The sequence below is a fragment of the Diabrotica virgifera genome, chromosome 7 (assembly GCF_917563875.1).
Source record: "Diabrotica virgifera virgifera chromosome 7, PGI_DIABVI_V3a".
Classification (NCBI taxonomy): Eukaryota; Metazoa; Arthropoda; class Insecta; order Coleoptera; family Chrysomelidae; genus Diabrotica; species Diabrotica virgifera.
In genome coordinates, this window is record NC_065449.1 from 110206245 (window position 1) to 110350423 (window position 144179).

At 33.1% G+C, this 144179-nt stretch overlaps 1 protein-coding gene across 1 annotated transcript; it reads right to left on the reverse strand.

Moving 5' to 3' along the window:
• Window positions 1-32976: 32976 nt before the first annotated feature.
• Window positions 32977-112687, reverse strand: LOC114331006 (dnaJ protein homolog 1-like). Its single transcript, XM_028280460.2, has 4 exons — window positions 112485-112687; window positions 75860-76183; window positions 64324-64549; window positions 32977-33302 (listed from the first exon to the last, which is right to left on the reverse strand). Exons 1-4 carry the CDS (start codon window positions 112651-112653, stop codon window positions 33041-33043), a joined length of 981 nt encoding a protein of 326 aa, XP_028136261.1. The 5' UTR covers window positions 112654-112687; the 3' UTR covers window positions 32977-33040.
• Window positions 112688-144179: the final 31492 nt, after the last annotated feature.

Here is a 144179-nt window from a genome sequence, read left to right on the forward strand (position 1 = left end):
CTATACAAATAGAAATTGGAATAAATTAGAAGTGGGAAAATTATTAATTTATAGATATTACAAAGAAAAGGTATTTAAATGGTTTTCGAGCAAGTCATGCTTTATGAAAGAACTTTATAAATAATAAAATTTTGTTATATTAATTAACCACTTTAAAAATTCACATTGTAAGGCATGAATAAATTAAATTATGAAGTAGGGGAGTGCAAATAGATTTTCACTTCGGAAAAAATCAAACAAGATAGAACTTTTTATAGTTTCATTAAGAAATGTTTAATAAACAACATATCAAAAAGTTCTACTCGAGAAGTGGGTGCTTCATTTTTTATTAAACAAATTAACTACGAACTTAGATGTTTTTTAAATAACTCCAAAAATATAAATTTTAGAAAAAAACTGACTTGACCATTCAAAAATTCAGAAAATTTTACAAAAAAAAAACCTTATATAAAGAATTTTCTAAAATTAAAACTGTATCTTCTATAATTTTTTATTTATAACGCTAAAGTCACCCTTCTCACAAACATTGGCGCACTGTAAACTAACGTACGGTGAAGTGCACGGTTGAGTTATTTTAAAGTAATTCTGTAACTAATTGATCAAATGAAATTTTACAAATTGAACATGAAAGAAGAATAATTAAGCTATCTTATGGTTATAATAGAAAGAAATAAAATGTATGGGCATAAGTACAGTGTGGGCGGAAAGAGAGCCTTACATGAATTTTGTTTAAAAATGATTTAAAAATGTGTAACTAATACAATTATCTTATAAAACTCTCAGTTTTGCACAACTTACCTTTCAAGGATCTTTCTAAATGATGTTTCATTCAAAAAAAATCTTAAAAATTTAATTCAAATGATATGACGTCTCAAAAAATGTAATTTTTGAAATGTTCGTAGTCTTATAGAATTACCACCAGTTTAAGACGGTATTACTCAAGTTTGAACAGATCTATTACAGTTTTGTAAGTGCTTTTTTAAAGCTTAGGATGTAAACTTACAAATGCACTAAATTATTTTACTTTAGAATTAAAATATACTATTTCTTTTTAAGAAAACTAAGAAAGATAACAGAAATGTAATACAAAAACCGAAAATTACCAGCTAAATAATGTTTATACAAAGTGATCGAAACTGTTTTCTGTAAAGCTTACCTAAAATACATTTAATAATAAGCTTCAACAATAATAAATGTTTAGCAAAAAAAATTTTTTTAGCTCTTATACAGTATGTCTGCGTAACTTGGAACCTATTGATAACTTTTTTTATTATCAGTTTTACGAAAAAAAAGTTCTTTATACAATACTCTGCATCGTACATAATCTAAGTTGCAATTATCAAATATCAAATTTAATTAATGTTATACGAGGTATGTCAAAAAATATGAATTTCACTCAAGAGTAAAGTACCTTTACATTTCACAATATCGAAAATTGTTATTAAGAAAAGTTGTTTGCAATTAAAAAAATTGTTTTAGTGTTCAATTACATCCTTCTAATTAAAATATTGTTAATAATAAAGGCACTTAACTCTTACGAAAAATTCATATTTTTTACATACCTCGTATATAATTAAAAAAAGTTTGATATATGATGGTTGTATCTTAGATTTTAGACCAGGGAGAGCATTTTATGAAGAATAACTTTGTTTCGTAAAAGTGATAATAAAATAGTTATCATAATTGTAATAAAATAATAATGAGTATCCGTAATTTGAGAAAAAAAATTTTTTTGATTAGAATGATCTGATTGTATATTTAGACATGGTTTCTAATTTCAAACAACTTTTCATAATAGCATTTTTTTATATTCTGGAATATAAAGTACTTTACTCTTTAACGAAATTCATATTTTTGACATAACTCGTATAAAACTGATAAAATTTGATATCTGATGCTTGAGTTTTAGATTTTTGACTATCCATAGTATTTTATTAAGAATAACTTTTTTTCGTAAAATTGATAATAAAAAAGTTTTCCATGTGGTTCCTAGCTACTCAGACACACTGTATAAGAGCTTCTTTATAAGAATTTTCAAATTGTAATGCCATATTCGGATTCAGCATAATCAAAAACAAAATAGAAACATATTTGATCAAAGTAAAACGATAATTTTAACGATATTTTTAAAATTATTTATACAAAACAATTGTTATTGTTTAAACATTTAATAAACAATTAGCGGCCAAATCTGCGAGTAGAACTTTTTACTTTAACATGTATATAAATTAACAAAAAAAGTTTTAGAAAAATATAAGCTTGTTTGAATTTTTCCGAAACAATGCATTTTTTCGTTCTAATTGCACTCCCCTATAGGTAGTATCTTTTTAGATGTATGTACTTACTGAAAAGTTATTACTATAAAGATTGATCTGTGGCTATGCTTGACTTAAATAAAACAACGATTAGATAATATAAAAAATTACAAATTTTATTAAATTTGGGAAAGTATCTAATCTTTGCAACGCGTTGTTGCAAACAAACCGTTGTTTTATTTAAGTCAAGCATATCCACAGTTATAGGTACAGATCACTCTTTATAGGTAGTAATAACTTTTCAGTTTCATTTTTAAGTACATCTACAAAAAAAAGTACCTACTACATATTTGTGTCCTTCATGCCTTACAATGTGAATTTTTGAATTTTTAAAGTGGTTAGGTACATATAGGTAAAGCAAAATTTTATTATTTATAAAATTCTTTCATGCAGTATAATTTGCTCAAAAACGTTTTTAGGTACCTTTTCTTTGTAATATCTATAAATCAATCATTTTCCCATTTCTCAGAAGTTTTCGAAATAAATGTAGGTACCTAGTACCTACATTGCACACCGCAGCCATATGAACATTATTTATTAAATGAAGAATTAGATGAACTTTAAAATACTTATTTAGTTCAGCGAACCGGAAAAAAACACAAATTGTATTAAAGTGATGTATATTTTTTAAATGTTATTATAATTATTAGGTAGTAGCTACATTGACTTGTATATACATATATTTGTAATATTTTTTGAATAATAAACAGGCCGATTTCGCGATTCAAGTTTATATAGGCAACACAAATTACACGCCGCTACGCAGTGGGTCAGGATCTAGAATCGAGTTCAATCTCGTACGTACGTTTCACCCTCATTCATTACGACGTACCATCGCAGGAGTAACATAGTATGCTCTGAGACCAGACCAGAGCAGACTAGAGCAGACTAGTGCAGACCATATTATATGATCCGATGACACTCCGTTGATCCCTAACGAGGATGAAACGTACGTAAGGGGTAGGTGGTCCTCTCTGAACAAATTGAAATATAAGATTTCTTCCATTTTCATTATTTCATATTGTAATTATGGTTCGAGATCTGTTAGACATTTTTGAGCAGGTATTTTAGGCAATTTGAAAAATTTTCAGGGGACTCTTCCATGATATTGTAGCGTGATTAGTGTAATTACTTCTAATTACAATAAAACTAGCGGTTCGTAATTTATATACGACTTTATTTATCTAAGTTACAGACGAATTTATCTTATACACTAAACTTATTCACAAAATATGCCCGTATTTATACCCAGTTGTTATTCTGGAACAATCGACTCCCATCTCGAGCTATCGGCTTGTTCCGCCTACGTGACGTACCTTCCAGAATTCTCCGGCGAGGCCTAGCACATCCGATTACGTCATTCTCGAGGTGTTTACTGTTATACGGGGATCGGCCAAGATTTCTTTTCCGCTACACTGCTCCCCTCTTAAGATCTGAGCGTCTCGATCAGCAACTCTAAATGAAGGCCCAGGATGGCGGAATCTACACGACTCTCCAGTTCTGCATACACCCTTCAAGAAGAAATAACAGTCTACTGTCTTTGAAGGGTACGACATCTTCGGGTTCATGCAACACACAGTGATTTGTACACCAGTTCCTCTGAAGACCACTTCAAGCATGCTTCTCACAATCTTCCAATCCAGATTTTCTACTGCATGGCCTATTTTTGGTAAAGCCAAATTTGTGATGTCATAATTACACACGATTTTCTTCAAATTAGTTAGAGCACGCCATATGTTCTCGTAGCTTGGCGTGTCCGTATAAGACTTTCTGGTCACCATATACAGCAAAGATCGAGGACCATCTTCCAATCGCAGTACTCTTCCAATTTTAGGCTGCTGATTTCTTAACTCGTCCAGGCGGCCGAACTTTCTATTGAATACGGACGATATTCCTTTAGTCATCTCGAGGTCTTGGGCAACACAGTGGGCCAGAGAGACGTTTTCTGGAACACCAAACAGATCTTGCTGAACTTCTGTGGTCACGCCGAATCTAGCACTCTTTCTCGCTGCGTAATTTGACATAAATTGATTAAAACTTGGCTGTGCGACATCTTTCATCTCCTGTTGGAGGACTCGTGCTTCTTCTGTTTCATTTGAGCCAGCATATGGTGCAAGACGATTTATGTGAATAACTTTTGGTTTACCGTTTGGCAACTTCTTAATTCTATATATTACGTCATTTATTTTCTTCTTAACTTCATACGGACCTTCCCATTGTCTTTGCAGTTTAGGACACAAGCCTCGACGACGTTGCGGATTATAAAGCCAGACAAGATCACCTACTTCGAAGCTTTCATTCTTGCATCGAGAATCATATTGATCTTTCATTCTGTCACTGGCTATCTGGATGTGTTGTCGGGCAAGTTCATGAATGTTGTTCATTCGTAATTTCAGGCGGTCAACGTAGTCTTCGCCTGCAACATGTTCCTCGGAAGGTCCGCAGCCAAACTCTAGGTCGCAGGGCAACCGAACTTCACGACCCAACATCAGGCAGGTTGGTGTTTGACCTGTAGTTTCATTTACGGCCGAGCGGTAGGCCATCAGGAATAAATGAATGTGTTGGTCCCAATCTCGCTGATGTTCAGATACAACTTTGGACAAGTGTTTACCCATCGTTCGGTTCATCCTCTCGACCATCCCATCTGATTGAGGATGCAGGGGTGTTGTTCTGGTCTTATTGGCACCAATCAATTTACAAACGTTTTGGAAAAGAGCTGACTCAAAGTTTCGCCCTTGGTCGGAGTGGATCTCCAAGGGAACACCAAATCGGCTAAAGAATTCTTTAACAAGTACCTCTGCAACGGTAGCAGCTTCTTGATTTGGTAATGCATAGGCCTCAGTCCATTTTGTAAAATAATCCATGGCTACCAGGATGTATTTATTTCCAGCATCGGTTTCTGGAAATGGACCTGCAATGTCGATAGCTACTCTTTCCATAGGACTTCCAACATTGTACTGTCTCATGGGTGCTCTCTTTTTACCAACCGGACCATTACCGGATGCACACGGTTCACATTTTCGGCACCATCTTCTTACATCATCTTTACAGTTCACCCAATAGAACCGTTCTCGAACCTTTTGCAGAGTCTTCGTAATACCAAAGTGTCCACCTGATGTACCGTCATGCAACTGACGCAATACTTCTGACACTTTACTTTTAAGTACAATCAACTGAAGCTTAGATTCTGTACCATCATCGTTCTCAAAGGTTCTGTACAGAAGATCATCTTTTAGTATCAGGCAATTCCATTGGCTCCAGTAGGCCTTGACTTCCGGACTACATGCACTAATGTTTTGCCAACTAGGTCTCTCACCTCGACGCATCCAATCCAATACTCTTTTTATACATGGATCGTCTTCTTGGGCTTCTTGTAACTGTTGTGGCTGCCATTGCTCATTAACGACAGTAGTTCGTCTCACAGGGCAAAGCTGTTCATCTACTTTAAGCCGGTGATTACAACTTTCACTGCATGGCCGTATCGAGGAAGCATCTGTATTTGAACCAACTCTTCCAGCCCTCTTCATGCGTCTCTTCGGCATCGTGTCACGAATCACCCTCCGTACCATTTCCACCAAACGTTCATCTTTTCTCTTATCGCCTTTTTCCACGGTTATTACTCGATTGTTTCGTGAAGCTTGGCTAGCTGCTTCGTGTTCCAAGGCAATAGCAAGTGCTTCATCTAAAACTTTCGGCCTTGCTAGTCGTAAAGCTTTCTGTAGTTCATTATCTTTCAGCCCATTGACGAAGGTATCTACTGCAATTTCTTCTAAAACGCTGTCTGGCACCTCTGGATAAGCCAACCGCACCACACGAGCCACATCTGCTTCAAATTCTTGCAGATTCTCACTTGCTCGTTGACTTCTACTTCGCAGTTGTGCTTTGTATACTTGTTGTAGATGGGCATCTCCATAGCGTTTTTCTAGACGAGTGAACAAGGTCTGGTAACAATTTTCTTGACCCTTGGGAATTGACCTTAATATATCTGCAGCATCACCTCGTAAAGCAGCAGTCAAGGAAACAGCCTTTTCTTGTTCGGTCCAATGATTGGCGGTCGCAATAGCTTCAAACTGTCTAGGATATATGGACCAAGAGGACTTTCCATCAAATGGTGGTAATTTGAATCTCATATTATGCGACGTTTCGTCTCTCGGTAGTTCATCTTTCACTAAAGGATCTAACGTTGCTGCATTAACTGATGGTTGTACTTTTGTATCGGTTATCCTGCTCTCTAGCTGTTTGATCTTTTCTTCTACGGTCTCTACACTTTTCTGCATCTTATCGAATGTTCTAGAAACTTCTTCAAATTTCTCATTGTTCTGTTTACAAACTTCTTCTAGTTCTTCGTTGTTTTGCCTACAGACCTCTTTAATTATTTGAGAAGTCTCATCGAATCTTTTAGCAACATTTTCGAATTTCTCGTCGCTTTTTCTACTAACTTCTTCAAGTTTCTCGTTGTTCTTTATAGAAGTTTCATCGATCTTTTGAGAAATGGTTTCGAATTTCTCATTATTTATCTTAGAAGTATCATCGATCGTTTCAGAAACAGTTTTTAATTTCGATAAGATTGCTTGTTCTGCTGACTGGAAGTGGAACGTCTTTGGGTCTTCTCCGTTCTTCGTGAGGACATCCTTGAGTCGTGCTTGTAGGACTATCTTGAGCCCACTGCTGTCCAGATCCCGTTCCTCGAGCTGTTCACGGAGCTGTTTTACTGTAAGTTCTTGTAGCAACATCTTTGGTCGGCACACACGTACTTTCCAAAATGTCTTTTAACAGTCTTTCCGAATACCGAACAATCAACGCACTTTAACTATTCCCGACGAATAAAGTCCAAAAGTATTTTAAAGTCTCTCTGTAATTCACTTATTTATATCGCACTAAGTTAACCCCACACCGACACCAACTGTAGCGTGATTAGTGTAATTACTTCTAATTACAATAAAACTAGCGGTTCGTAATTTATATACGACTTTATTTATCTAAGTTACAGACGAATTTATCTTATACACTAAACTTATTCACAAAATATGCCCGTATTTATACCCAGTTGCTATTCTGGAACAATCGACTCCCATCTCGAGCTATCGGCTTGTTCCGCCTACGTGACGTACCTTCCAGAATTCTCCGGCGAGGCCTAGCACATCCGATTACGTCATTCTCGAGGTGTTTACTGTTATACGGGGATCGGCCAAGATTTCTCTTCCGCTACAATATCCTAATACAAAAATGGCGGTCTGGCTGGACGGTAGCGGTTATTTTCCCCAAAAATCCCCCCAAAGTTAAAAAAAGGGTAAAAATTGTTATTACAAAAAATATAATTGACGTGACTTTAAAGTAAATTTATATATTCAAATATAAAGAAAATAAATAGGCCAGGCGATTTGCGAGAGATTTTAACTCTGCAAGATGCTTGCATGGGCGCCCCAGGCTTATTTTCAGGGGGTACATCAGAACTTCAGGAAAGGGCATCTGAATCTGTACATACTATTAGCCACTATAAAATATACAACTATACATGCATAGCTATGTACTTTTTTTCGGACAGGGGGTGCAATTGGTATTTGGACAGGGTATTTTTTAATAGTAAAAATAAATATTCAAAAACGACAGGTTTTTTTTGGTGAAATTTTATAACTGCCAGGTTCAAACAAATTATGTGTGCATGTAAATGAAAAGCGATATAGATAAGCAGCAGTGTGATAAAGAGAGTTTACCGATAGCTATTTGCGTCCTCTATGGCAGTGAGTCCGTTCGCTCGAGCAAAATCACGTGACCTGGCGATACCCATGTTGTGCCTCAAAATGTTGGAATAATTATTATATATTTTAGATTTCTCAGATATCTTTCTGTTAATATGAATTTAATAATTTAATTTATAATAATCAAATTTTGCAACTATTAATAAAAAAGATATATTTATTAATATAAATATAGTAGAAAAGTATAAAAATTAGTGTTGCCCAAATGCAAGACCAAGACGAGACTTATAGAGTCTTGGTCTTGGTCTTGCACCAATACACCTGGTCTTGGTCTTGGTCTTGGTACTGCACTCCCGGTCTTGGTCTTGGTCTTGGTCTTGCAGCAAGAGTCTTGCAAGTCTCGCAGTTGCACACTAGCATATTACTATTTATTAAACGTTACTTCGTATGATTTCTCCACTTACCTCGACACCGTAAGGTACAAGAGGACGGCTTAAGTAAGTAAGTACATAAGTAAGTAAACGTTACTTTAGATCTTAGAACAACGTAACAGTATAGGTACATTTTCAGCTTGACTTAACATACAGGGTGAGGCAGATAAACTTTCCTATTAAAAATATCTCCAGAACTAAAGACAACAAAATCATGAAAATTGGAATGGAGTGTTTTGAAGAGTGATCTATTTAATGAAAATATTTATTTTATCTATTTCCTACTTCCAGTTATACCGGAAGTTGCTTATAACTTCGTTTTTTTAAATGGGACACCCTATATATTTTTACATTTCTGAATTCTCTTCCATGTCTTCTTTTTGAAATATGAGGTTTTGTAATATTATATAGGGTAGTTTAAAAGATAATTACGTTTTCTTATTAATTTCGTAGCAGTTTTCACGCCCTGTAGAATTGGTTATTTGACATCAAAAACTTTATTTATGTTCAAATAATTTTTAATATAGTCTACTATTGTTAAAAATGATTCTATCTATCTAATCAGCCGTAAACATCCATCCTTGTATATAGGCCTCCTCTTCCTTCTTCCATGCCTCTCTATCTTGGGCAATTTGCATCCATTTTGACCCAGTGTGTTTCTTCAGGTCATCTGACCATCGCATCTGTGGCCTTCCCCTTTTTCGTTTGTGGTTCCATGGTCTCTAATGTATTACCATCTTAGTCCATCTTTCATCCTTCTGCCGTAGGGTGTGTCCGGCGAACTTCCATTTAAGCTTTGCTACTTGGGTAGAGACGTCTTTCACTTTTGTTTTGTTACGGATCCATTCGTTTCTTTTCCTGTCTGATAATTTAATGTTCAGCATTTGTCTTTCCATGGCTCTTTCTGTCTTTGCTATTTTTTCCATATTCTCTTTTGTAAACGTCCATGTCTGAGAGCCATATATTAAAACAGGGAGTATACATTGATTGAAGACTTTTGTTTTTAGGTATTGCGGGTATTTTCTGTTCTTTAGAATATAAGACAGTTTTCCGAATGATGCCCAGGCCAACCTTATTCTTCTCTTTATTTCTTCGGTCTGATTTTCTTTATTTAATCTAGTGATTTGTCCTAGATATATATATATATATATATATATATATATATATATATATATATATATATATATATATATATATATATATATATATATGTCTTCATATCAAGGCGAGATCAGTTTGTATCATAAGCTATACAAGATGAGATCCGTTTTGCAAGGCGAGATCCGATTTTGGATCTCACCTTGTATTCACGTGTATATAGTGACATCTCGATGTAACAATGGTTAGGGTACAAGGAAATCGATTTTTGTCTGGACCTCATTTTGCACCCCTTTTGGTGAATTTTATATTGCAGTGGTTCCACTAAATCCGCTGTAGAGGGCAGCGCGCGCGATCCGTTGTGTATATGGTAAATATATATTTTGCAGACAACTCGAGATCCGGTAAATTTGAAAACATCGCAAATGAATTTCACGGTCAGCTCTCTCACTCGGCTTATGTCTAGCTTGAATAAGAATGTTTACATTATTTAAGGGCTCTGTCCAGAAAGGCGATTGTCAAATATCTCGAGAATTAGACGGCATATCGAAAAAACTTTGGAATGCTTTTTGAATGGTTTTTCAAAATATATATACTTACGCAATAGCAGGGTTCTTATTCTGCCTGCGAAAGCGGTGGGTGTAGCAACTTTGAATTTTCAACTGAAACACTTTATTTTTAATTAAATAGTTGAAATTTAGAATTAAAAATACACAACTTTTGTTTGAATCGATAATAGCTTCTTTAATCCAGTCGGAAGAGCTTCAAAATCGTCGTTTTGATGACATTTTTAGGGTTTAGGGGTACCTCAGGTAGTTAGCTTAAAACGTAAGAAATAAATTTGAATAGTTAATGTTTATTGATAAACAAAGCTCCAATTCTATTTTACTTCAACTCATTTTAAGGCTATTTCAATAAACTAATCGGTTCTTTTTTCAGTTTTTTGGTAAAACATTGTAACTTATAGACGAAAATTCTTAAAATCGGCTATTTTTCATTTAAATTGTCAATAAATAATTAAATTGAGAAAAAATTGGTCAGATTTACATAAATTTTGTTATTCCGTCCATATAGAAACTAAAACAATTGTTACGTAGTTACACTGAGTGTCATAAAAACCGTGTATTTTTACTCATTTCTTTGAGCTATTTCACGTAATATCGAGATATAAGTTGTATTTTTTACATAAGTTATATTAACGTTAAACTGACTTAATTTATAGTTTTATAAGCAACAATTAAGTATAGCGAAATTTATAAAACCTTGTTTAAATGCGGTTATCTTAAATTTTGTTTTGAATGTTTTTCTTCTTACTGGTAGACAAAAAATACAAAATGTGCATTTTTGACATCAAATTGTTGATAACCAACATAGTTACTACTCAAAATATTAAAAAAACTAACCGTCGGTATAACAGGTTGCCTGGAAACCAGATGCAGAACAGTACCATAAATGTTTTAGACTTTTTAGCACTTTCTTTAAGTGAAATTTAAAATCATTTACCACCCATGTACACTCATTACGGAATCTGTTACAAGAATTTCAGCGATTTCAGCCATTTTTTTAAAATTTATTTGGATTTTCTCTAGTTATCCTTCCAAAAGACAATACATAAATGGTGAATACCTTTTACACCAACTTCAAGGAGGGTAATTTATACGGGTACATACCTGGAATTATTATATGGACCGTTCACTCTTGTTAGAGTATAGTTCCCTCAAATATGAGCTCTTTTAATCCATTTCACGCGGTAAATTAGTCCGCTTTTCCTTTAGGTCTTAGTTCATAGGTTGTGATGTTTTTTTGCCCTCTCTACTATCTTCTTCCACTCTCTCCGGTCCTGAATCTTTTCTCTCCAGTTTGCAATTTCCATCTTTGATATATCGTCTAGCAGTTGATCTTCCCATCTAATTTTTGGTCTTCCTCTTGGTCTATTTTTTACTGGTTTCAGTTCATTATCTTCCTGATCAGTTCTTCTACCCCTCTTCTTTGTGTGTGCCCAAACCATCTGAGGCTTTGTGCTTTAATGAATTTTACTATATCTTCTCCTTTATTTATATTTATTATTTCATGGTTCATCAGCTTTCAATATTCCCCTGTTTCTGTCTTTACTGGGCCATGTATCCTTATAATTTTTCTCTCAATTATTTTTAACTTTTCTTCGTCTTTTTTCGTAAGGCACATTACTTCTGCTCCATAGGCTATCACTGATCTGATTGCTGCTGTGTATATTTTTGATTTTGTTTTTTTTTGCTCAGGTTTTTGTCCTTGAGTAGTTGGTGATATTTCCAATATACTCTATTACCTGCTTTAATTCTGTCGTTTATCTCTATAGTCCTTCCGTTCTTGCCGTCCACCATCACCCCCAGGTATTTGAAGCAATCTACTCTCTGGAATGTATTTTCACCTATCTTTATTTCTGCTATTCTGTTTACATTGTCTCGTGTGCTTATAAGATATTTTGTTTTATTCTGATTGATTATTAGTCCTCTCGTCTTTGCTTCTCTTACCAGGCTTAAAAGTGCCTCTTCTAGTCTTTTTTTATCTCGTGCTACCAGTCCCAGTTCATCTGCATATCCTATGATCTGTGTTGAGCTTTGAATAATTGTCTTTTTCAGCCTTGTGTCCCTAATTACTCCTTCTAGAGCGATATTAAATAGTGTCGTTTGTTGTTGACAGACTGTCTCCTTGTCTTACTTCAAGTTCTATTTTGATGTCATTTGTATCGCCCTCATTTGTTTTAACTTTTGCTGTTGAGTCTTTTATTGTCATTCTAGTTAGTCTTATTAATTTTGCCGGTATCTCCATTTTTTTCATTTCTTTTAATAATTGTTGTCTGTATATGCTGTTGAAGGCCTGTTGGAAGTCGATGAATAGTATGTGTAACTTTTTTCAATTGTTTGTGTCAGTACGTGTATTGCATCTATTGTTGATCTTCCTTTGATCTATTGTTCTAAAACCCTGTTGATATGGTGCTATAATTTTTTCTGTGTATTGATTTAGTCGGTTTCTTATAATTGTGGTCAATATCTTATACGTTGTATTTAGTAGCATAATTGGTCTGTAGTTGCAGTACTTAGTTGGATCCCTTTTCTTAAAGATTGGTGCGATGTGTCCGTTTTTCCATTCTATGGGCATGCTTTCGTCCTTCCAAATTGTAACCATTAACTTATGCATTCGCTTCGTGAGCTCCTCTCCGCCGTTGATGATCAGTTCGTTGTTGATTTCATCTGGCCCTGGCGTTTTGTTTACTTTTAGTTGTTTTAATACCTCCATGAATTCCTAATAAGTAGGTGCTACTTCCTCTTCATCTCTGTTATCTCTTATATCCTCATCCTCTGAATATGCCTTATTGTCGTTTTTGTATAGGTCCGTGAAATGTTTTTCCCAATCTTTTTTGTTTATTTTTGTGACAGATTTTTTGGTACTGTGTTGTTGTTTTATCTATTCGAACAATTTCTTGTTGTCTTTTTTGTTCGTTTCTAATTCTTGCATTTGTTCAGAGATCCATGTGTTCTTCTTTCTTCTATAGAGTTTCAATGCTTCTTGTTTTTCTTTTCTATATTGGTCCAGTTGTTCCTGTTCGGCACTTTGTAGCCATTTGTTTCTTGCGAGGTGCTTCAGTTGACTTTTTTGGTGACATTCCTCATCAAACCATTCTTTCGATTCTTTGTTTTTTGGAATCCTATTATTTGTTGTGCTGTCTCTATTATGCTGTTCTTTATGTTTTTCCATTCTCCTTCTATTTCTATGTGCTCGTACTGACCCAATTTCTGTTCCAGTTGTTCTGTATATTGTTGCTTTGTTTCTTGCGTTTTCAGATTGGCTATATTCCATTTCCTCCTTTTTCCTTCCTTATGATTATTTGCTTTGATTATTTTCATCTTAAGTTTTGCTATCAACAATATGTGGTCAGTGCCTCCATTTGCCCCTCTATATGACCTTACGTCTTGTACTATTTGTGTACACTTTTTCGAAATTAGAGTATGATTTATTTGGTTTCCATCCATTCTTCCTGGTATCATCCATGGTATTTTGTTTTCTTTTTTATGTTTATGCCCAGTACTAACTATATATGTATTTGTTGCTGCTGCTAGGTTGCAGATTTCTCCTCCATTATCATTCGTAGTTTCATGAATGGTTTCTTTGCCAGCTACATTACGATTATAGTCCTCCTTTCCGATCTTTGCATTGAAATCACCCAATATTATTAATATGTCATTCCTCGGAATATTTTCACAGGTTTCTTCCAGGATGTCTTAGAATTCTGTTTTATCTTCTTGGTTTGCTTCTTCGGTGGGTGCATAGCAATTGACTATCGAGAGGTGGGCTTGTTTATTTTCTTATGTAAGATATTCTTTCATTAACTGCTTTGAATTGTATCAGTTTTTCCCTCATTTTTTTGTTCACCATAAATGCCGTACCATTCGTTCCCTGTTTGTTTTCTCCCGAATAATACATGCTAAAGTTTTTCTTCTCAATTTTTCCTTCTTTCTTCCATCGTATTTCCTATACGGCTAGGATTTCTAGTTGGTATTTTTTCATTTCAAGAGCTATTTCTTGCATCTTACCTGCTGCCAGCATGGTTCTAATATTCCAATAGCCCATTCTAATGGGTTTTGTTCTTTTCTTCTTATTAAGATTATTTCTTTATTTTGTGTGCGTTATTTTGTTTTCGTTAACCGTTTGCATTTCCGAGTCTTTTTTTGCCATGTCAATATCATATTTCAGCCGCTGTTCTTCGTTTATTAGTTTTTTGAATTTTCTATCAGCTGTTCTCTCTCTTCGTCCCATATCTAGATTTTGCCATTCACTATTAATTTCTTGTAGCCGATTTTCGTTTGCTTACCTTTGCTTCTTTCGTCCTTTGCTATTTTAGTTATTTCCTTTTGTATTTCTTTTTCTTTCGATGTCCAATCGTTGTTTATATAGATACGATCTTTATGCTGTTTTAGTTTACGTTTCTTGTTTAGGATTTCCATTTTATCCGTGAGGGCTTCTGTTTCTATTGCGCATACTGTTTCTCCTATTTTTTTGCACTTCTTAGTTTTATTTGTATTTGCAACTCTTGGGCTCTGAAATTTTCCATTTCTTCTTTTAATTTCTTATAATCATTTGTTTCTACTTTCAACCCAATTACGATCAAGCTTTTCTTTTTGCTAAATTTCTCCAGTTGCTCCATTCATTCATTTAGCTGTTTTACTTCTTTTTTTAGTTTTTGTTTCTCTGCTTTTACACCCATTAACTCTTTATTGGTTTGTTGTTATTCTTTCCTTATTTGTTTTATTTCCTGAAGCATTTCATCGTTTTTATTCATTAGCTCTTTCATTATTGTAATTATAACATTTTCCATGTCTTCCTTGTTTTCGTTGCCTGCTTTGCTTGGTGACCGTTTTTTAATTTTACTTCTATTAAAACAATCATCCAAGTTTTCTCTTTTGCGTTTCGTTTCATCATCGGTTTAATTTTTTGTTACATTTTTTCCATTTTCTAGGAGTGCAGCGCTAAATACCTGGAATACCGATATTAGATTATCAACAATACTTAAAAAATGAAAGTTACCAATTCACCGGTAGTTAATGCGTTATTTAAAAATTATCTGCGCACCAGAGTTGCCAGTTGGTCTGTAATTAGGATGGGGATTAAAATAGATACGAATTCACCGGGACCCGGAAATATGCACACCCTGATATTCTAGTTACGTAAGCTCGTCCGATTGGCGCATGACGTTAACAACAGAGTAAAGCATAGTCCCGTCTATGCGTTCGTAATACGAACGCGAATGAAATTTGAGAATAGTACAAATGAATGAATTATGACTAAAAGAAACTAAGTGATTTTTATAGTTTAGAGGAAAATTATTAAACTATTTACTTTTATTTAAATTTATTTTCAGTTATTTGTAAAGTTCCCAGTTTCTTGATTATATCGGTATCCGGAAAATAAAAATATTCATATAATCGATATCTACTAAAATTATTATATTTCGTTAGTTGGCAAAAATTGATTAGTGGCCTACACATTAGTAAATATAATTTTTACCAAGGGGAAGAAAAGCCTCAAAATAAAACCATAAATTTAATGGATTGATAAAAAAACAAAATTTTTTACTTTTTAAATAATGTATTTCATCAGATTTAAGTAAGAGGCTTGGAAAAGACAAAAATAAGTTTTACAGTTTTCATGCCATGCACTTTATTTAAATTTTGTGCATGTGAAATAGACGTACATACAGCAACTATGTAGCAGTTTTCATAATTTTTCTTTTACGCAATGACAGGTTGTTAAGAGACTTGTTTAATTCTTTAATTCGGAAGTACATCCGAGACCTAAAAAATAACTTGTTCGCTTTGTTAGAACAGTCTACAGTTGCACTTTTGGACATAAGGTTTTCTAAATAATTTTTAGTTACCAAAATGGAATCACCATTCATCTGGAAGGAAAAATTGTCTCCAGTTACTTAATATATGACAAGAGAGTGTCTGATGGTTTACATAAACCACACTTACTCAAATGATCAACCCACGTGTACGTTGAAACATCTTCGGATTGAATACTGGAGTCCTTCAATTTATGGCAGATATAACCAGACAAATTCTCCAAACCATCATACTCGAGGTCACTAATGTTTTTTCATTCTAACTCTCATTGAAAACTTGAAAATCCACAACTGTTTCGTTGTTAGAATCCAGCCTTTGGATCAATTGTCCAGAAATTGGTAAATCTGGGATGTCGTCTGTTTAAACGTTCGAAAATTCGTTCCGTTGTCTCTCCTACCCGTATATAACTTTTATAAAATAAAATAAAGCTTTTTGTTAACACTTTAAAAAAATTTTAATGGGTTTTCCCCGAAAAGAGCTTCATTTTATGGTACTATGTATCACGTTAAAATATTTGATTTGGAATTTGAAGGATAAGATCGTCTTTTTATGAGCTACAAATTTACTTTTACTGGTTCTATAGACTAAGAATATACCATTATTTCGTTTTTTTTATATGCTACATTTTTTCTGTGTGAAAATTATGTGTGTTTCTTTTTATCTTTTAAATCATTTTACTTAAAATCATTTTTAACTATCAAATAATAATTACATATTGAGTTATTTTATTTTTTAAACTTTAATAATATTTATAAAAAATTTTACTTTCTTGTAATGTATTTTTAAAACAAGCAATCATTTAAATAATTATTTTGTAACAATTTGTATTATTTAAGAATATAATAATTACATTTTGGTTTCGTAGTAAGTGTTTTTTAAGAATATTAATGTATAGTTTTAAAATATTTTATTGCAAATAATTATCATTATTAAATGGTTATTATTTGTCAAGTATTCTTTTTCTTTTTTCACACCCTTATGTATGTAATAAATCTAAGGGACTTTCTGAAAGGTCAATCGTAGACTTTAAAGACACAAAAGAAGCGATACTTAAAAGTTACGCCCATTATATATCTTTATATCGTGGGAAATATACAATACAACACGAGCTCCAACCGCTCGACTAATACTCTTTAGAGCTGGCATCAGTGTGTGATCTCGCGTTGAACGGTAAATATCTAAAATTTCGTATATAAGTCCTCCCCTTTACTTTTCAGCGACGGATCTCGTTTCGCTGTAAATTTATCAGAAAAATTTAAGTACAAAAATCTTTTCCCCTCTAAGTGTGCCATGATTAATATGTTAATTATAAAGAAACTTATGAACAAAATACTCCAATAATTAATTTCCTATTGGTGGATCTCGGGTTGTCCTCGATTTAGTCGGATCTCGCCTTGATATGAAGACGTATATATATATATATATATATATATATATATATATATATATATATATATATATATATATATATATATATATATATTCTTTTACTTGTTCTATTCTTGTTTGTGCCACTGTAATTACTAGTTCTTCTTGTTGATTGGTCATGGTTTTTGTTTTACTGTAATTTATCTTCAGTCCTATCTTTGTCGATTCTCTATCTAGTTCTTCCATCATTCTTTGTAATTCTTCACTTCTTTCTGCTATTAATACAATATCATCAGCATATCGTAAGTGATTCAGATATTGCCCGTTTATGTTTATACCCAAACCATCCCAGCGCAGTTGTTTGAACACATCTTCTAGCGTTTGGTTGAATAGCTTGGGCGAGATGGTATCTCCTTGTCTTACTCCTCGGTTTATTTTAATAGGCTCCGTTTGTTTCATTAGCTTGATAGTTGTTGTTGCCTTATCATATATATTTGTAATTAAGTCGGTATATCTGAAGTCTATTCTGCTGTTTTGTAGGGAATTCTTTACTGCCCAGTGTTCCACACTATCAAATGCTTTTTCGAAGTCAATAAATGCCATGTATAGCGGGATATGATATTCGTTAGCTTTTTCGATTAATATCTTCATCGTTAAAAGGTGGTCACTTGTACTGAAGCTTTTTCTAAATCCGGCTTGTTCTCTTGCCTGGTATCCATCTAATTTAGTTGTTAATCTGTTTGTTAATATCTTGGTTAATAGTTTGTACATCACATTTAGTAAAGTTATGGGTCTGTAATTCTTTAGATCCTTTTTATCTCCTTTCTTAAATAGTAACAATGTTACTGCTTCGTTCCAAGTGTTGGGTATTTGTTTTGTCATTAATATTTTATTCATAAGTGTGTACAAAACTTCTCTAGTTGTTTTCCCACCATTTTTTTAGCATTTCTACAGTTAACCCGTCTTTTCCTGGCGATTTATTATTCTTCATTTCCTTGAGGGCTCTTTTTATCTCATTCTTACTGATTTCTGGTTGTAAGTCGGAATTGACATTTTTTATTTTTATTTGTAATTGCTTAAGGATTTCTTGTGTTGGTTTCTGTTTTGTATTGTAGAGGTTTTTATAATATTCTTGTGTTATTTGTATAATTTCTTCTATATTATTGGTCTCTATGCCTTCTTTGTTCTTTATACTATTAATCTGTATGCTTCCAAGCTGTGGTTTTAAGCACTTCATATTTTTATTTTGTTCAATGGTTTTTTCTATTTTTTCTTCCTGTTCTATCCTTTGACTTTCCTTGATGTTCCTTCTGATAGCTTTGTTTACCTCTTTGTAATCTACTGTGTTTCTCTTATCTTGTTCTATTAATGTTTTTCTTTTGCTCATGAGGTTTTTTGTTTCCTGCGATGTATAGTTTTCCTTTTTTTATTCTTGTTTGTGCTACCTCTTTTCCCGCCTTTGCTAATGTATCGGTTAATAGCTGATTTATTTCATCGATATTTTTGTTTTCCAAATCTCTAGTGGTCGGTATACTTTCCCTTATTTTTTGTTTATATTCCTCTTTGGCTTTCTCAAGTTTTCCCATATCTAGTTTCGATCTATTTCCATTTTCTTTTTTGTTTCGAATTGGCTATCAATGCTGAGTTTGGCTCTGACAAGTATATGATCACTACCGGTTGAGAAACGATTCAGCACTGTAACATCTTTGATGATGGCTTTTTCTGTTGTAAGGATGTAATCTATTTCGTTTTTAGTATTGCCGTTGGGACTTATCCATGTCCATTTTCTTTGCGGTTTTTTGTTAAAAAACGAGTTCATAGCAAAAAGTTGTCTTTCCTCCAAGTAGTTCATTAATGTATGTCCTCTATTATTTCTTTCGCCGTATCCATATTGTCCTATTCTGTGTTCGTCTTCGTCTATTCTTACCCCTAATTTGGCATTGAAGTCTCCAATTATTAGCGTCAATTTAGTTTTCTTTTCTTCCACAGCGAGTGTTATTTCTTCGTAGAAGTTTTCAATATCTTCATCTTTATATGTGCTTGTTGGTGCGTATACCTGTATAATTTTCAACGACGTTCTTTTTAATTTAAGCATAATGTAGGCTACTCTGTCTGATTGGTGGATACCCTTGGTGGATTGTATGTATCTAACGATTCTCTTGTTTATTATAAAACCAACTCCGTTGCTGGTGTTATCTTCATTACTTTTGTAGTACAGCATGTTTCCCGAGTTTAATAGTATTTTTTGTTCTCCTTTTCTTCTTATCTCTGACAGACCGATGACATCCCATTATAATATATGAGTTAGTTCTTCTTCTAATTCGTGGAGTTTAGTGTCTTCATTCATGGATCTGATGTTATATGTACCTACGTTTAGTTTAGTCGAATGTTTGCCTCCCCCAGAATCCTTGAGGCGGACCGGTTTGTCGGTGTGGGACTGTGAGTTGTTATCTCTACCCACCTGGGGTAATATTCCGTTTGTTTTGTGATTCGACATGTTTTTCTTTGAAGAGGGTTTTTTGACATTAAAACGCCACGCTTGTCAGGCGGGTTGGCGAGTTTTCATTCAGCCGCCCATTCTGGGTCAGACGCTGTTGTCAGCAGCCGCTCATTCTGAGTCAGACGCTAATTAAGGGTTGTCACTCCCGAAGGTACTTTTTAAAAAGGCCCTTTTAAAAGTTACAACGAACAAACTAACAGCTCTTTATTTAATATAAATTATAACTGAATTGAAAATGAATTTTACAAGTATTTATACATAATTAATTGATGAGGTATATATTGTGGAAATGTTGAAACTGCTGATCGGCTGGACTATTGGACTGCAATACCGCTGACATCCGGGGTTATCGTACTGTAATTTCTCCATCCCCTGGGGAAGTTTTGTGAGGGATGAACAAAACTGAATGCACAGCATCTGGGATTTCTGGCCTCTGGTCGGTAGGGTCTTCTATTGTGGTTGGATGCTGGTCCTCTTTTTCTCTTTTCCATTTCCTTAACTTCAGGTAACCAAAAATTAGGATAATTGTAACCAGGATATATATGGGTGGTGTCCAAAAATGGATTTGGTCCGTATTTGTAGGAAGGATGGACTGGAATCTTTCTTCTTCTTGTGTTAACTTATGAAGTTCGTCTAAGGGGATTCTGTCTAATTTTAAGGGTTTGACTATTGGATGCCCTTCTGGAAGTGTAGTTATCTTGATTTTTGGTAATGTTAGTGGTTCCTCTTTGACTGTTGTTTTGGAGTTGAGGTATACTTCATTATTGGTCCTTACTTCGCATCCTGGAGGTAGTTCTATCAGATAAGTTCCTTCGAGTACATCTATTTCGGTTGTGCCGCAATGGGTGGATACCTTGGTAGCTTTTGGGAAAACAGCGACGTAGTGTGCATCTGATATCTTCTGTATGATTGTTCTGGTCACAGTAACGGGAACACTTTGGCATTGGGCGGCATTATTGACTAACTGAAGGATTTGGATGATGCAGTCATCAGTCTGTTTACTTTCTTGTGGGAATTTCTCTTGATAGATGAATATTTTGGATTCGCTTCGTTTACATGGTAGATCCATATATAGGAAAGTGTCTGAGTTATAGGCTAGGTATGGACCAGGAGGAATGATTATTGTACGATTGGTAGTTGGGAGTGAGTACAAATGGAAATAGGTAAACGAACTGGAATGAAGAATAGGAAAATGTAAAATGAAAACAAGGGTGTGGTTCGTGAAGTAGCCATCAATCTCTACAATGTCATAATATTTGGATAGGTCTTCCTCTTGAATATAGGGAATCTGTGATGCAGGATGATGTTCAAGCATTTTCTGTACTGTCCATTCTATTTCTTCTGGTTTGATGAGACCATTATGTAAAGTTTTGATCCTTGCGAATGTCACTGCTGTTTGTAGATCGTCAAGTATCTGTATAATTGTTTGCAAGTTCAGGTTTATCTGATCTAAGATGTTTCGGACTTGCATATAATGACTAAAATTGAAAACAAATTGGTTCAATTCTGTTTTTATTTTGTTGGTCTCTTCGGCTATAATTTCTTGGTTGTGAGTTAATAGTGAAATAGTATTGTTGTAATTAGTCATTATTCTCTTGTTTAGGCTCAGTTGGCTGTTGATATTTGTAATGATGTTCTGTTGGCTATTTTCGAGTGATTTAATGGCAGCATTGTATCTCTCGGCATCGTCTTGATCTAAGTTACCAGAGATAGATTTTATTATGCTTCCTAATCCATTTATAAGTCCTCTTCTGCTTCTTGATGCTGGATATATTGTCTGGAGTTTATCTCTTGCAGTTTGGAGTAGGTACTGTATTGCTTTATCAAAATTTTGTAGGCTGTCAAAATATGGTTGACTAAGTCCATCTTCTATTGCTCTGCTGATTGTAATGTATTGAGATTCTATGGAGCTGATTTCTTCTGCGATGGGTTCTAGATGAAAATAGTGGATGAAATCGTGAGTGCTGGTTTGAATTCTGGCTTCTCCAATTTTAACGGGGAGGATCCCTGGATTGTCCTTCAGGTTTTGGATTTGAACTTGTTGGGCTGCTACTAAGGTACATCTGTAAAGTATTTTTACCATTAGTCTTTGGCTGATGTTTGATATTCTTTTTGTGTATTGTTGTATCTTGGGTGTCAACAGTAACTGTATTGTTATTTTTCACAATTCTGGAAGAAAATCTTGGAAGTAGTTTGTTTCTCTTCAGTGTTTTTCTGGTGTATACTTTGGTGCTCGGCTTGTAGGTTATCGGTGTTTCTCTTTTTTCATTTAATTTATCAATATTTTTCTGCTTTGCTTCTTGTAATTTTTTGTTTATTTCTTTGTAGATTTCTTTTGTTTTTAATCTGTGATTCTGTGTATAGTTATTTATTAAGGTTCTGCTAATATCAATATCAAATGGATCTTGAGGATCTATATGACCGTTGAGAATTTCTATTGGTTTTTGTTTGGTTGATGAATGGATAGAGTTGTTGTATCCCAGAATAGCATATAACATCTGTTCTTTTATATTGAGATTTTTTCTTTTTTCTCTAAGTATTCGTAGATGTTCTAATATAGTGGAGTGGAAGCGTTCTATCATTCCATTTGACTGTGGGTTATCTGGCGTTGTGTAGTGGATGGAAATTTTGTGTGTATCAACAAATTCCTGGATAAGGCCGTTCTTGAATTCTGTTCCACTATCTGCGATTATCATATGTGGAAGTCCATGATGGGTGACAAAAAGCATGAAGGCGTTGAGCACATTGATTGCGTTTGATCCTTCTATTGGGTATGCTTGTCCATATTTCGAAAATGCATCAATTATTGTCAGAAACTTCTGTCCGGCAGCTTGAAATGTGTCTATGTGGATGATTTCGAGTGGTTTCGTTGGAGTTGGAGTTACCATAAATTTCGGCTTAACTGGATTTCTGTCGTATTTATTGGTTTGGCAGGTATCACAAATATTGATGAATTCTTCTATGCCTTTCTTCAGTGTTGGCCAGTAGTAGCGTTTTCTTATTTGAGCTTCGGTTTCGTTGATTCCTCTGTGGTTGGTCTTTCCTTGGTGCTAGTTTTCTATAATTTCCTTTTGCCTCTCTTCGCTGTTTACGTCTTCTAAGAATATGTTGCATTTGACAAGATCGAATGCGGAGTTTTTGAAAGTTTCACGTAGAATATTGCACATGGATTCATAAAGTTTATCGTCTTCGAACAAAATAGCGTATTTCTTCTTTGGGTCTACGTAGTTCTTGAAAAATTGAAAAATGTCGTTATGAAGACCGTTTCTTCCAAGTTGAACGTGCATTCTCTTCTTTGTTATAAAACATTGCTCTGTAATTGGTTTGGCTGGATTGTAGTTTACTAACTTCAAAATTATCTGGTTGTTGTAGCAGTTAAGTGGTTTCTCGCTGATTGGAATTCCCATTATCGGATTCTCTGCTGTAGATTGTTTGCTGACATCTGAATCGTTGTCTTCTTGTTGATAAAGGGAGCTTGATGGCTGATCTTTTGAATTTTTCTCGTCCTGTGTGCTGTCTTCTTGTAGAAGTTCGTCTATTATTTTCATTTCTTCGGGAGTTAACGATGTTGTTTGATGTTTTTCTATTACTTTGTCCAAGTCTCCTATAGGGGTTGCTGGATTATGATTTTGTTGAAAGTCTTGAGGTCGGTCGGCTAGAAATTCTTCTAAGTCGGATAAAGAGCTGGGATGGTTGATCATGGATATATCGTCATCGTCTTTCTTCGAGAGAAGTTCCATTATTTCTTCCATGTTTTTGTCAAGGCTGTTTACTTCTTTTGTATGGATTTCGACGCGGGATAAGGCATCTGCATTCGTATTTGATTTGCCTTTCTTATATATGACTTCGTAGTCGAATTCTTCTAACTTCAGTCTCCATCTGACAAGTTTTGAGTTTGGATCCTTAAGGGAGAATAGCCATTGTAGTGGTCGATGGTCGGATAAAATTTTGAATTTTCGTCCAAAAAGATAGGGGCGGAAGTATTTAGTGGCCCAGACGATTGCTAGCATTTCTTTTTCAATAGTTGAATATTTCAGTTCTGTTTCGTTTAAGGTTCTGGATGCATAGGCGATGGGTTTGTCCTTTCCTATTGGACCTTGGGACAGGATGGCTCCTATGGCGAAGTTACTAGCATCTGTGGTCAGGTTGAATGGCTTGGTGAAATCGGAATATTGTAGAAGTGGTTCGTTAACCAATAATCCTTTGCATGTTTTGATACAATTCAGGAACTCTTCTGTGTGTTCAATTTTTGCATCCTTTTTGAGACATGTTGTAAGTGGTTTCGTAATTTTTGCAAAATCCTTGATAAATTTTCTGTAGTAACCAAGTAGTCCTAAAAATCCTCGGATTTGCTTAGCTGTTTTTGGTATCGGATAATCTATGATTGCTTTGATCTTATTCGGATTTGGTTTTATTCCTTCGCAGGTTACGACATGGCCTAGAAAATCGACTTCCTTTTTGAGGAACTCGCATTTGTCTACTTGTATTTTGAATTTTTTGTTTCTCGTAGTCTTTCGAAAATCTTCTTCAGGTTTACCATATGTTCCTGGAGGGAGGTAGAAAAAACAATAATGTCATCCATGTAAACCAGACATATTTCTCCTGTGAGTCCTTTTAATACGTTGTCCATCACTCTTTGAAATGTTGAGGGTGCGTTTTTGAGTTCGAATGGCATTCTTAGGTATTCGTAATGGCCATTTTCTACATTGAACGCCGTTTTCTGAATATCTTCTTCGGCCATTTCAATTTGGTGGAATCCGCTGGCAAGATCTAGGGTGGAAAAGTATTGGCAGCGTCCAAGTTCGTCCAAAATATCTGTTATGTTCGGGATCGGATATCTGTCATCGATGGTCTTCTCATTTACTTTTCTGTAGTCAACAACTATTCGCCATTTGATCATTCCTGAAGCATCTGGCTGTTTGGCCACGACCCAGATAGAACTGGACCAGGGTGATTGACTCGGTCTGATGATTTTCTGATCTAGCATTGAAGTGATTTGCTTACGTACTTCTTCCTTGTGGATGTGAGGATACCGATATGACTTGGTATAGACTGGAACTTCGTCTGTAGTTCTTATGTGGTGCTTTATCTGATTAGTGAATGTTAATGGATCGTCGGGATTGTGAAATATATCGGCAAATTTCCTGCATAGTCGTCTTATGTGTAGTTCTTCCTCGGGATTCATATGATCAGTTCTCAGGAGAGGATCAACATCTATAGAACTGTTATTTTCCATGGGCAGAACATCTGTTGTGTATATATGGTGTTCTTGAAGATCTATTGGCTGGCTTTTGATTGGCTCGGTTAGTGCTACTTGGATGTATTCATCAGAATTATTGATTAATTCGGTCCAGGCAAGTTTATTGCATGCGACGCTTAGAGTTTCTCGTAGGATAGCACTTTCGACTTCTTGTCTTGGTATGATGATTGTACCTGAAGTTTCTTTCACCGGCAATCTGACTTGGGTAATTGTTTGGGGCTCTAACTGGACGGAGTAGAATTGTGATTTATTCGTCACATAGTAATTTATAGGGAGGATGGAATGCTCTGTAGTGAGTGTGGCTTCGGGAAAATTAAGATTTGCTTTTAGAAGTTTAAGATTATCAAGGCCAATGAGGCCATCAAAGGTTTTATGGAATTTAAAAAGATAAAATTTTAGGCTTTTATTAGAGTTAAACTCGGGAAAAATTGGAATTTCTACGCAATAATCTTGCGAATGATTTTGAAAAATGGAAGTTACTACAAATGGTTCATATTTAATATCATTTTTGTAAAATTTATGGGCTATGTCGGGATTAAGAAAATATTTAGTGGCTCCTGTGTCAATTAGAAGTTCTAGGGGAGGATTTTGAATTTTGATATATGGGAGCTCTCTTTTCTCGGCATAGGAATGTAATTCTATTACGTTTCTTGATTTTCCTCTAGAAGTTGAGGAAAATTTTGACTATCGTCTGTAAATTCTTCATAATCGTACCCTTCTTGTTCACAGTAAGGGTAGTCTTGGTAATTATCGCCGTAAGCGGCTTCATCATAATTGTTTTCTTCCTGTTCTACATTATACAGCTCCTCTACTGTAAATCTTGGGCTAGCTGTTTGTTGAAAACGGAAATTCCTTTGGGTAGGGGGTCGAGTAATAGATCGATCGACACTCATTGGTGTTGGTCTATATGACTGAGATGGGGCTGGTTTATGAGAATTAGGTAAATTTGGTCCAGAATGTTGTTGAAATGGAGTGATCTGTTGATTTTGTGGAAATCTGTGAGTTTGTGTTGGCCATCTTGGAGTATTATTTATAAATGGTTGTTGTTGAAAAGGCCCTTGATTTTGCCTAGGGAATGGCTGTTGCTGTTGCCATTGGGGCTTTGGCAACTGAGGTTGCCACCGTGGAGGTTGAGTAGAATTTTGTCTCTGCGTATGTGGAGTGGCAGAAAATTTACTGGAGTTTGGTAAAGAATAGTTTTGCGACTTTTGCAAATATCGGTTTGTTGGTCTCATGGATCGAATTGTCGATCCTAAAGGCTCTCTTAGTCCGGCTAAGAATGTAGTTAACGCTTGTTGCTGGAAAAATTCCTTTTTACTTTTCTTTACTTCTTCATTGTCATTATGAAGTTCAATATGATTAGAAATGGTATTTAGAAGAGACATAACTTTTTCATGAAATTGATGAGGGTTCTCATTTGGTCCCTGACGAAGATTAACTAGATCTCTAGTTAAAGAATTTTCATTTCGCTGGTCTGCGAAATTTTGAATAAGGGCTGTTCGTATTGACGGCCAGTCTTTACAGCCGTAAACGGAAATAATTTCTCTGGCTCTTCCTTTAATTTTATTCATGATTCCTCTAGAGAGCACAATATTTTGGAAATTTTCTGGGTTAGCATGGTCCCAAAAATGGGCTAAGAGCATTGTAATGACATCGATAAAATTATGGAGTTCGTTCGGATTGCCATCGTATTCTGGTACGATGGAAAGGTCTTTATTGACATCAAAAGTGGGGGCCATAATGGAATTAGTAGTTTCAGATGCTGGAGTTATAATTATGGAAGGTATTTCAAAAGAATTGGTGGGTATTTTATTATCAGCTAATGGAGAACGAGATTCTGTGTTTAATTCAAAAATTGTTGAAAGAGAATCACTTATTCTAGGAGATGATACTTGTGAAATTATATTAGAATTAGAAATAAGGTGAAATTTGCTGACAGGTATAAGATGATGCTTCGGTGCATTCCTTCTCGGTACACTTTTCTTTTCTTCTTTTAGCTTCTTTTCAGCTTTCTTCATAAATGTTGAACTCCTGGATGGAACTGCCTTAGTTCTTCCTGGAATCTGGTTCGGTAGCGGGTAAACGTTTGAGAACGACGAGGATCTTCCTGGAGACTCTCCCACTATCGTACTGCCTGCGCCAATTAAGGGTTGTCACTCCCGAAGGTACTTTTTAAAAAGGCCCTTTTAAAAGTTACAACGAACAAACTAACAGCACTTTATTTAATATAAGTTATAACTGAATTGAAAATGAATTTTACAAGTATTTATACATAATTAATTGATGAGGTATATATTGTGGAAATGTTGAAACTGCTGATCGGCTGGACTATTGGACTGCAATACCGCTGACATCCGGGGTTATCGTACTGTAATTCGCTGCTCTGTTTTGATTCCATACAAACCCTAAAATCAAGGGGTTGCCACGTCCGCCATCCATACCGTACCGAAGGTGTTCTTCTCCGCCATGGCTGCCGTTGTGGACTTCATCCGTAACCCTGGACAAGGGACCCTAAACAGGTACTAGTTTCCCGGGTCAGGAAACCCCTGGAATCTGCGGAGGGCAGGGATTGATTCATTTTCCCTGGTAGGACTATCCAAAGGAGTTCCTATCCGCTACCCATTAAATGATTATCCTTAAAAATGATTAGTGTAGCTAAATGTTGAATTTGGTATTCAGGGTTGGTCGAAACTCGGAATGAATATTTTCTGAGTTTTCTTAAATGGAACACCCTGTATTTTAGTATTGTAATGAAAAGATATTTTATGGTATTTTTTATTTTCTTAAGCATTCTCTCTACCTAACTGCCTTAATTTGTGCTTAATTGTTAATCGCACTAACAATCTTAACTACGTAGGTATTTTGATAGCTCAACAATTATTGGTAATTTTTAGGATCAGTCTAGACTTCTAGACTCTAGACTCTAAATTAATATGTATCTATTTCCGAAAAATTATTTGTTACTGCATTATTTGCGAACATTTTATCTTCACGGCCAACCTAATAAAATTTCACATATTTTTTGTTACAAATAATATTTGACTTGAATCACCAATAACTCACAAACTAAAGCAGTTAGGTATAGGAAATGCTTAAGAAATAAAAAAGTACCATATTATATCATTACAATACTAAAATACAGGGTGCTCCATTTAAGCAAACTCAGAAAATACTTATTCCGAGTTTCGACCAACCCTGTATTCTAAAATTAAAAATTTAGCTATATGGTGTATTCCACGAATATACGACTGTTTTGGATTATCGCGACGACGAATATTTTAGTATGCAACATAAGAAGTACGAAAGTATTTTGCTCTAATAATTACTCCAATAAACAACAATATAATTTGCAATTTTCTTTCGTCCTTCATATTTTGCACAGTAAAATATTCGTTGTCGCGATAATCCAAGAGAGTCGTATATTCGTGGTATGTGGTATACTAACAATTCTTAACAATAGTAGATTATATTAAAAATCATCTGAACATAAATATAGTTTTGGATGTCAAACTACTACAATTCTACAGGGTGTGAATATTGCTGCGAAATTAAGAAAAAAAAATTAATTCTCTTTTAAACTACCCTATATAACATTACAAAACATTTTAACAACGAAGACATCGAGGAGAATTTTAAAAGTGTAGGTAAAATATACAGGGTGTCCCATTCAAAAAAATAAGTTATAAGCAACTTCCGGTATAACCGGAAGTAGTAAATAGATAAAAATATTTTCATTAAATAGATCACTCTTTAAAACCCCTTCGTTCAAATTTTCATGATTCTGTTGCCTTTAGTTACAAAACCAACCAAATTAATAAATGTATAAACAACTCACATCGGGTGGGGTTTGAACCCACGAACGTGAGTCAGTTTGTTTCTTAATAAACATTTCCATTTAATAACCTTACATGTGCTAAAACATGGTTAAAACACAAAGAATCCAATAAATAGCATAAACTTGACTGTATTAAAGAACATTTGTCTAGAATGGTATTTTGTTTGACCCATTGATATAATTGCACACTCTGCAAAAAGTTTATATACCTACGATAGTCTTTAAACTGGTAAGGAAAAACAATTAAGTGGGTGTCGTATTATATCAGCTTTGGTGACATCATAACAAGTTTCAAAAGGATATTTATTACTGTCTGCGTCAAAGCACAAGATTATTTTATGAAAGGACCTATTCTCAAAATCTAGACAGTTACAGTGAATTTCAGAGCGAAGGCGTCGTCTGCTATAGGTATAAGAAAGAATGTATGTATTATAAAATATTTTATTTTTACATTGTACAAATTTATTATGACCTCTGAGTACATGTCAAATAAATATGTCAAGTGTTCTTTTAACACTCGTAAAGCGGTGCTTAGATTCTTACGTAAACAACGGTGCGGGGTGCATTTTCACCCCATCAGTATATCCATTTTTTATATGTGAACGTCGGGAAAATTGATTTGAAAGATAATTAGGACTTGTTTATTATAGAATGAAACATAATTTTACAAACAAAGTACCCATTTCTTCTTAAAAAAAATATCGTTGCAAGATAAACACATGAAATTTTTTACAGAGTGACCAACACAAAGTTTTTACACAAAATACAGTAATGTCCGGACTTTCGGTCTTTTTTTGCTGACATAAGTAATACCGACCTTGTCCCGTAGCTCTGTTAGCTCCAAGTGGAACACCAGAAATGTCCAATTCAGGATATGAAATTTTCATCATTTGCACAATACAGTCATTTTTCTAAAAAATCACGTAAACGTAAAACGTTTTAGATGCTGCAATGGGTGTAATGTGTTTAGAATTGAATTTAATGCGAATAAAAAATGGACAAAAATCAAAAAAAATTATTAAAAAAGATAGGTGAGGAAAGCGAGGTCTGGGGTACAGCTGCACCCCGCACCGCCTTACGAGGGTTAATGTATATTTTGATTCGCTATGTATGTTTATTGTATTGTTCATAATGCGCATAAGTCAAATTTTCCAAATTTTTTTTACCTTTTTTTGCGTCTTATAGTCTCTAAGCATATACCCGAACTACTATATTCCCTAAAACGACACTCAATCCTAACTGCAAGACGCAAGAGTCTTGCAGGCTTAGTCTTGTTCTTGCTCAAGTCTTGCACGGTCAGTCTTGGTCTTGGTCTTGCTAAAATAAAGCGGTCTTGGTCTTGGTCTTGGTCTTGCGAAAATGCAAGAACAAGACCAAGACTGGAAGACCAAGACCGATTTTGGGCAACACTAATAAAAATATAAATTAAATAAATTCTGTGTCCGAATCTTGTACTTTTTCTTCAAACTCTTCATCTATCTAATATTAATTTCCTGAATTTCAGAAATATTGCTGAAGGTAAGCTTACATGTTCCTTTTATAACTGAATTTTTTTTAGTTAATTCAATCTTCTGATTCCACGTATGCCTCATCCTTTTAGGACAATGGCGATCATCATGGCCCATTTTATTCTGTCTGTATTGAGTCTGAAGTATGGTTAAATTCCCCATATTATAAATTTTAATCAATCACTATTTTAGTGCAAGAAGTCGCTAAGTGTCAAAAATTGTAACTAACTCAGAAACACAAAAATGTAACTTAGCCACTTTTTGCACTGACCCCTTCAATTGTTTCTATGGCGAAACAATCATCTAAAAACATTAAAAGAACCGTTTTTATTGGAATACATGAACGATTTATAGTATTAATGTTTACTTTGTCCCAAATACAACCACTTCTTCTTCTTTAAGTTTCATCTTCTACCGAAGGTTGGAAATCATCATGACTATGCGGATCCTGTTGACTGTCGCTCTAAATAGCTCTGCACTACTGCATTCAAACCATTCCCCTAAGGTAATAAAGCCAGGATATTATTCGTCTTCCCACATTTCGCTTTGGATCTTGCCTTGCATAATAAGTTGTAATAATAAGTATTTTTGCCCACTATTTTTTAATAATTATTTTTTTAAAACCAATATACGGTACCCCGTCAAAATAGCCCCGTCAAAAAAGCTCCGACAAAATAGTCCCGACATAATATCCCGCACACAAAATAGCTCCGACAAAATAGCCTGCAGACAAAATAGCCGCGAAATAATAGCCCGCCGACAAAATAGCCCCGACAAAATAGCCCCAACAAAATAGCCCCGACAAAATAGCCCCGAAAAAAAGCTCCCTTCAGAATCATGAAATAATTCCTTATACATTTTTTCGGAAATGGTAATTATCCTCTATTCAGATGTTTATCTTAACCTCATTAAATAAAAATTGTCTTTTCAGAGAACTCGAGTCCTGTATTTCCTGCCCCTTGGAAGTTTAAACATTTAAGTTAAGCGGAAATCAATGTTAATTTATGATATAAACATTTTTTTCTGTTTTCGGGCAACAGTAAAATGCATTTTAAATTAAATAAATTAAATACATTCTTTCTTTTTGTCAAATAATTTAAATAAAAAAAAAGTTTTTGGACACCTTGTATAAATAATTATGTAATTGTTTATAAGAGGCTGTTCTAGCCGGGACTATTTTAGCCGGGACTATTTTAGCCGGGGCTGTTTTGACCGGGGCTATTTTGTGTGCGATCTATTTTGTCGGGGCTATTTTGTGTGCGGGCTATTTTGTCGAGGCTATTTTGTGTTCGGGCTATTTTGACGGGGCTTTTTTGACGGGGCTGTTTTGACCGGGCTATTTTGACGGGTCACGCAATATACACTGACAAAATTTAAAAAAACTTACATGTAAGTGTCCGGATATTTTTGAAAGGAGTGTATTTCGTATAATTTTATTTATTCAATTTTGTATGTTCATATCATTATTATTTTATAAAAGTTGTAATGATTTTATTACTCTAATTTTCTATGGATCTTTATGAATCTGGATATCTCGAATAAAATTCGAACGGTCCTTTAGCTTAGCATGGCTCTTCAAGTTAAAAGCTAGAGCCTTTCCTTCTTAAACCCAGCTGTGAATTTTGCTTTATCGCTTACCAAAATTATGCTAAGTCAAAGCACGATATTAGTAGGGGAGCAAAGTCTGCTAAATGCGCAGTCACTCGAGCGTTATGGGGACCTATTGGGTTGTAAAAAGTACGTCCTAAACCCAAAAAAAGTTAAGTAAAGTTTTTCATTTAGATGAGGACTTTGCATTTTTAATTTAATTTTCCATTTCCAACATCCTTTTTTAGATTATAGCGCTATCAATCCATAAGTAGGAAAAATTTCTCGAATAAATGTTACTTATTTTTACGTACGGAATCCAAATGTACAATAAAAAATGGGGGTTCCCATTTAAGATTTTAAAGTAACCCCCCACCCCACCTCCATGGGGAGTCGTGTTTGATGCCATTTGATAGATTTTTCAAAAATATTGAATAAGTGTATTTTTCATTCTGATGTTCATTTCACGAAATATCGCGGAATTCGTATTCAAAATTTACCCCCCACCCCTCTCCGTTGGAAGTCGTGTTTGGTATCATTCGATAGATTTTGAAAAATATTGAACAGGTATTTTTTAGTTTTTCGATTTGCCATTCATTTCGCGAAATATTCCCTGTTTTCTTGTGAAACTTTGGGACTCATTTTCTTCTCCCATTTCCTTACCAAATCGTCAGATTTTTGAAATATACACTGTTTTGCATGTACTTAACTTACCTTATCTTAATCTGACGATTTCGAGTTTTTTTAAGGATAGATTTTTTTCGGCCCTCCTTAACGAACTCCCCTGCATTAAGAGCCAATATATGGTAGAGGTACATTTTCAAGGTACAAGGTTTCTCCCCATGGAATAATCTGACGCGCTCGAGTAACTGCAAAAATCCTCGCTTGGACTCCCGTACCATTAATGTACCTTACATAAAACTATTTAATGTCATTAGAAGTTTTGATAGGTATTAGTTTGTTATTATAATTGTCGAGTCAAAACTCACAAAATGTAACACATAATCATATTTATTAACTATACAATATATAATTTCATACACTTAAACCTATTTAACTTTATGAAGGCAAAATCTCGTTTAATGTTTTTTTCGATTTCTCTGAAAGCTTGTTTGGAAAACTAATATCAAAACTAACGATTAGATCACCACGTCTAGAGGGTTCTTTGGGATATGGCAATCCTTTCCCAATTAATCTTTTAACAGTCTTTGGGGAAATAACTTGCGATGAATATTGAAGGTTAATCTGTTCTCCCGAAAGTGTTGGAACCTTAATCGAACAACCAGTCAAAGCTTCTTTCAGGCTAATGCTTGCGGTGTATCTAAAAATATGATAATATTGAATAATATATTATTTTAGTGATGAGAAACTGTACACAGTAAAGTTAGTATTTAAAAAACAGTCTTGGTGTTGTTAATAATAGTCCCAGATCCCATGCCCATTTTCGCCATTTATTACTAACAATTGAATTTTTCGTGAGTATCTTCATTTTGATGAGACGCCCAACTTTTTTTCTACAACAATTTTCATTTGTAGTAGCTAACAAGGGTACCAGGAATGAAATATGTTGATTGGACGATTCTTAAAAATTTATTACTGCCTGGTTGTTTTTTTGTTAATTTTCAAGATAATTATCTAAGTTAGCCAAAAAAATATTTGTCCTACAAATTGCAAGGTTTTATCAAAGAGTCCCCCTTTCCAACATGTATCATTAATGGGGTCATGACAAATGATTACTAACCACCTGATTTTTTTTTGTTGGTTAGTTAATATTTATATAATTTTTTAACGCCCACATTGTCCTACAAATTGTGTGGTACTTTATCCTGGTCCTACGTTCAAAAGTTGTTAACCTTCCGATAACCTACCTTTTTTTGGTACACGGATGACCAACGGGGGTCAAAAATGACCACAGTCAAAAATGACAATTGACAAAAAAATTAAGTTGTTTTAAGAAATAATATAATGTATTCGTAATTTTAATGTTACTATTGTATCAATAAATGATAAATAAACATTATAGTAGGGGAGGGAAGTATGCTAAATGTGCAGTCACAATAGCGCTTTTGGGACCTATTGGGTTGTGAAGAGTCGGTCCTAAAACCAAAAAAAAAAGTTAAATAAAGATTTCCATTTAAGTGGGGACTTTCCATTTTTAATTGATTTTTCCATTTTCAAAAATTGTTTCTTCCGATTATAGCGCCATCTATCCATGATTTGAAAAAATATTTCGAATAAAAGTTGCTTATTTTTACGTAAAGAATCCAAATCTGGAATAAAAATTTGGTGCTCCTATTTAAGATTTTAAAGTAGCCCCCACCCAGGGCCATGTCGTGCTGTGATGCGATGAGGCAGTCGCATCAGGCGGCATCACAAGGGAGGCCGCATAATCAGTAAAATCAAAATACAAATTGAACCACTCAATAATTAAAAATATATAGTAAAAATATTATCCCAGGACGTTTTACGTGCCCTGCGCTTGCCACTCTTTAAACTTAGTCATAAATGGCGCAGCGTCTTCTACAGAAACAACAACTTTTTTCTGTATTATACAAGAGCTGTACAGTTTTTTTCTGGTTCTAAAAAGCGTCGGCAACTTCTGAAAAAACATGTTTCTCAACTAACTCTACACCCGTTGAGTGCTACTAGGTGGTCAAATCGAATAGATGCATCAAAACCTTTAGGTCAATTTTGTTAAATATATGATGTCGAAAAAATAAAAGACCACAACAAAGATTCAGAAACTAAAGTCAAAGCACGAGAATTAGCAAAAAATATTAAAAATTATAAATTTATATGCGGTGTAGTTCTTTGGTATTTGTATTTAATATAAATTCAGTCTCGAAGATGTTGCAAGATGTGACTATAAATGTGAAAAGATTGTGTAAAAGCGTTTTCAGAAAATATAAAAAAAAAACAGAAGTTACAGGCAATCTGGCTATGTCCAAATGAAAATTACTGCTAATCAAATTGCACAAATCTTGATATAACTTCCGAATTTTCAGCTGAAAATGAAATTCGATCCAGGAAAAAAAAAGCGTCCATTTGATTACGAAAAAACTGTGAATGAGTTCAGAGGAAGATAAATATAAAATAAATTGTTTCATCTATATTTTAGACATTGTCATTAATTCTTTGATTAATCGATTTTCGCTTCTAGAAATTCATAATAAAAATTCTGAATTCTAATTCAATACTCTCAATAGAAAAAGATAAAAATCGGATATAGAGGCAAATGATCTTACTCAGCTACTGTCAGTAGCCACGTCGCGACCCACCTGAAATCCGCCCGCGATCCACTAGTGGGTCGCGACCACCGGTTGGGAAACGCTGCTAGAAGAATTGCATGATATATCGCATATGATACCCTTTAGAGGTTTTGAACTATTTGTGCCAAAATAACCTAATTCCTTTGTATCCAAATGTAGGTAGTTGGTAAGAATTTTATAAAAATTCCCTGTCTCGGTAGCCAGTGGAGAAAAAAAGATTTTCAAAATTAAAAATTATTAAAAACTATTTACGAAGCTCCATAAAACAATACTAAAAAATTTAGCACTTATTTCAATAGGGTCCTCACTAGCTGCTACTTTAGACTACACCAATCTGATTGACGAGTTTGCCAAAATTAAAGTCAGAAGGGTAACTTGTAATTTTTGTAAATGTTAATGCATATTTCATTTGTGTGTGTGTGTGTGTGTGTGTGTAGGCCACGAATTTTTATTGGTTTTTACCTTATGCTATTTCTTTTGTCATATTTATAGCTGTTTAATTGAAATGACTTTATTTGTTTCTTTAAAATAGTTAATCAGTAATTTAATTACATATCTCCATTTCATGACAACCTAGTAGATACTCTATACTAATTGTCAAACACATTTGTCTTTATCGTAGATCGTAATATAATTGGTCTATATAAATCTCGTTAATTATAATTTAATTTAAAGTAATTTAATTAATTTAATTAAATTTCAGTTAATTTAAAATATGTTCTCGTTTTTAAAATAAAAGTTTTCGTTCATGTTGAGTAGTTTCATTTAATAAAAATAAAAGTTAATTTTCAATAATATTTAAAGGGCGGTATTTCGAATACTTGGATCATACTGAAAATATGTACCGCACGGCTCTGCCCCACCTCACCTCCGTGGGGGGTCGTGTTTGGTACCATTCGATAGATTTTTCAGAAATATTGATTAACCTTCGGATGACCAAGCGGGGGAAATTGTGACCCCAGCGTAGGTTTTTCTTTAATAAACTCAAAAGTATTTTCAATTTTTAACTCATTATTTTTTTATTTAACTTTAATAGATATCCTCATATTTTGAAATAAAAAAACCCTATATTTTACGAATAAAAATATATTCTGAAGTTGATGTTTAGTAAAATAGCGTCTATTATGTGTAATTCCAAGTAGTTTTACGCTAATGACGTCGACTTTGCAAAGTAACAAGACACTTACTCAACATACACACTACACATGACACTAATACTCATGTTGTGACTGGCTGAATGACATAAAGTCCATGCTATAAAAAAAAATTAAAAAAAAAACTTCATTTTTTGTTAATTGTCATTTTTGACATTTTTGACCTGAGGTCATTTTTTGCCCCCCTTGGTCATCCGTGTAACAAAAAAAGGTTGGTCATCGGAAGATTAAGTGTATTTTGCAGTTTTTCGATCTAATGTTTATTTTGCGAAATATCGCGGGATTTGTATTTAAAATTTTAAATTTATTCCCCACCCCTCTCCGTGGGGGTCATGTTTGGTATCATTCGATAGATTTTTGAAAAATATTGAACAAGTATTTTTTAGTTTTTCGATCTAACGTTTATTTCGCGAATTATTCGCTTTTTTTGTGAAACTTTTTAACTCAAACATTTCCTTAGCCCCGCGCAAATCGTCAGATTTTTGAAATATACACTGTTTTGCATGTCCTTGGGCCCCCTACTTGGGCCCGCTTGGGCTCCCCTACCATTAGTAAAACATATTTTTAATTACAACTTAACAAAAACAGGAATCATTGTTCTGAACTTAGAAATAAAGAAATTTTAAAATGACTGATATCGAATAAGCACACATGCTTTTTGATCGATCCTGACAAATAGTAAATTTAACTTACAAAAACCAATCATAGTATTCTTACACTACGTTAACATCAAGTATAATAGTGTTAGTTAAGTGTGTATAGAAAAACATTTTCTGTGAGTACATATTTTTCTATTAATAAGTATTTCATAACCAAAGAATTTTATAAAACCGTCAATAAACAACACCAGTCATTAATCGACACCAATTTTTTGTCTTTAAAGACAATTACCAAAATCCGAAGCGGAACAGGTCCGTACTTAGGAAAATCAAATGGTGTTGAGAAATGGAATTCGACGTCACTAATAATAGCGATGAATCATTATCGCAATCCACATCACAAAAACCTTTATCTTACTCTGCTGCAGCTAGTAGACAAAAAGAAACAATCTATCCATCCAAGCTACAAGCAGTAGTTTTTAATTCTCTCAACGATGTTAAATTAGAGGAATACTTGTTAGCGGTAGGAGCTTTAGTTAGTCCAAAACACATTATTTTTTCATCAAGAATCACCAACAATCGTATCTGTATCTATTTCTCAACCAAACAAGTCGTAGATGAATTTTTTTCAAACAGTAGAGGTTTCATCACTGTAAACAATACACAAATTCAAGTCCGTAGACTAATTACTCCAAGTGAAAGACTCCTAATATCCAATGTTTCTCCCACTATCCCGCATAAGGTAATAGAAAACGAACTACTGCTCTTAGGGCTAAAACCAACTTCATCAATGTCATTTTTGCGAATAGGAACCAACAATCCTGAATACAAACATGTACTCAGTTTCCGTCGACATATTTACGTATCTCCACCCACAGGTCCAATTCCCGATACCATTTTAATAACTCATGAAGATACTACAAATCGAATTTTTTTGACATTAGACAACTTATGTTTCATTTGCAAACAACATGGCCATATTTCCAGTAGTTGCTCAGTAAATGTAAATCACTCAGAAACAGCTGTCCCAACTGCTACACTTTCAAACAGAAACGAACCTAGTACAGTAACTTCAACAGAAACGACTGCTATTACACCTTCAACAACATGCACTTCTACAAACATATCAAATAATTCAACGCCACTAACAAAAATATTATCTACAACCAACCTAACACCTCTTGATACATCAACTACAGATAATACAATGCCAGTGATATCTAAACCAAATATATCCACCTCATCAGCCCCCTCACCTCACATAGTCATAACTAACCAGCCTTTATCTTCCAGTCTAAGCAATAATTCTTGCTCGGTTAATGAAAATAAAGAGAATCCAGCACTAAAAGAATTTAGCGTATCCAACGAAGAAAATACATCTAAATCATCCTCCAAACGAACTGTATCTGAAGCAATATCACCCCCGATTGAGACATCAGCTAGTGACGATGTATTTTCAAAGCCAACTCAGAAACAAAAAAGAATAAAAACAAAAATATCAACAATACCATTAGAAACGCTAATGCAACCAATTAAAGAATTATTCAATTCCGAAAAGCAAATATTAACTTTTGAGGAAACAGTTGATTTATTTGAAAACGCTCATGGAACAAAAGATGTTATCAGCGTTGTAAATAAATATACAGTAGACATTCTAGGATTTAAAAAACTCATAACCAAAATTCATTCATATACATCCGAACGCTCATTAAAATTGAAATGTACAAAGCTTAACAAAAAAATTACGAGACAGCTCACAAAAGACAACTACGAGGATGAAGAACCTGACACGGATACATCGACTGAATTATCCCAGGAGCTGAACATTCAATAATTATAACTATAACATTCAACAAACTAACAAAATTTTCTAAATCCTATCATATATATACAGACGCTTCTAAAACATCTACTGGAGTTGGGGCAGCTGTCATTACTCCAAATAGTACACTTGAGTATAAACTACCATCCTTAAGCTGTATACATACTGGCGAGCTATACGCCATCTATCAATCTCTCGTTCATATTAACTCCAGTAATATATCCAATGTTCTTATAATTACCGATTCCCTCAGTTCCATCCATACCATTAACCAACTGTACACGAAGCATCCAATTGCTTTCCTAATTAAACAAGAACTAGCTACCATTCAAAACAACAACCATATTGTACAATTCCTATGGGTTCCTTCACACATTGGCCTCCAAGGAAATGAAGCGGCGGATCGGACAGCCCAACAAGCCAGGGACAGTGAAACCGCGAGTGAAGTGAGAGATGTAGTTCTTAATGATTTAAAATCATTTATTAAAGTGAAAGTCAAAAATCTGTGGCAAAACCAGTGGGACAGTTCAACTTCAAAACTTCGCGAAGTGAAAACGTTTGTAAAACCGTGGAAATCTCAAATTCACAACAGAACTCACCATGACATTGTTACTCGCCTTCGTCTAGGACATACCCGACTTACCCACGGATACATAATTGGTCACACTAATCCCACTTTATGTGAAAACTGTAATATCCCACTAAGTGTTAAGCATGTACTTGCAGAGTGTCCAAAATACCAGTTGCAGAGACAGAACAACCACATCATCGGATCAACAAGTGAAATCTTAGGAGAAAATTGTAAAATTGAACACTAGGTAAAATTCCTTAAAGATATCAATGTATTTAACAAAATCTAACATCTGTAAATAAATTACCTTATGTATATGTATATGTCGCTAATAACCTCCGAGGTTGATGCGACTATTTTGTAAAATAAAAAAAAAAAAAAAAATTTTAAAATATACTAATTTATTTTTTTTTCAATTTTGGAATGTTTCTTATATACAACTCCACATAATAGACGGTATTGACTTAATATAAAATTAGAACAAGGAAGGCCAAGGAACTTCGTCTTTGACTACAAATTCAGAAAAAAAAATTTTTTTCTTCGTAAAATATAGGGAATTTTTTTTATTACAAAATATGAGGTTATCTAAAATGATATTAAAGTCAAATAAAAAATAATGAGTTTAAAATTAAAAATATTTCTGAATTTATTAAATAAAAATATGCATTAGGGTCAAAATTTACCCCCCTTGGTCATCCGAAAGTAAAAACCACAAAACCATTTTTTTATTAGTAACTGTAGGACAAAGGTTTCACTTTATAGGTTAGTGTATTTTTCATGCAAATATAACAACGTCCTACAAGAAAACAGGTATGTATTGCTTGTCCGACAAAATTGTCATTTTCGTTTCCCTGAAACGGTTACTCTTTATAAGTAACTAGCAATTTTACCCGTCGCCATGCGACGGAAGATTCAATCAATTTGTATCTTACTGTCACTCCAACCAATTTTTTCAAAATTTTAGAATCAATAAACCTTCAAAGGAATTACACATTACATTTTTAAAATAATAAAAGTCTTGCATGTAAACCAAGTATGTAAATATAAAATAAATGAAGAACGAAGCAACGAAACACAAAAGCACGCAATTTTGTTTTTTATCCCATAACTTTTTCCCAAGAGGATACAAGCATCTTATGCAGTGCTTCATAGAACCAAACTTCTACTATACTCTGGGCTAATTAGCAAAATACAAGGAAAAGTTATTTACCAGCAATTTTATTGCTGGAATCGAATCTTATTATTGTATGTATTAATAATATAGATATGCAAAGTCCGCAGATAGTGTGCTACTTTTTTTATAAACAAAATGGCGCCCGAAAATCGTGTTTTTTTTTCAATTTTTGCTCTATAATTCCAAATATTTTAACTTTAGACCAAAAACACCCAAATAAAAATTCACCGCAATTAAATTCTGCATAGAGACGTGTTTTTTCCGACTTACTTCGACGAAAACTTTCCCCGGAAATAGCGGGTTTTTCCAACAAAATCTTTAATTTTCAACTAAACTTTTAGATATGTAGTTGTTAATCAATAATTAAATAACTTAGTAACGTAAAAGCCCTTTTCGCATATATTATAATACCAGAAGTCTATGGAAATTGAATGAACAGTTTAGCAACAATTAAAATGTTAATTAAAAATTTACGGTCGCTATAATAACGACAATAATTATGACGCATAAGATTAACTATGATTCTTTCATAAAAAGATACTATACCTATCTAATGTACTTTACAGAATTGAAATTGGACTATTTAAGCGGCCTCAGGAATATTTTAAAATTATAAACAATTTTTTGGTTTATAAACAAATAGAATATCTCGGGAAATATTAAACTAAATTAAATTGTGAAAACGGTATTCGAAAGAAAGCGGCAGGACACTTCTTCTAAAAGGAAAAACGTTTGATTATTACGAGTGGTTCCTGAGATACAACCGGTCAAAGTTGACCGGAATTTACGGCAAAGATATAAACAATAGGATCATAATTTTTAAACCATCACCTTTTTATTTTTATCCTCTTTCTCCACACCAATTTTCATATCTTTAAAATGCTCATAACATATATTATTATAATAAAAACTATCGATAATACGTGTGAAAATTGTCAAAAATAGCAAAATTCCCATCAAAAATTAGGTTGGAGAAAATGTAACCCTCAAAGTTCAAAATCGGTATACGTTAACAAAATGCATTTTCTCGGCTTCCCATGGAGGAATTTCTTCATTCTTTTTTTGTTCCCTAATAACTCGAGTAGAGCCATCGAACTAACGCATTATTAAATGTCAAACTTGCTTTTGTTTTGTTATAATAGATTAATTTATTTATAAGAACAGAAAATTACATATTTTTTCCAGTTGTAGGCTTTTTTTAGATAAACTTACTACAAGTGTACCTTTTAAAGTTAAAAACATAAATATTCCCATTTGAAAGCTGTATAATTATTTAAACAATTTTTATTTAAACAAATTAAAATATTGTGTTATAATACATAAATTAATTTATTATAACAAAACAGAAGCAGGTTTGACATTTAATAATGCATTAGTTCGATGGCTCTACTCGAGTTACTTGGGAACAAAAAAAGAATGAAAGAAATTTCTCCATGGGAAGCCGAGAAAATGCATTTTTTTAACGTATACCGATTTTGAACTTTGAGGGTTACATTTTCTCCAACCTAATTTTTGATTGGAATTTTGCTATCTTTGGCAATTTTCACACGTATTATCGATAGTTTTTATTATAATAATATATGTTATGAGGATTTTAAAGATATGAAAATTGGTGTGGAGAAAGAGGACAAAAATAAAAAGGTGATGGTTTGAAAATTATGATCCTATTGTTTATATCTTTGCCGTAAATTTCGGTAAAATTTGACCGGTTGTATCTCAGGAACTACTCGTCATAATTAAAGGTTTTTTCTTTTAGAACAAGCTTCCTGCCGCTGTCCTTCGAATACCGTTTTCACAATTTAATTTAGTTTAATATTTTCCGAGATATTATATTTGTTTATAAGCCAAAAATTGTTTTTAAATTTAAAATATTCCTGAGGCCGCTTAAATAGTCCAATGTCAATTCTGTAAAGTACATTAGATAGGTATAGTGTTTTGTTATGAAAAAATCATAGTTATTCTTATGTGTCATAATTATTGTCGTTATTATAGTGACCGTAAATTTTTCATTAACATTTCAATTGTTGCTAAACTGTTCATTCAATTTCCATCGGCTTCTGGAATTATAATAAAGACGGAAAGGGCTTTTACGTTACCAAGTTATTTAATTATTGATTAACAACTACTTATCTAAAAGTTTAGTTGAAAATTAAAGATTTTGTTGGAAAAACCCGCTTTTTCCGAGGAAAGTTTTCGTCGAAGTAAATCGGAAAAAACACACCTCTATGCAGAATTTAATTGCGGTGAATTTTTATTTAAGTGTTTTTGGTCTAAAGTTAAAATCTTTGGAGTTATAGAGCAAAAATTGAAAAAAACACGATTTTCGGGCGCCATTTTGTTTATAAAAAAGTAGCACACTATCTGCGGACTTTGCATATCTATATTATTAATATATACAATCATAAAATTCGATTCCAGCAATAAAATTGCTGGTAAATAACTTTTCCCAAAAATGGCCTATTCTCCGATAATCAGCTTGACTAGTATTCCTTTAATGACGGCTGCTAGAATTCTCTAGAATTTATATTATCCTTTGAAAAAACCTTGCTTTTTGTAGGACAAATATTTTTCGGCTAATTTAGATAGTTATCCTGAGAATTAACACAAAAAAAATAGTTAGTAAGAAATTTTTGAGAATCATCAAATTAACATACTTTATCCCTGCTACCCCTGTTAGCTACCACAAACGAAAATTTTCGTACAGGAAATTGTTGGGCGTCTCATCGAAATTCAAGATGATTCAGCTTGATGGTAATTATTTTTACATCAGGTATTTTTACTACAACTTTTCAACGTAGAACAGGATAACGTACCACGCAATTTGTAGGACAATGTGGGTGTTAAATTATATAGATATTAACTAATCAACAGAAAAAAATCAGATTGTTAGTAATTCTTTTTCATGACCTCGCTATAGGCTATTGTTTGTTTAAAATAAGAGAGCTAAAGGGAACTACAACGTTAACGGGGTTTTATTGTTTCATATGGTCAATAGACCTCTAAATATGAAAAAACCACGTAGTGCTACCATTTAAAAGGGTGCGTTTTTGAGAAAGGGGTAAATTAGTCCCAAGGCACAGGGTGAATAAGGGTGAGTTCTAAGCACTTTTAGTATAAACACGTCTACAGAAAAATTGTTCCAGGTTTAATTTCCTATCGAAATATCACCTTTTAAAGTTAAAAATATTTTTTTTACCAACATATATTAAAAAAGGCTAAAAACACGAAAGAAAGCAATTTTTGTTCTCTGTCCCATAACTTTTTTCCATGTGGATATGAGTATAGGCATTGCTTCACGGAAAAAACTACCATCCTTCCTCTTTAAAATGACGCTAGATAGAGGTCTGTAGGATGTATAGTTTCCGAAATATCATTTTTCAAATTTTGCCGGTCACAGCATTTTAGGGCCATTTCCCCCAGTATTTCGCAAATATTGTTCTTTAACTTTTTTCTACGCATTTGTAGGTACATTATGCAATGTACATTTATAGTGTAATAAGATTGATCCAAAAGATGGCATAACCCAGACATCCAAAGTGAAAGTTCCAACACCAAATTCTTCTATATGGTCCACAGAAAAAAATCACACCATTTTGAGCGTCGGGTTTGGGGGGGGGGGGAGAGGGGGGGGAGAAATCGGTAAATTCGTAGTTTTTTGCGTTTTTCGTCAATATTTCAAAAACTATGCAGTTTAGCATGAACAACCTTCTATACAAAAATGTTCTACATTAAATTTTAAATAAAAAAGGTCCAACGCATAATCCCTCTAAAATGAACGGTTGCAAAGTTACAGAGGTAGTATAGTATAATTGGTCCAAAAAAAGGCCTAACCCAGACATCAAAAACAAAAGTTTTCCTCCAACACCAAATTGTTCTATATGGTCCACATATTTTTTTTATTTGCTAAATGCTACAATCTGGTCTTTGACCAATGAGTAACTTTTTATCTATTTTATCTTACTAACTACTTAATATCTAAGAGTCACCCTTTGATGTCTTCTTAGTTGTCTTTATTATTACTGGGCCACTTTTTGCTTGCGCACTATCACACAAAGCGCTGCTTTTCACTTTATCACGCACTGCACCAAAACGTTGCTTGCACACTAGTCGCGCAATGCTCCGCTATTAGGTTTGTCGCACTACACCAACTCGTGAGGTTTGGTCCTCTTCAGTCTTCTTTTCTGGTTTGAGTTGTCCAGGAGCTGGATGGCCTCAATATTTTCGTGGAGAAGAAGTCTTTTTTCATGATTTTCTGCGTGTTTTCTGATTTCTTTGTCGACGGGCTCCACTCGTAGATCCTTGTGGAGGTCGTCATTACGGATGTACCAGGGTGCATTAACCATGCCCCTTAATACTTTGTTTTGAAAAGTCTGTATTATTTTCAAGTTTGTCTTTTTTGTACATCCCCATAGTTGGATACCATACGTCCATACTGGTTTTATAACTTGTTTGTAGATTAGCATCTTGTTATACGTTGACAACCCTGAGTATCTTCCCAGTAGCCAGTACAATTTTTTATATTTGATATTTAATTCTTCTTTCTTTTTTTTATTTTTACATGTGCTTTCCAGCGAAGCTTCTTGTCTAAGGTTAAGCCCAGGTATTTGGCTGTGTTGGCATAAGGAATGTCCTGTCCATTAATTTTTATTGGTGCGTAGAGAATTTTTTTATTAGTGAAATCAACATGTACTGATTTGCTTTCATTCAATGTAATTTTCCACGTGTTAGTCCATTTTTGGAATTTGCTCATCGCATTTTGCAGTTTATTTGCTGTTTCTACGTTATTTTTACCTACTGCTAATATTGCGGTGTCGTCGGCAAAGGTAGCTAAACAGTAGTTATCGAATTCTGGTAGATCACATGTATAAAGGAGATAAAGGACCGGGCCCAATACGCTACCCTGGGGGACTCCGGCTTTTATTTCTTTAAGTTCAGAATAAGCATCATCTTGCTTGATTCTGAAATATCTATCAGTTAAGTACGATTTAATTATGTCTGTGTATGATTTTGGAAGAGTAGCCTCTAATTTATGAAATAGTCCTTCATGCCAAACACTGTCAAATGCCTGGGCAACATATAAGAATAAAGCTGAACAGACTTTTCTTTCTCTAGTGCATTTTCTATAATATCGGTGACTCTGTGGAGTTGGTCTATAGTTGAGTGTTTCTGCCTAAAGCCAAACTGGTGATTTGGAATTAATTTTTTGTTTACTATAATTGGTTGCAATCTTCTGAGGAGAAGCTTTTCAAATAAATTAAGACATTGTGGGTAGCAGTGATATTGGTCTATAGGAGGAGGTTATATGTAGTGGTTTGCCTGGTTTTGGTATCATTATTATTTCCGCCACTTTCCACAATGAAGGAACATATTTTAATCTGATCGCAGCATTAATTTAATAGGTCAACTTGACAATAATTGCTTTTCTTGGGAGCTGTTTTAATATTTGTCCTGTTATTAAATCAAAGCCAGGAGCTTTTCTCGGGTTTAAATTATACTTGATTTCTTTTATTACTTCTTCTACAGTTACTGGCATTATGTTTTCTTCTTGCAAATGGTTGCCCTGTAATTCTTCTTCTTGTTGTTGTTGATGCGGTTGAAATATTTTCTCTAGATGTGTAGCAAAGCATTCTGCTTTTTGTTCGCTGCTTCTAGCCCAAGTGCCGTCTTCTTTTTTTATGGGTGGTATTTGCATTATTGGTCTTTTTAATCCTTTGGTTGTCTTCCATGGTGAGTATTCTGTGGATCTATCATTCGTTAGGTTGATTAGGTATGTCCTAGTGGATTCTTCTTTTATCTCTCTTTTTAGTTGTTGGGTGAGATAATTTACAATTGTTTTATCTTGAGGAGCTCTACTATGGAACCATTTTCGTCGTGCTTTCCGTTTTTCGTATACCAGCGTTCTAATTTCTGCAGGGTAGTTGCATCCTTTTAGGCGTCTTTTGATGTCTGGAGTACATTCCCAAGATGTTCTTTGGATGTTTTTATTGAATTGATCAACTTATTTTTCAATGTCATTTACGGTTCTAAGAGATACGTTTAAATTAATTGTTTCTTCTAGCAATTGTCTGAAGCTTATCCAGTTGGTGTACTTATTAGTTAGCAAAGGGTTATTTTCTTTATATATTATGTTTTCGCTTAGTGTTTAGTTTTATTGCTGAATGGTCAGAACATAATTTATGGCATTCATCTATTTGCAGGTAGTTTTGCGATATATTTTTGGTTATGAAAAAGTCAATTAGGTCTGGTATCTTGTTGAGGTCTGTCGGCCAATAAGTTGGCTTCCCTGTTGATAAGGTAGTGGCTCCGTATTCGTTCACAGCTTTTAAAAGTTCTCTGCCTTTTGTTGTGGTTAACCTTGAGCCCCAGTGGGTATTTTTAGCATTATAATCGCCTCCTACTATAAATCTATTTCCCAGCTCGTTAAAGAGGTCAATATATTCCTCCTTATTTATTGCATATTTCGGAGGACTATAGATTGCTGCCACTATCAGTGAGTATCTATTAGTTCTAAGTGTTACTGCAGTTAACTGCACTTTTTCTGTTACATAGTTTGCTTCTTCGTAATGTTGTAAATTTTCTTTAATTATCACTGCACTTCCTCCTTTTGCATTATTATCAGGATGAATCGCATAATATACTCTATAACCGTGAAATTTGATAAATGAGTGTTTAGTAAAATGAGTCTCTGAGATGAGGCATACATCTATATTTTCTGTCTGTAGAACTAACTGAAGCTCCTGCTGGTGGTTCAGGAGTCCATTTGGATTCTACACTAGTACCTTAATTGTATTAATATTGTTTCGATTTAGGTATAGCTCCTTTGGCACTATATTCTAATCTTTTTAGCCTCTCATCCAGTGTTGTCATGATTTGTTCTTGATTTTCTAGCTTCGCTAATATGAGTTGCAGACTTTGTTCGATATTATTAGTTCATTCCTCCTTTTTGCTACTTTCCTTTTCGTTGTTTACTGCATTGGCAAATAATAGATTTTCATTAACTTGCCTGCTTACTGAAGGATGTTTATTAACCACCCTTTTTTTATCTGTGGCTCTATTCCTCATGTTTTGTAGTTCAATAGCCACTTTACAGCCACGATAGTTAGCTGGGTGCTCTTGTCCACAATGTACACATTTAGGTTTGACATCTTTTGGTGTGGTACACTCCTCAGTATGATGCTTCCCTGTGCATTTGACACATCTCGCTTCTCTGGCGCAGAATTTTTGGGTATGCCACATGCCTGGCAATTTTTGCATTGAGATATTAATTTGGAGGATTTAAATGGTTGGATTTGGACTTTACATTGTAGTAAATGCTATATACTATGTATTTTATTTATATCTTCGCTGTTGTCAAAAGTCACTATGAACATGTCAAGTGGTTCTTTGGTACGCCACTTAATTTTATTTATAGCATTCACTGCTTTAAAACCTCTCCTAACTAAATTATGCTATCTGGTTTGCACGAATGCGGGAGATATTTGACTATTACCTTAACTGGTCGTGTTCTTTTATGAACCAACTGTGCGGTGTTTGCTCTCGTAGTATTTTTGTCACGCCACGATACGTATCCTCGTCGTTGGATTTAATTTTGAAGTTCTCTTTATTTACCATTTGGATTACAAATTTATTTATACCTATTTCCTTTGTGAGCAGTTCGATAAATTTATTATATTCTTTAATTCCTTCCACTATTATTGGTGGTGGAGGTTGGACTTTTTTTGTTTAGGTTCAAGCCTATTAGTTACTTCTTCATTTTTTGTAGGAGTAGGTGGAGAAAATGAAGTATATAATAATTGTTTGTTTTGGGAACGTTGACAGTTTTCTTGAAATAAGTTATTATTTTGTTGCATTGAAAAGGTTTCATTTATTGTAGTCGGTTGCATTCCTCCTGCAGCCATGTTTATATTTTATTCTTTATCCAAACACGGTTAACCTGTATTTGTTTTGAATTTAACTTTAATCAACATTTTCAATAAATGTAATTCTTAAATTATATTATTTAAAATAGTCACTTACCGACCTGAATTGAGTGGACCACAAAAAGAAGTTTGTGTTCAAATAGTAGTTAAGCACTTAATGAGTTTTTAATTTACCGCACTTAAACTACAATAGTTTGTAAATTTCGCGTAAGAAGAAATCTTACCCACTTCGTCCGTTCGGAGGTTCAGATTTCTTCTTAAAAACACTATAATTTAGTTTGTTTTATTATAATTAATAGCTTTAATTTAAAATCCAAATAACTGTTTCATATCACAACAGATTTATTTTAACTGGAGCCCCCGGTTTGGGGGGGAAATGGGGGAGAAGTCCGTAAATTAGTAGTTTTTTTAGGTTTTTTGTCAATATTTCTAAAACTATGCTTTAGCATAAACAATATTTTATACAAAAATGTTTCACATAAAATTTAAAACAAAAAAGGTCCTATACATAATTGTTATAAAATCAACGGTTCCAGAGTTACGGAGGGTGAAAATTGGAGGTTTTCGATAATTTTTATATTCTGTGGGCAATTGATGATTTTGGGTGGTGAGGTTGACGTTTGAGGTTGACAGTAGAAAATTGCTCAAAAATTATAAAAAGTATCGAAAACCTTCACTTTTCACCCTCCGCAACTCTGGAACCGTTGATTTTATAACAATTATATATAGGACCTTTTTTGTTTTAAATTTTATGTAGAAAATTTTTGTATAGAAAACGTAAGAAAACTACTAATTTACCGAATTCTCCCCCATCTCCCCCCCAAACCGGACGCTCAAAATGGTGTAACTTTTTACTGAACAATATGTGGACCATATAAAACAATTTGGTGTTGGAGAAAAACTTTTACTTTGGATGTGTAGGTTAGGCCTTTTTTTGGACCAATTATACTATACTACCTCCGTAACTTTGAAACCGTTCATTTTAAAAGGATTATGCATAGGGCCTTTTTTATGCTAAATCGTATAGTTTTAGAAATATTTACGAAAAACGTAAAAAACTACGAATTTACCGATTTCTCCAACCTCCCGCCCCCTCCCAAACCCGACGCTCAAAATGGTGTGACTTTTTTCTGAACATTATGTGGACCATATAGAACAATTTAGTGTTGGAGGATAACTTTCACTTTGGATGTCTGGCTTTGGGTCTAATTATATCATACTATTAGTAGGAAAAGAAATCAATTACATTTAAAATGGTCTATTTTATAAGGTTGAACGACTATTTTTAAGCAAGTTATGGTTTTTTTAAGTTTTATGATTTTAATAATTTCCGATATTTTTTGCGATTATTTTTTAAATTTCTCATTATAACTTCTTTTCTTGTACATTAGGTATATACATTATGCAACATAAAGAAAGCTTATTATCTTTACTTTAAAATGATGTATTTAAAAAAATCTAGGACTATTTTTAAACAAAATATCCGTAGGATATCCAAAAGTATCCATAATTTGGGAAAATTTTGAGATTTTTCGTTCTTTTCAATTAGAAGAATATAATTACATATTGTAAGATAATTTTTAATTCCAAATACTTTTCGATAATATAAAGGTACTTTACTCTTGGAGCAAATTCTTATTTTTTAACATACCTTGTATACTATAAAATGTTTTATCTGATGATTGCATCTTAGATTTTAAACTATACAGAACATTTTATAAAGAATAATGTCTTTTTTATAAAGTTAATAATAAAAAAGTTTTCCATATGGTTTCAACTTAGTGGGACATATTACATGATTTCACAGTTTGAAGAAGCATATCTTGTTTAAAAATAGTCGTAGAATTTTTTACAATACAACAGTTTACACTAAAGAAAATAAGCTCTTTTTAGAGGAAGGATGATAGTTTTTTTAAGCAGTGCCTATAGGTACCTATATCCCCGTGGAAAAAAGTTATGGGGCAAAAAAGAAAATTGCTTTCTTTCGTGTTTTTTTTTTAATTTTTTTGAATATATTTTTGAAAAATAAAAATTTTGACTTTAAAAGGTGATATTTCGATGTAAATTTAATCTGGAACAATTTTTCTCTAGACGTGTTGGCACCAAAAGTGCATAGATCTCACCCTAATGCACCCTGTGCCTAATGACTAATTCACCCCTTTCTCAAGAACGCACCCCGGTAGCCGTGATTTTTTCATATTTAGAGGTCCATTGACCATATAAAACAATAAATCCCCAATAACGTTGTAGTTCCTTTCTAAATTACATAATCAATAGTCTATTAGTGATACACGTTGGAAAGGGGGGGACTCTTTGATAAGACCTTGCATTTTTTAGGACAAATATTTTTCGGCTAATCGAGATAATTATCTTGAAAATTAACCAAAAAACCTAGTTAGTAATAAATTTTTGAGAATCGTCAAATCAACATATTTCACCCCTACTACCCCTATTAGCTAACACAAACAAAAATTGTTGTAAGGAAAAAAGTTGGTCATCTCGTCAAAATGAAGCTACTCACGAAAAATTAGCTTGTTACTAAAACATATAAATAATTTGTAAAATAAACGTTTTGAAAAACTTTCTAGAAACTTTTTAAGAACTTTGTAAATCCTTTAGATATTTTGATTATATATTTAAAATACCAATTATACACGAAGTTTTACATTTCCCTGTAAGTTTTTTTAAGCTGTCGTATACAGCCGGCCAACCATGGAGAAGTGTTCCCTTTCTAAGTTACCTCGATATACCTTGATTATATTTCTTTCGCGATGAAAGATATAATACAATGTAAGATTAGATAACTTTCGGCCGTTCTGAAAAAAGAAATCACAAGAGAAGCGTTGTCATTTAAAAAGAATTTGCGAGTTATACCCACTTGGCACATTTTCAGATTAGCTATTAACAAAATCCATTTTTAGATTTGAAATAAATGGTACATTTAAAATAAATGGTACTCTGTACTATCTTAATTATATAAATCAAATGAATTTTTGGCTGCAGTAGTCAGATTTTCAGTATTCCGCAGTATACTGCAGTAGTCCGTAATTAAAGATGTAAAACCAGTTTCCAAGTTCAAGCTCAACATTTTGCCAAAGTTTTTATTGTTTCCAGCCACTTAATATATGTTTGAAGCATAGCGATAAAATATACCACGGATTTTTAATCTAAAAAGCTTTTTGACTAAGTAGAGATCTTAAAATTTATTTATTTACAAGCTGCATTGCAAATTGTGCTTTAAAATATGCATTTTTCATATACAGGGTGATTCATTTAGAATATCTAATATCTGAGTTGTAGATTCTAAGCCTCAAAATATTAAGATTTAACTCAAATCACTTAAATAAAATGCTGCTCGTTACTAGAATAGAATAGAATAGAATAGAATAGAATAGAATAGAATAGAATAGAATAGAATAGAATAGAATAGAATAGAATAGAATAGAATAGAATAGAATAGAATAGAATAGAATAGAATAGAATAGAATAGAAAATATGCTTTATTGTCACTGAAAATTTTTACAATTTTATGGACAAAGCTTACATACAGTATAAGATATAAAAGCCAAGACAAAAACAATTTATTGCAAAATATATATAAATTGTAAATTGAACATACAACAAATAAAATAAAATAGGTACAACATAAGGAACTGACAAGTTTATGCTACTGCGTATGCAACCCAATTTTCTTAGTTATTCATTAAGAAATTCTTCTATTGAATAATATGGTCTTTTGGATATATAGGCTTTTGTCATTTTACGGAACTTAGGGAAAGATGTTGCAGATTTAAGTTGTAACGGAAGATGATTGTACAGTTTCTTTGCGGAATATAATATAGATTTATTTACTAACTCAGTGGATGGAATCGGTAAATAAATATCAAAGATTGAATTTCTGGTGGAGTAAAGATGATTGGGCCTTGATGGAAAGACATGAAGGTGTTTACGAATTAAACAAACCGTTTCTAGAATATATAAAGGTGGAAGTGTTAAAATTTCGTGATCTCTGAAGTAACTTCTGCAATGTGTAGATCTTCTGAGGCCAAACAAATGTCTTATTGCTCTTTTTTGCAATCTAAAAATGACATCAAATTGAGCAGCTGTACTAGAACCCCAAAAAGGAAGACCATATCGAAGATGAGACTCGAACAACGAAAAATATGTTATTTTAGAAGATGCTAAATTGAGTTCCCTTGAGACAGTCGTATTGCATAGCAAGCTGAGGCGAGTTTCTTACTTAACGAATCGATATGAAGGGACCATTTGAGGTTGCTGTCTAAAAAAAAACCAAGAAATTTTACAGAATCAACGGTACTGATCTGGCTGTTATTAAGAGGCAAAGGTTGAAGAGCTCCTTTATAGGATAATGCTACTGTTTTATCAGGTCAGGTCAGGTCTTTATCGTCAGTAGATCCGAAGTCTTAGTTTCATGAAGAGATGCAATAGTTGAGTTGCTCCAAGTGATACTGGTATCATCAGCAAAAAGAAAAATTTTCCCATTGATTTTTAAATTAGTGATGTCATTTATAAAGATAAGGAACAGTATAGGACCCAATACTGAACCTTGTGGTACTCCACATACGATGTTTTTGAGACTAGAGTCAGTATAATTTGCTCTAACTAGTTGTTTCCGATTATTCAAGTAGGATTGGAACCAATTCAAAGAAATACCTCGAATTCCATAGAAATTTAGTTTTGTAATCAAGATGTCGTGATTTACACAATCAAAAGCTTTGGCATAGTCGCAGAAAACAGTGGCAGTATAAATATTATTGTTTAGTGCTTGGCAAACCTCGTGTAGTACAGAAAACATGGCATCAGTGGTACATTTATTTGTTAAAAAGCCGAACTGATTTTGTGATAAAATGTTGTTATCAACGATAAAGGACATAAGTGGAGTTTTAATGAGTCTCTCAATAATTTTGGAGAGTACCGCTAGTAAGGCAATAGGTCTACAGTTGCAGGCATCAGATTTTTCGCCACCCTTATGAAGAGGGATAATAATGGCTGTCTTTAGGCACTCTGGAAATTTACCTTTTTCGAAGGAATCATTAATTAGTCAGAGGAGGATTTCCAACACATTTTCTGTGAAATTAGAGAAAATTTTTATAGATAGTCCATCAGTACTACAGGATGATTTGCTTTTGATACTATTGATTGTTTGGATCAGTTCAGAGTTTTCGACTGGTCGTAAAAAGAATGAATTATGTCTTGAATCCTGTCTTGAATTAGGAAGATAGAAAATGGGATCTTGTTGCGGCAAAATTGTTGATGTTATATTTTTACTCACATTAACGAAGTAGTCGTTTAGACTTTCAGGATTTGGAAGGGAAAATGATTGAGCTGTGTGAGTTTTATTTCGAAGATCGTTTATTATAGACCAAGTTTCTTTTGCAACACTTTTAGAGCTTCCCAGACGATTTTGATAATAGGCTTTTTTAGCTGACCTGACAAGTTTTAGATATGTTGTCCTGTACTTCATGATATATTCAGTGACAGCAATATTGGTAGTAAATTTCTTGATGTATGGCAGTGAACGCATATTCTTAGCTGATATGCGAATACCTTTCGTAACCCAAGGTTTCCGATGTTTTGGCTTAATAGGAATTAAAGGAAATGTCTTATTGAAGATGTGGAGAAGCTTATCTAGAAAAACACTGAAATTATAGTCCACGTCTATAGAAGGAAATTGCCACTCAGAAGTTAAGCATAAATTTTGGAATTTACGAAAATTCTGGGCGGAAAAAATCCTACCTAAACGTCGGGTTTTTGAGGAGGGTTTGCTGAAGATGTTAAACTTCGTATACACTGCTTCATGATCAGATAGTCCCGCATTAATAACTGTGGAGGTGACATCAAGGGGTGAGAAATCTGAGGCAATATAATCGATTATGGTAGATGTAGTTTTTGTAATCCTTGTAGGAGAATTAACGTGCATTGAGAGACCATACGATTCAAATATGTTTGCCAGGGACACTTGGGTAGCACTAGCAGCAGCATAATTAATGTTAAAATCACCTCATAGAATTTTTCTGCTTTTATGAGGCAGGTCATCTAACAAATTTAGCAGGTTCTGAAAAAATAGTTCCACGGTAGAATCAGGTGATCTATAAATGCAAATAATGTAAAGATTAAGATTTTTATTATAAACTAAGGAAAACTCAAAGAAGGATTCACTTAACAAAAAGTCATATTTTGTTACCAGAGAAAAATCATTATTTCTAGAGAGAATCAGGGTGCCTCCATGATCCGAACTTGGACGATCATACCTGGCAATTGTGGTATATTTTTCTACAAAAAAAGGCTCGTTAACTTCAAGCCAGGCAGTGCTCTGTAACCGCAACTATCGGAGGAAATCCTAATTCCTCCAGAAACAAAAATAATTCATCAGTTTTATTTCTTATAGAACGAATATTAATCAGAACCATGCCAAAGTTGTCATCACTAAAATAATTTGAGGTTTCTAGTCCCTCAGAACACGTAGTGTTGTTTAAAAATTTCGCTTTGGAGAGCCAGTGGAATAATAACTTCGGTGACATTCCCTTGACTTTTGTAGGTGTATAATTCTTTCCGAAGTTAGATAGGACCTATAAGCGGCAAGATCAGCTTCCACTTCAGCTGGACCAATTCCATGGGCGTGGTTAAATTGTAGAAGAACTTTTCTAGAAGAAGAACTAGAATTTTTTACTGAGTTACAGGGTGTTTTATTTAAAAATTTAATAACTATTTTTACCCAGTACTGTAAAACTATTTGATATATCCTTGTTATACTTGGCAGAAGGTGTAGGTACTATACATCCTACTAAACTATTATAAGTAAACGTTTCAGACTACTTCCATAGACGTACGACAGGGGACAATATATAGTTGACCCTCCCTAAATTCTAGGCTACTGGCTAAATTGCTATTTTAGCGCAATATTTAGATTATCCAATGCTCTCTATGTAAATTATACGATACTGTCCATTCGTAACGATAAAGTCATTGGTTTTCGAGATATTTGAAGTTACGAATGAAACGGAACAGCTATTTTGATTAATGTATCAAGCCCCTTCATTTTTAACTTCAAATATCTCGAAAATTAATGATTTTATCGTTACGAATGAAGAGTTTCTTATTTACATAGAAAGTATTGGACAATATTAAAATTATGATAAAATAGAAATTCCGTCAGTGGCGTAACCAGGTGGTACCCAGAAACGTTTATTTAACATAATTTAGTAGAGTACAGTGTAGCGTACAGTATCGACACTGTTTGGCAGGTATGATAAGGATATGTCAAATATTTAGTACCTACTGATTACAAATAATTTTTAAATTTTTAAATCAAGCATCCTGTAACCTTTAACTCGTTAATTTGTATTCAGTACTTCAAAAGTATTTGACATATCCTTATTATACTTGGCAGATAGTGTTACATAAACGTTTCTGGCTCCTACCAGAGACGTATTATGACAGGAGAAAGTGAATGGTTGACCCTTTCCACATTCTACAACACTGGTGGAATTACTATTTTAGCGCAATTTTTTTTCTCCTATACCTTCTATCTCAATAATATACTGTTCATTCCTAACGATAAAGTTATTAGTTTTTGAGATATTTGAAGTTAAAAATGAAGAGGAACAATAGATTAATTAAAGTAAATGTGCCTTTTCATTTTCAACTTCAAATATCTCCAATACTAATAACTTTATAATAAAATAAAAATGTATACCATTTTTGTTCAGTTGCAATGCGAAGGCAAAACAATCTTATTTTTCACTTAGAACAGGGAGCGCATTACAGCACTCTAAATCGACAATTTTCGACTCTTATTGGAGTCATCAGCGGAGAGGCGTAGGCCTGCTGCTCTCTGCTCGAAGTGACCAAACCTTGAAAGTTTATCCCCACATTGCAACTGACGTGTATGAATTAGGCGGAATGGGACTTTTCGATGCCGCCGGTTCATCGCCGGCCGTTTCGATGCCGCCGGTTCATCGCCAGTCCATTTCATCGCCGTCATATCTCGCATTTCCTAGAATTCCTAATTAATACTAAAAATAACTAATAATTGTAACTGTCGAAAATTCGGAAATATATCAGATAGCGATTAATTGACTGGCGATGAATCGGCCGGCATCGGCATCGAACTGGCGGCATCGAAACGGCGGCGATGAAACGTCCTAGACCCGAATTAGGTGACTAGCGTCATCTGGTAATTGAAAGGTAAAATTTTCAATCCTAATAGCAACATTAATAATGTTGAAAAATATTAAAAATATTACTAAAATATTTTTAAATTGAAAACTTATTGGTCCATTTCCTTGGTAACACCGCCAAGGCTTCTAAAATTTGCAAGCCAGATGGATGCTGCAGTGAAGACAAAGGGAGGGAATTCTAAAAAGTTGCAATTCACAACCCCCGTTCTGCAGCTTGGTAAAGTTCCAACGGAAAATGGACCTAGTTACTCTATAGGAGTAATACTAATATATAAACTAAAATAAAAATGTTTACCATTTTTATTCAGTTGCAATGCGAAGGCAAAACAATTTTATTTTTCACTTAGGATAGGGAGCGCAGTCCAGCAGTCTGAATTGACGATTTTCGCCTCTTATTGGAGTCATAATAACTTTATCGTTACGCATGAAGAGTATATTATTTATATAGAAAGTATGGGAGAACCGAAATATAACCTAAAATAGCAATTCCGACAAATGTGTAGAATTTGGGAAGGGTCAACCATTTACTGTCCCCTGAAACTTTTATTTATCATAATTTAGTAGGTTTACACTACTAAAGTACTCGGTAAAAACAGTTATTAAATTAAATAATACACCCTGTAACTCAGTAACGAGCTACATTTTATTTAAGCGATTTAGTTGTTACGCGATTCTTACTATTTTGAGGTCTAGAATCTACAACTCAGAGATTGCACATTCTTAATAAATCACCCGGTATAGTCCATTTACTCACGGTTTTTGTGCCGATGTGTGCTTTGGCCCTGGGGGTGAGTGTCACTCCTTCTTGGGGGTGAAAAAATATACATTCAAAATCAGTCCCGAAGTGGATAAACTGGCTGATTCTAAACAACTTTTGTTTTATAGCGTTTTTTCACAAAGTCAATACTTTTCGAGTTATTTGAGAGTGAATTTCTAGCATTCATTTTTCAACAAAAAAAAAAACACGTTTTTAGACGGTTTTTCGCAAATAACTCAAAAAGTAAGTATCCATTTGTTAAAAAAAAATCGGGAAAATCACCCCCTAATTAGCATCTCAAACGATATTAATCGTTTTCACTTTTGCTTTTATTATGTATTATTTATATGATCTGTAAGTTTCATCGGTTCAAAGTAATTAGTTTTGAAGAAGTTTGGTTTTAAAGTAAAAGTTTTTTATTTTTAATTTTGAAAAAAATATTTTTTGTCAAAATAACTTAAGTATATTAAACTTAATAACTTAAATAAATTATTACTTACTTACTTAAGCCGTCCTCTTGTACCTTACGGTGTCGAGGTAAGTGGAGAAATGAGACGTCTCCATGCCTTTCGGTCGGTAGCTAGTCTTTCTGCTTCTCTCCACCCAATATTTCTTTTTCCGCAAGCCTTTCCAATATTTGCATTCCACGTTCTTGCTGGCCTGCCTCTTCTTCGTTTGTTGTCAGATGCCGCTTTCCATACCCTCTTTACAGTTCTACCTTCACTCATTCTCGCCATATGTCCGAACCACGATAACTGTTTCGTTTCAAGTCTGTCTAAGGTCCTTCCAACACCGCACCTTTCACGTATGTCTTCATTTCTTATACGATCACGTCTGGTCACCCCGGATACCGCACGTAAATATCTCATTTCGCATGCTTAAATTTTACTACGGATGTTGTCGTTCACTGTCCACGTTTCACTACCGTAGAGTAGCACCGGCACGTATACGGTTTGAAATACTTTCATTTTTGTTTTCAGGCTTACTTCTTTCTTCCTAATAAAACTTTTATTTAGTGCATAGTATAATTTTGTTGCACTCATTACCCTGCTGTTTATTTCTGGTTCTATATGTTCTTGCCCATTCGTTGTTGATCCTAGATACTTGAAGTCCTCAACTTGTGTAATGGTCTCATTATTCAACTTAACATTTATATTTTCTTGTGTTTTCGATATTACTAAAGCTTCTGTTTTTTCAATATTTATTCTCATCCCAAATTTCTTAAAGGCTTCATTCCAAACATTCACATTTACTTGCAAGTCTTTTTCTGATTTTGCCACAATTACCAGGTCATCGGCATATATCAACTCTTAAAAATTATTAGTGATACCAAAAATCTCAAAGAGTAAAAAAATGTAGGTTTTGCTTTTCTGAATATTGTCTATATTTTTATTTTTTTTTGTGGAACTAAAATTAGCTAAAATATGACTGTTCAAAATTTGCATAGACTCGTTATTAGTGACTCGTTCAAGCCCTTTCAACTACTACCCTTTCAAAAATAAGCACTTTGAACTGATGAAATTTACAGAGTATATAAACAATTTGTACACGAGTAAATCAACTTGTGAAGCGGTAACGATTAATTTCATTTAGGATGCCAATTAGTGGATTAACTTTATTTTGAGCGTAACTTGCTTACTTTTGATGCTAGAAACTTTTTTAGAAAATAAAAATAAAGCCTTTGTTAAACACTTTTAGAAAGTTGGCATGAGTTTTATCCAAAAAGAGATTCATTTTTTTGATATTTCACGTTGAAATATTCGATTTGGAATTTGACGAATATAAACATTTTTTTTTTTTCATTAGCTACAACTCTGCTTCTACTAGGTCTAGAGACCTCATACATACACCATTTTTGTTCACTCTGTTATGTGCTATATTTGTGCAAATATATCAATAAAACGAGCAACATTAAATCGTCGGATTAACAAAGCTCAACACAACCTACCTCTATATTTGGCTAAATGGCGCTACATTATTTTTAGCGCCATCCCATAAGCATAATGGAAACAGGAATGCAAATATTGCATTTATCTCAAAACTTCGTTTTTGCGGTTAGGCCACTGTTGCTCTGAGCGTCTCATTTTTACTTTTATATGTTAATGTTTTTTTCGATAAAATACTTACTTTTTAGTTGGATACCTAATTTAATGTAGATGTTTTTCGGCTAGTACTCAAATCTACATATTCAAGCTTAAATAACGAGAAAACGATGCATTTTTTAAAATATAAATGTAATATATGCTTGTCAAAGTACATAGTAATTCCATTGTTTATATAGTAATAGTTGGTCAGCCGAATAGGGAAATTTGTTTAATTCTAATTGAGAGAGTCACTAGATGTCACCACAAAACGTTAAGATACATCCAAAACGCATAGACACCAAGTTGGATACGATCATATTCATAACACCCCAACTCGCAGACATTAAGAAAAATAAATATTTGGAAGAATATATTTATAAATTGATCTAACGCTATTATGTGTATAGTAGCATGACATCATTAATTCAATTTCTAAATATATTTTTCCATATATTTATTTTTCTTAATATGTATGCGAGTTGGGGTGTTATGAATAGGATCGTATCCAACTTGGCGTCTATGCATTTTGGATGTATCTTAATTTACGCGTGACGTTGCTTCCCTGACAGAAATGGTGTTGACATCTGGTGACTGTCTCAATTCGAATCAAACAAATTTCCCTATTAGGCTGACCAACTATTACTAGATAAACAGTGGTAATACCTAACAATTAAGCTACAAACGAAGTTGATAGCATCAAAAAAGCAAGTTACAATGAAAATAAGACGACCCTTTCGAATTTTTTAGGAAATAGTGAAATAAAATATACGCCATTTCCACAAAAATTTAAATTTTTTAGTAATTCCTATGAGACTTTCTTTACTTTGGCATAAGTACCTAATGACCTCAAATATTTTGGCCGTTTTAGACTGCATATTATTGAAGAAATATATGATTTAAAAAAATTAGAATTTTTAAAATTTTCGTAAATTGCACTTTTTTTGATAATACTCCAAAAATACTCGATACACGTAAAAAATGATAACCAAAGAAAATAAAGATTTTTTGTCAGCAAATATTTTACTTGTTTTTTCTTTTTGTAGGATACAACATAACCGAGATAGAAACGTTTAAAGTCTACATTTTATTGCTTTATAGCCCTTAACATTACCTTTCAGATGGCTTTTGGATGAACCTGATATCATAAAAATTAACGGAGTTAAAAAATAACATTTTCTTGGAAACATTCAGGGGAAATTTTAATTATGGAACCTGATTTAATTGTGGAAATCGTCATCCTGACAAATTTATGATTGTGAAAACCAGCAGGTTGTTTTTAAGTTTATTCGATAGCAACTTTATATGATATATGAAAAAATGTTTATCCGACAAATATGTTGGGCATTTTAATAAGTCCGACACGTAGAACATATCAAATGACAGGAATTAGGTTGGTGATCAGCAGTCTGATTTTTGCATGAGAGTTTAATGAAAAGGTAACAAATCAATTGGAAGTTCTGTCCGACAAAATAAATGGGACTCAGCCCCCTCACTAACCCCCCCCCCCCAATAAAATAATAAATTCCTGCCCAGTGTAACAAGCTCAAAATTTTTAATTTGCGGAATATGAAAGCTCATAAATAGCTCATCAATCAGCGCTATTTGTTTTTTAATTGTTGCAAGTGGGGGTGGGGACAGCTCAACAGAGGTAAAAAGTTGAGCAGCTACGACAACAGCATCTGGAAACAAGAGACCTGGCCGTCCAAACATTACCAAAAATTTTTTTCTTAAACATGACACATTACTATTTCTTGCAAAAAACTTTTAAAAGGAAGAAGACTGCAGAAGTTGCAACAAATTTGCAAGCGATGACATGTGGATTATAGGCTATTGATTATGTACTTTAGAACGGAGCTACAACGTTAACAGGGTTTTAATACTTCATATGGTTAAAGGACCTCTAAATATAAAAAAAACCGTGGAGTGTTAGCATTTAAATGGATGCGTTTTTGAGAAAGGGGTGAATTAACCCAAAGGCACAGGGTGCATTAGGGTGAGTTCTATGCACTATTGGTGCAAACACGTCTACAGAAAAATTGTTCCAGAATAAATTTACTATTGAAATATCACCTTCTAAAGTCAAAAATATTTTCTTCAAAAAAATATATTCAAAATAACAGCAAAAAACAAGAAAGAAAGCAATTTTGTTTTTTGTCCCAAAGCTTTGCCACGGGGATATAGGATATAAGCATTGCTTCACAGAAAAAAACTTCCAGCCTTTCTCTTTAAAATGACTTTTGGCAGAAGTCTGTAAGGTTTACAGTTTCCGAAATATGATTTTTCAAAATTCGCCGCTCACAGCATTTTTGGCCATTTTCCCCATTATTTTGCAAACATTTTTCTACGCATTTCTAGGTATATCTAATGGTACATTTGTAGAAAGAGAAGTCAATTACCATTAAAATGGTCTATTTTAAAAATCTGTACAACTATTTTTAAGCAAGTTATGGTGTTTCAAACTTTTATACTTTTAACAATAATTCCTGATCTAATAAAAGAAAGCTTATTTTCTTTACTTTAAACTGGTGCACATATTGTAAAAAATTCTAAAAAATATTGTAAAACTCTATTTTTAAACAAGATATCCGTAGGATATCCAAGGGTATCCGTAATTTGTGAAAAATTTAAAAAAAATTGAATTAGAAGAGTATAATTGCATATTAAAATCTAATTTTTATTTCCAAATACTTTTCCTAATAACACTTTTTCATATTGTGGAAAATAACGGTACTTTACTCTTGAGCGACATTCATATCTTTTAACATATCTCGTATACTATTGATAACATTTGATATCTGATTGCATCTTAGGTTTGAGGCTATGCAGAATACTTTACTTATGAAGGATAATTTTTTTTTTCATAAAATTAATAATAAAAAAGTTTTCCATATGGTTCCAATTTAGTGGGATGGTTCCAATTTAGTGGGATGGTTCCAATATTGCATGTGTATATTATGTCACATTTTAAAAAAGCATAAATATCTTGTTTAATAATAGTCCTATAATTTTTTACAATACACTATTTTAAATAAGCTTCCTCTTTTGTTCAAGAATGTATATACCTGAATGTAGAAGAAAAAAAGTTATAATGAAAAGTTTAAAAATAATCGTAAAACATTATCAAAAATCGTTAAAAGTATGAAAGTTGGAAAAACCATATCTTGCTTAAAAATAGTCATACGACCTTCCATAATAGACCATTTTAAAGGCCATTGATTTCTTTCTTTTCCTACTAAATGTACCATTGCGTATACCTAAAGCTGTGTAGAAAAAAGTTACAAAACAATGTTTGCGAGATAGTAGGGAAAATAACCCAAAAATTCTGTGAGTGGCGAACTTTGAAGAATCATATTTGGAAAACTATAAATCCTAAACACTTCTACAAAACATAATTTTAAAAAGGATGGATAGAATTTTTTTTCTTTGAAGCAACGCCAATAATACCTTTAGCCCCGTGGAAGAAATTTATGGGCCTAAAAACAAAATTGCTTTCTTTTGTGTGTTTTTTTTCTTTTTTGTTGAATTATGTTTTTGTAAAAAAAATATTTTTTACTTTAAAAGGTGATATTTTGTTAGCAAATTTAACCTGAAATATTTTTCTGTAGACGTGTTTGTACCAAAAGTGCATAGAACTCACCCTAATGCACCTTGTGCCTAGGGACTAATTCACCCCTTTTTCAAAAACGAACTCTTTTAAATGGTAGCACTCCGTGGTTTTTTCGTATTTAGAGGTCCATTGACCATAATAAACAATAAAACCCCGTTAACGTTGTAGTTCCTTTTCGCTTCATTGTTTGGACATAACCAATAGCCTATTAGACCTACTGACTGGGGATAACACATAAAAACGCGCCTGAAACTGTACCCCATGGTGTTGTGGAAAGAAATTTGAAAATATGATTTTTACATTGCAAAATTCTCTTTATTATTATTTATTAAATTGATGTCATTGTGTTCATTTACATATATTTCTGATAATATGTAAATAAATACCGAAAAATGCAGATTAGTTGCTGTAATTCTCTCTAGCCTATTTTTTCTCTAATTTTTTTCCCTATGTCCATGCAATTCTAACCGAAACGAAACAATACGGAAAAAATAATTTAGACAAATATTGCGCAAAGAACGAATAGTCACTGAAGTCATTTTCATAAGGCAAATGTTATTGAGCAATGCTAAAACACACGTTTAGCAATAATTACGCTATGTGTAGCAACAAATAGTGTATAACTTCGAAAGCGCATGATTAAATGTTACATTTGGTCAGTCCTCTTGTATGGTGCCGAAGCATGGACATTAAAATATCCACCATTAATCATTTGGAGGACTTTGAAGTGTGGCTGCACAGACGTATACTGAAAATACCATGGACGGCTATGCTGACAAATGTGGCAGTCCTTAAAAGAGCCAATGCTGCCCACGAGCTGCTTGATAACATCAAATATAGAAAGATGGCCTATTTTGGACACGTAGTAAGGGGAGACCGTGTAATATCCTTCAACTTATTATGATGGGTAAAATCGAAGGACGCAGAGGAATTGGTAGAAAACAGGCCTCTTGGTTGAAGAATATTCGGGAGTGGACGAGAATAAAGAAAGCAGAACACCTATTTAGAATAGCTCGAGACAGAGACAGTTTCGCCATGTTAATCGCCAACGTCAAGGGGACTTGATAGGGCACGTTAAAAAGCAGAAGTAGCAACAAAAATTACAAAAAAGTAGTCAGTTGTTTGGATAAAACCGAGAAGCATTCGAAATTTGCATATCTCCTAAAAAAAGTAAAGAAAACTTACTTTATATTACTGTCTTCCCTTTTAAAAGTCTTATGCGGTTTATCCCTTATTACGAATACTACATCGGCAGGAATATTTCCAGTATTTTGATCTCCTTCTCGTGGAAAAGTAACTTTTGTTCCCTCCTTCCATCCTGGTTTTATATTAATAGAAAGTATTTTATCCTCGCGTTCTAATCTACCATTCCTTATTACTTTTCTGTTAATTCTCATGTTTTTTGTACAACCTAACTCAACAATCACAAATAAATTAAATAAAACTTTTTTTATATAACATCTTATAAAATAAAAAATAACTATTGAAACGTAAAGAAATGTTAACAATTTACATAAAAATAAAAAAAAACATTTTTTTTCTGTGATAATCAGGAAAGTACACAGAAAATGTAACAGTGTATGCTCATTTTTGGTTATTTTCAGAACAATATTGGTTCCGAAAATTATTGGAAGATTCCTTTTTTAGGAGTTAATTTCTTGTATGACAAGTTAGTTTTAAAGTGACGAATTTGTCACATACTGGTGTAAATTATGAAGGATCCATATTATATTGATTATCCTTTCTTTTCAATCTTTACATCGTAACAAATGCATCTTGTTTGCACTGAAGAACAGCAATTTAGTTGTCTTAAATCTCTGTCTTGTTTTTAACAGATTTTATCTATCACGTCATCTTTTAAGATATAGGATGGCTCCAAGAGTCTTACAAATTCGGCATAAAGAAAAAATGTATAAACTTACCAAATGTACTATTTACAAATAGGGGAGTCAATAAAGAACGAAAACATGCATTGTTTCGGAAAAATTCAAACAGGCTTATGTTTTTCTAAAACTTTTTTTGTTAGTTTATATACACGTTAATGTAAAAAGTGCTACTCACAGATTTAGCCGCTAATTGTTTATTAATTGTTTAAACAGTAACAATTGTTTTGTATAAATAATTTTAAAAATATCGTTGAATTTATCATTTTACTTTAATAAAATATGTTTCTATTTGTTTTGATTATGCTGAGTCCGAATATAGCATTACAATTTAAAAATTAAAAAATTTTGAGCTCTTATACAGTATGTCTACGTAACTAGGAACCATATGAGAAAACATTTTTATTATCAATTTTACGAAAAAACAATATTTTTTAAATAAAAAAATTAAAATCTAATTTTATCAATTTTATACGAGGTATGTCAAAAATATGAATTTCGCTAAAGAGTAAAGTACCTTTATATTTCAGAATATCATAGGTAAGTTGTATCTACAGAAAAAAGTTTTGATGACTTTGTACAATTATTTTTTACCTGACATTTTTCGGTTTTTGTATCACATTTTTTATCTTTCTCAATTTTCTCAAAAAGAAGTTCTTTATTTTATGTCTAAAGCAAAATAATGTAGATAATTTCAAATATTACATCTTAAGCTTTAAAAAAACATCTATAAAATTGTAAGAGATCTGTTCAAATATGAGTAATACCCTCCTAAAGTGGTAGTAATTCTGAGAAACTACGAAATTAAAAATTACATTTTTTGAGACGTCGCCGTCGTATCATTTCAATTAAATTATTTTTAAGATTTTTTTTAATAAAGCATCATTTAGTAGGATGTTTTAAAAGTTAGTTGTGCAAATTTGAGAGTTGTATATAAGTAAAATTGTATTAGAAACCATTTTTAAACAAAATTCATGTAAGTCTCATTTTCCGCCCACACCGTACTTATGCTAATATATTTTATTTCTTTTTATTATAACTATATGATAGCTTAAATGATCTTCTTTCATTTCCAATTTATAAAATTTCATTTGATCCATTAGTTAAACAATTATATTAAAATAACTCAATTGTACGCTTCGCCGAATGCTAGTATTATACAATGCGCCAATGTTTGTGAGAAGGGTGACTTTAGCGTTGTAAATAAAAATTACAGAAGCTATAAATTTAATTTTAGAAAAATCTTTATAAAGGTTTTTTGTGTAAAATTTTCAATGGTCAAGTCAGCTTTTTTCTAGGATTTATATTTTCGTAGTTATTTAAAAAAACAATTAATTCCGCAGTTTATTTGCTTAATAAAAATGAAGCACCCACTTCTGGAGTAGAACTTTTTGATATGTTGTTTATTAAACATCTCTTAATCAAATTACAGAAAGTTCTATCTTGTTTGATTTTTACGAAGTCAAAATATCTATTGACTCCCCTACAAAGCATTTACTGTTTCATAAATTGTGTTCATACAAATAATTGTTGAAGTAACCAACAATAATTACTTGCTAAAACAAAACAATTTTGCTTATAATATGTTAAAACAAAAATTTTTTTGGAGTGTTGAATCTGAGAATATACTCGCTTGATGCTTCAACAGTAGTCAGCCACCATAAATATATACATCCCGTTTACCTTGATACCCTACCTCCATGATCTTCAAATCTTGGTGGAATCGCTAACCTTGTCATCACTGCCGGCACCAAAATTTACTCTGAAATTTTTTTTTTGTTTTTTTTATTGACATCCCAATTTATTACAATCTGCCGTTTTTTACAAAGTAATAAGCATTAAATAATATTTATGTCGGCTAAACTATTGACATGTGGCGAACATACCCATTAATATGCCGCTCTTAATGTTAGTCTACTAAACTATTATTGGTTCTGGGAAAACATAAATTTTTTTTAGCTCACACTAAATCACTGGTCACTTTACGTTTTAACCTGCGCACTGCACACATCTGCATCAAGTTCCTTGCTAGGTGGTTTGGGTGTTCCCGCAATCGGTCCTTGTATTTTTTTATTCGATATGTAATTTCTTCCTTTACATAAGTTACCTCTGCATCTCGATGTACAGCGTTGTTGGTGATGTACCAAGGTATATTTAAAATCATCCTTAGTATTTTGGATTGGAACCTTTGTATTATTTCAATATTAGAATTTGCGGCTGTTCCCCACAGTTCTACCCCATAGGTCCAAATTGGCTTCAACACCGCTTTGTATAGGAATAATTTATTTTGTGTTGATAACTGGGATTGTTTTCCTATTAGCCAGTATATGTCTCTCACTTTATGGCCCAATTGTTTTCGATTGGAAAATATGTGTTTTTTCCAGGTCAGTTTTCTATCCAGGTGAATCCTAAGGTACTTTACATCGTCTTTCTGTGGTATTTGTTTGCGGTTAATACATACAGGTGGACAGGTTCCTCTACGGGTTGTAAATGTTACATGTATTGACTTTTGCTCATTTGGTTTAATTCTCCATTTTTGTAACCATTTTTCGACTTCAGTTATGTTATTTTGTAATAGTTATGATGCGATGTTTGGATTCTTGTTGGAGCATAAGATCGCAGTATCATCTGCAAATGTAGCTGTTGTTGTGGCAGGTGATGTTGGAAGGTCGGCAGTATAGAGTAGGTACAGGACAGGACCCAGAACACTTCCCTGGGGGACACCCGCTGTTATGGGTTGAAGTTCTGATATTTCATTGTCGTATTTGACTCTAAAGCGTCTATTTGTAAGGTATGACTTTAGTAGTGTGTAATAATTTAGAGGCAAACAACTCCTCAGCTTATAGAGCAACCCCTGGTGCCATACCTTGTCAAACGCTTGTCCTATGTCTATGAATAGGGCGGAGCAATATCTGGATGCTTCGAGGTCTTTATGGATTCTGTTTACTAGTCGATGTACTTGTTGAATGGTAGAATGTTTCTGCCTGAATCCAAATTGGTGAGTTCGAATTATTCCCTCGTCTTCTAGGAGAGGTGTTAGTCTTGTTAATAAAAGTTTTTCGAACACTTTGGATAGCACGGGTAGTAGACTAATGGGCCGGTATGATTCTACCCTTTCAGGTGGTTTGCCTCGTTTTAAAATGGGTGTTATTTCGGCAACTTTCCATTGTGGCGGGAAATAGCTGATTTTCATGATTGAATTGTATATGTATATCCTATTAAGTTAAATATGTATATCCTATTTCAGGCAGTTCTTGTAATATTTGTCCTGTGATTAGGTCGTACCCTGGAGCTTTTTTAGGGTTGGTATTGAATCTTATTGTGGCCTTTATTTCACTTTTTTTGAATCTTTTTTCTGGTAATTCTAGCTGGTATGATTCTTCAAGTGCTTGGTTTATTGTTTCCTCTTGGTTGGGGTCAGTTGTTTCATTGGGAATGAACACAGTTCTTAGGTGGTTTGCAAATGTCTCTGCTTTTTCCTTTAGTGTTTTTAACCATCCGCCCTGCTCTTTTTTTAATGGTGGTATATTGTATTGGGGTCTTTTTAATTTTCTAGTAGCCTTCCATAGGGAGTAGTTTGTTTGTTCAGTTGTATCTAGTTGTTTTATTTGTTCACTGAATTGAAGATTCTTTTCTGTTGCTATCATTTCTTTTAGCTCCTTAACAGCATTGTTCAACTGCGTTTTTGTTTGTGGCGCTCTAGTTGCTTGCCACTGTTTTCTGAGTTTTCCTTTCTGGGCTATTTTCTCTCTTATTGATAATGAAGTGTATTCATTCTTCATTTCATTGTTGCTGGGTGTTGTTGAGTCCCAGGCAGCTTGTTGTATAACTAAATTTAGGTGTTCTACTGCATATTCGATCTCCTCATTGGTCTTTAGGGAAATATTTAGTTGAAGTCGCTCCTCGACCAGTTGTTTAAAGATGTTCCAGTTTGTTTTTCGATTATGCAATACACATGGTTTTTCCCTGTGGAGAATTTTTTTATTTAGTGTTATAACAACTGGCGAATGATCGGAAGAAAGTTCATAACATGACTCCTCATGCATATAGTTCCTGTTAATTTGTTTAGTTATGCTGAAGTCCAGAAGATCGGGTGTTTTATTTAAGTCGGTTGGCCAGTACGTTGGTTCTCGTGTTGTTACTACTTCTAGATTATCGTTGTTTATTGCTTTGTATAGCTCTCTTCCTCGGGTTGTATCTAGTCTAGAACCCCAACTCTGATGCTTGGCATTATAGTCACCGCCACAAATAAATCGGTTGCCTAGTTCGTCGAAGAACACTTTAAAGTCTTCTTTTGTTATTTTGTGCTTTGGAGGGCAATAAACCGCAGAGAAAGTAATGGGGCCTGTCCAGTCTTCTACAACTATGTTTGTGGCTTGTATGTATTCTTTTGCAAGACAAGTTGCGAGGTGATGTTTGATTGTGTTTTTAATAATGATTGCCGTGCCACCGTGGGCGGTTCCATCAGGATGCATGGTATGGTGAACTGTATAATATGGAATTTTTAAGACATTCTTTTTTGTGAAGTGCGTTTCTGATATTAATATTAGATGAATTTTATGATTTGTCAAGTATAAACTAAGTTCATGTTTGTGTTGGGCTAATCCATTCGCATTCCAGACCACAAATTTTAGTTTGTCTGCCATCACTTCATCTTTGCTACGACGGTGGTAAGAAGGTTGAGCATGGTGCTCATCTGCTCCATGAGACCCTTCATCATTTGTTTTAACTCTTGTATATCAGATGGTTGTGTAGTAATTTGATTCAGTTGTTGATTATTATTTGCGACTTGGCTGTATGTAACACCTGGTACTATGTAATTTTGGTATACTCTCCTTGCACTTTCTTCGGACTCCTTCTTCCTCAGCGGTGGGTATCTTTCTTTCTGCAATTGCTTGTATACAGTACACCCTCTGTAGTTGGCAGGGTGATTACCATTACATAAGACACATATGACATTTTCTGTTCGATGTTTCTGTGTGCATTCTTTTGTCGGGTGGTTTAACGCACATTTTACACATCTGGGTTGCCTGACACAGAAGTTCTTCGTATGTCCATATCTCTGACATCTTTGGCATTGTGCTAGATCCCTTACAGGCCTTGGTGGTTCAAATTTTACTCTTGCATTTTGTAGTGAGTCTATATTATATATATCTTTGTTGTTAGAGCTTGATTTAAGATTTACAAAAAATAATGGAAGTGGGTTTTTTGTTATTCTATGTCGTATGTTAGTGATCTGGTTCACAATATGCCCTTGGCTCTCCAGTTCCGCCTTTACCTCTTCTAGGTTGGTTGTTGGATGTAGATGTCTTAGAACGACTCTGAATGATCTATCTCCTTTTTTTTTGGTATGTGTGGTATTCAGTTTTCTTTTCATCTAATGCTTTTATAATGATATTATATATTTCAATCGTTTTGACTTGAACTTTTACTTGGTCATCGTTTAGAACCTTGATAGTGTGGTTTTCTTTTGCTATGCTATTTAGTAGGAGGTTTAGTGGTTTTATATCTTTGACACCTGCAATAATTATTGGAGGAGGTTTTGGTATTGTACCATTTTCTTGTGTCTCTTCGTCGCCATCGGATTCTTCATTTAAAAGATTAAACCGGTTTGACGTTGACGTAGGAGGATTGAGCCAGTAGTTGTCTATTTTCATCTGTTTTAATTTGTTTTGGTAATTTTCGGGACTATTTCTGTTACGTTTTCTATTTTCTGCAATTTTCCATTCTTCATCTTGTCTGGAAGTGCTAGGTAATATTTGGTACTTTGGTGGATAAAATTGTTGATTTCCCTCTGGTTGTACTTGTTGAGCAGTGTATACTTGTGGGTATTGTATAACTGGTGGTGGTATTTGGTGTATTGTTTGCGGTGTCATAAATGAATTAATTTGTCCTGTTTGTACGTATTGGGTGTTTGGATCGACCCAATTTATTTGACTGCTTTGCTGCATGTGCATATTAGAGGAATTAAATCCACTTGCCATTTTCTGTTTGTTATTTATATGGATATAAAGAACATCTAATTATTTTTAGCATGGTGATTAAAATTTAATTACTATATCTTGCTAATATGTTTTAAACTTACTGATTTGTCGTTATCGGGCCAGGAACTGGTTTTCGATTCACAGCGAACGATGTTCTCACTTCGACTACTAGATAACGACTGTACTCTGAAATTGGCAAGGTAGCTGTGTAAAAAATTCACTTTGATGCTCATGTTTGCAACCTAGCAGTTTAAACTTTCCAAGAGTTGCTGGACAATTTCAGCGTAATTATACAAAGCATTCTTGTCAATTTCTTACATTGTTCTGGTGGAGTATTCATATTTAAGCAGATGTCAAATCTTTAAATTATAGAAAACTCTGGCCTTTATTTTTCCAAATAAAAGACTAAAATATACTGAAATGAGAGACTGGACACAGTCTCTTTAATTGGCAAAGTTGGTCATTTGCAAATTCACTTCAATTGGCAAACGAATTGTTTCATTTTTCATGCATATTTTATACAAATATATTTTTTGTATAAATTCTACCAATTTTACATGTAACCAATTTTACGATATAACGGTGGAAACTTTCTGTTCTTTCTGTCAGCAATAATATACATAATATTCATTATGTATTAAAATATTAAAGTATCTTCTTCTTCTTCCTCCTCTTTATAAGCAATTTTGCTTGTTCATTGGCGGATTGATAACTCAATGGAAGGTTGTCAATCAATCTTTTGCGCGGTCGACCGATACTTCTTCTACCGATTAGTGATTTATTTATTGTTATTTGACCACACGGGTTTCCCCCATTCTGCTTATGTGGTTATTCCATTCTTTTTTTTTTTTTTTTCTAAAAAATCATACAGAAGTAAAAACTTCGTTTGTACAATGGTATAAAAAAGTTTATTAAAAACCATTAAAAGTCATCCAAAAGGATTCGCAAAACGTTTTCGATCTAGATCAGATCATCTTCAGTACCTAGAACGAAGTATTTCCACGTTAAAATGAATGCAAAAGGTTAAGATTGTGACTACTTGAAGAAAAAATGTGGTAATACTTACGTTCTGCTTAAAACATGAAACTAGCAACCTTATGAAATTGTTAACATCGAGAAATATAGTTTAAGTGATACTTAAGTGATATTTATAGCGACTCCAAGTCGATGTTGAAATATTGAATGTGTTAGGAGTGCTCAAAGGGCAACATGGTTCCCTGCTCAATAAGAACTTGTAGTTCTTGCTAGTTTAATGGACACAGACCAACAAAAGTGAAGATGACAATCTAATAATTATCAGAGAGAAGCGACATGACAAGACATGTAGTCAATTTTTGGTTATGCATTTAAAAATATTGTTGTTTAGAATTTAGATTATTAGTTAAGCTGAATGTATATTAATAACTGTATTAAAGTGAAATTTAAATTATAATAAATTAGATTTTATTGAAAAAGTCTAAAAGGCAACTCTATGTTACTGAAAGAACTGTTGTTAATGTCATTGACTCTACTATGAGTAATATTTTTATCACATTAACAAGAGTTCTTTCTGTAACAGAGAGTTGCCTTTTAGAGTTTTTAAATAAAATCTAATTTATTATAATTTAAATTTCACTTGAATACAGTTATTAATATGTATACATTCAGCTTAACTAATAATCTAAATTCTATTTTTAAATTAATTCTAAATTAAATGTATTAAAAATCACTATTTTTAAATTCATAACCAAAAATTGACTACATGTCTTGTCATGTCGCTTCTGTCTGGTATTTATTAGATTGTCATCTCCTTCACTTTTGTTAATCTGTGTCCATTGAACTGGCAAGAACCACAAGTTCTTATCGAACAGGGAACCATGTTGGCCTTTGAGCACTCCTAACACATTCAATCTTTCAACATCGACTTGGAGTCGCTATAAATATCACTTAAGTATCATGTAAACGATATTTCTTGATGTAACCAATTTCATAAGGTTGCTAGTTTCATGGACTAAGCAGAACGTAAGTATTACCACATTTTTTCTTCAACTAGTCACAATTTTAACCTTTTGCATTAATTCTAACGTGGAAATACTTGGTTCTAGGCACTGAAGATGATCTGATGTAGACCGAAAACGTTTTGCGAATCCTTTGGATGACTTTTAATGGTTTTTAATAATTTTTTTTATACCATTGTACAAACTAAGTTTTTACTTCTGTATGATTCTTTAATTATGGTATACAGCCAGCTACTGGGATTTTCCCATTGATTTTTTTTTCTATTTAGTGTCCATTCGTTTACACACTGCACGTTACATATTATTCTAATGTCTTCATCTTCATGTCCTTATCGTCGTAATCTTTGCAGACTATCTTCATCTTGAGCTATCAACATTTAGTCGTTTGCATAACAGTATTTTTACTTCTTTGTTTCTCATTCTTCTACCCTCGCCTTTTGTTTACGCTTTTGATCATTTCATCAATGATCAAATTGAAGAACATAGAATGAGTCCCCCTCTCTTATTTCGCTGCCTATGTCTATAAGTTCTGTAAGTTTTCCATCTATTTTGACTTCCATTTTGTACGAAATACAGGGTGAGTCATGAGGAACTGTACATACACCTACCTCGTATAGAGGCCCCTATGGGAAATAACAAATGACCATTAAAAAGTGTCTGCTCCCATTGTTTAATCATATACAGGGCGAGTTTCTCATTTTGATAGAAATTTGTATTCGTCATAATTTTTGAACGGTCAGATCGATGTGTCTCTTATTTTGGTCAATAGTTACACTATTGCCACCTAATCAACTGATTTATTCAAACTAGAAAAAAATCAGGTCCAGCTTTAAAAAAATTAGTTCGTTTGGGTCTTAGAAAAAATTTCACCCTGTATAAGCTTTTTGAAAACTCTAATATGAATTTTACAAATTAGACAAATAGGCAATTAAAAGAACATATTTATTTTTTTCCGCACACGATTGTTTAATTTTTGATAAAAAAATCAAATTTGATTATGAATTAAAAGTTTGGTAAAGTGAACCATAGATTTAGCAAAATTAACTTTTATTACCAAAATTAATTTTTTTTGAACAAATATTTAATTTATGTTAGCACCAATCAACTGATTTATTCAAACAAGAAAAAAATCAGGCCCGGATTTAAAAAATAAGTTCGTTTTGGTCTTAGAAAAAATTTCACCCTGTATACGCTTTTTGAAAACTCTAATATGATTTTTACAAATTAGACAAATAGGCAATTAAAATGGCATACTTATTTTTTTCCCCACACGATTACTTAATTTTTTATAAAAAAAAAATCAAATTTGACTATGAATAATTAAAAGTTTGGTAAAGTGACCATAGATTAAAAAAAATAACTTTTATTACAAAAATGAATTTTTTTTGAACAAATATTTAATTTATGTTATCACCCAATCAACTGATTTATTCAAACTAGAAAAAAATCAGGCCCGGATTTAAAAAATTAGTTTGTTTGGGTCTTAGAAAAAATTTCACCTTGTATATGTTTTTTGAAAACTCTAATATGAATTTTACAAATAAGACAAATAGGCAATTAAAATGGCATATTTATTTTTTCCCCACACGATTACTTATTTTTTTATTAAAAAATCAAATTTGACTATGCATAAAAAGTTTGGCAAACATTTTGCATAGATTTAAAAAAATTAACTTTTTTTACAAAAATTAATTTACAAAAACAACGTTTTTCTTAAAATTAAAAGTTTTACCAATTTTGTTTCTATAACACGTCTAGATCTAAAACTTCCCATAACACTTCTTTTGGACTCTATAGTTTAACATAGCCGTGATCAAATTGATAAATTTTAAATTTGTCCACCTAATTTTTGCGATTTACAAGTTTGCAACTTTTACAAGAAGAAGACTGAAAGTCTACAACAATTTTCATAGTCTTCACAATGGTAAGAGGTGTGTGCTGTAAAAATTTCAGAAAAAAAAATATTAAAATGGAACAGAGTTGTAGCGAGTTAAACCGTGAGTTCATTTTTTTTTTCATTTTTAGGTTAAAATTCCGATTTTGACAAATTTGATTTGTTAATAAAAAATTAAGTAATCGTGTGGGAGAAAAATAAATATTCCATTTTAATTGTCTATTTGTCTTATTTGTAAAATTCATATTGGAGTTTTCAAAAAGCGTATACAGGGTGAAATTTTTTCTAAGACCAAAACGAACTAATTTTTTTAATCCGGACCTGATTTTTCTCTAGTTTGAATAAATCAGTTGATTGGATGGTAACATAAATTACTTATTTGTGCAAAAAAAATTAATTTTTGTAATAAAAGTTATTTTTTTTTAAATCTATGGTTCACTTTACCAAACTTTTAATTCATAGTGAATTTTGATTTTTTTATAAAAAATTAAGTAATCGTGTGTGGAAAAAAGTAAATATGCCGTGTTAATTGCCTATTTGTCTAATTTGTAAAATTCATATTAGAGTTTTCAAAAAGCGTATACAGGGTGAAATTTTTTCTAACACCCAAACGAACTAATTTTTTTAAAGCCGGACCTGATTTTTTTCTAGTTTGAATAAATTAGTTGATTAGGTGGTAATAGTGTAACGATTGGCCAAAATAAGAGACACATCGATCTGGCCGTTCAAAAATTATAACGAATACAAATTTCTGTCAAAATGCGAAACTCGCCCTGTATATTATTAAACAATGGGAGCAGACACTTTTTAATGGTCATTTGTTATTCCCCATAAGAGCCTCTATACGAGGTAGGAGTATGTACAGTTCCTCATGACTCACCCTGTATAAATATATAATAATAAAATAATAAAACACATAAATTAAAACGGTTTCTAACTTTCTAATACTTTTATGTACCTTACCTGTCATTATATCTTCCAATGATACGTACAAATCCTGCTGAATTGGAGGATCTTGCTCTCTTCCCGACCTATGTCCTCTATTGGAATTACTTGAAACAATGTGAAAAAAAGTAAAAGGATCATCACTACGAGTTATATTATCCTGAAATCCAAACATACCGCCAAATGGGTTTGCATTTCCAAAAAACTGAGCAAATGTGGCTCTAGGATCTCCATGAAATGTGTAAGTAAACGTGTTACCATCAAAACCCCCAGTTGTACCTGGAAATCCACCTTTTAGTCCTTCCTCCCCGTACGCGTCGTATATGTCTCTCTTCTTTTTATCTAAACATAAATGATTAATTATGACTAAGTGCTTCGTTTAATATTTTCATTAATGATTAATGATTATAATTATCAGGGCCGTGCCGTGCTATGATGCGGTGAGGCAGCCGCATCAGGCGGCATCTCAAGGGGGGCGGCATAATCAGTAAAATCTAATATAATAATAGATAATTCAACATTATTGGAGAGACGTTTTGAAAAGAATTAGACTTTTGGGCTCACAATATTTAGGTTTTCGTGGAACAACTGATCATTTGTTTCTACCTAATAATGGAAACTTTTTTAAATTAGTACAATTGCTCTCTAGTAATGGAAGAACATATCAGGATAGTTCAAAGAGAGTCTGATACATGGTTTGTGACTTATTTAAGCAACAGTAGGCAAGATGAATTGATAAGTTTAATGGGTAATATTATCTTAAACAAAAATGTCGAAATAGCAAAAATCGCCAAATATTTTTCGATAATCGCCAATTGTAACACAGACGTAAGTCGCTTAAGGGTGCGTTCACTACGGAGACCAGAGGATGGTATCCTAGCCTAGAGCATGGTATAGTACTCTTCATATTCGTGAATTCTCGCATTTAAAATAATGTATTTAGTTTACCTGGCGATCGAAACTATTTATCGATCGCTATGTAAAATAAATGCAATAATTCACGAATATAAAGAGTACGATACCATGCTCTAGGCTAGGATACCATCCTTTGGTCTCCGTAGTGAACGCACCCTAAGAGTTTTCGCTTTTATTTCTTATCCGAACAAATACCTATAATATCGAAGGATTTTTTATTGCTTTTTTTAAAGCTCGTGATTCAACCAGTAAAGGTTTAATGGAACTTATTTTGACAAATTGGGAAAAGTTAGATCTTGAGTTAGAATGGCTTAAGAAAATGGTTATAGAATGGTTAGAAAGGAATAAGAAAGGGTGTGCAAAATAGAATTCCTACTTGAAAAATATCCGAGGCGCTTTAGGTGCCTTGCGCATGCCACTCTTTAAAATTAGTTATAATTGACGCAGTGTCTTCTTCTATAGAAACAACAACCTTTTTGTATTATACAAGAATTGTAAGTACACTTTTTTCTGGTTCTACAAAGCGTTGGAAAGTTCTGAAAAAACATATTTCAAACTAACTCTAAAACCGTTGAGTGTTACTAGATGGTCAAGTCGAATAGATGCATTGAAATCTTTAAGATTTAAATTTTGTAAAATATAGGTATGATGCTTTATTCGAAACAATAGAAGATATCCACAAATATCCAAAAACTAAAGGATTAGCAAAGAATTAAAGGATTATCACAGCACAAGGATTAGCAAAAAGAATTTTTTAAAAATTATAAATTTATATGCGGTGTTGTTCTTTGGCATTTGGCTATTTCATATAAATTCAGTCTCGGAGATGTTGTAACATGTAACTATAAATTTGTCAGATTGTGTAAAAATGTTGTCAGACACTATAGAAAAAATTAAAGGTTACAGACAATCTGGCTAAGACCAAATGAAAATTATTGTTAATGAAATTGAAGAAAATCTTGATATAAGTTCCTAATTTACAGCTGAAAATGAAATTCGAGCCAGGAGAAAAAATCGCAAATTTGATTACGAAAAATCTGTGGATGAGTTCTTAGCGGAGGAAGATAAATTTAAAATAAATAATGTTTCATCTATATTTTAGACATTGCCATTAATTCTTTGAATGGCCGATTTTCGCTTCTAGAAACTCATAATAAAAATTTTAAATTTTTATATGATATTTTTAATGGAGCAAAATACATGATAAAACACTAGAAAAATATTGTATGGATCTTCATTCGATACTTTCAATAGAAAAAGAATAAGAATCATATATAGAGTCAAATGATATTCTAGAAAAATTGCGTGATATATATATATATCTAATGATACCGTATTCCATGAAACCTTTTTTTAAGGTTTGGAGGTTTTGAACTGTTTGTGCCAAAATAACCTAATTTATTTATACTCAAATATAGTTATACCACTAAGAATTGTATTAACACTCCCTGTCTCGGTAGTTAGTGGGTATAGAAGTTTTTCAAAATTAAAAATTATTAAAAACTATTTACTAAAGTCCATAAGACAAACAAAACTAAAAAATATAGCACCCATTTCAATAGAGTCCTCACTAGCAGCTACTTTAACCACTGTGATTGACGAGTTTGCCAAAATTAAAATAAATAAAGAATGGCAAAATTGTAATTTTTGTAAATGTTATTTATTGTTAATACATCTTTCATTTAATTTAAAGTAAGTTTTATCTTTAAAATAATAGTTGTCCTTCATTTTGTGTAGGTTCATTTAAAAAAAAATAAAAATTAAGTTTCAATCATACTTAAGGGGCGGCATTTCGAAGACTTGCATCATATTGAAAAGATGTACCGCACGGCTCTGATAATTATTATTCTATTTAATGGAAATAAATTAAAATTTCAAATAGAAATACTTTACACTTGACGTTTTGATTAAATTCCTATTAAATGTATTCGTTATTATAAAAATGCCACTAGAAATCGTTATCATAAAAATTCAGAGCCAGGTTAAAAATATTCTATTCCACTCTGTCATATTATGTATAAGTTTTTAGTTTGGGAAAACTGTCATTATAGATAGCAGTGCGTGAAGGATTTAAAGTGTGCGTGACGTAACAATGTAGTTTAAATGGGATTAACTTTTTCGCACTGTTTTTGGCACACTTTCATATAATCAAATATCCTTAACTTTCGCGTTGTCATGGTGATGACATGTGAACAATAAATTACAACAAAAGTTTTGACAGTTATGTGGTTTGAAAGAAGTTAAAATTTTTAAATGTCGAAGTTCTAGAAATTGTAGAATAGAAATAAATTCCAGTGACGAAGAGTTACAGTTTTTTATTTGTTTATCGTAGATAAAATATTGTATTAAACTGTGCGTGAAGTACTTTTTGCGAATTTACGAGATGTATAGCACTCGCCCCGCTGTCGCTCGTGCTCTAAACATCGTGAGCGTTCGGAAAAAGCATACTTCACGAACTGTTTCATAAATAACTATTATTTCCTACACATAGTATGTTATGTTGTGTTTTGTTTGTATGCGGTTTCCATGTTTGCAACCGTTAGAGACTTGCAACTCGTAGCATTGTGTTGTGGATTATGTCAGGAAAAAAATCTACTATAGAAAAATGGATGGAGATGCACAATTCCGTTATAAATTGCATAAAATGCATCCAAAACTAGATAAACATGTTAAAATAAGCATATTATTAAGGGCTAGGTTTTGTTACTCAGACGTTTTTGGGGTCGTTGAACACGACTAAGCCATCAGAACCGAGTGCCCAGGGCCAGTGGTAAGTCACGTCGTCTGGAGGTTCAAGGGTTATGGGTACTAGATTGATGCAAAGAGATTACTTGAAGATTTTTGGAGTCACTGAACACGAATACATCATCAGAACGGACCCCCGGAGTACCTGGTGCCCAGTGTCACTGCTAAGGCGTGTCATCTTCTGGAGTTTCCTGGGTTTTTGGCATTAAATTGATGCAATCAAATCTCTCATAGTGTTATTAGGGTTGCTGAAAACAAATATGCCATCAGAACGACAACCAGAGCACCTGGTGTCTAGGGTCACGTCATCTTCTGGAGTTTAGAGTGATTTCGGCACTTAATTGATGCAAGAAGATTACACGGGGGCTTTTTGAGGTTGCTGAACACGAATACGTCATTAGAACCGACCCCGAATTACCTAATTTCCAACGTCAATGCTAAGGCATGATATCTTCTGCAGTTTGGACGGTTTTTGGACACAAGGTGTACCGGAGGTCGGTTTTGATGGTGAATTCGTATTTAGCAGCCATAAAAATCCCCGAGTGATCTGTTTGCATCAATTTAGTGTCAAAATCCCTCGAAACTCCAGATGATGTGCCTCACTAGTGAACCTGGGCACCAGATGATCCGGTGGTCGGTCCTTATTCATCTTCAGCGACTCTAAAACCCCCGAGTAGACTAACAAAATATGGCCCTTAATACGCTTATTTTGACATGTTTATGGACTTTTCAATGCATTTTATGCACTTTTGGATGCATTTTATGCACTTTGCCTCCCATCTTTCTATAGTAGACTTTCTCCCTGGCATCATCCTGAACATAATTCAAAAAGTTGTAAGTTTCTAGGTACTTATTGTATTTGAATATCGATTTATTTTGTGCCTGGTGTATATGTTAGAGTTCAAGTTGATTCTCAGTTAGAGTTGACTCCAACTAGTTGGAGTCAACTCCAACTGAAACGAGCAGTAAAAGTTGATTTTAAAAATTTAAATCAACTTTTACTAGTTGGAGTTGATTTTTACTGGATCGATTCAGTAAATGTTGATTATACGAGAATCCAAATATGTAGATAAAAATGAATGACGAACTTGGACAGTCCATAGTAAAATAGCTTTCGAATGAAGTAGAGGGCTAAAGAAGAATGTTGCAGTTTTTGCTGTGGAACTCTGAGAACATCATTTGGAAAAAAATTAATAAAAATATATATATATATATATATATATATATATATATATATATATATATATATATATATATATAAATTATTAAAAAAAATACAAAAATAATTATTTATTAGTAGAATTGTTTATTATATTAGTATTAGTTTTAGGATAAGATACGAAAAAATGACTAATAAAATAAAAAATAGTAAAATTGGCGAATGGATTTAGTGTCCGCAGTCATATAAACCCAAACAAACAACAACAACAAGTGCATTATTGATGAGTGTGCCTTTCTTTGTTATGACCGTTTCAACTACTTATTAGTATAGTCTGTAACGTCGCCCCCGTTAGGTAAATTATTCTGATTCGATTTTTTGCACAAACTTACTCAAAGAAATATGTACATCCGTATAACAATCCTTATAACAAATACACAGGGTGTCACGCGGTACCGCGGTCGAAAAATTGTTTAACCAATTTTTGTTAACCAAATTCACAATAGTATATTAAGTATGGAGAACGGTAAGGGTTTTATACCGATCGAAGATAATTGTTTGGAGGAGGAGCGGAGCCACGACTCCAATTATTGTCTGAGATCGGTTACCCTTAACGTTCGACATGCTTATAACGTTTTTTGCACGATTGATGCCATTATAAATTATAAAATTAAACATTTTCGTCATATTGACTAGTTTCATTCATTTTATCAAGACAGATACATTGGTTGTTAGGTAGTAACTAGGGTGCATAACAACAATGGAGAATTAAGTTTTTATTTAGTTGTCAATAATTTTAAGTACACTTTTGATTATTATAAATTAAAATATGAGCGAAAGTGAATTTGAAGAAATTGAACGGGCTTGGGAAGAAGGGTGTTCCGCAATTATTCCTGAAAAATCCAAAATCCGTTATCAAAATACCTACCAAATTTTTAAAAAATGGTGCGAAGGCAAGAATTTAAGAATCGAAGAAAAGACTCTATTGGCATATTTCGTTCAGAGACATATGCAGTTGAAAGCTCCTGGAAGCCTCTGGGCAGAATATTCAATGATTAAATCCACCGCTTTTCTTTATGATGGCATTGATATTTCCAAGTTTTCAACTTTGATCGCGTATTTGAAGAGAAAAAATGTTGGCTATAGGCCTAAGAAAGTGAGCATTTTTACACGGGAGCAATTTGAAAAATTTCTGATGGAAGCACCGGATGAAGAATTTCTAGTTCACAAGGTAATATAAGCTAGTTTAGGTAAAAGAAATACTCTAATGAAGATGTTTTCATAATTTGTAGGTCTCAATGATATTGGGAATATCTGGTGCCTGTAGAAGAGAAGAATTATATAATATTACTATGAATGGCATCCAACAAACCGATGGTTTAATTATTGTAAAAGTACCCAATACAAAAACGAACATCCAGCGTACTTTTACAGTCGTTAATAAACCAGACGATAAAATTCCATATTTAGAAAATCTGCAAAATAATTTAAGAAATTGTACCATAAGTTTCAATATCAATAAATAATTCGTTAGTTTTCTTTATTCTTTCAAAAAATAAATTAAAATTAAGAGATTTTTCAACTCGACGGTAAGTGAATTACTTACCGTCGAGTTGGAGTACTTACCGTCGAGTTGGATTACTTACCGTCGAGTTGCTAGTAAATGTCACCTACTGACGTAAAATCTGTCACGGTAAACAGTCAAAAATGATCAATCGTGCAAAAAATAATTTTTATCTACTCTATCTCATATTATGTAAAGTGTAAAGGTTTTATTGTGTGAAAATTGTAAATATAGATAGCAGTACATGAAGGATTTAAAGTGTGTCTGAAGTAACAATGTATTTTAAATGGGTTTTACTTTTTCGCACTGTTTTTTAGGACACTGTCATATAATTAAACATACTTAACTTTCGCCTTCGGGAGGAAATCAGACACGCCCTTGCAACGGCAACTGAAATGCTCACAAAACAGCGACCACGGAAGCAAAGATGGATGACAGAGGAAATATTGGATTTAATAGATGAAAGAAGAAAATGAATATTACCATCCTTGGATTATAAGCTTTCATTTGACACATCATTTGTCATATCGGAAAAGAAATGAAAGGCAGAATTTACAAATCAGTAATCAGACCAATAATGACATACGCGGCAGAAATACAAGACACAGAGAGGACAAAAGATTGCAAAAGAAGAAGAAGAAGATTTGTCATTCTACCTGTTATAATGACGGGGGAGTTATATTCGCGGACGGACGGATAGACAACCTAGGTTAAATTTGTCACCTTTAGTACCATCCTTGGATATTAATCTTTCCTTTGACACCTCATTTGTCATTCTACCTGTTATAATTAACGAGGAGTTATACGCGCCATCAGACAGATAGTACTAGGCAGTACCGTGGTCGAAAAATTGTTTAATAGTTATTTATGTACCAAGTCAGTAAAGTGGCTCTTTATCGAACGAGTCTGATATTACGAGCAGAGGAAGCGAAGCGAGCAACAGACGCGTTCGATAAACAGTATTGAGGTGGTGCGTACAAAATTGTATCGTCAATCATAAAAAACATTAACACTTACTTACAACTTTGAGGAAATTTTTTTAATTTTAGACGAAATAAAAAATTCGTATGACAGTAATGACAGTAATGACAGATGACTTTTGCACGATGGCCGGTTTTGATTTTTAATCGATAGTTATCAATATTGTATACCTACCTAATTACTAAATCTGTAAAGTTTTGATTTATTTTGTATGAATATAATTGCGAAACACTACAGAATTTTACTTTTTGACATAAATTTTATTAATAATAAGATAAATTTTGTACAATATTTTTAATAATTAAAGTAAATAAATTTTAATTTCACTCAAATAAATAATCGATTGCTGCCATTGACCACTTACATTCAATCTCGGTTAATTTGATTAATAATCGCGGCAGGTAAAGTAACATTCTTCTTTCAATACAACAAAGTGATAATTTACTGCCGAAAATGAGGGCAAATGAGTACAATAATGAATGATTTTAGTGAAGTTTGGCGATAAACAATGATTTTAAACAAATTCGCAAAAATAATTTTTTCACTTCGTACAAATTTTTTTTAGATCCTTTGGGCCTTTTTTTCTCTAAAATTGACTGTTGTCGAGTTATTAGCGACTTAAAATTTGAAAATCGCCAAAATAACCATTTTCAATGTTTAATAACTCGGTTAAAGATAATTATTGTGAAAGTCGAGCGAGCGGCCGTGGAGTAACGGCATAATCGCTGGCCTCATACGCCAGTGCACGGGGGTTCGAGCCCTGCCAAAGACAAACCATTTTCATTTCCAATAATGACACGAGCCGTCTCACCGTACCTCGGAGAGCACGTTAAGCCGTAGGTCCCCCTGGGCTAGTGTACATCGACACTAGTTACTTGAAACAGGGTTAAAGGTGTAATTGGCGCCGGAACTGTCCGAAAGGCCAAAATGCCATACGATATTATATATTATGAAAGTCAGAAACTAAAAAAAATCAAAGATTAAAGCTACCTCTATAAGATCCTGAAGAAATTTTTGTCATTATTTCATTAATAAGATATTATTTTTAATTATCAACAATGAGCGCTAACTGTGTATTGAGGCGGCCGTCAATGTGAGTGCGAGTGAGATTCACCATTGGACGGCTGGAATGGTGCATCTCTTTAGCACTCACCATTGACGGCCGCCTAATACGCACTTAGCGCTCATTGTTAATAATTAAAGATAAAGCTTAGTAATAAAACAGTGACAAAAATTTCTGCTGGATCTTGTAGAGGGGGCTATAAACTTGGTCACTTTCTGACTTTTATAATAATGGATTTTAACCGAGTTATTGAGCCTTGAAAATGGCTATTGTTACGCGATTGACTCTACTATTTTATTTATTTATATCTTTAGGCACTAAGTTTAATTTAAATAAAGGAAGACTTACTTATATTATTTTATTTACATCACTTATTTATTTTAATAATTACAAATAACACCAACTAACACATCCCTTTCAGAACTCAGATCCCTTTCTTCCAATTCAAGTCTCAGGTCTGCAATTTTTAGCTTACACAAGGTAGACATGATCACACACTTTATTTATTACGATTTATATTAATTTATTTTTAAAGGTTCCACACTGTATTTAAACCGAAAATTTACGTTGATATTTATTTCAAGTATCCCACTTCTGACACCATTTTGTTAAGCGATTGACTCTACTATTTTATTTATTTATATCTTTAGGCACTAAGTTTAATTTAAATAAAGGAAGACTTACTTATATTATTTTATTTACATCACTTATTTATTTTAATAATTACAAATAACACCAACTAACACATCTAATTTATTTACAACTCAAATTTATGATTTAATTAACTAAACATAATAACTTCGATAACTAATATATACATTTCATTAAATCTGATTCGAATACAATTATATCACGCGTCGCGGCTCGTTCATTGACTGACTGGCCTGTGCTCGAATTCCTGTTCTTAAATACTCTGACAGCGGTCGCCTCGAATCGCCGTGGAAGGTCTGGCCTTTACTCGTAACCCCGGGAAGCATCGAGAATAATTAGGCCGGGTTGTGAGGCGTCACATTGCCCCCTCCTTAAAAGATGGTTCCTCCTGGAACCTTGTCGGGACTGGAACTGGATGCTGGTATCTGCAACTGGACCCTCTTTTACAACTCCCAGTTGTATAAAAGTAACAGGGGACGGTCTTCTCTCCGCACCAGTAACTATGCGGATTGCAACAGACTAACACCTGGACCTCGGTGTCTTGAAAAATTTCTTCTACCATATTTCGGATAACTCTCCAGTCTAATTGGCTGCATTCTAACTTTGGCATGGCTAACTTTTGCACGTCGGACTCCAACACGTGCTCTCTCAATTGAATTAATGCATTCCACACATCTTGGTAGGTAGGTTGGTCACGGACAGTGTCTTTTGTTACCAGATAGAATAGACAACGTGATGCATCTTGGAGTTTCAATGCTTTGCCAGGAGCTGGCAGTTGGCATTGAAGTTCTGCAACTCGACCAAACTTCCTTCGGAAGGCGGATGCCAACCCTCGTGCGTCTTTGATACTGGCCGGGATGGTATGGGCCAGCGAATAGTCATCGGGAAGTGCGAGAAGATCTCGCGTTTCTTCAGTGATAACACCATGTCTTGCTTTACCGGTGCCTCCGTAGGCACCCATGAACTCTTCAAAGGTAAGGTCAGGTATTCCTCGAATTTGGTTGACTTCCACTTCTTCATCTACGTCGTGGTCTCCCTCGTACGGCGCCAACCGGTTATGGTGGACTATGATCGGCTTTCCCCTAGGAATCTTGCTTATTCGGTAGATAACGTCATTGATTTTCTTGACAATGAGGTACGGACCCTCCCAGAACTGCTGCAACTTGGGAGAACAACCTGTTCGCTTCTTTGGATTATAAAGCCAGACTTTGTCGTTCTCCTTAAAACATCCCTTCTCGGCTTGGGTATCGTATCGTTTCTTCATGCGGTCGCTAGCGATCTGAAGGTTAGACCGGACCAACTCATGTATACCGTCCATTCTTCTTCGTAATGCATTCAAGTAATCTTCACCAGCAACATCTTCTCCAGGTCGACATCCAAACTCTAGATCACAGGGTAGACGCATCTCACGTCCAAATAGGACTTTTGCTGGTCTTTGGCCAGTTGATTCATTAACAGCGTATCTATAGGCCATTGCGAAGAACGGAAGGTACTGTTCCCAGTCTCGTTGATGATTGGACACCATCTTTGTCAAATACTTGCCGACTGTCCTATTCATACGCTCCACCATTCCATCCGATTGCGGGTGATAGGCCGTGGTCCTTGTCTTCTTAATGCCTAGTTTATCACAGATTCCTTGAAATAGATCGCTCTCAAAGTTCCTTCCTTGGTCACTATGGATCTCCAGAGGTACTCCAAATCGGCTGATGCAGTCTTTGATTAACACATCTGCAATAGTGGCGGTCTTCTGGTCTGGAATTGCGTAGATCTCCACCCACTTCGTGAAGTAATCCATTACCACCAGCATGTATTTGCATCCATTGTCACTTTCTGGAAATGGCCCTGCAATATCCAAAGCTATTCTCTCAAACGGACTTCCAACATTGTACTGTCTCATAGGAGCCTTTGTTTTCCGGTAGGGTCCGTTACTTGTAGCACAGGTAGTACATTTCTTACACCAGTCCTTCACATCGTCAGAACTATTCATCCAATAAAATCGTTCCCGAATTCTCTGAAGGGTTTTCTTTACACCAAAATGCCCTCCTGATGGACTGTCGTGTAACTGACGAAGTACTTCGGCTACTCTGCTCTTTGGAATCACCAACTGTGTTCTCCTCGCTGAACCATCATCATTTTCCATCACTCGTTTAAGCAAGCTGTCTTCCAAGATAAATGAGTCCCACTGGGCCCAATACGTCTTAACTACTGAGCTTAGGCTTGAGATTTCTTGCCAAGATAGTCGACGATTTTCTTCTTTCCATTTTCGAATCTTCTGTAAAACTGGATCTTTTTCTTGTTATTCCTTGATCTTGGTAGGCGTCCACTCGTCGTTGACCACTGTTGTTCTTAGTACTGCTGCTTCCTTTGACTCTGTTTTGTTGCAATGGGAACATTCTGCTGGACACGGTCTTCTAAATAGAGAATCGGCGTTCCTGTGGCTAACTCCGGCCCGATGCTCTATCTTGAAATCATATTCTTGAAGTCGTTCAATCCATCTGGCTATCTGACCCTCTGGATTCTTAAACTGCATTAACCATTTAAGGGCGGCATGGTCGGTTCGGATTAGAAACTTCCTTCCGTAGAGGTATTGATAGAAGTGTTCCACTGATTTTACTACTGCTAGAAGTTCTCTTCTCGTAACGCAATAATTTCGTTCAGGTTTTGAAAGCACTTTACTAAAATATCCAAGGACTCGTTCCTGTCCTCCTTGGATCTGCGACAGCACTCCTCCAATTCCCACATTGCCTGCATCTGTATCTAAGATGAACTCTCCTTCTGGCAGTGGATACCCTAATATTGGCGCTGTAATTAAATGCCTCTTCAAAGTTTCAAAGGCCGTTTGGCAGTCTCCATCCCAGCAATAATCCCTTGCTTCCTCTGTAAGTCGCGTTAATGGCTTAGCAATATCTGCAAACTTCTTAATGAATCTCCGGTAGTATGTACATAGTCCCAGAAAACTTCTCACTTGATGTTTATCAGTTGGTTCAGGCCATTCCTTAATGGAATCGATTTTTCCCTTATCCACGGCCACTCCTTCTTTGCTGACTATATGTCCTAAATAATTGACTTTACTTTGAAATAGCTGGCATTTCTTGGGATTTAACATTAACTGGGCAGCTTTAAGTCGATTAAAAACGTCTTCTAAATTCTTCAGGTGGTCTTCAAACGTCTCCCCCAAAACGATTATGTCGTCTAAATACACCAGGCACGTTTTCCAAGATAACCCTCTCAACACATTTTCCATAAGCCTCTCAAATGTCGCAGGAGCATTACAGAGTCCAAACGGCATAACGTTGAATTCCCATAATCCAGATCCTGTCGTGAAGGCCGTCTTCTCCTTGTCCACTGGATCCATTTCTACCTGCCAATATCCAGACTTCAAGTCCAACGTAGAAAACATTTTACTTCCAGCCAATGTGTCCAACGTGTCGTCGATCCGAGGCAGAGGATAACTATCTTTCTTGGTAACATTGTTCAACAAACGGTAGTCCACACAGAACCTCGTAGTTCCATCTTTCTTCTTGACCAGGACCACCGGAGAGACCCATGGGCTCGTAGAAGGTTCTATTCTTTCTTCATTTCTTGAACAATCCTTTCAGCTTCCTCTCTCTTTGCCTGTGGTAATCGTCGAGCTGTTTGACGAATTGGCCTAGCGGTACCAGTGTCAATTTTATGTTTGACAACTGTCGTTCTTCCTGTCTTTCCTCCTTTCGGTACAAATATGTCACGATATTGCCTAAGAAATTCCCTTAATTTTCTTTTTTCCATTTGATTTAGAGACTGGACTGCAACTGCAACCATTTGGTCGAACTTGTCGTTGGAATTATCTGATGTTGTCGTCTGACGGATTATGGACGTCACGGGTACACAAGTTCCTACTTTTGTCTCCTTCTTGATGGTCACTGGGTAGTCATTGACATTAATCAATCTCACGGGAATTTCTTTAGCAGAAGTAACCAATTCCTTTTCAATTATGATTCCTCGGCCAACCTCCTCGTCGTGGTTCCATGGCTCCATCATAATAGGTGTTCCTTCTTCTACAATTCCCTGTAGCCGCGCTACGATGATCGTTTCACTCCTCGCAGGCACAACTGTATCTTCTTTAATGGCTGCTAGCACAGTGCTGTCATCAAGTGGATGAAGAAATACCTCCTCGTTGCAAACTTTGATTACCCTATTCTTAAAATCCAATTGAAATCCATGCAAATTCATTACGTCCATTCCTAATATAACATATTCTTCGATGTCTGCAACTATGACAGTATGGACGAACTTTTCTGCTCCAATCCCTAATTGTATCTGGATTTCTCCATGGATGTTGGCGTTTTCACCTGTGGCAGTCCGCAGTCGCAACCTCGTTGGTAAGAGTTTCTTACGGCGGTTTAAAACTGACGGTCGTATAATGGTCCTGGTCGCTCCGGTATCCACCAACAATGTATAATCTTTACCATTTATTTCTCCATCTACATATACACTATCTTCACGACATTTCAAAGAAGCTATTAGTATGAGAGGGTCTTTGGAAAAGTTGCGGGTCGAAGCTGCCCCCCTAAGGCCGACCCGTTCTAGTTTTCCTGCTGGTGAGTCTCTTGACTGTTATGGTCCCTAGGGTACTTACATGAACTCCGTACGTGTCCCATTTCACCACAATTCCAGCACCTTATGGTCTTCGTTTTCTTGTATGAAATGCCCTTTATCATATTGACAATCGGGTCCAGTTTATCTTCATCCTCTTCATCTTTCACAGTCCTAACTTTACTGTACCCGCCAGAGGCCTGGGTAGCTGATTCGTATTCGAGGGCGGCAGACAAGACATCAACCAGCGTCTTGTGACGAGCTAATCGCAGTGTTCTTTGCATTTCATGATCACGAAGGCCATCAATGAATGTTTGAACAGCCAACTTTTCCATCATGTCTTCGGGAGCTGTTGGATATGCATATCGTACCAACCTGGCAATATCGACCTCGTATTCTTGAAGAGCTTTATCTTTCTTTTGTCTTCGATTTTTAAACTGCGACTGATAGACATGCTCTAAATGTTCGTGCCCGTATCGCATATTCAGTCTCTTTTTAAGCTGCTCAAAGTCATCTGTGTCCTCTACGGCTATCGTCTGGAGGACATCCAAAGCGTCGCCTCGAAGAGCAATAGTGAGGTTTACAGCTTTTTCTTTCCCGGACCATCCGTTCGCTCTGGCCGCCGATTCGAACTGTTTCATGTAGTTGTTCCATGATGACTTTCCGTCGAAATTTGGCACCTTAACACGAGCAAGACTCACACTCCCTTCAACTATCGACTGAGGCTCCAATTTGTATTTGGTTTCATCATTTTTAATGTCTGTTAAGATGGGTTCCATACCTTTGTCTACTTTTTCCGTTTCCTGCATTTTCTTTTCTATTTCCTTGATCTTTTCTTCAAAAGTAGATTTTATGGACGATATCTTGTCGTCAAAATCCGAAGTGATCCTAGAGATCTCGTTAGTCATTTTGCTGTCAAGGGATGAAATATCACCCGAAACTTTCTTCTCTAACGATGCAATGTCTGTCGAAACTTTCAAAACATCCGAGGAAACTTGGGAAATTTCACTAGAAACCTTTTTCTCTAACGATGTAATGTCTGTCGAAACTTTAGAAACATCGGAGGAAACTTGGGAGATTTCACTAGAAACTTTGTTCTCTAACGATGTAATATCTGTCGAAACTTTGTTCTCTAGCGATGTAATGTCTGTCGAAACCTTCGAAATCGACGAGATCACAGCAGCATGCTTGTCTTCAAACAAATAGGTTTCTGGATCTTTACCATCTTCCTGAAGAGCGTTCTTTAGACGTTCGACCAGATCAGCCTTTTTCCCAGTAGAACTCAGATCCCTTTCTTCCAATTCAAGTCTCAGGTCTGCAATTTTTAGCTTACACAAGGTAGACATGATCACACACTTTATTTATTACGATTTATATTAATTTATTTTTAAAGGTTCCACACTGTATTTAAACCGAAAATTTACGTTGATATTTATTTCAAGTATCCCACTTCTGACACCATTTTGTTACGCGATTGACTCTACTATTTTATTTATTTATATCTTTAGGCACTAAGTTTAATTTAAATAAAGGAAGACTTACTTATATTATTTTATTTACATCACTTATTTATTTTAATAATTACAAATAACACCAACTAACACATCTAATTTATTTACAACTCAAATTTATGATTTAATTAACTAAACATAATAACTTCGATAACTAATATATACATTTCATTAAATCTGATTCGAATACAATTATATCACGCGTCGCGGCTCGTTCATTGACTGACTGGCCTGTGCTCGAATTCCTGTTCTTAAATACTCTGACAGCGGTCGCCTCGAATCGCCGTGGAAGGTCTGGCCTTTACTCGTAACCCCGGGAAGCATCGAGAATAATTAGGCCGGGTTGTGAGGCGTCACACTATTTTAGCATTTTTCAAATTTTAAATCGCGTATAACTCGACAACAATCAATTTTAGAGAAAAATCACAAAATACCTTTTTTCTACGAGCGTGCAAAAATGTCTAATTTCGCGAACGCGTTTTAGTTTAGAAAGTTTTACTTTTCCGCACGCGTGTTACTTTTCCGCACGCGTTTTACTTTTCCGCACGCGTATTACTTTTCCGCACGCGTGTTAATTTAGATATGTTAATATGGCCTTAAAGTAATTATAATACATACAATAAACTAATATTCAGATATTATTTACTAATTTATTTCAAATATATCTTATTGTGTTCATGTTTTAATGAAATTAACGCGAGAATTCGATGAAATAAAATAATTTTGACATAATATTCGAAAGTCAAATCAGTAGACAATAACAGTGGTTTTGAATCGTCGTCATGGAAACCAAGATCGTCGTCATGCTAACCAATTATGCTGAAAGTTTGTTTTTGACAACCTTGTCAAAGAATTAATTTGTGTATGTATTTTCATATTAATTAAATTAATTGATTAAGATTTGGTCATTTTTTAAAGACTCGTAGAAAAAATATTGTTCCTAACGCTTGCAGAAAGTCTCTTTTCCGCACTCGACTGCTTGCCGAACTCCGCGTCGTTCGGCAAACTGCAGTCGCTTGCGGAAAAGTATGACTTTCTGCACTTGCTAGGAAAATTATTTTGTGAAGTGAAAAAATTATTTTTGTGAATTTGTCTAAAAAAAATTGTTTAACAATTTATCGATCAAGGTACTGCCTGGCACCCAGTAGATTTGTTATAAGGACCTCTTTTTGAGTAAGTTTGTGCAAAAAATTCGAATCGAAGTAATTTACCTAACGGGGTCGACGATACAACCTAGACTAATTTGAACATATTCAGTAACATTTTTTAATTTCTAGAATCGGCTGTTTGTGTGAATCAGAATCAACTTTTACTAAATGGCATTGGAAAGAGTATACTTTTCCTAGTTGGAGTCTACTTTTACTAGTAAATGTTGAATATAAATCTTCGTTTTATATTTATAATCAACTTTTACTGAAACCAGCAGTTAGAGTTGAGTTGGAGTCAACTCCAACTGGATAATCAACTTTAACTGTAACATATACAGGGTGTTTCATTATTAATTGTCCATATAGTAACTGGAGAAACCTTAGCACGAAATACGAAGATTTAACCTAAAACACTTTAATAAAATGTGGTTGGTTACTGAGTTACAGGGTGTTTTATCTAAAAATTTAAAAATTATTTTTGCTCAGCATTTTAAAACTATTTAACGTATACTTTTCATACTTGGCAGAAAGTGCGACTACTATACATCCTAGTAAATTATGATAAACGAACGTTTCTAGCTACTACCAGAGGCGTACGACAGGGGATAGTGAATGGTTGACCCTTCTCAAATTCTACGCCACTGGAAGAATTACTATTTTAGTGCCATTTTTAGATTCTACAATACTTTCTACGTAAATAATATACTCTTCATTGGTAATGATTAAGTCATTAGTTTTTGAGATATTTAAAGTTAAATATGAAACGGCACAGTTATTTTGATTAATTTATGATATGATTCATATGATTAAAATTTAAAAATTATTTGTACCCAGTACTTTAAAACTATTTGGCGTATTCTTATCATACTTGAAAGAAAGTGTAGGTACGGTACACCCTACGAAATTAAGATAAATAAACGTTTCTAGCTACCACCAGAGGCGTACGATAGGGAATAGTAATTAGTTTACCCTTCCCAAATTCTACGCCACTGACTAAATTGCTATTTTAGTGTAATTTTTTGATTTTCCAATACTTTTTACGTAAATAATGTACTGTTCATTCGTAACGATAAAATGATTAGTTCTCAAGATATTTGAAATTGAAAATGAAGCGACACAATACATTATTCAAAATAACCGTGTCGTTTCATTTTTAACTTCAAATATCTCGAAAACTAATTACTTTATCGTTACGAATGAACAGTATATTATTTTCATAGAAGATATTGGAGAATTCAAAAATTGAACTAAAATAGCAATTTCACCAGAGGCGTAGAATTTGGAAAGGGTCAACCATTCACTTTCCCCCGTCATACGCCTCTGGTAACAGCCAGAAACGTTTGTTTAACATAATTTAGTAGTTTGTATAGTACCTATAGTTTCTGCCAAGTATGAAAAGGATATGCCCAATAGTTTTAAAATGCTGAGCAAAAATAGTTTTTAAATTTTTAGATAAAACACCCTGTATCTCAGTAAGGAACCACATTTTATTTAAGTGTTTTAAGTTAAATCTTCGTATTTTGTGCTAAGGTTTCTCCAGTTAGTATATGGACAATTATTAATGAAACACCCTGTATAATAAGTAACAGGTTAAATATTTTGTAGATAATTTGGTTATCGAAATATATCGATTACCGCGTAGGTGACCTGGCAATATCATATCTGACTCCTCCTGAACTTTTCGGGAGAGACAAAAGACTTAAGGTATAAAATTTTAATAGCATTCAATTGTTTGCTTGTGTTTTATGATCTGTGTGAAAGCGACATTTTTTCTTATTATGAAAAAGGTTCATTCTTAATTTAATAATTTAGTATTGGTAAGCTAGATATGACGTATTGCCATAATGTACCTAATGTTACTCATAGAAGATTTTCATTTATAGACGAGGGCATTTAGCACAAAATAAATCGGTTTTTAAATACAGCACCTAGATACTTGCAGTTTTTTGCATTATGTTTAGGATGATGTTAGGAAAAAAGTTTACCATTCAAAATTGCATGTCAAAATCAGTATTCTGAGGACCAAATTCTGTTATTCGGGGTTTTTGGGAACACTGAACACGAATACGCCATTAGAACCGACCCCCTGATCACCTGGTGCCCTGGATCATTGCAAGGGACGTCATCTTCTAGAGTTTCGAAGGTTTTCGGCATTCAATTGATGCAAATGGACTACAGGAAGGTTTTTGAGTTCGCTAAACAGGAATATGCCATCAGAACCGACCGCCGGTACACCTGGTGCCAAGTTTCACTGCAAGAGGCGTCATCTTCTGGAGTTTAAAGGGCCTTTGGTACTACATTGATGCAAACGGATTACTCCGGTTTTTGGGGTTGCTGAACACGAATACCCATCAAAACAGACATCTGAGTACCTAGTGCCTGAGGCACGTCATCTTCTTGAGTTTCGACAGTTTTCAGCAGGTACTTAACAGGTAACTTAATGCAAACGGATTCGGACACCTGGTGCCTAAGGCAGGTCATTTTCTGGAGTATCGAAAGTTTACGGCATTAAATTGATGTCGATTGGCTGTACTGGCTGACACCGGTGTCAGACACCAAGTGTCTTAGTCTGAAAGGGTACTTATTGTCCTTATAAGGGATCCTCTTTCTGCTAAAGTGCAGCTAACTGGCGTTTCTCTCTGTGACCGATGATTTGTTGTATCTTACTCTTTAAAGTACTATTGTATGGCTGCATCCATCCATGCTTTTTGTGTTTTTAATGGCATGGACTTTATGTCAATCGGCCAGTCACAACATGACAACTATATCAAGAGGAATAAATATTTAAAGACCATAAGTCCAAAAAATATCAAAACGAAGACAGATTAGTTCAATATCTGTTGAGACGTAATTTAAGTACTGAAATAAAAAGATGGTACTAAGATAAGGTAAGCTAATTATAGCCTCCTTTCAACATCATAGGTGTGTTCAAAAACGATCTACAAAAGTTAATAACAATAACACTAATATAAGAATAATATTATAAGAATAATAATAAACAAGACGGGGACGTCCTCAAAGTTCCGTAGCAAGCTTTTTCATTGTTTTTTCATCCACGTTGTAAATACGATTTGGTGGATAGTTATTTTTAGTAAAAATGTTTTAAAGAAAGTTGAAAATAGCATCCACTTTTTCCTTACCAAACCCAAATGACCTGACAAAATATGTGTCAGTTGATCTTCTTATCGAAAATTTCTCTTTAAGACGATTTTAAAATAACTTCAACCAATTTTTTCGGCCGAACACACCTGTTTGAATAAAGGAATTTTGCAAATTGTTTTTGTTTGCTAGCATATACGCCATACGGCGAACATCAGTTCTTGTGAAACCCTGAAATTTCCTCTCCGTCATCAATATTAAATTTATTCTACCAGCTGGTCTTCGAGTTGAGAGCCTAATATTGTATATCGTCCTTCTAGAGTCTGTTCATCTGTTCGGCAAAAACGGAATAAAGTTCCTAGGCACTTGAAAATGCTGTGCCGCTTTCAAATATTCCATATTATTTTCTCGGGCGAATCTTACAGCTTCTGCTTTCTTTATGGCTTTTGTTGTATCTTCTTCTTCTTTAGGCGCCGTGTCTGTATTCAGACTTTGGCCGTCATCATGTTTCAAATTTCGTGAAACCTTTCTCTATCGGCTGCTGCGCGAAATAATTCTTCTACTGTGGAGCCACACCATTATCGAATATTACCCAGCTATGAAAGTTTATTTCGACCAATCCATCTCTTTCCTCCACTTTTTCTTGTATTATGAGGCGAAGCAGATGGTATTTATGTCCTCGAATTATAATATGGCCGAAGTATCCTGTTTTTCTTCTCTTTATGATGTTTATGAGCAGACGTTCTGACTTCATCATTTGAAGAACAACTTCATTGGAAGTGCGCGAAACCCACAATATCTTTAGGATTCGTCGATAGCACTACATTTCGAATGCTTCTAATTTGTTTAGCATTGTGGTTTTTAACGTTCAGGTCTCACATCCATACAATAGGATAACATTTCAGGACCTTCTTGCGAATATTCATCGACAGGTTTCTGTTACATAAAACTGGTTTTCAGGTCATAAAGCGTGATATTTCGATCGTGGTTATTATCTCTTCATTATAGTCACAATTTATATTTAACCAGATGACGAGATATTTGAAATGATTTACCCGTTCTATCTCCTCTCCATTAAGAGAAAGCCGACCTTGATCTATATTAATCTTTCCAACTACCATCCACTTTGTCTTGTCTTCGAAAAGTTGATTTTAAGGCCTCTCCGATAACTTGCTTTACTGACTAGATTTAGTAGTGTCTGAACAACTTGTAAATTTTCTGCAAGAATGGCTGTATCGTCAGCCTATCTAATATTGTTGATTACATTTCCGCCTAGTCTTACTCCCTCTTGTCTGTCATCCAAAGCCTCCCTAAAGATTTCTTCAGAGTACAGATTAAAAAGGGTGGGTGATAAAACACAACCCGGTCATACTTTACGTTTTATGGGTAGTTTTTCAGTACGACTGTCTCCAATTTGTATAGAAGCTACTTGATTGTAATATAAGTATTTCAGCAGTTTTATATCGTAGTGGTCAAGTCCTGCTGCCCGCAGGCAATCTAAAAGTGTATCATGTTGAACTCGGTCGAATGCCTTCTAGAAGTCGATTAAGCTAACATAAACGTTCTTTCGGAATTCACAACTTTTTTGTAAGAGAACGCCCTTACAAAATAGTGCCTCTCTAGTTCCTGGACCATTTCTAAATCCAAATGGCTTATTATCCACTCTACTTGCGCATATAAAGAATATTCGGTTTTATACAGAGAGAGTCTGTTATTTGGAATAAATTCAATATCTCAAATACTAATTGTTTTTTTGAAAAATGCTCAGAACCGTCGATTAGTATTTCAAATTGTCCTTTTTGACATACAATAATAATGTATACAGGGTATCCCAATTTAGAGATGTCATCGGTATGACGTCATCGTTGATTTTCTTAAATGGCAACACTGTCATTTTGATAGCTATTTTGATAGGGTGTGTAAAGTTATACATATCTGCAAAATATCAATTTTTTATTCTCTACCATTTAAAAGATAATAAAAAATAACAAAGTTATGTCTGTAATTTGGAATAAATTCAATAATTCAAAAACTAATTGTTTTTTTGAAAAATGCTCAGACCCTTTGATTAGTATTTCAAATTGTCATTTTTGAAATACAATAATAATGTATACAGGATGTCCCAATTTAGAGCTATGACGTCATCATTGCTTTTCTTAAATAGCAACACTGTCATTTTGATAGCTATTTTGATAGGGTGTGTAAAGTTATACATAACTGCAAAATTTCAAATTTTTATTCTGTGCCATTTACAAGATAATAAAAAATAAATTATGAAAAACAAGTAATCAAATAATAATTGAATTTAATTGTTTCAATTAAGCAAATTCTCATAATGTTGCCCATTGACTATTTGACAATAATTGAGGACAACATTATGAGCATTTTCTTAATTGAAATAATTAAATTCAATTATTATTTGATTACATACTTGTTTTTCATAACTTTGTTATTTTTTATTATCTTGTAAATGGTAGGGACTAAAAATTTAAAATTTTGCAATTATGTATAACTTTACACACCCTATCAAAATAGCTATCAAAATGACAGTGTTGCTATTTAAGAAAATCAACGATGACCTCATATCTCTAAACTGGGACACCCTGTATACATTATTATTGTATGTCAAAAATGACAATTTGAAATAGTAATCGACGGGTCTGAGTATTTTTCAAAAAAAAAAAACAATTAGTATATTAATTATTGAATTTATTCCAAATTACAGACATAACTTTGACATTTTTTATTATCTTGTAAATGGTAGAGAAAAAAATTTGGTATTTTTCAGTTATGTATAACTTTACACACCCCATCAAAATAGCTATCATTTAATAAAATCAACGATGACATCATATTTCTAAATTGGGACACCCTGTTTACATTATTATTGTATGTCAAAAATGACAATTTAAAATACTAATCGACGGGTCTGACCATTTTTCAAAAAAACAATTAGCATTTGAGATATTGAGTTTATTCCAAATTACAGACTTTTAATACGTAAAAGTATTTTAAATGAGTGACTCATCAAACTGATGAGTCTAAAATCGCTGCATTTGGTGGGCCTGCTTTTGTTGTAAAACAAATGATTATTACTTGTGTTCGCAAATCCTTCAAAAATTTTCAGATTGCGTTCGGTAGACTGTACACTAATAGATATGCACTACTAGGGATGGGAAAAACTTACCGGTTTTAACGTAAAACCGGTTTTTTTACTTCGCCATAACCGGTTTTACCGGTTGTTTTTTTTTTTGTCCCGGTTATAACCGGATTTTTCTTTTTAAAGTAAAAACCGGTTATTAAGTTTTTACGATGATTAGGATTAGGTTAGGTATTATTTTGGATCCCAATCATAATTATTATTCTCAAATAATTATTCCAAACAAAACCATAATTCAAATTTTATTTTATAAATATAGAAGCAAACTGAAAGTGCAAACTCACATCAGCCAGAAACAATTAAGTTTGTTGAAAAGCTATTTGTAATCATAATATTTACATAAGAAGTGATCTGGTTGAAGTAGACGCAAACATCATCTATTTTTCACACTTGACTCTTGACATTGAAAGTGGGTGAATGACTTTTTCTGATTACCAAAAATAATGTTCTGACTATGAATATCGAATTACCGATTACGAATACGAATCTCCAAGGATTTCCCTACGTTTTGAAACCGATACACCCATACAGGAAGTATTAAATGAGTTAAAATGTACCTATTAAAGAAATATACAAACGTGTTAAAAGAAATACGTGATAATTTTTTTTGGTGGTAGTAAAAATTAAAGATAAATTATTGCATTATCCAATTTGTTTTTAAGTAAAATATTTATGTTGATATTATTTTTTTTTAAATCAATTTAATAAAAATCAATAAATATATAATAGTAATAAAATAATAAATAAATATAATAATTAATAGAATAAAATGGTTTTATTAAAAATTGTGTTTTATTTATATTGATATTGATGTTCTTTCGATAGTACTAATTTTGATCATATTGATATCGAGTATCGAGTTGAGTGGAGTATCGCAAACTAAAGTGCATTGTAAATGTAACATTGTAACCTATTGGATTAAAAAGAACGAAAACCGGGTACTTTCTTAATATAAGAATTGCTAGTAAAATCTTTATTAATTTTACTATAAAAAACAAACAATTGGACTTCGAAAGTCCTAGATTTTCACCAAATTTAACCGGAAGTGTAAGTTTGCGTTTAGGGTTACACGATTTCATTAATTTTTTAGTTATTTTTCCCAAATTTCCGGTCATAATTTTCTAACCGTAAATGACATCAAAAATTTTGAGTCATTTTGCTAAGCTTTCGGTCATATAACGTTTTAACCGGAAATTACATCAAAATTAGAACTAAATATTAGAGCTCGAGTTTTCAATACGCGTCGGTTAATATATCCCATGTTATTTTTCCGCGACTATAATATGGCACTTTGGCTTACAACTTTTTAACCGGAATGGATATAAAAACGGGGAATATAATATATTTGTTCTCGTCTTGTGCTAAGGAGCGTCGAATAATGTATTGCTTTTACTATTTCTGCGACTTCAAAGCTACTTCTAGCTGCAACCCTGGAATCGGAAGTCCCAGATAAAATTTCTCACCTTTAATACTACCTTTCATAGGCGTAACCAGGGGGGGGTTTTGGGGGTTGTAACCCCCCCCCATTGGGATGTACTTTGAGCTCTATACGCTTAACACCATAGCCCTCAGAGACCTTCCAGTAGTTGTAACCCCCCCCTTTCAGGTAGTTGTAACCCCCCCCTTAGGATCATCCTGGTTACGCCTATGCTACCTTTGAGTTATAAACCCTCATTCCATATCTCATTTGGCATTATATCTGTTCTAATAACGAAGGAACTGTGTTTACGGACTGAAAGAAAGACATGGATAATTCAAGGTTTTCACATTTTAATATTGTAATATAGGTGAAAGCAATGTTGAAAATGTGTAAAAAACTTTCAGATTTTGTTTCGGCGTACATCGGTAATTTCAATACTTAATATCTCAATAAACATACAGTTGAAATCAATTAATAACTTTAAATGTAATAGGGGTTTTTCTAATACAAAGATTATCCCAAACCAAGGTCACTATACCATTTATGAACCTTGATCCCAAACCCTTTTTTCAGTGCGTCATTAATTTTGTCGCAAATCATTACATGACATTTTAGTTAAATCTGACAGTTGTCAGAATATTTATATTTATATAAACATCAATATTTATACAAATATTCGCCAGACTCTTAATATTTAAAATATTTTAATGTGAAAATAAATAAATATAAAATCAAATTTCACTATACAATGTCCAAATATACCAATGACAAAATATTTATATTTACGTCGCTGAAAAATACTAACCTAGAAATTACAATTGTGATTTTACCATATGATATTGTAAAAACACTATCACAGTCGATTACTTTTGTGTCAAATTATCTTTATTCGCATCATTGATGGGTTATCTATTTAGAGTATTGGCATTGCCAACCAATTATACATTTTTAAGTATAAGTCGTTTTAATATGCAAATACCCGTCAAGAAATACATAATTTTCTAAGTTCAATGTATAAAAAATACGTTTTTTTCTGTCACTTCCAACTGTAATGCGTTAGAGAGAATTCGATAATCTGTGACGCACAGAAAAAAGGGTTTGGGATGATCTGTATATCATAATATTTATGGCTTATCTGAAAATATGTACATAATTGAATTTATTCTTTCTTTAACGGAAGATAAACATGTACAAGAAGTATTCGGACTAAGTGTACCTGTGATGATGAAGTAAATAAGTATCTAATAAATTAGGTAAATTACTGTAAGATGAGTTTTGCTCTCGGGTTGGCTCTTCGTCGTATAGCGGTCTTTCCAGCAAAGTGAAAGGTAGTATTAGATTACTTATAGCCTCGCCACAAAATGTGTTTGAAGTTTATGTTAAAATAGAGTATCCAGGAAAACTCGTTTATATTGGATAACATTGAAGTGTACGTCAACCAACAGAAAATTACACTAACAATGTAAAGTAGAAAAACTATGACAACAGTTTGTTACTTTGAAGAAATTCCTGTATTCCAAATGTATTTTTTTTAATTCCAAATGACTGTGACGTACTATTTTTTTTTTCTTTAAAAAAGTGTATAAGTGCCATTATCCGTATGCACCTTTGATAATGATAAAATTCTTATAAGGGGGTAGGCGGAAAATTTTGGTCCAATACTATTTAAATGCATTCTCTCTTTTCGAATCCTGAGGAAACTAATAAATATTTTTGAAAAGTGTAAACGCTGAATGAACGATTTTATTATTACCGAGGGCTGAAAGTCCCTTAGAATAAACAAAAAGTTTCTTTTGAATGAAATATTTAATTAAAAATCACACTAAATTTTCTCTGTTTTTTCCACCTCTGTAACTTATTAAAATAAATATTATTGAAGTTTTCAGGGACTTTCGGCCCTCGGTAATAATGTAATCTTTCATTCTGCGTTTCAATATTTCAAAAATGCTTATTAGTTTTCTCAGCATTCGAAAAAAAAAATGAATGTATTTAAAGTGTATTGGACCAAGATTTTGCGCTACCCCCTTAAGCAGCTGTCAAACTGGTTTCAATAAATAAATCGTCAGTGTGTAAAAAAATGTTAACACCTCTTATTTCTTAAAATAAACATTTGCGCGACAATACGTTTATATAACAAAAAGCATTTTTAAATTTTCTTAAAAATCTTGCTTTTTCTCCATGTAACTTGAAAATAATAAGAAATACAGTAATGAAAAGTAAAAAGGAAATTTGTATCTGAAAAAACCCCATATTTTTGTGTGGTATCATTTTTTCGTATCTCTTATCATTTTCGAGTTACATGGAGAAAAAGGAAGATTTTTAAGAAAATTTAAAAATGCGCTCTATAATTTGATCTTATTTTTTGCAAAAACTATTCATTTTATACCAGTCCCACTTTTTGAACATATAAATAACATTATATTAAAAAGTATTGTAGACGGAAAACAATGTATTTAAATTCTAATGGATGAGGGGTTAAATATACTTCTCATTTCTTCTTAAAATACATTAGTCATCAAATTTTTTGCTGAATATCTCGCTTAGTTTGAATGCAATCGACATTTAGTTTTGCTCATTTTAAAGGTCTTTTCAAGCCCTACAAAAGTTGTAAGTGTCATTATACAACTAAAATCGACCGTTTCTCTGTTATTTCAAGTTGAATACACCGATTTGAGCATGCAGCAAAAAAACAAACTCTTTTTACCTACCATATCCCTCTTTCTATTTTAACTAGAAGATTTATGAAGGAACGAATCCTCTTTGTTTTTTTATAACCTACAGAAATATTTTATATAGTTTTTTTATTAGATGCATAGTTTTTAAGGTGTTCGCAAAAATTCGTCCGAAAAGGTGTCATTTTTCAATGAAAATAGCCAATTTTCAACCACGAATAAATCAAAACGTATTGAGTTTTCAAAAAATAATTATAGAACAGTTTTTGCTTAAAATTAAGTTTTATAGCCTCTTCCGTGGCTATTATAACCAAAACATTTTCACCCACCGAGAAGGGGTGGAAACCACCCCCAAGATAAAAGCGCACATCGGCATAGGGTAGACTTTGTTTCTTGAGCTATTCCCTACTTACTGTGAAAATATTAAGTAAATCGATGTAGTAGGATGGAATTCTGAGCCAAATACCCTCATTGACTGCCCTATAAACAATACATGTTAGTTCATATTATGGTATGTCTCTTGCGATAGCTTCCATGAATCCACTCCATCCTAAGAGGCCGGGAATGTCTCTGCTTTTTCCATAGAGCCTCAGAAGATCAGGCATGGATGGAGTCACAGTTTCAGTTGGTGTAAACATTCCCTTCGGATCTGTTAAATTGATTTCTGACAAACCTTGAGGTTTAGTCCTTTCAAAATGAATTAGTTGAACAGCTCCCTGGCTTTTATAAACCTCGGGCGCGGGTTTCGCTTTTAACCAAGCAATGGATTGGTTAGGGGCTACTACATGTCTTGGTGCAATACAAGAAATACACCGACCTGCTGTGTAAAGCACAGCGCTGGTCCATTTTCTGCGGATCGCCTGCGATTGCTGACACTTCCAGATGAACAGCTTCTGTATAAGATGAACAAAATTCCAAAGAGAAAACTGCATCAACCAATTTTCTTGAGCCGTACTTTTTGTAGAGAAACACGGCCAACCCTACAAGGACTGATGAGACGAATGATCTGGGCCTTACTGCCGCTACAAGACTATGAGCAAGCTCGTTACTACTCTTCATCCAGTTATCATACACCCCACGTTTTTTATGAGGTACAACTTTTTCCATAAATGTATGTAATGTTTCAGGAATGAGTTCTTCATTTGCTTCTAAAAACTTATCCGTTGGGGGGTGTTACTGTGTCACATAAACCTGGCTCCAGATATGCTCAACAATAATGGCAGCAGCCGTCTGAACAATCCGTAGTCTTTCCTCTTTTTCATTTTTAACGCTTGTTGGTACCAAGCATCGTTCAAGATTTTGTAACCTCTATTTTTGAAACAAACTACTGTCTTCTTGTTTTGAGACACGGTAATAATTATATTGCTTTCGTGTTTTTTAAGTTAGATGAGCTTAACTCATCGAACAAAAACTGGCACTCCCCATCCATATTTTCTAAATAATTGTAAATATCTTCCATTGCTGTCAATATCATCGGCAAATGGATCCAAATTTTTAATCTTTTTGTGAGTGATTAAGCGATTGTATAGTTTTCTCATGCATAAACTACGATACCGGCAATCAGAGGCTACTAAGTCTGAGACAGGCAAAAGGCGTTTGATTATGGCTTTGCCATACTCATCACTACGTTTTTTTGCTTTTTTTTATAACAGTTTCTTTAAATTTTAAAACTCGAACCTGATACACCATATTGCAATTGGTTTTCTTTTTACTATGCTGCCTTATAAACTCAGTTGTTATAACGAGACCACACACAAAACATTGAGTTTTTAAATTATAAGGTGGTGCAATATGTAAAAATGATTAGCAGACCATTTACTAAAAGTTAATGGTCGAGATTTTACCAAAAAAGCGGGAAAAAGCAGAAGTTTTTCGTTTTTTTCATTTTCTCAATGATCTGTCACGAAATTTTGTCCGCAAACTTCATATTCGGATTCAGCAGCCTAAAATACATATATAATGAAAAAAATCAGAACTACCCCAAAACTTTCCCAGTCAAAACACAATTTTATTGGATAGAGTTGAGATTCGTTGGTTAGATACATCAATCGCAAAAAGTATCGCATAATTTTTGAAACAGAAACAATTCATTGGAGATGGACGATCGCAGCAATACGTTGCTGATGTTATGAAAACCCACCAATCCAGCGTTTCAAGTACTAAGTGCTTAAGAAGGTACAGAGGAAGTGGAGGATACACAAGAATACCAGTTTCAGGACTTCCCTGTTGCACGAACTCCGCAGATGAACGTTATTTACATCTGCAGACTTTGCGTACACATCATGTTACAGCTAGACAACTGCCAAATGATCTCCCCACAGCCCGTAATGTTCGAATAAGTGCCAATTCGGTCAGAAACATATTAAGGTAATGTGGAATCATAATACCTGGTTTCAACTTCCAGAAAGGCGTCTCTACACGTGGAAATCCCCTCAAGATGGACATCAAGGTAGAATAGTACGGAAACAAACAGACTAGATCCTAATAAACCATCGATTTCGGAATAATATTAAAGAAGTAAAAACTTACCCCGGCGCCGACATAAACTTAAATCGTAATTTACTCTGCTCCAAAATACAAATTAAATTAAAGAAACTAACAAAGCCAACTAAGCCTAGTAAGATATACCTCGACCCCCTTAAAAACACCCAAACGCACGAACACTTATCACAGCAGATAAATAGTAAAATGCACAGAATATCAAATATATCAAACGAAAACAGAACTATTAACGAATGTCGGTACGATATTCAAAACTCGATTTTAGAGGACGTAAGGGAATCTTTAAAAACACCTACAATGTTAGCAAAAAATGACTGGATGAACCAAGAAATTCTAGACCTGATGGAAGTTCGACGAAAATACAAAAATAGAAATATTGTCAAATACCGTGAAATCAACAAACTCATAAAAAGAAAAATTAAACAGGCCAAAGAATCCTGGCTCGAGAATTCATGTAAAGAAATAGAAGACCTCCAAAAAAAGCATGACAGCTTCAACCTCCACAAGAAACTTAAATTTACCTCCGGAATTAGAAAACAGAAAAATGCTCACGTACTTAAAACCGCAGACGGAAAAATTTGTAATCACGAACAACAGTACAAAGAATGGGAGAGACACATCAGTGACCTTTTTGACGATGCTTCTCGAGAAAATACTCTAAATACTACCTGTGACAACCAATTAGACAGAAGTCCCAGTATACTGAAGTCAGAAGTCATAAAAGCAATACAACAAGCCAAAAACAATAAAGCACCTGGACCAGATCATATCCCTGTTAAGCCACTTATACCCGATTTCACCAACGATACCTAAATATTTAAGAATTACCTAAGTGGGTTTAGGTACTTCCTAACTCTAAAACGGATTTCACCATACGATAAGAATTGCCTAAACCACTTAAGCATTACCTTACGTTAGGATACGGATTTCGATATCCCTAAACTTTAGGTATTACTTATCGTTGACAGTCGGGTTATGTTTTTACAATTTTGACTAATGTACTTGTGACGTTTGTCAATAATTTGCTCTTACTTTAATTTTTCTGTTATTCTGTAATATTAGGTATATTATTAGTTGTAATTTTGTATTTTCTTTTATATTAATAATATAATATGTGTTGGAAAATATAGAAAATCCTTTGGAGTTTTTTACAGGTCTGTTGACAAAATTATGTAGTCTACCTACTACCTAACAAACTAGTGTTGTGTTTCAAAAACCCATTCATGATATAACTAAAAGTGTGTCATTAAAAAATTAATAATAAAAAGCAATTTTCAACATATTATATATTTTAAAATTATTTCAATAATGACAATTCAACTAACTTCAATTTTTCGTCCTATGTGAAATTTACAACTCTTTTCTTTTCCTCCATTTCACTGTACATATACAAACAACATACAAGACTATTTATTATATACAAACTTAATGCACAAATAACTAACTACTAAATAAAATAACTATAACAGTACAAAACTGAATAAAACCAAATTGGCAAACAAACAATAATGACAAATAATCGAAAAAGTATGAAAATGTCATCTTATTCTTCTTTTTATTTATCAAAAATAGTTCAAACGTACCCTAGGTAATACCTAAGAAAGCATTTCCTAGATAAGCAGTTCTTTTAGTTGTGAAATGCGATTGTTCCTAAGTATTGACTTAAGAAGTTCCTAACGATAAGAATTACTTAATAAGGCAACTGTTTAGGTATCGTTGGTGAAATCGGGCATTAAACTTTTAGATGAGGAAAACATTACCTACTTGACTACTTTCTTTAACAAAATTTACAACGAAAGAAAAATACCAGATGATTGGTTGGAGTCACTGTTTATAACATTACCAAAGAAAAGCAGGCCCACCAAATGCAGCGATTTTAGACTAATCAGTTTGATGAGTCACACACTTAAGGTACTTTTACGTATTATACAAAACCGAGTATTCCTTCTGTGCGAAATTAGAATGGGTAATAAGCAATTTGGATTTGGAAATGGTCTAGGAACTAGAGAAGCACTATTTTGGATGCGCGTTCTATTACAAAAAAGTTGTGAATTCCGAAAGAACGTTTATGTTTGTTTCATCGACTTCGAGAAGGCATTCGACCGAGTACAATCTGATACACTTTTCTATTGCCTGCAGGCAGCAGGACTTGACCACTACGATATAAGACTGCTGAAATACTTATATTACAATCAAGTAGCCTCTATCCAAATTGGAGACAGTCGTACTGAAAAACTGCCGATAAAACGTGGAGTACGACAAGGTTCTGTTTTATCACCCACCCTTTTTAATCTGTACTCTGAAAAAATCTTTAGGGAGGCTGTGGGTGACAGACAAGAGGGAGTAAGTAAGGCTAGGCGGAGAAGTAATCAACAATATTAGATACGCTGACGATACAGCCATTCTTGCTGAAAAGGACATCGCACACATCTTATGGAAAATATAATGTCACTCAAATTCAATAAAATTTATACGAATAGATGCGTTTTAAATTAACGGTCAAATCTTATCATTGCGCCAACTCTATATTTTTAATAATAAGAGCAGAAATTGATATAAATAAATCTGAAATCAAATGGGTACGTACATAAGTTAGAGAGAGAAAAAATATTTTAAAATACCCAAATTGTCGGTACTCCATAAATCAGCGGATTAGTTTCACTAATCCGCTTAGACCCAGCGGGGTTTAAGCTCTTGTGAATAGCACCCAGAGCAATAGTAATTGTAACTGACAGTTTTACTGACTCCAAAAATGTGATTTCGATAAACTTTAATTGGAATTTGCGCCGTAATTAATCATAATTAAGAGTTGGCGCAATGATAAGATTTAACCGTTAATTTAAATCGAATCTATTCGTATAAATTTTATTGAAATTGAGTGACATTATATTTTCCATAAGATGTGTGCGATGTCCTTTACAAGATCTTCAGACACTATTAAATCTAGTCAGTAAAGCAAGTTATCGGAGAGGCCTTAAAATCAACATTTCAAAGACAAAGTGGATGGCAGTTGGAAAGATTAATATAGATCAAGGTCAGCTTTCTCTTGATGGAGAGGAGTTAGAACGGGTAAATCATTTCAAGTACCTTGGCAGCTGGTTAAATCTAAATTGTGACTCTGATGAAGAGATAATAACTAGGATCGAAATATCACGGAAGGCTTTTATGACCTGGAAACCAGTTTTATGTAACAGAAACCTGTCGATAAATATTCGAAAGAAGGTGCTGAAATGTTATGTGTGGGCTATCCTGTTGTATGGTTGTGAGACATGGACGTTAAAAACCACAATGCTAAACAAAATAGAAGCATTCGAATTGTGGTGCTATCGACGAATCCTAAAGATATCGTGGGTTTCGCACACTTCCAATGAAGATGTTCTTCAAATGCTGAATTCAGAACGTCTGCTCATAAGCATCATAAAGAGGAGAAAAACAGAATACTTCGGCCATATAATTAGAGGACCTAAATACCATCTGCTTCGCCTTATAATACAAGGAAAAGTGGAGCGAAAGAGATGGATTGGTCGAAAGAAACTTTCATGGCTTCGTAATATTAGACAATGGTGTGGCTGCACAGTAGAAGAATTATTTCGCGCAGCAGCCGATAGAGAGAGATTTCAAGAAATTGTAAACATGATGACGGCCAATGTCTGAATCACAGCATAGAAAACGTAACAGCAGTGACACACTAGTAGGCGGGAAAAGTTCGCGCACTATTACGGCGCAGATCGTCGGCCATTTTGTGCGTAGTACCAGACAATGTAGAAAATCGACAGTGTTGCCGATTTGTACATAATTATCAGATTTACTTAACTTTTATGACATTCTGATAATATTAAATATTTTTTAACATAATTTTATACGTATGCCTGTAAGAATTATGTCAATAATTGGGACATAACACAAAATATTGACGATGAATGGCGATTGTATTGTTAATCTTTTGCATACATTCCAGAAATTATTCAAAAAGAATCTCTCACGAGTAATAAAGTTGGTGACATCGGCAACACTGATGAACTAACACATCACATCACCACTGAGATGTACTACGCGAAAAACGGCGACCCTGTACTTTTCAACTTCAAAGGCGGCATCAGGGAGTGTCCTTGCTGGTTTCGTTTATTATGCTGTGTCTGAATACAGACACGGCACCTAAGAAGGAGAAGAGGAATCAGACACAGAACGCCTGCTACTGCTTCGCGGTTAACGCGGGCACACTGTATGGCACGTTTAAGTTTTGCACCAGAACATGTTTATTGGGATATTAACGACTGGATTAATATTCTTCTTGCTGATGAGTCAAGATTGGCACTTTGTGGATCCGACAGTGCAAAGTGTCTGTCGGATCTACAAAGTACAAATCTTGACACATCAGTAAAAAGAATATTAGTCCAGTCATTAATATCCCAATCGACATGTTCTGGTGCAAAACATAAACGTGTTATACGGTATGCACTCGTTAACAGTGAAGCAGTATACGTACGGTGACCATATGTACTTATTTAAGTAGGACAGTACTTATTTTTAAATATTGTCCTAATGTACTTTAAAACCTTTCTAAGGACACGCAAATGTACTTATTTTTTCTAAAAAATGAATATTTTTTATCTTTTACTACTTTTCAACAAATTTCTTTGTATACTGCTCCAGGTATTGCAGCTTTTGTGTCTTGATGGTTTCCAATATTTCCATTCTTTTGTTGACTCTTCTCATGACTTCGTTGTTTGTTATAGGCTCGGTCCCTGCTATCTTCAGGTACCTTCACCCACAGTTCAAATGCTTCCAAATTTTTAGTAGTCGACGCGTTAATTGGCCATGCTTCTATCCCGTAAAGCAGAGTCGAGAAAATATAACACCTTGCCAGCCTAACTCTCAAGTCTTAATTATTTCAGTTCTCTTGCACAAACTACCTTTCTCATTTTATTGAAGTTTGTTGTTGTCTTCTCTATTCGAACTTTGATTTCTTTGGAGTAATCGTTTGTGTGATTAATTATTGTGCCAAGATAGTTGTAGTTTTGTTCTAAAGTTTTACCTTTAATTGTCAGGCTTTTATCATTACTTTGGGTTTTTGATATCCTCATAAAATTAGTTTTCTTGATGTTTACTGATAATCCATATTCTTCCCATACTCAACTATCTTGTTCATTAGCTTTTGGAGGTCTTGGAGGTTGTCCGCTATTATGATAGTATCGTCCGCATATCTAATGTTGTTAGTTGGCGTTCCATTTACCTTTATTCCTGCTGTTCCTCCCTCTAGAGCTTTTTTCATAATTTCTTCAGAGCATGCACTGAATAGTAGTAGTGACAATACACACCCCTGTCGTACTCCTCTTTTAATTTCGAACTCTTCTGATGTATGTTCGTTAATGCGTATGTGTGCCTGCTGTTTATACTTAATATAGATTTGTTATAATTCAAAGGTCATTGTATTGTAATTGTTTTGCTTTGAGGACGTCCATTAGCTCTTTGTGGCGGACTTTATCGAAAGCCTTGTTGTAATCTATGAAACAGACGTACATATCCTGGTTCACATCCAAGCATCTCTGGATTAGTAGGTTGAATGCAAACAGAGCTTCACGGGTACCTACGCCTCTACGGAATCCAAAGTGAGTTTCTTCAATATCCATATCAAGTGTTTGGTAAATGCGTTTATGAATGATCTTTAAAAACATTTTAAGTGTGTGAGACATCAGGCTTATGGTGCGGTGGTCGTGCACAAAACTTCACTGCACAAGTTAAATATTTTTACACAAAATGTGTAACCTACCTAGAAAACTGGAGTACAAATGTTTATGAATTTAAACTATTCAAAAGGATAGATCTAAGAAGTGAAATAACATGGAACGATGTTTGTTATTATCTCGAAGCTTTTAAATTGTATATCAAGGCAACCATGTTAAATGAAGATCAACTCTTTGACGAACTGGGAATTTTGAAAGACGTGGCTACAAGTGAAAAAATTGCTGAGTGGAACAGAGAAGAAAAAAATAGTTAGGATCGATGGCTTGAAGTTTTTCAGTGTGTAAATCATGGACGTATAAATAAAGATCTTTATAATTAAAAATCTTTATTTATACGTCCATGGTGTAGATAAATTCAAACTGAAAAACTTACAAATATTATGCGAATTTATTTTTTGTCTTCCGGGTACTGGTGCGGCTATCGTGCGTTTATTTTCTGTAATAAATAATTATTGGACTTCGGAAAAGTCACAAATGTTCATATCCACTTTCAAGGCAGCGATGCTGGTGTACGCAAATTTTGATGAGACTTGTATGAAATGTTTCATTTACTTCAGTCGAAGCCGGACCTTCTTAAATTAATTTTAAGTTCAGAAAAATATGAATGATGCAGAAAACCGGAAGAAGATGAGGCTATTCCAGGTCCCTCATCTAAAAACTCTTAATTACAGGATTGTAACTTTTTCAAAGTTAATATAATGTCTTATGTTTAGTTTAATTGATTGAATTTTTTATGGTTAGCTAAATAGTTTATTTATTTTTAATGCCAAAAAGTTATATTTGTCCAATAACAAGATACATTTTGCGTTTTTAATACATTTTTGTTTTTTGTACTTATTTTTCTTTAAAAAGATATGGTCACCGTAAGTATACGGCATTCTGGCTCTGATTACAAATTCTCTTAATTTGTTTCTAAATGAATTGGCACTTTACGAACTGAATAATACGGACCACGGGCTGTTGAAAGATCAATTAGCAGTTGTCTAGCTGTAACATCATATGTATTCAAAGTCTGCAGATGTAATAACGTTCATCTGCGGGGTTCGTGCACCTGGTAAGTTCTGAAACTGGTCTTCTGGTGTGTCCTCCACTTTCTGTAAACCTTCTTAAAGGAATTGAAACGCTACATTGTGGATTCCCATAACATCAGCAACATATTGCTGCGATCGTCCATCTCCAATTAAAGCTATAATTTGAGCTGTTTGTTCTGCCGTTATATTACTCAGGTTTTGTAAGAACGCACCTCCTCATTGAAAATTCCAGCAGACATAGTACACAGATCAAATTCTTGAACACAAATGTCTAAAATAAATATCGTTTTTAACAACGTTTTATTAACTGTTTTTTTTTTGGCAAAAACACGCTTCAACTTGAAATGTTATGGGTTTGTAGACACCTAAAGAAGACGATAGACGAGTATTATAACATCCTGCTAAAAATTAAAAATTATTTTTAAACTCATTTCCTCTTTAAAAATTATGCGATACTTTTTGCGTTTAATAATATTTAGCTCGATTTATTTTTAATCATATTTCTTTTGATTTGGTATTAAGGTCCAATAGCATTTCCTGCAATTCTTCTCTGTCTTTTGCTATTAGCGTAACATCATCGGCAAATCTCAGATGGTTTAGGTTTTCACCGTTATTTTCGGAATTATACACATGTTAAAATTTAAGTGCTCTTATTAAATTTAATTATATAATAATATGTAACATAAATACAATATTTACTTACCAGAAAGGACCTCATAAGCTTCCGCCACTTCTTTGAATTTCTCTTCAGCTTCTGGAGACTTGTTTTTGTCTGGATGATACTGTAACGCCAATTTTCTATACGCTTTCTTTATTTCATCATCAGTTGCATTTTTAGAAATGCCTAGAGTTCTATAATAGTCTCTACCCATATTTAAGTAAAATTATTTGAAATGATACGCATAGTAAAATCTAGAACTGTCACAGCAGTGTTTACACAAATAATACCTTTTAAAATGTTCCTCGAGATGACGCTACTAGTAGCCTTAATTAAATAAATTTTGTAATCCATGAACAATTTTTGAATATTTTTTAAAAATGTACAAATTAAGTCTAAATGTTATTAATAATAACATGCAACATAGAGTGTAATAAGTAATTATTTTTAGTTCAGTGTTACATAATATTATTTTTATCAGTGATATCTGTTTGACATAGTTTGACATATTGAATCGGATCATCAACACTTTTAGGGTACGTTCTCATGACAAGCACGAACCGCACATGATAAGGCCATAGACATAATAAAGGGTAGACCAGGCAAGGTCTGTGTATAGTGTAACGCCAATATCAATGGACAATATTCAGGTTGAGTAGTCTAGCCATCTTTGTCCGTCACATGCGCGGGATCGCTTTGTAAAAAGAGATAGACAGACCACCGATCGACTGCCGGCGTGTTACGCTTTTTTGCTAAGTATGTCCTGTCTATCCTTAATATGTCTATGGATAAGGAGCGATTACAACAAACTATGGTTGGTACAGTATAAATCCCGATGCACGTCATCCGCGTCATAGTAAGTCATAGTAAGTCAAAAAATAAGTAGTAGGTCTGTTTCTTTTTTAGGAAACTTAAAGAAATATACCCTAACTTGTTTCATTTAATTTGTATAAGTGGATTATAAACGGCGGATTTGGTGTTAACACTTTTTTGACAGTTGCGGTGTCGTCACTTCAGGCTTGCTTTTATTAGTATTATTTACGATTGTTATTTATTTTCAACTATTTTTATAGGAAATAAGCCACGATTAAATTGAAAAAATAATTTTATTAACGTTTCGACGCCCAAATCGGGAGTCGTTGACAAAATTCAAAATACTACTAAACAAAAATGTTGTTGCTAAGTAAAAAATTCTTCTGATAATTTATTTATATTTTCAATTCAGACGTATATTATACATTTTAAAATAGAAGATTTTAAAATGATATCGTCAATATTTATGAGTTGCGTTCCTGGGACGACTTTATTAAAAATAGTTCATTCGATTACATGAAATCAATCCCAACTCAAGAATATCCGTCACAAAAAAAAATATAGTATGTGATCTGTCTTTAAAAAAACAACCAAATGTTATTTATTTATTTACTATTTATTTATTATTATTGTTTTTATTAGTATTTACTAGTGTCTACCTTTTAAGCACCACCACACTCTTTTTACATTGTTCACAAATTATATAAAACTATCATATGTAAAATAGGGAACTTTTGAACTATTTGAACTATTTTGAATTCGAAACAAAAAATGATATAAATAACAACAGAACATAATTTAAAATAATATGTATATTATATCAAAGAAAAAAAGTTGTTTTTGTCTTTCGTTTGGCTCCTAAAGACGATTAACATCGAGAGAAAATTCAAATTATAGCAGCCAGCCAAAAACGCTTTCTCATTGATCGTGACGTCATATCATTCTAATTAGTAATTATTCATTACGTTTGATATTGGCTTACTTGTTGTAAAATAGTAATTTAGTTTGATGGCGTATATTAGTTTTTTAAATCTTTAAATATATGCTGTGAGCTATATTATTTAAAAATATTTAAGTGTTTTTGTTTGAGACAATTTTTTTAAACTTACCGAAGAAGGTTTTTCTAAAGAGCAGTATAATAAAGTTACCCATTAACATTAAGCACGTTTGCACGTATCCAATAACTGGCGCCAGTTTCACTAGCATGCCAGTGGCATCAAAAATATACCACCTTTCTATTCGAGACAGGGCTGGCAGACAGCGCTGGACTGGCACAAAAAAGTGTTTACATGATACCATTACCATGCCAGCGCTGTTGTGCCAGTGCGACTGGCGCCAGTTACTGGATACATGTAAACGTGCCACACTGTACAAAAATTTTTATTATTATGATTAATTTATTTTAATTTTATAGTAAAAACAGTTCCAGAAAAATATTGTATAGGTAAATATCATTTAATCTGTAATTTACATTTACCAAAATATACATAAAATTAAATTTTCTTTTTTTTCCAAACTACACTTAATTTGTTAAAAAAAAGTATCAAAGCAGTCTATGATCACATTAAATTTTACCGAAAACAGGGCTTCCGGTTTAACCGGAAATTAAAAAGAAATCTTAAATTTTTAGATATGCCCTGTATATTTTTACATATTTTGAAAGAATGCAAAATTACCTTTCCAATGACCTGAAACTCGTTCCTATAACATAAAAACTCGAAAAGTTACAGTAAATTATAGAAATTTTGCTATAATCTCGTGTGTCGTCTCTCACACATAAAATTGGTAGGGGAGCAAAGTAGCTAAATGTGCAGTCACTCGAGCGTTATGGGGACCTACTGGGTTGTGAAGAGTAGGTCCTAAAACCAAAAAAAATTAAGTAAAGTTTTCCATTTAAGTGGGGACTTTCCATTTTTTAATGTAATTTTTCATTTCCAACAATCGTTTTTTTGTAGATTATAGCGCCATCTATCCATAATTCTAAAAAATGTCTCGAATAAAAGTTACTTATTTTACTTAAGATATCCAACTCTGCAATAAAAAATGGGGGCTCCCCTTTAAGATTTTAAAGTAACCCCCCACCCCACCTCCGTGGGGGGGGGGGCATTCGATAGATTTTTTAAAAATATTGAATAAGTGTATTTTTCAGTTTTTCGATCTGATGTTCACTTCGCGAAATGTCGCGAGATTCGTATTTAAAATATTAAATTTACCCCCACCCCTCTCTGTAGGAAGTCGTGTTTAATATCATTCGATAGATTTTTGAAAAATATTGAGCACATATTTTTTATTTTTTCGATCTGTCATTCATTTCACGAAATATTCGCTGTTTTCTTGTGAAATTTTAGGACTCACCCATTTCCTTACGCCCCGCTCAAATCGTCAGATTTTTGAAATATACACTGTTTTGCATGTACTTTACTTACCTTATCTTAATCTGACGATTTTGAGTTTTTCTAAAGATAGATTTTTTTTTCGGTCCCCCTTAACGAATCCCCCTGCATTAAGAGCCAATATATGGTACATTTTCAGGGTACAAGGTTTCCCCCCATCTGACGCGCTAAAGTAACTGCAAAAATTCTCGCTTGTGCTCCCCAAAATTATGGAGTAAATTACTTTTTTCGAGAATATGCCACTTTGGAGAAAATTCCCGAGATAGGTCGATTTTTATTTTTAAATTATGATATTTTTACATACTTATATGCCATAATAGTGACGTCATCCATAATTTGGGCGTGATGACGTAATGCATAATTTTTTTAAATAGGAATGGGGTCGTGTGGTAGATCTTTTGAAAGGTTATTATTCTCTATTCAGTGGTATAAAAATTAACATCATTATTTGTACAGGATGGCCAAATTTTTTTTTAAATTAAATTAATTGGCGTAAAAGGAAGAATAATATATGTAATTATTTATTTAACTCAAAATATATTTTACTGCTGTCAGAGTGTATAAAAAAATGTTTATTTAATAAATAAATATTGCTATTCGCTTAAATTAAATATCAAACAGCCACCCACCTACCTCTAGGCAATTTGAACATTTAATTTAAGCGAAAAGCATTGTTCGTTTGTCAATTAAACATTTTTTTTTATATTCTGTGACAGCACTAAATGTATATTGAGTTAAATAAATTACATACATTCTTCTTCTTGCGTCAATTAATTTTATTTAAAAATTATTTCTTTACCACCTTGTATAAATCATGATGTTAATTTTTATATTACTGAATAGAGAATAGTCTAAGAGCTAGAGGCGAGAAATCATTGTCATAAGTAATATGGAGTTTGGCATGTGAAATGTGTCTATTGTATGTTGATAATTATGACCCCTTTCAGGCTGACACCTCAGTGGATACAGGGAGTAGCAATAAGGGATGAAAGGGGAAACGGAGTCATTCAAGGTTTTCACCTCCTATTTTGTTAAACCTCCATCGATTTACATGAAAATTGGTGAGTAGTTAGAGCATACCTCAAGAAATAAAACTGATATGGTGCAAACGTGCGCTTTTACCCTGGGGGTGGATGCCACCCCTTCTCGGGGGTGAACACTATTTTATTAAAAATAACCCCATTAATCGATAGAGGGACAAATTTTAAGCAAAATTTATTACCCCTAATTATTAAAATAAATCAATACTTTTTGAGTTATTAAAGATCAAAGATTTGAATTTTTCGTGAAATAAATGCATGATGTAAAGCGATTTTTCGTAAATAATTCAAAAACTGTAAGTTTTATCAAAATAGTTACGATTACCTACCAAAATTGAAGATAATAAAAAATAAAAGAGATTTCTTATTCGAAAAACCTTTGAGAATTAATAAAAAGTGAGTAATAGGTGATGGAATGTATATTTTTTTTTCGGCTAGTACCCACATCTATGTATTCAAGCTCAAATAACGGGAAAACGGTGCATTTTATAAAATATATTTACTGAACACTTGTCAAAGTACTTAGAAATATGTAACAAATGAGCTCCCGAAAAAGTTGATACCATTAAACATTATGCTACAAACATTTTTCAAAGTTTAGGCTCCAAAAATTTGGAGCTTAATTATTATATTATTTATATAAGTTTTTAAAATTGTTTTAAGACATTTATATAAAATATAGGAAAAATGTGTTTGAATATTATGTCAAATGTGCCCATTATTGGACACCCTCAGTTTCTGTACATACATATTCAGTTTATACAGGGGCGGTTCTAGACCAAAAAAAGTTGGGGGCAAGGGAACACAACCGGTGAATAAACAAGATAACGTGCCTTTTTAACGAAAATTATAGTACAAAAGTACTGTAAAAACTGTAGGGGGGCAGCTGCCCCCCTGCCCCTGGCTAGAACGCCACTAAGTTTATATCGATAGAAAAAATTCAATTAAATATCAAAATAATATAAAAATAATATTTTAGTAACATACATATTATTTCAAAAATATATTACTTCATATAAACTGTAAAAGAATTGAAATATCAAATAAATAAATATTACTTATTAATTTTAATGTACCTAAGCAATGTTAAATGGCAGGTTACAAATTTTTGGTGCTGTCTACCCAATGATTTATGTATTATGTATATTATATTGTATAATATACAGTGTGTCTACTTAAGTTGGACACATATATTACGGGACACTTTTTTATTTTTAATTTTACGAAATAAAGTTATAATTCATAAAAAGTTCTGCATCGTCTAAAACCTACGATTCAATCATCAGATAGCAAATTTTATCTATATTATGGGAGGTATTTTAAAAAATATGAATTTCGCTCAAGATTAAAGTAACTTTTTTTTTTCACACGGTTGTAAATTATTGTTACTACGAAAAATTGTTTGGAATTAAAAACTGTGTTCTAATTACATTATGCTACAAACATTTTTCAAAGTTTAGGCTCCAAAAATTTGGAGCTTAATTATTATATTATTTATATAAGTTTTTAAAATTGTTTTAAGACATTTATATAAAATATAGCAAAAAGGTGTTTGAATATTATGTCAAATGTGCCCATTATTGGACACCCTCAGTTTCTGTACATATTCAGTTTATACAGGGGCGGTTCTAGACCAAAAAAAGTTGGCAAGTGAACACAACCAGTGAATAAACAAGATAACGTGCCTTTTTAACGAAAATTATAGTACACAAGTACTGTAAAAACTGGAGGGGGGGGCAGCTGCCCCCCTGCCCCTGGCTAGAACGCCACTAAGTTTATATCGATAGAAAAAATTCAATTAAATATCAAAATAATATAAAAATAATATTTTAGTAACATACATATTATTGAAAAAATATATTACTTCATATAAACTGTAAAAGAATTGAAATATCAAATAAATAAATATTACTTATTAATTTTAATGTAAGCAATGTTAAATGGCAGGTTACAAATTTTTGGTGCTGTCTACCCAATGATTTATGTATTATGTATATTATATTGTATAATATACAGTGTGTCTACTTAAGTTGGACACATATATTACGGGACACTTTTTTATTTTTAATTTTACGAAATAAAGATATAATTCATAAAAAGTTCTGCATCGTCTAAAACCTACGATTCAATCATCAGATAGCAAATTTTATCTATATTATAGGAGGTATTTTAAAAAATATGAATTTCGCTCAAGATTAAAGTACCTTTTTTTTTCACACTATTGTAAATTATTGTTACTACGAAAAATTGTTTGGAATTAAAAACTGTGTTCTAATATATGCAATAGTTGTTATTATTATAATTAAATAATTAATAATTGTTATAATAATGTAACGATCATCTACATTCTCCTAATAAAAAGAAAATATTTAATTTTTTTCTCAAATTAGAGATACCTACCAATCATCATTTTTATTTATAACTCTTTTATTATTAATTTTACGAACAAAAATTATTCTTCATAAAAAGATCTGCACGGTCTAAAATCCAAGATGCAATCATAAACATAAGATTATATAAAATTGTATCGATTTTAGTCGATGTGTAAAAAATGTGAATTTCGCTCAAGAAATTCGCTCAGTAAAGTGCCTTTATAGCTCACAATATTTAAATAGTAGGATATAATTGCACATTAAACATAATTTTTAATTCTAAACAACTTTTCATATAACGATTTTCCAGATTAGGAATTTAAATACATAAAAAACAAAGTTTTCGTTATAATAATGCTCGCATTTTTAACTTGTTATATTTAAATTGTAATAAAACGAACTTGATAATAAATTATAATAATAACTTCATTCCCGAAATTCCTTTAAAAATTATTCTGTTAACAAATTTCAAAATAAATATATAAATAGCGTATGTTTTAATTTTCACTTTTTCCTAAAAACTCGAAAGGGTTCTCTTATTTCCGTCATCACTTGCTTAGCTTTGATGTTATAAACTTCATCTGGAGCTCACTTGATAGGTATTCTTGAGTACTTTGACAAGTGTTCAGTAAATATATTTTATAAAATGCACCGTTTTCCCGTTATTTGAGCTTGAATACTTAGATTTGGGTACTAGCCGAAAAAAATATACATTCCATCACCTATAACTCACTTTTTATTAATTCTCAAAGGTTTTTCGAATAATAAATCTCGTTTATTTTTTATTATCTTCAATTTTGGTAATCATCACTATTTTGATAAAACTTACAGTTTTTGAATTATTCACGAAAAACCGCTTTACATCATGCATTTATGTCACGAAAAATTCAAATCTTTGATCTTTAATAACTCAAAAAGTATTGATTTATTTTAATAATTAGAAGTAACAAATTTTGCTTAAAATTTGTCCCTCTATCGATTAATGGGGTTATTTTTAATAAAATAGTGTTCACCACCGAGAAGGGGTGGCATCCACCCCCAGGGTGAAAGCGCACGTTGGCACCATATCAGTTTTATTTCTTGAGTTATGCTCTAACTACTCACCAATTTTCATGCAAATCGATGGAGGTTTAACAAAATAGAAGGTGAAAACATTTAATGACTGCACCAACTTTCCCCTTTCATCCCTTATTGCTACTTCCTGTATCCACTGAGGTGTCAGCCTGAAAGGGGTCATAGTTATCAATATACAATAGACACATTTCACATGCCAAACTCCATATTACTTATGACGATGATTTCTCGCCTCTAGCTCTCCGTCTAGAATTGAATAATCTTTCAAATGAGCTGCCACACAACTCATATTCCTATTTAAAAAAAAATCACTGATTACGTCATCACGCCCAAATGGATGACGTCACTATTATGGTATACAGCGTGTTTACTTAAGTTGGAAACATATGGGAAACTTTTTTGTTATGCATTTTACGAAAAAAAGTTATTCTTTATAAAAAGTTCTGCATGCTCTAAAACCTAAGATTCAATGATCAGATATCAAATTTTCTCAATATTATACGAGGTATGTCAAAAAATATAAACTTCGTTCAAGAGTAAAGTTCCTTTATTTCTCTCAATATCGAAAATTCTTATTATGAAAAGTTGTTTGGAAATATAAACTAAGATCAAATATGCAATTATATGGTTCTAATTGGAAAAAAATATTTTCCAAATTTTTCTCAAATTTATTGATACTAACTTCGTTTTTATTTATTACACATACGATAACTCTTTTATTATTACTTTTACGAAAAAAAGGTATTCTTTATAAAAAGCTCTGTATGTCCTAAGGCCGAAGATGCAACCATCAGATATCACATTTTATTAATTTTATACGAGGTATGTCAAAAAATATGAATTTCATTCAAGAGTAAAGTATCTTTATTTTTCACAATATTGAAAACGGCTATTAAAAAAGTTGTTTAGAATTAAAAACTATGTTTCGATATGCAATAACATCCTTCTAATTGAAATATTGTGAAATATAAAGGTACTATAATCTTGAGCGAATTTCATATTTTTTGACACACCTCGTATAAAATTAATAAAAGTTGATATATCATGGTTGTGTCTTAGATTTTGGACCCTGCAAAGCTTTTTATGAAGAATAACTTTTTGTCATAAAATGAATAATAAAAGAGTTATCATATTTGTAATAATTAAAAACGATGTTGGGTATCCATAACTTTGAGAATTTTTTTTCCAATTAGAAGCATGTAATTGCATATTTGATCTTAGTTTTTAATTCTAAACAACTTTTTATCATGAGAATTTTCGATATTGAGAGAAATAAAGGTACTTTATCCTTGACCGAAATTCATATTTTTTTACATACCTCGTATAATATTGAGAAAATTTGATATCTGATGATTGAATATTAGGTTTTGCGACATGCAGAACTTTTTATAAAGAATAACTTTTTTTTCGTAAAATTAATAATAAAAAAGTTTCCCATATGTTTCCAACTTAAATAGACACGCTGTATATGTCAAGAAATCGTAATTTAAAAATAAAAATCGACCTTTTTCGGGATTTTTCTAAAAAGTGATCTATTCTCGAAAAAATGAATATATTCCATAATTTTGAACCTCTGTATAAGCGCGATCATAGCAGACCATAGAAAAAAAATGGAATGCAAATATCATCTAAACTATTAATTTCTCAGAAAAATGAACTATTTTGAAATTAAAGTATGACTAATGTTCTATTGATGTATGCAATAATACACTCAGGTGCAAAAAAAATCGATCCACTAAAAATTTGGTCATTTTTGAAGTTTCGAATTTCCTAAACCTGTTGTTGGATTTAACTGATTTTTTTACCACGTTATAGCCTTATTCATTGATAATATCGCTGTAATAATATTGTTGCTAGACAGTCAAACTGTCATTGTATACCGGGTGTACGAATCAAACTGTGCCTTTTTCTCAAAGTTCGCATCACCCTGTGGATTATTCTAGCATTTATAAAATACTGAAATTAAAACCTAACTATAGCCCCAGGTTTTCTTAACATTGTGTCTTTCGATTCATTCGCTTATATTGGATAATGAAAAAGTTAGGTACTTTAACAACTGGCCATGTTCGTCATCAGTACAGGGTTTTTTTTTTAAATAAGTGCGGCAAACTTTAAGGGGTAATTTTACACATGAAAATAATGACAGTTTACTTAATAATCATATGTCCGCAAACGCTTCGTTTCCGAGATACGGGATGTTCAATATTTTTTTACAAACTGACAATTTATTTATTGCTTTAAAACCAGTTGAGATATGCAAATCAAATTTGGTGGGTCTTAAGACGTAGTTTTTGCACATTTTTTGACATGCAATTAAGAATTTTATATTCACCATTAGCGTGCGTACGGGTAATATTATGGGTCATAATACTCGTTTGCGCGCCAATGGTGAATATAAAGTTCTTAATTGTATGTCAAAAAATGTGCTATAACTACGTCTTAAAACCCACCAAATTTGATTTGCATATCTCAACTGGTTTTAAAGCAATAAATAAATCGTCAGTTTGAAAAAAAATATTGAACATCCCTTATCTCGGAAACGAAGCGTTTGCGGACATATGATTATTAAGCAAACTGTCATTATTTTCATGTGTAAAATTACCCCTTAAAGTTTGCTGCACTTATTTCAAAAAAACCCTGTACTGATGACGAACATGGCCAGTTGTTAAAGTACCTAACTTTTTCATTATCCAATATAAGCGAATGAATCGAAAGACAAAATGTTAAGAAAACCTGGGGCTATAGTTAAGTTTTAATTTCAGTATTTTATAAATGCTAGAATAGTCCACAGGGTGATGCGAACTTTGAGAAAAAGGCACAGTTTGATTCGTACACCCGGTATAAAATGACAGTTTGACTGTCTAGCAACAATATTATTACAGCGATATTGTCAAAGAATAAGGGCTATACGCTCTGAGCTTCGCTGGTGTCACTCCTAGCGGATTACTATTAAACTTTCACCGGTAATTTTTTAATTTATTATTTAATAGTTATCACTTAATATTTACAACGCTTAAAAGTAATTAAATTGTAATAGATTTTTTTAAGATTTTGCTAATCATTTTGACGTTCTATTGATGAAATATTAATTTCTTACTTCGGATACTTTCACAATTGAAGGGTTATGGGGAAAAACAAGGAATGTCACGTTATCTTTGTTTTGAGAAAATAGGGAATTTAATGTTTGTGACTACATATCTTTAAACCATTGCACTGAAGAAATAGTATTTATGTTTATTTAGTAAACTTAAAGTACTTTGTATTTAATACACAAACACATTTCAACCAAATTTTTTAAGAACAGAGATAAAAAAAATAAAAAATTAGCTAACTACAAATAAAAACTGAAAAAAACTAGGACTGTTCAAACATCACGTTATATTTTACGTTACAAACATTAGTTGCACCAGCTGAGAGAAAGGCTGAAAACAAAATTATGACAATAATAATAGCAATAAAAATTATGACAAAAGGAAATACGTTATTTTTTTTTTGATAGTTTAATGCAATGGTCGCCTGATTTTTTTGACTTTTTCAGAGCAGCCTTTTTAAAATTATAGAATGTCTGTTTCTTACGTTTGTGTAACTCAGTTTGAGTTATTAATTTGCGAATTTCTGCAGCAACCTTGTCCAAATTTAATGGTTTTAATTTCGCCTGGAATTCATCACATGCTGAACATGTGTCTGTTCTTGGGTAACCAAAGGACAAACGAAATTTGCTGACAATATGTAACGTAAGAAACTTTAATGTTCGGATGTTTTTCTTTGAACAAGTTGAACATTTTTGAAATGTTCATACTCTCTGGTAAATACTTTTTCTGAGATTCGTGTAAACTGTAATAGAATATTCTAGTTTTAAAAGACTTTATGTGGTTATATTATACTGCTTCACGCGATTCTGGATGCAACTTTCTATGCTGGGAACCATGCTTACCACGTCTGTCTTTTTTTTAGTAAGTGTTCATTTTTGCCCTTAGCTACACCATGTATTGACATGAATGCTTTAAAACACACATTAATTTCTTGAGAAACTCCATTACGCTTAATTCTAACTTTATAGGCCGTGCCGTTTCTAACACTTCAGGCTTTTGAGCTATGGCTGTACAGAAGGATCCTGAAGATACCATGCACAGACAAAGTTACCAATGAAGAAGTACTACAGCTACGGAGGATGAACACAACCGCACATTTAGTCAACATTGTGAGAGGCCGTACTTAGGACTTGGGAAATCAAGGCAGATACGAGCTACTCCAATGCATTTTACAAGGTAAAATTGAAGGAAAAAGGGCCCAGAACGAAGAAGAATAGTCTGCCTTGCTAACATGAGAGTATGGTATAGAAAGATCTCAACACAACTATTCCATATAGCAACCAACAAAGTCATCATAGCCAGAATGATCACCAACGTTCGGATGGACTGGCACCCTACGAAGAAGAAGAACTTTCTAACAAACATAAACAAAGGAAACTAAACGATTGTACTCGCAATAAAAACGTAGTTAATTTTTGTTTTTGTTTAAGTGGACTCTCCTTGTTTTTATCTTTCACGCGTGGACATTTCCAGTTTTTTTCCTTCGCAGTACTATTTTAAATAGGCATATTTATCGGACGGTCCAAGTTATTATCTACCAGTCTACTGTAAATAGTAAATACATAAAATATCTGTTAGAAATTGTCAATATCTCAATTTCTCATAAAATGTGACATTCCCTGTTTTTTCCTTCACCCTTCAATTATCGTGTAGATGGCGCTAAGATTAATAGATTAATTTATAATTACATATAACGGAACATTAAAAAAACGTAAATTCAGTATTTAAAACGTAAGTATATTTAAGGTAAAAATATATACCACAGCTTTGACCAACTAATATTTTTTATAAATAATGTTTTTAATTTTAATTTTAAATTAATCACTTTGACATTTATGTCAAATTTCCGGTAAACGTTTACAGACTTGTCACTACTGGCGCTCGCGAATTTATAAATATCCCCTCTACGTACGAGCTCATAGCGTATAACGTGGTAAAAAAATCAGTTAAATCCAACAACATGTTTAGGAAATTCGAAACTTCAAAAATGACCAAATTTTTAGTGGATCAATTTTTTTGCACCTGAGTGTATATAGGGTGTTCCCGAAATATGACATCGAACAATTTCTCAAAATATATTGAAAATTTTACAAAAATAATTTTATAAAAGTTGCAGGAATAATTAATGATTCGTCGACCCATAAAATATTTTCAAGTATACAGGGTGTCCTATGTGGCAAAGATTTAAGATTAGCTCTTAAAGTACGCCTAACAAAATGTTACGTATATAGTGTACTATACTATGGAGCGGAATCATGGACGTTAAATGTAGAGACAATGAGACGACTTAACGGCTTTGGAATGTGGACCTATAGAAGAATTAATAAGGGGGTCCTGAGTTGATAGAGTTACAAACAATGAAGTACTGAGAAGAACAGGTAAATAGAAAGAAGTTGAACTTACAATTATTATAGAAAGAAAGCTACAGCATCTCGGACATGTGATGCGGGGCGAGAAATATGGCATCCTGCGACGCATAATGCAAGGAAAGATAGATGGCAGAAGAAGCATCGGAAGAAGACGAATTTCATGGCAGAAGAACCTGAGAGAATGGTTTAGATGCAGCTCAAAATAACTATTTAGAGCTACTGCCTCAAAAATTAAAATAGCTATGATGATTGCCAACCTCCGTGGCGGAGATGGTACTTACAGAAGAAGAAGGGTGTCTCTAAAATATCAAAATAACGAGCAACTTTGTTATTTTTTTTTAGAATGCCATTATCTGATACGATAACAATAATAGTAGGTACGGTAAAGTTCTTGGGCGGACCTTGCGTCCAGCGTTTTTTTGTTTATCTTTAGGACATTACCAGTTTGGTTCTCCTATTATTCTAAAATGAAAATAAACGTTTTTTACATAAATATGGTGTATTTTATTGGTATTACTGCTAAAATGTATATCAACTCCGATCGTAGTGTTGGTCATCCCGTGAAAATATTAATGCTTGACACCGACCACTCCGATCAGGGTATATTTTTTCCACCTCCCTCTACCGAGAGTATACTTTTCCTGACCTAATTTAAGGAAGCAAAGTCGTACTTTTCCTCCCTAAGGAGTAAAAGTAAAAGTGGTGTCATGGTATGTCATTGATGAAATAACTTACCCTTATTATACTAATAATTGATGAAATGACGCCCTATACAATATTCTCTAAGTATCTATACATTTTAACGTTTATTTGTAGAACACCCTATATTTTGCAGAATGGAAAAAAACAGTAAATTGTTATTTTGATTTAACAATGTTTACATTAATAATTTGACATATTTGACAGTTGACAGTTCTACTCTACCTACTTGTTAGTTTTAGTTCTCTAATAAATTTTGTTAGTTAGTTACATAATATTTAAAAATGAAAAAATTACTTGTTATTTGAGGAAGGTGGAAACTTCATTCTCGGGAGGAAAAGTAGCACTTTCCTCCCTTGTTATACAAATAGCTATTATTCCCTTATTTTGGACAAAAAATGATTTCAGTTATAAAACTATTATGTATATGATTTATGGCATAAATAAAAGAGAAAAAACAAATAAAACATAATGGCATCCGAGAATACTTCAAAAATATGGTCGGCAATCAACCTGTTAATAACTACAAAATCGGTGTCTTAAAAGAAGGTTGAAATATCCCGTAAACTTACATGCTCCCTTTACACCCATTTTATCAAACATTTATCTTAATTCTGAAACGTTATGCTTATCTATTATTGTTTGTTCTAGGAGCGAATCCCACTTTGCGTGACAACGGTCGCGGTTTCCGGGCGGACCAATGGGCTAGGTTTTGCGGAAGATACGTATGTGCTGATGTAATCGAGAAGCACGCGAGACAGAGGCTGCTTGAAAGATCTACTTCCTACGGGAACTGGGGCGGAGAAAACGAGTTGGGAGCTAGAGTGCTTATGGGAAAAGTTATTCCCGTACCGGTCATTCCGCAACAACAACCGCAAGGTTGGTATTTAAATTTAATCACTGGAATGCTGTTTGTAGGGTCACATAGTTCATAATTACGACTAATAATGGCGTGACTACAACGATGCTCCTTAGACATATTAAATTTAAGCTATGTAATTTAGGTGCTATATTAAATTCATTGCATATAGAGCAAGTAAGAAGATATGAAACTTGATGAAACGAGTAATAAAATATTTTTTTATTTGTGTTGCAAACAGAAAAATACGTAAAAACACAAAAATTAGAACTAAAAACATGCTGTCAAAGATTTGTGAGATCAATTTACAGTAACTACACTGGGGTGCAAAATTAACCGGATACCTTAATAATGGGTCATTTTTGATGTCTCGAATTTTTTAAAGCTGTTGTCCGATTTAAGGGATTTGTTTAATAATTATCATAGCCTTATTCTTTAACAATATCGCTGTGATAGTATTGTTGCTAAACAGTTAAATTTTCATTCTATACCGGGTGTGCCAATTAGATAGTGTTTTTTTCTCAAAGTTCGCATCACGCTATGGAATATTCTAGCATTTATAAAATACTGAAATTAAAATCCAACTATAGCCTCATGTTTTGTCAACGTTTTGTTTTTTGATTCATTCGCTTACATAAGACCATAAAAAAGTTAGGTACTTTAACAACTAGCCATGTTTTTCATCAATACAGGGTGTTTTATATAAGTATGGCAAACTTTAAGGGATAATTCTGCATGAAAATAACGTTTGCTATATAAACGATATGTCCGCAAATGCTTCGTTGCCGAAATAGGGGTGTTGAAATATTTCTTAGCTTTTGCACATTTTTTGAAATACAATTCAGAATTTAATATTTACCATTGGCGCGTATACGGGTAATATGACGGCTTATATTACCCGTAAGCGCCAATGGTAAATATTAAATTTTTATTAGTATATCAAAAAATGTATACCTATACCCTATGTCACTACGTCTTAAAACCCACCAATATTCATTTGCATAGTCAACCGGTTTTAAAGCAATAAATAAATCGTCAGTCTGTTAAAAAAATTTCAACACCCTCTATCTCAGAAACGAATCATTTGCGAACATAGGTTTGTAAAGCAAACTGTCATAATTTTTTGATGTAAAATTACCTCTTGAAGTTTGCCATACTTATTTTAAAACACCCTGTATTAATGAAAACATGGCTAATTGTTAAATTACCTATCTTTTAAATGGTCCAACTTAAGCGAATGGGTAAAAAAAAAGAATGTTGAGAAAACATGAGGCTATAGTTGGGTTTTAATGTGAGTATTTTATAAATGCTAGAATATTCCACAGGGTAATGCGAAGTTTGAGAAAAAGACACAGTTTCGTTGGTACACCCGGTATAAAAAAAATTACCTGGAATTACTTGAAAATTTGCCTGTTTAGCAACAATATTATTACAGCTGTATTGCTAAAGAAAAGGCTATTATAACATATCAAAAAATCACTTAAATCGGACAACAGGTTTAGGTAATTCCAGACATCAAAAATGACCCATTTTTAAGGTGTCCGGCTAGTTTTTGTGGGCATATTCCACCTACAACGTTTTCTATCTAAATCTCCTTCCCACGTCAATTGGCCCAACTTTAGACTGAAAAGAAAATTAATAAATTAATTAGTAAGTTCTGAAAAAAACATGTTTCACAACTAACACTAAAACCGTTGAGTACTACTAGATAGTTAAGTCGAATAGATGCATTGAAACCTCTAAGATTTCAATTTTGTGAAATATAATAATATAATGCCTTATTCTAAATAATAGAAGACGTCAACAATGATTCAGAAACTAAAGTCAAAGCACGAGGATTAATAAAAAATATTAAAAATTAGAAATTTATATGCGGTGTAGTTCCTTGGCATGATATTTTATTTCATATAAATTCAGTCTCGAAGATGTTGCAACATGTAACTATAAATTTGTCAGATTGTGCAAAAATATTTTCAGAAACTATGAAAAAAATTAAAATTTACTGACAATTTGGCTATGACCAAATAAAAATTACTGATAATGAAATTGCTAAAATCTTGTAAACAAGTTCCGAATTTCCTGCTGAAAATGAATATAGAGGTAAGACAAAGGCTTAACCAGGATGATCACAAGGGGGGCTTACAACTTCAAAATCTCTTAATTTGTCAACAACACATATTGATCTTAACCCTATAAACCTCAAAAAAGATCACAAAGGGGGGGGGTTATAACCCCCAAAACCACCCCCTGGTTACGCCTATGAGGTAAGAGAAAAATGCGTCAATTTGATCTGTGGGCCAGCTCTCAACAAAGGAAGATAAATTTAAAGTAAATTTTTTTATCTATATTTTAGACGTTACCTTTAATTCTTTGATTGATCGATTTTCGCTTTTAGAAACTTATAATAAAATTTTTAAATTTTTATATATTTTGAAATTGAGGGAAATATAAGAAAAGGGAAAAGGAAAAGATGATAAAATACTAGAAAAATACTAGAAAATCTTCACTCAATACTTTTCATAGAAAAAGAATCGAATATAGAGGCAAATGATTTTCTAGAAGAATTATTGCATGATTTATCCCAAATGATACCATACTCCATGAAACCTTTTGAGGTTTTGAACTATTTGTGCCAAAATAACCTAATTTCTTTATACCCCAATATAGTTGTATTACTAAGGGCCGGTATTATCTGTCCCGATTAAACCCCGTGTCATAAATGGTGATGTTAATGCCTTCTGGTTCTAATTAATTAAAAAGAATAAATACATCTTCGATACATTATAATTTATTCACTGGTACGACCAATATGTAAATAATAACACAAATGATTCATAGCGCCTCGACCTCTACATACTACGTTAATAATTATCTGTCTGTCCCCATATAGGTCTGGATCCCGCGTATGAAAAAAAAGTTGATTAATAGCAAGCTGAAAATTTGTTAATAGCTTAAGGGTGTCTAGTCGAATAAACTTTGATATGTGTGAACACTGGAACAGGGGCAGTTTTAATTGTGGAACAGGTTAAAAATTTGGAACGGTCACAGCACGAAAACGGCACATTTATTTTGTCCGACAGAACAGACTTAAACTCTTCGAACAGAGATTAAACTCTCATGCAAAAATCAGACTGCTATTTATCACCAAATGGGCGTTTTAATGAGTGGAACATGTAGAATATGTCAAATGACAGGAATTATGACAGGTAATAAATAGCAGTCTGATTTTTTCATGAGAGTTTAATCTCTGTTAGGAGAGTTTAAGTCTGTTCTGTCGGACAAAATAAATGTGCCGTTTTCGTGCTGTGACCGTTCCAAATTTTTAACCTGTTCCACAATTAAAACTGCCCCTGTTTCAGTGTTCCCATATATCAAAGTTTATTCGACTAGACACCCTTAAGCTATTAACAAATTTTCAGCTTGCTATTAATCAACTTTTTTTTCATACGCGGGATCCAGACCTAATACTGATTGATCAGCATGTTTTTATACCGATCTAAATCATAAAAAAATATAGTTCAAGTTCACGCATAATAATAAACATGTGATACAAAACTATAAACTATTGTTTTTATATCTGTTCAATACCCTAAAGGTTAATAATCTTATTTAAATTATGATTTATACAGAGGGTTCATATTATAATACACCCGGTTAGAGGCATTTTGTCATTGAGGTGCAGAAAGTAACGGCCTAAGAATTTTAGTAACACTCTCTGTCTCAGTAGCTTGGGGAAAGAAGTTTTTCAAAATTAAAAATGTTTAAAAACTATTTACGAAGCTCCATAAGACAAAAAAAAAACTAAAAAAATTAGCACTTATTTCGATAGAGTCCTCACTAGGTGATACTTTAGACACACCAATCTGATTGACAAGTTTGCCAAAATTAAAATCAAAGGGATAAAATTGTAATTTTCATAAATGTTATTTAATATTAATACATATTTCATTTAATAAAAATAATTATGGGCCATTCCACGAACATACGCCTCTTTTAGATTACTTCGACAACGAATATTTTACTGTGCAACATAAGAAGTACGAAAGTAAATGGCGCTAATAATTATTCCAATAAACAACAATGTAATTTGCAATTTACTTTCGTTCTTCTTATTTTGCACAATAAAATATTCGTTGTCGAAGTAATCCAAAACAGGCGTATGTTCGTGGAATAGGGTATACATAGTATTAAGTTTCAATAATATTTAGGGGGCGGCATTTCCAAGACTTGCATCATATTGAAAAGATGTACCGCACGGCTCTGCTAGTATAAACATTTTAGTATAGGTACCTACAAATCCAAAATAAATAGATAAACTGAATAAAATACTCTGTAATTGGAAAATAATAATTTTTATTAAAACCATAACAAATCGTTGTTAAAATTAATGGACAATTAGTATTCCAAACAATTAGTATTATAAAAAATAATAAAAGTGTTTTTTATAAAAGCAATCATTATACCTCAATTATAAAATTATTTATTTATTTTTCCATGGATTGTTTTGGTGAGACTTAGAATTGAGGGGTATAATTGCCTTTTTGAACTTGCATTTGTTTGTGTATCAATTTTGTTCCAGCCGCATTTGACAAAACCTTGTCCGATCCAAATGAACCTCTCGCAGTGTTAGGGCAGCCCAAGCGGGGATTTTTGCAGTTACTCTAGCGCGTCAGATTATCACATTGAGAGAAACCTTGTATCCTCTAAATGTACCTCTACCATATATTGGCTCTTAATACATGGGAGTTCGTTAAGGGGGGTCCGAAAAAAGATCTATCCATAAAAAAACTCGAAATCGTAAGATTAAGATATGGTTTCATAATTGGTAAGAGATTCTTCTTAAATCTTCAATCCATATTTACCATTCCATCGATTAAATGCAACTGTCCCATATTTTTAGACGACATGAGGTCCCAGTCCCAGCTGCAGGAAACTTGGCTTTTTTCTTCAGGGAGTCAGGATAAAAAGCTTTATTTTGTCTGTAAATAACGCAACTTCTACTGTATCTAACGCACACATCTGGACTCATTACTCCATTGTATTAGGCATATCATATTATGAATGAGTCCAATCTTTATGATTCTTTGAATATTTGAACCTATGTTACTTTTCTTGTAATGAAATTATGTACTTTGTAAGTACCAAAACCGAATTTCCGGTTCCAAACGTGGTTTCTGGTTAGAAACTTGTATTCCCACATCACTTCAAAATACACTTATAGACCAGGGCGCATCTGTAAAAATATTAATACATTTGGATGTGGAGAGGTGACTAATATTTTTTTGCAGAAATTGCTTGAAAATAAGTCATGTAATAATATTTAATTTATCCTCCCACCCAAAAAGGTCCGGAACATTGTTTAAATAATTAAAATGTCAAAAAATGAAGGAGATATTCGATTTTTTCTTCGTTTTTTGATTATAACTTTAAAATTATTCATTTCAAAAAAATTTGTACTAACAGAAAAGTTGCGTAATTAAATTTCCTCCAACATACGATTAGTTAAAAATTTTAAAAATTGTCGCCCTTGTTGCAAAATAGCAATAATTGCGAAAAAAAAAATATAAAAAAACAAGTATTCGCATTTTACGTTTTTTAACCATTTATTTTACACATAGGACCTTCATGTTTCACGAAGAAAAACTATATAATACAATAAAAAAATACTGTAAATTTCATTAAGATCGGTGTAATAGATTTTGCAAAATAAATTTTGCAATCCAGCTTCCGCAAAAAAAATTCAATTTTTCAAAAGGTTGTAGGACTGAAAATAAAGCAAAGAGCAACTTTAGTTTTTTTTTCGTATAGACGAATACTGTACCTTTAATTTGAAATTTGCAAAATTAAAATCGGTTAACTACCACGGCACCAGGAATTTTTTTTAAATAAACATTAATTTTTGGTGCTACGCGCAGGACATCGGATACGTTTGCTCTGATTAGGTATTCCGATGACCTTTTATAATGATTGATAACTTTTAATTTTTAGTACATTCCGATATAAATAAATAAATTTGTTTATTGCAAAATAAAAACACATACTCTGTCCTTTGAAATATCACTTTTTTAGGAAAAAATTTTCTTTGTTCGTATATTTTAACTTAGAGAATAAAAGTTTAATATTTTTAAACATATGCAATTGTTTAAACAATATTTCACAAACAATAATCAAATTAGTTTGATTTTTGTATAATTAAAATATTAAAATATAACAAAATATAGAGCAAGAAAATAATATATTAGACAAAGATTGGAATAAATTTTGGTGGAAATCAACTTTTGTGAATTGAACACCGCTGTCCTGCGCGTATGCTTTTTTTCATGAGCATTTTTCAGTGCGTCACAAATGATAGAAAAAAAAGGTAAGTCCGTGATAATACACATTTATGATATTTATTCTAACATGACATTTTAGTTAAATTTGACGGTTGTCACATTTTATTTGCAATTTGGCATAAAAACAAATCAATTGAGTTTATTGCATTTATAAAATGATATTTTCTTTGATTTGTATAGTCTTATAAATTGTACAGATTATATTCGTAGATATATTATATAATTTGTAAATAATTTTTTTTTCGATTATAGCACCATATATTGACAACTAGAATAAATGTTATAAATCTCACCGACGAAATGTAATCACAGACGTGCGTTTTTTCTGTCACATACAATTTAATGCGTTAGAAAGAAATCGAAAAACTATGACGCACTGAAAGATCCTCATGAGAAAAAGCATAGCACCAAAAATTAATGTTTATTTAAAAAAATCCCCGACGCTGCGCCGTGATAGTTAACCGATTTTAATTCTGTAAATTGCAAATGAAAGGCACAATATTCTTCTATAAGTAAAAAAAAATTCAAATTGCTAGCTTCTTTATTTTCAGCCCTGCAAGATTTAAAAAAAAATTAATTTGTTTTTCGAAAGCTGGATTGCAAAATTTATTTTGCAAAATCTATTAAACCGATCTTAATGAAATTTAAAGTGTTGTTTTATTATATCAAAGAGTTGTTCTCGGTAAAATACTGAGGTCCTAAGTGTAGCATAAATGGTTGAAAAATGTAAAATGCGAATACTGGTTTTATTATGTTTTTTTCGCAATTATTGCTATTTTGCAACAAGGGTGACAATGTTTAAAATTTTTTACCAATCATGTGTTGTAGGAAATTTAATTACGCAACGTTTATATTTATGTAACTTTTCTTGGAAGTAAATACTTTTAAAGTTATAATCAAAAAACGAAGAAAATAATCGAATTTTTCCTTCATTTTTTGACATTTTGATTATTTAAACAATGTTCCTGACCTTTTTGAGTGGGAGGATAACTCAATTATTATTATATGAGTTAATTCCAAGAAATTTCTGCAAAAAATATGAGTCACCTCTCAACGTCCATCTCAAAACAGATGCGCCCTGTACTATTAACTCTAGATAAGTTTCACTACGATTTTTCACTATAATGCGTCTTAATGCCCTTCGATCAGCTTCGGTCATTTTACTTTTTCCTACATTTCTGGGTTTTGTGACGACCGAACCAGTAGTTTTATTATATATATTCTGACCGTATTACTTACAATATACCGTGACAATTTCAGTATATTCGCATTTTTAGTATTAGATATTCGCATTTTGCCATATTTATGTTTAGGGCGAGACGACGCATTATATTCTTCTTTTAATTTCTGTATCACATAACTGAGATCGTGCCGATATTATCGGAATTCGACGGTAATCCAATTATATTATGCTAATACGTTGCTATATAGTTCTAAAAAAAACTGTTTTTTATATAAATGCAGACTAAAAACTCTAAAAATTACATAAATAACGCAGAAAACTCAAAAAAACGCCGATATAACTTACTTAACCCATGCATTTTAAATGTCAATAATGTCAAAATGTCATAGTGTCAAGATTTCATAGTTTACTAGAGTAAACCTCTCTGCGGTTGGACCAATTACAACAACATTGGATTACTGTTCCTAGTTAAAAAACGAGGTATAGGTTTGTGTAAACGAAACAAATCATTATATTGCTCTTAAAATTATTTACTCAGAGCCGTGCGGTACGTCTTTTCAATATGATGCAAGTCTTCGAAATGTCGCCCGTTATATTATTGAAACTTACCTTATATTATTGAAACTTACAAACTTACTTTTATTTTTATTAAATGCAACTGCACAAAAAAAACGAAAACTTTTATTTTAAAAACAAAACATACTTTAAATTAAATGAAATATGTATAAACATTAAATAACATTTACAAAAATTAAAATTTTACCCTTCTGACTTTAATTTTGGCAAACTCGTCAATCAGATTGGTGTAGTCAGTAAAGTAGCAGTTGGTGATGACTATTGAAATGAGTGGTAAATTGTTTAGTTTGTCTTATGGAGCTTCATAAATATTTTTGAATAATTTTTAATTTTGAAAACTTCTTTCCCCACTAGCTAGCGAGACAGGGAGTGTTAATAAAATTCTTAGTGATACAACTACATTTGGGTATAAAGAAATTGGGTTATTTTGGCCCAAATAGTTCAAAACCTCTAAAGGTTTCATGGGGTATGGTCTCATTTGGGATATATCACGCAATTTTTATAGAAGGTCATTTGCCTCTATATCTGATTATTTTTCTGTTGAAAGTATTGAATGAAGATTCATACAATATTTTTTTTTAGAGTTTTATCATCTATTTCCCTCAATTTAAAAATATCGTCACTTTATTTATTTATGAATTTCTAGAAGCGAAAATCGATTAACTCAATATCTAAAATATAGATGAAAAAATTTATTTGAAGTTTATATTCTTCTGATAAAAGCTCATCCACAGATTTTTCGTAATCAAATTGACGCTTTTTTCTCTAGGTTCGAATTTTATTTTTAGCTACAAATTCGGAACTTATATCAAGATTTTCTGCAATTTCATTAGCAAAAATTTTATTTGGTCATAGCCAATTTTTTATTTTTAACTTTACATTCTTTTCTATAGTTTCTGATAACATTTTTACACAATCTGACAAATTTATAGTTACATGTTGCAACATCTTAGAGACGGAATTTATTTCAAATAAAATATCATGCCAAAGAAATACATCGCATATTTTATAATTTTTAATATTTTTTGCTTCTCGTCGTGCTTTACTTTAGTTTCTGAATCTTTTTTGACTTCTTCTATTATTTCGAAAGGAGCATCACATATTACACAAAATTAAAATCTTAAAGGTTTCAATGCATCTATTCGACTTGACCATCTAGTATCACACCAGGTCTTAAGTTGTGCTCATTACGAGGCGCCAAGCCTTACTCCGATCAATGTATCGTACCCATGTATCCAATACCAGGTAAAATATATGCAATATTTTAAATACTGTCGACAAACGTACAACAAACACTGAGTAAATACGAAGGGACGACAACAATAGATACTAGGCGAGGATACAATCCATTGCTCTTCGTGGTGAGCAAACCCATAGAGACTAGGCGAGGATACAATCCATTGCTCTCCGTAGTGAGCAAACCCTTAGAGTTAGTTGTAAAACATGTTTATTCAGAACTTCCTAACGCTTTGTAGAACCAGAAAAAAAGTGTACATACATACTGTTCTTGTATAATACAATAAAGGTTGTTGTTCCTGTAGAAGAACACGCTTTCTTCACTTTCAAAACTAAGTTAAAGAGTGGCATGTACAGAGCACGTAAAACGCTCTCGGATATTTTTCAAGTATTCCATTTTGCACATGCTTTCTTATTCCTATTATTATTTTGATGTATTTTGATTTTACTGATTATGCCGCCCCCTTATGATGCCGCCTGATGTGACTGCCTCACCGCATCATATCACGGCACGGCCCTGTATTTACTTAAAGTATCTCACATAAAGGAATAAAATTAAAAATAATCTAAGGATTCTGTAGTAAAATTCTTTAGTTTTGGTTGTTAAGCCTTTACCAATATTAAATTTCGTATTTTTATGTCATGTTCGTGAAATAATGAACACAATCTTAAATGTCTGAAACTATGTGTCATAAAAACAGTTCATGTATCCTGTTTTATCAAAACGTAAAAAAGTCCATTTCTAAGTTTTGTAAATACACTCGCGGGCCGCATGTGGCCCGCGGGCCGCCTATTGTAGAAACCCTTGTTCTAAATTATTGTCTATACAGGGTGAGGCAGATAAAGGGCCTATTAGAAATATCTCGAGAACTATAGAAAAGAAAATCATGAAAATTAGAATACAGGGGTTTTGAGGTATGAACTATTTAATGAAAATAATTTGGTCTCTTTTCTACTTCCGGTTATACCGGAAGTTCATTGTAACTTCGTTTTTTTAAATGGGACACCCTGTATATTTTTACATTTTTGGATTCACCTCGATTTCTTCTCTCTTAAAATATAAGGTTTTGTAATATTATACAGGGTAGGTTAAAAGATAATTACGTTTTCTTATTAATTTCGTAGCAACATGCACGCACACCCTGTAGGATTGTAGTAGTTTGACACAATAAACTCTATTTATATTTAAATGATTTTTAGTGTAGTCTACTATTGTTAAGAATTATTGGTATAGTTAAATTTTTCATTTTAGTATACAGGGTTGGTCGAAACTCGGAATGAGTATTTTCTGAGTTTTCTTAAATGGAACACCCTGTATTTTGGTATTGTAGTGAAATGTTATTTTATGGTACTTTTTAATTTATTGAGCATTACCTATACCTAACTGCTTTAATTTGTGAGTTAGTGGTGATTCAAGCCAAACGTTAATTGTAACACAAAATACGTGAATTTGTATTAGGTTGGCCGTGAAAATATTTAATCACAAATAATTTTTTGGAAATAAATACATATTAATCTAGAATAATAGGTACATAAAATTGCCAATAATGGTTGATCTATCAAAAGAGCATCGAAGTTAAGATTGTTGGTGCGATTAACAATTAAGCTAAAATTAAAGCAGTTAGGTATAGGGAATGCTTAAGAAGTAAAAAAGTACCATGAAATATGATTTCATTACAATACTAAAATATATGGTGTTCCATTTAAGAAAACTCAGAAAATACTCATTCCAAGTTTCGACCCACCCTGTATACTAAAATTAAAAATTGAGCTATACTAATAATAGTTAACAATAGTAGACTATATTAAAAATCATGTGATTATAAATAGAGTTTATTATGTCAAACTACTACAATCCTACAGGGTGTGAATATTGCTACGGAATTAATAAGAAAACGTAATTATCTTTTAACCTACGCTGTATAATGTTAGAAAACCTCATATTTCAAGAAAGAAGAAATCGAGTAGAATCCAAAAATGTAAAAATATACAGAGTGTCCCATTTAAAAAAACGAAGCTATAAGAAACTTCCGGTATAACTGGAAGTACCAAATAGATGAAAATATTTTCATTAAATAGATCAGTCTTCAAAACCCCCGTATTCCAATTTTCGTAATTCAGTTGCCTTTAGTTCTTGAGATATTTCTAATAGCCCCTTTATCTGCCTCACCCTATATAGTCGAATTTTTTGCCACGCATTATTCTTTGTGATTATTTTTCAGTTAATCTCTCTCTTCTACTCTTTATATTGTACTTTGCTTGTTTGATTGTTTGTCTCCCTTGTTCATACAATTTATTTTTTTTTCTTGATCTTGTTTGCGATTTTCTAGTCCCAACAGTAAAGTTTGAGTGTTATAGAATCTTGTTTTCGTAAATCTTCTTCTTGTGTCTCTTTTATATCCTTTACGACATTTGTAAAAATGTCTAAGAAAAGGATTAAAAAATATTGTTATTATTATTATAGCGTTTTTATATGCTCGTATTCAACTGTCGAGCTCTGGGATTCGTTCAATTTTTGTATTAGTGTCCAAGGATACTCGTGTGGTAGATGTGTGCTTCCGTTATCTATTATCTTCTATTATCAAATAATTTTCATCAAATAAATAAATATTTTGATTGTATTCAAACGCTCCTTTTATTTTTGCAAGCTGAATATAAGTAATGAATCCACTGTAAAACGTCTACCGCAGATTATCTTTTTTGCAAATTAAGCACCGCCGTTCATCAATAAAAATATATTTTTCTGCAATATTAATCATACTATGAATTTATAGTTAAACAAGCTTATTTTTTTTGCTTTAGATCGACAAAAAAAATAGTTCGATACCCTTTATACACACGTTCTATTTTCACAAAAGTAGATCAAAGTAAAAAGTTCAGATTGACATGTCGATTAAAAATCAATCAATTTGATATTTACTCTTATAGAGTTGCTATAAAACCCGACATTTAAGCCTTTTCTATGAATTTTTAATGCAGTTAATTTATTTGGGTCAAATTCATATCCGCTTTGTGGTACAAACAAAGCAGTGAACGCTAAAACAGTGAAATTAATCTAGGAGCCATCTAGGTCTCCGTGGGCTTTTCAATTATGGTGGATCCACCTGTACTCTGGGCTAATTAGCAGCATTCGTGGAAAAGTTATTTACCAGTAATTTTATTGCTGAAATCGAATTATAAGATCCTATATATTAATAATATAGGTATGCAAAGTCGGCATATAGTGTGCTACTTTTTTTATAAACAAAATGGCGCCGACAAATCGTATTTTTTTTTAATTATTGCTCTATAACTCCGAAGATTTTAACTTTGCAAGAAAAACACCCAAATAAAAATTCACCGCAATTAAATTTTGCATAGAGTCATGTTTTTCCCGATTTGCTCCGACGAAAATTTTCCTCGAAAAAATGCGGGTTTTCCCAACAAAATCTCTAATTTTCAAATAAAGTTTTAGGTAAGTAATTATTAATCAATGATTAAATAACTTAGTGACATCAAGGCTTTCTTGGTATAGATTGTAATTCCAGAAACCGGTAAAAATTAAACGAATATTTTAGCAACAATTCAATTGTTAATTAACAATTTACGATCGCAATAATAACCAAAATAATCATGATATATGAATCAAATTTTTAAAGATTATAAAGATGAGATGCTTCTTTAATATTTTATCGACAAATATAAATTTTTCGTTTTTTGCATAATCTTTAAATTTTGAAAAAAAATTGTTATAATACGCTGGTCTAATTAGTAAAGTACAAAGAAGGGTTATTTACCAGCAATTTTATTGCTGGAATCGAATATTATGATCCTATATATTAATAATATAGGTATGCAAAGTCCTCAGATAGTGTGCTACTTTTTTTATTAACAAAATGGCGCCCCCAAATCGTGTTTTTTTCAATTATGGGTCTATAACTCCGAAGATTTTAACTTTACACCAAAAACGCTTAAATAAAAATTCACCCCAATTTAATTCTACATAGAGACATGTTTTCCCGATTGGCTCCGATGAAAATTTTCCTCGGAAAATGTGGGTTTTCCCAACAAAATCTCGAATTTTTAAATAAATTTTTGGGCAAGTAATTATTTATCAATAATTAAATAACTTAGTGAAATAAAAGCCTTATTGGTATAGATTATAACTGCAGAAGCCGGTGAAAATCAAACAAATATTGTAGCAACAATTCAATTGTTAATTAACAATTTACAGTCGCAATAACAAACAAAATAATCATGAGACATTGATCAAACTTAGAAAGATTATAAAGATGTGATGCCTATTTAATATTTTGTCGACAAAATTTGTTTCATTTTTTTGCATAATTTTTAAATGTTTAAAAAAAAATAGTTATAAACAAATTAGCATTTCTCAGAAATTGTTTATTATATTATAATTAAAAAAAAAATACTTAAAATGCGTATTTCAAAGGTCTTGAAAATGAATGCTTTAAAAAAAATTTCCAACCATTTGCAAAAAAGTTATGAAACAGCAAAATAAACATACGATCACTCCGTTGTTTATAATTTGTTTTAATTGTTTCAAAGCTTAAAAGTGAGTTTATGGTACAAACTAATTACTCTCAAAAAATATCAAACAGTTCAATTATATTTTAATTAAAGACTAAAAATGTTTTTTTTGAAATTTTTGGCGCCAAAGTAGGCTTGATACAGAGCCGTAGCTAAAATGTTCACTCGAAGCGACTGACACTCTTTAAACCCTCACGAGTTGTGTATGTGGACGACGGGTTATAATACATAATTTTATTTATTAACTACTCTACGTCGCGCGGCGGTCGTCGCTTCGAGTGAAAATTTTAGCTACGGTACTGTATTAATCTACTTTCGCGCGTGTAAATTACAAAAAAATATTTATAATCTTTAATTAAAATATAACCATTAAACTAATAATCCATATTTTTTGTAAGTAATTAGCTTGTACTTTAAACTCACTTTTACGCTTTGAAAGAATTAAAAAAATATATATAAGCAACGTGGTAATCGGATGTTTATTTTGCTACTTCATAACTTTTTTGCAAATGGTTGCAAAAAAGTTTTAAAGCATTCATTTTCAAGATCTTTGAAATACGCATTTTACTTATTTTTTAAAATTAGAATATAATAAAAACTTTCTGAGAAACGTTAATTTGTTTATAACTATTTTTTTAACATTTAAATATTATTCAAAAAAATTAAAAATTTATATTTTGTCGACAAATTGTTAAATAGGCATATCATCTATATAACATTTCAAAGTTTGGTCAGTGTATCATAATTATTTTGGTTATTATTGCGACCGTAAATTATTAATTAACAATTGAATTGTTGCTAAAATATTCGTTTAATTTTCACTGGCTTCTGGAACTATAATCTAAACCAAGAAAGCTTTTATGTTACCGAGTTATTTAATTATTGGTAGATAATTACTTATCTAAAACTTTATTTGAAATTTAAAGATTTTGCTGGGAAAACCCGCATTTTCCGAGGAAAATTTTCGTCGGAGCAGATCGGAAAAAACAGTTCTTTATGCAGAATTTAATTTTGGTGAACTTTTATTAGGGTTATTTTGGTGTAAATTTAAAATGTTCGGAGCTGTGCAGCAAAAATTGAAAAAAACACGATTTGGGGGTGCCATTTTGTTATTAAAAAAAAGTAGCACACTATCTGCGGACTTTGCATACCTATATTATTAATATATATAATCATAAGCTTCGATTCTAGCAATAAAATTGCTGGCAAATAACTTTTCCCAAGAATGGAATATTCTCCGATAATCAGCCCAGACTACTGAGTTTAAAATGCAAACACATAGTAAAATAAATCAATGGAGAAAGGCACTCTGCCGAAACAGCTGTAGTCACATAGTTTTATATAATAAATTTTGTGGAAGTATCGAAGACAACAGTTTTCATTGTTTTTTGTTAAATAAAATGAACTTCCATCAAGTAACGGTCGAATCCATCTATCTTTATTTGTTTTAAAATTATAATATTATCATAGTTGAATGCTCGAATATATGAGTTTTTACAAATAAAAGACACATATCGAGCTATTTATTAAATCTGGCCCAAGTACTTTCGCTCTCAGCATTTCGTCCGAAAAGGAAGATATCCCAGAACGTCATAGACATTTAGTTACAAATACTAATAATACATACAATAACACACAATGGACAAAGGGCAAACAAATTAAAATATTTGAACGGGGCTACAATGTCAGCCTTTTGGAGGTACGATTTTTGGAGGATCTTGAAAAATGAAGATAACTTATTAATTATTAACTATAATGTGTATTGAGCGACTCGCGCGCGTACCTTTTCTTTTCAAGTCGAATTTGCACTTTAGAGAGCGCTATTAGTCCAAGTAATGAATCTTAAAATAGTACAAAACCTCGCAATATTTACAGAATGGATCGATTTGCTTGAAAAATTTGAGAATGAGTAGTGGATAGTCCAAGGATCAAAATCTATATCATGTCGAAAGGCGCTTTTACCATGGGGGTGGTTGCCACCCTATCTCGGGGGTGGAAATTTTTTCTTATATTTTAGTCGCAAAAGTTGGTAAAAATGTTCATTCTAAGCAAAAAACGTTACATTTTTTTGATAAAATTTATAGTTTTCGATTTATTTGCTATAAAAAGTATTAGTTTTATATCGAAAAAATATCAATGTTTTTAACAAGTTTTCTGCTAGTAACTCCAAAAGTTTTCGTTTTATCAAAACAACTTTACTCAACAAAAATGCACCTTTTGAAAAAATAAACAAAAACGTTTTTTTTTTAATTTTCTTTAAGACCAATAGTAATCGAGCTATACTTTACTATAAAATGTTGTCTTCTTCGTCAAATGCTAAATATTGTAGTTTCAAAGTCAAAAGACGGGAAAACTATGCATTTTTCGAGGACAACTTGTTCAAACTTATTTAAAGTACTTAAAAATATCTATCACCAGAAATAAAAAAAAAGTCTCTAGCTCAAAAATTAAGTGACTTATAATGAAAATAATAGGTCTGGATCCCGCGTATGAAAAAAAAGTTGATTAATAGCAAGCTGAAAATTTGTTATTAGCTTAAGGGTGTCTAGTCGGACAAACATTAATACATGGGAACACTGGAGCAGGGGAAGTTTTAACTGTGGAACAGGTTAAAAATTTGGAACGGTCAGCCCACGAAAACGGCACATGTATTTTGTCCGACAGAACAGACTTAAACTCTCCGAACAGAGATTAACCTCTCATGCATAAATCAGACTGCTATTTATCACCAAATTGGCGTTTTAATGAGTGGAACACGTAGAATATGTCAAATGACAGGAATTATGACAGGTGATAAATAGCAGTCTGATTTTTGCATGAGAGTTTAATCTCTGTTCGGAGAGTTTACGTCTGTTCTGTCGGACAAAATAAATGTGCCATTTTCGTGTTCTGACCGTTCCAAATTTTTAACCTGTTCCACAATTAAAACTGCCCCTGTTACAGTGTTCCCATATATCAAAGTTTATCCGACTAGACACCCTTAAGCTATTAACAAATTTTCAGCTTGCTATTAATCAACTTTTTTTCATACGCGGGATCCAGACCTATAATGTCAGTCACTATTTTTTCATCAAAATAGAGATGGGAAAGAACCCCCTAATCACCACCCTACTTAAAATTAGTCATTGACATTATTTAGTCTTCTTTATTTATGTATTGTTAATAGGTT

What these genes read in the sequence shown, in the direction of transcription:
- LOC114331006 (XM_028280460.2), bottom strand. Translation starts at nt 112,653, where the DNA reads ATGGGTAGAGACTATTATAGAACTCTAGGCATTTCTAAAAATGCAACT. An exon ending in AGCTTATGAGGTCCTTTCTG is followed by an intron (nt 76,184 to 112,484) that starts GTAAGTAAATAT and finishes ATTTATGTTTAG; the next exon opens with ATAAAAAGAAGAGAGACATA. An exon ending in ATTGGAAGATATAATGACAG is followed by an intron (nt 64,550 to 75,859) that starts GTAAGGTACATA and finishes TTGTTGAGTTAG; the next exon opens with GTTGTACAAAAAACATGAGA.